The sequence below is a fragment of the Bos indicus genome, chromosome 6, assembly GCF_029378745.1.
Source record: "Bos indicus isolate NIAB-ARS_2022 breed Sahiwal x Tharparkar chromosome 6, NIAB-ARS_B.indTharparkar_mat_pri_1.0, whole genome shotgun sequence".
NCBI classification, from domain to species: Eukaryota; Metazoa; Chordata; class Mammalia; order Artiodactyla; family Bovidae; genus Bos; species Bos indicus.
This window is the reverse complement of record NC_091765.1, coordinates 13571330-13715508: the sequence shown is the minus strand read 5'-3', so window position 1 is coordinate 13715508 and position 144179 is coordinate 13571330. Positions and strand designations below refer to the sequence as shown.

At 39.3% G+C, this 144179-nt stretch overlaps 1 long non-coding RNA gene across 1 annotated transcript; it reads left to right on the top strand.

Moving 5' to 3' along the window:
• The first annotated feature begins 44727 nt into the window (after positions 1 to 44727).
• LOC139183513 (uncharacterized) lies at positions 44728 to 143036 on the top strand. Its single transcript, XR_011567009.1, has 4 exons — positions 44728 to 54856; positions 126677 to 126805; positions 141370 to 141415; positions 141953 to 143036. It is a non-coding gene; the product is annotated as an uncharacterized lncRNA (long non-coding RNA).
• Positions 143037 to 144179: the final 1143 nt, after the last annotated feature.

The window sequence follows — 144179 nt, the reverse complement described above, 5'->3', positions numbered from 1 at the left end:
AGAAGAACACATCCAGGAGTACCTCACCTCCAAAGTTTCCGATTCAGTAAGTGTGGTGGGCCTTGAGATCTGTAATTTCTTATAACTTCCCATGTTTTATTAGTACTGCTTGTCTGGGCACCACACTTGGCAAACTGGTGCCTTAGACCCTTCACTTTATCACTGTATGTTATAATTTCATATCTCCATTCTCTTAAACCTCTAACACCTCATCCTTCCCCTTCACTCTCACCTTGCTTCTGGATTCACTGAGAAAAAGCCATCAGAAGAGAACTCCCATAAGCTCCCATCAGCACCTCACTTTATAGATTGGGTTGCTGTATAATTGTTCATTGAGTTATACAGATAAAAACAAAACGAATGGAGGTTAGGACCTTTGAGATCCTGTGTAGTGGAATCATTTTCAGACTTCATTTAATGTGGAATAATGAGACAGGAATTGAAGTGAGACAGAATAATACTCAAGAAGCAAAGGTGGGGGAGGGGGGTCTTTTGCATCCATGGAAAAATTAAGTAGATAAAAACATGCAACAGTTATTCCGTCCACTGTCATGATGAAGAACTTCTGGAGAACTGCTCATTAGCAGTTGCTTATGAGTCGCTGAACATTAATTGATAATATGTAGGTGAGTGACATCATCTGAATTACTTTTTAAAAAATTCACTCACTACTGATGGAGATTAGGTGAAAGGGGGACAAGAGTATTAGCACAACTAGTTAAGATAATGTAGTAATCCATGAAGAGATAGATAACCTGGATTAGAGTAGTATCAATGGAGATAGAGAAAAGTGGATGGTATTGAAGGTATTTAGGAGATAAAGATGCAGACTTCCTGATGAATTGCCTATGATGGGTGAAGGAAAGGAAGGAAACAATAGGATGCAAAGTTTGTGATTAAAAAATAGTAGTTGCAATAATTTAAAATTTCCGCCTAAAATACTTCCTGTATTACCCAAATTGTCACCTTGAATTAATAATGTTAAAAATGAGTCTAAACCATTTAAAAAGAAGTGTAGATATAGGATGAAAGTAACTTCTGAAATATTTGAGTGCTTTATACAAAAGTATGTTGCAATTTCCTGGCAGTCCAGTGTTAGGACTCTGAGCTCTCACTGCAAGAACTGGGGTTCCATCCCTGTTCAGGGAACTAAAATTAGCACAAACTGAGTCAAAGGAAAAGAGAGAGAGAGAGAGAGGTATGCTGTGAAATACATTTTCAAATTTACCTTTTATGACATAATATTTTATATTCAGAAAATATGAGGATATATATATATATAAACCTTTATTTTTTCAAGTGTAAATCCTACAAGGGCAGGGATTATGTTTCATTTGTCACTTCCCATGAAACCCAATTGGAACTAAATAAATATTGGTAAATTATATTATATATATGCATATATTATTTATATACATACATATATATAATCTTACATATACTTTCTAAGTTTATATCTAAAATATTTTGTTTATAATAAACATTTTGATTAATTTACTGAGTGATAGATACTTGAGGAGGCCAATCTTCAATCCCATCAGTATGACCTTGTGTTACCATATTTTCTTCAGAAGGATGTGGGAAATTTGTCTAAATAGATTGCATCCCTGTTCATCCTTGGAGATTCTTTCTAGCTCTAAGCAAGCCCAGGTCAATGTCAGGTTAGTTTTCCAGTGAATGGTTCCTCTACCTATTTCCATGAAACTCACAGTTTGCCCTGAACTAGAAGGTCTTTAGATGCCAGTGCACAGTCAGCATTAAGGCTCTGTAGGGCAATAAAACAACCTATATGCTTCTTCTGGATGTATCAGAAAAGTACAGTTGGAGTTTCAGGGCTGGGGGAAGATGTGTACAATACAAACATTTTGATACTAAAACAATGGATTAAAATTTAATCTTTGTCAGTATATCCCTCACCCCCACCTCAACTAGGATGATGAACTAACATTTCTTAATGTACCTTTCTTTGCTCTTTTGCACTTTTCTGGTTCTCATCTCTTTTATCCTGCCTCGAATGTTCTCTACTTTATCCTTTACTTTGCCGCCAGCAAGATCTTTTTAAAATTCAAATTTGATCCTGTTATTTCCTTGCCTGAAACTATTGAATGATTCTTTATTGCCTTTAAGATAAAGTTCAGATTCTTAATAAGGCTTGTAAGATCCTGATTTGGCCCTTCAGAGCAGGGCCCCGCATCTCTGAATGGGCCATGCAAATTTTGCTTCTTTCATACAAATTCCTTTGTCTGGATTCCAAGCCTTCCTCCCTCCATGCCACCCAGGCAGTCTGCGCCTTTCTCTAGACTCATCTTAAGAGTCATTCCTTTAGGGGAGCCTTTTCTGAATCTCCCAGGTTGAATCGATCAGTCTTTCTTTGTGCTCGGCCTCTACCTTTATAAGCTTTCATTGTTGCCACTTCTAGTTTAATATACTTCTTTTCTTTTGCTCTTTGTGTTTGGCCACATTGCAAGGCATGTGGGATCCTAGTCCCCTCCCTGGGATGGAACACGAGCCCCCTGCCGTGGAAGGGCGGAGTCCTAACCACTGGACCTCCAGGGAAGTCCCAGTTTAATGAACTTCTTTGTTTTAACATCTGTAACATCCTCAAGGGGTTGGACTGTATCTTATTTTATCCCCAGTGCCTAGTACAATGCATGATGCAGAAAAGACACAAAATATATGTTATCTGACTTTTCAAATGAATGGTAATGCTTTTCTTGGGAAAAACCATTCTTAAGAAGTAAACTCATGTGTGTAGGCTCAGTTTTCTAGCTCGGCTGTTTTATTTTCCAAATTCTTACTACCAACCAGCTCCTTTTAAATGTGCTTAGGAGTCAGTATTTGTAGTCCAGGTTCTGTTTGAGGGAGTGGAGAAAAAGAGGAAAAAGCAGAAACAAATGGTTATTACCAAAGGGAGAAAAGCATATTCTCTGAAGGATTATTATCACATATGACAACCATTCTCTCCCTAGCAACAAACATTTACTGTGTGCTTCAGTATCCAGAGATTCAGAGATTCAGCTTGCCTTTCTCACCTGGACATAAACACCCACGAGACCAAGATGAGCGTGACTCCCTTCGTTCAGTGATCTAATGGCTCCCACTGAGCTTTTCCCTAAACAGTAGACTTTCGTCCTTCCAAAAGCATTTTCTAGTAAGGCCTCTTCTTTCCAACAGGTCTGTCGGCTCTATACTTGGCTTTACCCAGGTAGAGGGTTTCCTTTTCATTACATGGTCACCTGGACAAAGCAAACTCCCCTGTCCATGCTGTCTTAGGGAAGAGAAGTGTGGGAAGTGTGGGCTGTCCCCCACCACCGCCAGCTTAGGGTGGAGCTCTGTAGAGTTGCCTAGGATAAATACTCAGTCATATTTTGCTCCGGATATAATTTTATCGTGATACATTTATTTTTGGTTTCTTGTTCCATTTGAATTTCATCAATGCTTCCTGTGAAATGGTTGGTTTGTGAATCTTTAAAGCTGGTATTGGATTCCATTTTCCTTACACTTTACTTGAATAAGTTATTTACTATTTAGGGCAGAGAATAATAAGTTATTTACTATTTAGGGCATAGAATAAACACTTAAATAAATAAAATAAAGTGGGATAAATACCACACAAACTCAGGGAATGCTCCACAGAGAATATGAAGTCCACACTGTTTCTACTGTGTCCTTATCAAACTTTTCACTAAATTGTTTCTGTGTGTGTGTGTGTGTGTGTGTGTGTGTGTGTGTGTAGGTTGGGTGTGGAATTGGATGAACTGAGATGCTAGATAAGGCCAGTTAAGGTAGGTTGGGACCACAGTGTTAAGCTCCTGTTTGCCTTGATAAGGAAGAGTTTGGGCATTATCCTTTGAACAATGGTTACTGGTAATAGATTTGTAAGTAGGGAAGTAACATGAACAGCTTTACTTTGTTAAAACAAAGTAATACTTAAATGAGGAAAAATTCTCCCTAAATGAAATGCCAGATGATCCGAAAATTCCATTCCAACAAAACACAGATTTTGGAGATCTCCATCTTCATTCCATATGTCCATCTGAGATCTGCTGGGGCCAGCAAATCAAGTCAAAGCCCACATGTTGACGCTGCTCTTTTGCATGAAGAGTATGGAACTTTAATCTTCCGTAGGCTGTAAAAGCAAATCTTTTCCCACATCAGCTCACTGCATTGGTTGGTCAATAACGCAGTCGTTAGGGAACTGGCTTCTTTCCCAGTCTCCCCATTTTAATGGTTTCTAGATTCTTTCCTTTCCATTTGGAACAGAAACACGAAAATACAGGCAGTCCACGGTTGGTAACTGACAAGTCCATCACAGTAGACTCCTGTAGGAGTCACTTTGTTTAGTTACTAAATTATTATTTACATATTTTGTTTTAACTGTACATATTGAATTTTATTGTATTTTTCCGGTTACAGCATGTGTTGTGTGTTTGTTGCTCAGTCGTGTCCAACTCTTTGTGACCCCATGGACTATATATAGCCCACCAGGCTCCTCTGTCCATGGGATTTTCCAGGCAAGAATACTGGAGTGGGTTGCCATTTCCTTTTCCAGGGGACCTTCCTGACCCAGGGATCGAACCCAGGTCGCCTGCATTGCAGGCAGACTCTTTACCATCTGAGCCACCAGGGAAATTACAGCATAATACATGCTTATAAAAACTTGAAACACTAAGGAAATACATTAATGGAAAATACAAGATGAAGAAAACTAAAGATAACTTCCTTAATATGAGTCTTCCAGTGCTTTCACATGTCTGTTGTTTAAACCAGCACGTGTAGATGTATATTTTTCTGTAGTTTAAATTTTTGCTGAACATTTTAGGTAAAATAATACAAGTACTTTGACTTAATGGCTGCGGAATTACCTTTAATGGGTAATTCTGCTCTTTGGGGACATTTGCATTGTTTTCAATTTTCATGTTCCTTTGATATTTCCTTAGGATTAAATCCTAGAAGTTGAATTTCTGGGTCAGATTATGTGTATTTTGAATTTTAGTACTGCCAAATTGTCCTATACAGTTGCAGCACAAATTTACATTCCTGCTTAAAGAATATGAGAGTGCGTGTTTCAGCGAATGCTTGCCAATGATAAATATTTCCTCTCATTTTTTATCTTTGCCAATCTGACAGTCAAAATACATTTCAAAATACATTGGATTAACATGTACTTACTTCTTGATTTGTCATTCTGTCAGTTCAGTTCAGTCGCTCAGTCGTGTCTGACTCTTTGCGACCCCATGAATCGCAGCATGCCAGGCCTCCCTGTCCATCACCAACTCCTGGAGTTCACTGAGACTCACATCCATCGAGTCGGTGATGCCATCCAGTCATCTCATCTTCTGTCATCCCCTTCTCCTCCTGCCCCCAATCCCTCCCAGCATCAGGGTCTTTTCCAATGAGTCAACTCTTCGCATGAGGTGGCCAAAGTACTGGAGTTTCAGCTTTAGCATCATTCCTTCCAAAGAAATCCCAGGGCTGATCTCCTTCAGAATGGACTGGTTGGATCTCCTTGCCGTCCAAGGGACTCTCAAGAGTCTTCTCCAACACTTCAAAAAGCATCAGTTCTTCGGCACTCAGCCTTCTTCACAGTCCAACTCTCATATCCATACATGACCACTGGAAAAACCATAGCCTTGACTAGACGAACCTTTGTTGGCAAAGTAATGTCTCTGCTTTTGAATATGCTATCTAGGTTGGTCATAACTTTCCTTCCAAGGAGTAAGCGTCTTTTAATTTCATAGCTGCAGTCACCATCTGCAGTGATTTTGGAGCCCCAAAAAATAAAGTCTGACACTGTTTCAACTGTTTCCCCACCTATTTCCCATGAAGTGATGGGACCGGATGCCATGATTTTGTTTTCTGAATGTTGAGCTTTAAGCCAACTTTTTCGCTCTCCACTTTCACTTTCATCAAGAGGCTTTTTAGTTCCTCTTCACTTTCTGCCATAAGGGAGGTGTCATCTGCATATCTGAGGTTATTGATATTTCTCCTGGCAATCTTGATTCCAGATTGTGTTTCTTTAGGTTAGACATATTTTTATAAGCTTGTTGTCCTATTGGTGAATGTTTGCTCACAGGCTTTGTCCTTTCCAGTTGGTGCTTTGGGCTTTTTTTAATTATGAGGACTTTTTGTATACGGTACCTGTAATCAACTAACTTTTTTTGCAGTTGATTGGAATTCTTGAACTCCATTTATCACAGTTTTTCTTTATCCTGTTCATAAATAGGTGGTCATATTTACCACTGCTTTTCCTTTCATTATATAGTTCTCTAATTTTTTTCCTGTGACTAATATTTAGAAAGAAAAATTCCATATACACCTACTGTACAGGTACTGAAACATAAGTATCAAATATAAATTCATACATAGCAACTCTAATAACATTTTTTTCTTCTTTTTTGGCAATACAGTATAGATCTTATCCTGTAAACGTAACAACCTCTGCTCCTCACTTTATCCCTTGAAAAAAATCTACTGAATTTTCAGTGGTATAGTTGCTAGGATAATTTGGCAGGTATTAGATATGATTACACATATTTGTGATGACAATTATGTTAGCATGTATGACCAAGTTTTGTTAATCATTAAAATGTACAATAATTAAGAAAATTGAAAAATTAATCGTAAAGAGCACTTTTTTGTGTGTGTTTTACATTAGTTGAAGCTGCTTTTTAAGAAATTTCTTACATATGATGCAAATAAAAGGAGAATCCAAATAAAATGTTTTTTGTATTGTGGAGGTAGCAGAGTTATCTTAGGGGCCAGAAATGCCTTTACACACCTACTTCTTTCTAACGTGCAAAATTATCTGGATAAAGAAAAACATCATCATTTGTCTTGTATTGGAAAGATGCAGATGATGAGGTTCTTATCTTTTACACATGCTTTACTGTTAACTTATATTCAATTTTTAATCTGAAGATTTGCAGAATAGGAACAACTCTTTGACAAGTTAAAAGAATTTAGTAATTTCATTTTTATTACTTTTGAATTGGTTTAAATGATTTATTATTATTTTTCATCTATTATTTTAAATGTTAATTATGCCCAGCAGGGAAAGCCTGATAAAGTTTTTTAAAAATTATTCCTATTATTTGGTGATCCTCTACTTTGGTTATTTTATGTTTCTGCAGAGACTTCAACAAATGTATTCAAATATCCAATTTTAAGCAGTAGCTAGGTCTATAACTGTATTCACTTATTTCCAAGATTCCTAAAATGAACTTCAGTATGCATTATATTATTTCAGGAATTGAGTGCAATTAACAGTATCAGACGCATATTCCCCCACAGAAAGGAGTAACAGTAACCAGGTCTTTTGAGATTGAGGAATTTCTAAGAACGAAAGTTATAATGAAGGGTATCAACATCCTGAGGTGATACATTCTTCACCCAGGACTCTGTGGGGATCCTCAAAGTGAGAAATTCTTTTGTATCTTTGAAAACAGGAAAATCAAAGGAATTTCTTTTAATCTGGTTTACATCCAGGCCAGTGAGCGGCACTAATAAGGAACAAACACATTAGCACCAAAAGGAAATGATAATTAGAAATGAAATCTTAATCCAGAGACCACAGGCTGGGATCTCTAAAGCCTCACCACTGGACTTTAAATAGAAAAATCACATTTAAAGGGCCTAAATGGTAATGTACAATGATATTTGCATGTGAAAATGAGTGGTTTGAGCGCAAATTGGCTAGCTGAATACCTTTTGTTAGAGAGATGGAAGGTGGTTGTTCTCCTGGGGTATAGGGCTTGGGGGAGGCAGAGTTTTACTGGAAAGCATTAAGTTTAAAAGTAGACTTATCTGCAAATTCATAGTTACATGTCAAGTCCTGACAGTTAAGCAAGTTGACTTGGCTCTGAAGTGATTTAATAGTGATTCTCTAATTCCTGGTTCTGTTTACTGGAATTCAGCTGCCCTCTTCTTCTTCTTTTTCAGTATTTATTTTGAAATTTTATTTATTTATTTGGCTGGACCAGGTCTTAGTTGAGGCATGCAGGACCTTTAGTTGAAGCAAGTGAAGTCTTCATTGTGTCTTGTAGGACCTAGTTCCTCAACTAGGGAAGGAACCTGGGCCCCCAGCATTGGGAGCATGGAGTCTTAGCCACTGGATCACCAGGGAAGTCCCTCAGCTGCCCTCCCCTGCCTTTAATATAGTCCTAAAATATTTATTTATTTGACTGTGCTGAGTCTTAGTTTCCACAGGCAGGATCTTTGATCTTGCAGCATCCGGAATCTAGATCCCAGATCAGGATTTGAACTTGGATGGAGCTCAGAGCCTTAGCCAATGGACCACCAATTGCCTTCTTAATATGGAGAACTAAAAGAAGGTGGGAAAAGTATTGAGAGTGATAGGACAGACTGAACAATATTGACTCCAGTAATAGACTTTAACCCTTCAGTATCCTAGTGTTGGAAAGGAAAAATATTAATTATGATATCAGTTCAGTTCAGTCTGTTCAGTTGCTCAGTCGTGTCTGACCCTTTGCAACCACATGGACTGCAGCACACCAGGCCTCCCTGTCCATCACCAATTCCCAGAGTTTATCCACACTCCTGTCCACTGAGTTGGTGATGCCATCCAACCATCTCATCCTCTGTCGTCCCCATCTCCTCCCGTCTTCAATCTTTCCCAGCATCAGGGTCTTTTCCAGTGAGTCAGTTCTTCACATCAGGTGGCCAAAGTATCTGAGTTTCAGCTTCAAAATCAGTCCTTCCAATGAACACTCAGGACTGATCTTCTTTAGAATGGACTGGTTGGATCACCTTTCAGTCCAGGGGACTCTCAAGAGTCTCCTCCAACACCACAGTTCAAAAGCATCAATTCTTCAGCATTCAGCTTTCTTTAATAGTCCAACTCTCACATCCATACATGAATACTGGAAAAATCATAGCTTTGATTAGACAGACCTTTGTTGACAAAGTCATGTCTCTGCTTTTTAATATGCTGTCTAGGTTGCTCATAGCTTTTCTTTCAAGGAGCAAGCGGCTTTTAATTTCATGGCTGCAGTCACCATCTGCAGTGATTTTTGGAGCCCCAAAAAATAAAGTCTCTCACCGTTTCCACTGTTTCCCCATCGATTTCCCATGAAGTGATGGGACTGGATGCCATGATCTTAGTTTTCTGAACGTTGAGCTTTAAGCCAACTTTTTCACTTTCCTCTTTTACTTTCATCAAGAGACTCTTTAGTTCCTCTTCACTTTCTGCCATAAAGGTGGTGTCATCTGCGTATCTGAGGTTATTGATATTTATCCCAGCAATCTTGATTCCAGCTTGTGCTTCATCCAGCCCAGTATTTCTCATGATGTACTGTGCATAGAAGTTAAATAAGCAGGGTGACAATATACAGCCTTGACATACTCCTTTTCCTATTTGGAACCAGTCTATTGTTCCATGTCCAGTTCTAACTGTTGCTTCCTGACCTGCATACAGATTTCTCAAGAGGCATCTCAGATGGTCTGATATTCCCATCTCTTTCAGAATTTTCCAGTTTATTGTGAACCACACAGTCAAAGGCTTTGGCATAGTCAATAAAGCAGAAATAGATCTTTTTCTGGAAATCTTTTACCTTCTCAGTGATCCAGCAGATGTTGGCAATTTGATCTCTGGTTCCTCTGCCTTTTCTAAAACCAGCTTGAACATCTGGAGGTTCACGGTTCGTATATTGCTGAAGCCTGGCTTGGAGAATTTTGAGCATTAGTTTAGTAGCGTGTGAGGTGAGTGCAATTGTGCGGTAGTTTGAGCATTCTTTGGCATTGCCTTTCTTTGGGACTGGAATGAAAACTGCCCTTTTCCAGTCCTGTGGCCACTGCTGAGTTTTCCAAATTTGCTGGCATATTGATTGCAGCACTTTCACAGCATCATCTTTCAGGATTTGAAATAGCTCAGCTGGAATTCCATCACCTCCACTAGCTTTGTTCGTAGTGATGCTTTCTAAGGCCCACTTGACTTCATGTTCCAGGATGTCTGGCTCTAAGTGAGTGATCACACCATCATGATTATCTGGGTCGTGAAGATCTTTTTTATACAGTTCTTTGTATTCTTGCCACATCTTCTTAATATCTTCTGCTTCTGTTAGGTCCATACCATTTCTGTCCTTTATCGAGCCCATCTTTGCATGAAATGTTCCCTTGGCATTTCTGATTTTCTTGAAGAGATCTCTAGTCTTTCCCATTCTTTTGTTTTCCTCTATTCTTTACACTGATCACTGAGGAAGGCTTTCTTATTTCTCCTTGCTGTTCTCTGGAAGTCTGGATTCAAATGGGTATATCTTTCCTTTTCTCCTTTGCTTTTTGCTTCTCTTCTTTTCACAGCTATTTATAAGGCCTCCTCAGACAGCCATTTTGCTTTTTGGCATTTCTTTTTCTTGGAGATGGTCTTGATCCCTGTCTCTTGTACAACGTCATGAATCTCCATCCACAGCTAATCATGCACTCTGTCTATTAGATCTAGTCCCTTAAATCTATCTCAGTTTCACTGTAAGGGATTTGATTTAGGTCATACCTGAATGGTCTAGTGGTTTTCCCCACTTTCTTCAATTTAAGTCTGAATTTGGCAATAAGGAGTTCATGATCTGAGCCACAGTCAGCTCCTGGTCTTGATTTTGCTGACTGTATAGAGCGTCTCCGTTTTTGGCTGCAAAGAATATAATCAATCTGATTTCAGTGTTGACCATCTGGTGATGTCCATGTGTAGAGTCTTCTCTTGTGTTGTTGGAAGAGGATGTTTGCTATGACCAGTGTGTTCTCTTGGCAAAACTCTATCAGCATTTGCCCTGCTTCATTCTGTACTCCAAGGCCAAATTTACCTCTTACTCAGGTGTTTCTTGACTTCCTACTTTTGCATTCCAGTCCCCTATAATGAAAAGAACATCTTTTTGTGTGTTTGTTCTAAAAGGTCTTGTAGGTCTTCATAGAACCGTTCGGCTTCTTTAGCATTACTGGTCGGGGCATAGACTTGGATTATGGTGATATTGAATGGTTTGCCTCGGAAACAACAGAGATCATTCCGTTGTTTTTGTGAAATTATGAGATAAATGGCATAAATTGGTAAATATTTCTAAATCTAGCATAACCCTAACCCAAGAGTAACCCTTGCACAATGAGTTAATAGTTATTGTAGAGATTCCCAAAGATGTCATCATATGTATATTTCTTTTTTTCTCATTGATGAGAAGATTTGGCTATCATCCTAGAACTTAATGAGTTCTACAGTTGCTATTGAGATATAGTAAAAGCTGTTTTCATACATACATTTTTTGGTAAGGCATCCTCTAAGTGATTCAATATCTTTGGTACATCAAGAAAATATAGTGATTAATATTGTATGACGTGGAACACTAAAAGCCCTTCTGGAACACTCACTTGTTCCTGAATGTCTGTTCCAATTTACAAGGGATACCTGAGGCAAAAATCCCTATTAAATCTGGAGCTAAATTACCACATTTGCGTTTTTTATACAAACATGTTTCCCATGTTTAATTCTCATGTAATAATTTTTAGACTACCAATTAAATTGGTCTTTGTGGATTTCGTAAAGCAAGTGTGGAGACACCATCGAATAAAATTCAAAGTCCGCAAGTATGCTAAGATCTAATTCAGGCTTGCCTCAACTAAACTCCCACTGGAAAGATAAAAAACGTCTTAATAACAAACCTGAAGCACTTATTTTTAAGAAAGTGAGTGACTTAGGGTCTTTAATTCCTGGAGAGGGCTAGTTTCTGGAGAGAGAGTTCATAATGATAAACTCTTTCCTTAAATCTGACTTTTTTTTTTCAGTTGGCTGTATCTTTGTCTTATGGTTAACCTGTGAGTGTTTGTTAATTTCATACACACAAAACACATTCCTGTTTACCCTTGTTTTCTTACCTGCTGCTCTTGGCTTGTTGGCAGAATCTTCCAATCTTCCAATCTTCCCAATCTTCCAGTCATTCTGCCCTGCGTGTGTTCTGAGAATGAATGAATATAAGATTCTTATCTACCCTGAAGCAAGGCAGTTGAAAACCACTTAGTTGGAGAACATTTTGAAACACAACCATACTTTTTAAATGCTTGGAATTATTGGAAACAAAAATTACAGATAATCAACTTACTGAATAACAATTAAAAGTAAGAGGTGGTTCTTTAAAATAAAGGCATTGGATTGATTCAAGATTCTAAGTCACTCTTAATCGATTCTTTTGTGTCTATTGCACATTTCAGCATTTATCACCATCTGTAAAATGTTATTATGGGTAATGTCCATGTGAAGATTTCAGGTTTCTTGTGGGAACATGTCTTGGTTGACTGTGCACTTAGGCATAAAACTAGATCCATAGATATTAATGGCAAGCATTTGCTTAGAAACCTAAATAAATAATTTGAAATTTAGGAGAAAATATTTCCTTCAGGTAATGTATGAAAAAGCCTGGGCTGTTTACTTTAAAGCTTCCTGAAGTCATCTGTTCCAGCACTTCAGTGCTTGTGAGCTAGATGGTCTGCTACTGAATAGAATCACTGGGTTGAAAACAATCACAGTAATATTTTCTAGGATTGCACCATGATGTTCTACATGGTGCTGGATAATACAGGAACAAATTTTTAGGCATAGAGGTTTGTCATTGAACATAAAGGGGGTTCATTTCACTATTGTTCAACTCTAGTTACCTTCAACACGTTATTCTCTTACTTCCACCATTTTTTACTTGGATATTCATGAAAGAGAAGAATTTAAACAGATCAATAGTGAATAAGCACCTCTTTGTTTCCATGCTGGAGAGCATGGATATTATTAGGCTTTATTTATCTGTAAGGACATTCCCTTCATTTTAAAGAAAAACAGATATTCAAAAGGTAATGCTCAGAATTCCAGAAAAACATCTACTTCTCCTTCATTGACTATGCTAAAGCCTTTGACTGTGTGGGTCACAACAAACTGGAAAATTCTTAAAGAGATGGGAAAATCAGATCACTTTACCTGCCTCCTGTGATACCTGTATGCAGGTCAAGAAGCAAGAGTTAAAATCGGACATGGAACAATGCACTGGTTCAAAATTGAGAAAGGAGTACGTCAAGGCTGTATATTGTCACCCTGTTTATTTAACTTCTATGCAGAGTACATCATGTGAAATGCCAGGCTGGATGAAGCACAAGCTGGAATCAAGATTGCTGGGATAAATATCAATAACCTCAGATATGCAGATGACACCACCCTTAGGGCAGAAAGCAAAGAAGAACTAAAGAGCCTCTTGATGAAAGTGAACGTGGAGAGTGAAAAAGCTGGCTTAAATCTCAACATTCAAAAAACAAAGATCATGGCATCCTGTCCCATCACTTCATGGCAAATAGATGGGGAATCAATGAAAACAGTGATAGACTTTATTTTCTTGGGCTCCAAAATTACTGCAGATGGTAACTGGAGCCATGAAATTAAAAGACGTTTGCTCCTTGGAAGAAAAACTATAGCAAACCTAGACAGCATATTAAAAAGCAGAGACATTACTTTTCCAACAAAGGTCCATCTAGTCAAAGCTATGGTTTTTCCAGTAGTCATGCACGGATGTGAGAGTTGGATCATAAAGAAGGCTGAGCACCGAAGAATTGATGCTTTTGAACTGTGGTGTTGAAGAAGACTCTTGAGAGTTCCTTGGACTGCACGGAGATCAAACCAGTCAATCCTAAAGGAAATTAACCCTGAACATTGACTGGAAGGACTGATGCTGAAGCTCCAATACTTTGGCCACCTGATTCAAAGAGCTGACTCATTGGAAAAGACCCTGATGCTGGGAAAGATTGAAGGCAAGAGGAGAAGGGGTCGTCAGAGGATGAGATGGTTGGATGGCATCACCAACTCGATGGACATGAGTTTGAGCAAGCTCTGGGAGATGGTTCAGGACAGGGAAACCTGGCGTGCTGCAGTGCATGGGGTAGCAAAGAGTCAGATATGACTAAGCGACTGAAGAACAGTGCTCAGTTAACTGAAGGGTAATTAATAGAAGGAATCAGTGTTTATAGAAAGCCCCAGGGAAATCCTGCAAAAAACGTGTTTGTGATTTAGCACATCAAGGAGAGGCCAAGGAAAATGGAAGCCCTTCAGACAGAAGCTCACTCAGTAAGAAATACCTACTTCATTTTTAGAAAAAAATCATCCTTCAGACTTTTAGATATTTAGGTACAGATACGGAGAAGGCAATGGCACCCAACTCCAGTACTCTTGCCTGGAAAATCCCATGGACGGAGGAGCCTGGTAGGCTGCAGTCCATGGGGCTGCTAGGAGTCGGACACAACTGAGCGACTTCACTTTGACTTTTCACTTTCATGCATTGGAGAAGGAAATGGCAACCCACTCCAGTGTTCTTGCCTGGAGAATCCCCGGGACGGGGGAGGCTGGTGGGCTGCCGTCTGTGGGGTCACACAGAGTCGGACACGACTGAAGCGACTTAGCAGCAGCAACAGCAGGTATAGATAAGTTATAACTTCAAGCAAGAGCACACTTCATTTTGACCAGGTGCATTGCTTGCTATCTAATATTACTATTTACTACTAATGTAACTATTTGTATCTATTGTATATATCTATGGGCTTGGATTTCTCCAAAGCTCTACTACCTGTCAGCACAGTCTTTCAAATATCAGCAGATGAAGCAAGACCAGTACTGAGTTCAGGAGAAGCCCCCAGGTGAGGCCTGAGAGTCAGAGGTACTCTGGGAGGGAAGAGAACCTGCTACAGAGGCTTAAGGAGGCTGAGGGCTTGTGGGAAAGTTCCTGAGAACACATTGCTGTGAAGTGGGGGCCCTGAAGGAAAGAGTCAGACCCAGCCAGGAAACTTGCTTACAAGAGAGGGAAGGAAATGCTGCTTATTTCTCCGAGCCCTGGCCTAGAAGGAAGCAAGAGGCCCCTAGTGCCCCCAAATTTTAACAGCCAAGGGAGTAAGCATCTCTCCTGCTTCATCCTTCTGTTCTGGGTGTGAGAGGGGTGCTCAGCCTGCATGCATCCATGCTTGTCACTCAGGGAGTGGTTGGTGGGTGAGGTTGAAACAGATAATGAAGAGCAGAGAATGATGGCAATAATCTCCAGAGGATAGGACTACAGAGTGAGGTTCCTAACAGTGTTTTGTTTAGAACTCAGTAGATGACTGATGAATGAATAAAGGATTGATTTTTTTTTCCCTTTGATTTTTCTGTCTCCTAAAGAAACTCGCACAGAGTCGGACATGACTAAAGTGACTTAGCAGCAGCAGCAAAGGAACTATAGTTCCTTCAGTTGTCATTTATCCTCAGGTAGTAAGTCCTAAGAATTGTAACAAAAACGTCAACCAGAGCATACTCCAAACTATGTTCCTTCACTGTTCTCACGGTACAAGCAACTTCTAAAATGTCCCAGCCTTCATTAAGCAGGCTTCCTAGCTCTGCTTCAACACCGTTTCTTTAAACCTCCGCACATCCCCCCACAAGATAAGGTCTAAAAAATCTGCCCCACTTCTTAAAGTTGTTAACAACTCCCTTGGATTCCTTATGCAGATAGACCTTACTTCCTACTTTAGAGATAAGATCTCTGCCATCTGGTGTAAACTCCCTCCACACCTTAGCATATCTCAGGATGCATTCCAGCCCCTACAGTTTTGCTAAAGTTGTTTCCTTCAATGCCCACCCCCTGCTTCTAATTCCATCCCTCCCCCACTTCTAGTTAATCCTTCTCATCCTTTAGGACCAAGTCTAATCCATAACTGCTCTGCAGAGTTTTCTCTGCCCACATTTCCTACCCATAATAATATCTGTCATGTTTGAATTTCAGTGAAGACTGTCATAAAAAGTCTTAAGATGACTGAGCTCCCAGCTCCTTAAGTCCCCTCCCAGTCTCACTCCATAGGTTTAGGGATTTGCCTAGCTGGTTAGTGGCTGAGCCAGGTCTAGACCTCTGCGTTTTTCATTCCCAGGGCTGTGTTACCTGCGCCACTGTGCATTTTTATTATACCCGGGTGTGCGGGCTTTTCCAGCTGTGGTTTCTCATTGCGGTGGCTTTTCTTACTGTGGAGCCCGGGCTCTCGGGCACTCAGACTGAAGCAGCTGCAGCACGTGGTCTCAGCAGCTGTGGCTCCCGGGCTCCAGAGCACAGGCGCAATGGTTGCAGCACATGGGCTTAGTTGCTCTGTGGCATGTGGGATTCTCCCGGATCAGGGATTGAACCCGTGTCTCCTGCATTGGCAGGTGGATTCTTTACCCCTTGAGCCACCTGGGAAGGCCCACCATATTTTAAAAATTAAAATCTAAGTATTTCGTCTCTTTCACAGGTTATCTGATTGTGGTATATGGCATTGTAAAGGGTTGGACCTTCATGAAACTGATTTCCAAGTGTTCACAGATTCTTTTCTCAACTATGTGAGCATGTGAGCAGCTTGAGGAGAGCTCTTGAGGGCGTCCATGTGCTCTGCCTGGCACTGGGATTCAACCCAAGTTTACACTGGTTCGCCTGCACTGAAGGCGTAGGCCCTCCCTGGACCCCGGTTTCCTTTTTTTTTTTTTTAATTTTATTTTATTTTTAAACTTTACATAATTGTATTAGTTTTGCCAAATATCAAAATGAATCCACCACAGGTATACATGTTCCCCATCCTGAACCCTCTTCCCTCCTCCCTCCCCATACCATCCCTCTCCCGGTTTCCTTTTTGCAAAGTTTTTGCACTTAATGATTTCTAAAACCCTTTTGAATTCTAAATTTCTGTAAGTGATCTAAAACTTCTTGTAAATTAAAAGCATAGGTGGCTGTCAACTTGTGAGCTGAGATGGGTCCATGTTACACTTTCTGTTGCATGGGTTTTGGGCGCTGAATTATGGCTAACATTTTTAGTATCCAGTGGTTAAAAGGCTTCACATAAAAGTGCAGATTTTAGATTCTCTTGAAAAAGACGTTGTTTCCTTCTGATAGATATTGGTTGGAGTCACTTTCTTATGGTGACTATCTGTGGACTTGATAAAGTTTACCATTTCTGTGGTCTACAAGCCTGTTTTAGCTTTTTGTTGTTATTTCCTAACCACTCAATGTACTGTGTCTGAGTTCTTGCCCTAAAGCTGCTGAGGACAACTTGCTAAAAGGAAAGTGGTACAAGTGAGAGAGAGAGGATCCTGTAAAGAGAAACTAGGAGTGGAGATTGAGGGGATGAAATACTGAATGCATAATTCTAACCTAACAGTGGTCACCCCAATAAATTGAGACAGAGGACGAGGGATGGAAAGAAGCCTTTTACTTTCTACCTTAAATGCTGTGTCCTAACAATCTACAAGTGGGAAAAATCCAAGATGAAAACTTTAAGGTACAACAGCAACTTAAAAGTAGCTGATATTTCCTCTGTCAAGATTTTCAGTCTGATAGTAGGCCAATTGTATGGACCCTTGTTCATTCTTTTAACTACTCAATAAGCACTATAATATGGGCACAGAATAAATATTTATTGAGTTTAAATTAGAGAACTAATAATCTTAAGATTATTGAAAATATTTCAGTATTTCTCAAAGTTGATTCCTTTGAGCTGTTCTTTGGCTAGCTGAGATTTATAGATGTGACTTGAACCTGTTGGGATAATGGTTCCAGTGTATCTGACCATGAATCTGTCAGCATCTAGTCTGACTATTCACGGGAGGATGTTTACTCATTTGGTCCCAGGCTGGGTCCATGGATTCCAACATGTCAGTATGTCATCTGACTTCGATTCTGCCCTTTAAACAATATGGGCCTGGTTTCTACAGTTTAAAAAGTCAAGACTAGATTCTTTAAGGCCAGGTGGAAAGTCCTTCATAAATACTTGTTGAATAGAAGACTGTGGTCCTTCCATTGTTACCTTATCCACAATATTATTTAGGGATGTAACTGCTACAGAAAAGAGTGGAGGAAACCAGAGCCTTATCTTAAAAATAACTATACTTCTGGTTTCAAGAAATTAAATAATCTAAACCGGCAAGCTCTGTTCAGGTCTGTCTATAGTTCCCAACCTTGTTTAAAACGTAAAACATCCATTCTTAAATCTCAGATCAAAAAATATGCAAATCAAATGCACCATTTAAGATATTTTTCAGGAAAAAGTAGATCTGCTGGTCTGCCTTTTCTAATTTTTAGACAAATATCTCTTTTAATTTTGAGCTAAAGTATACTGTTGCCTTTGTATTAAGTTTTGTTGGAAAAACCTTAATATAGCGCTAGCCTTCATAAAATCATAGATTGCTGAGAAAGAATATGAAATTGATAGGTGTCCTATCCCTATCAGATAGAGAAATTTGTACACAGCTTATAGGAAAACAATCTGAGACTCTTAAAGGTTCTTTCTGATACATCTTTGACATTATTTGATATAGCTTAATTAATGACATTCAGTTCTTGCTGTGGGTGAGAAGGTACAAGATGTGTAAGGAGCCTCTTACTTGAAACCGCTGACAGACTGGGGAGGCAGGGAAGAGGCAGTGTGATGGGGAAAGGGGCTGGCCATAGTAAATCAAGAAGATGAAGACAAAAGTGAAGATGTTACAGGGAACTCCCTGATGGTCCACCGGTTAGGACTCTGAGCTTTCTCTGCCCAGGGCCTAGGTTTAGTTCCCCCCCCAAAAAAAGTGAAGGAGTTGCAATTCAAAAAGACTGGGAGCATACCAAGTGAAATGGTAATTACTCAGAAGGCACTTAATTAGCATTGTTTCCCCCCTAACTTGATTTGCAATCTTGGCTAATCTTGCTAATCCTTATAAATAGGGTAATGGTTTTATGATTATTTCCTAACTAGTGGTCATAAGTTTTCTACATTATCCATCTGTGTACCATCATCTTCCATATTAGAAATTATTATTAAAGTAAGTCACTAAGTTTCTGAATAGTTTTTGAAAAGGGAAGAAAATAGCCTGTATTCCTTAATAACTGTGAGTGCAAAATGTGTTTTGAGTAGAAAGATTCCTCAGTTCCTTTAACCAAGGGTCTTCCTTGCTGGGGGTCTTCCCTTATAGCTCAGTTGGTTAAGAATCCGCCTGCAATTCAGGAAACCCCGGTTTGATTCCTGGGTTGGGAAAATCCCCTGCAGAAGGGATAGGCTACCCACTCCAGTATTCTGGCCTGGAGAATTCCATGGACTGTACAGTCCATGGCGTTGCAAAGAGTTGGACCTGACTGAGCGACTTTCGCTTTCACACTTTCACTTCCTTGCTGGGAGGGCAGCAGGAATGCAATATTGACTTCTGGATACTAGAGCCTTCAGCAAGTGAAAAATGGGATCCAGGGAATTCCCTGTTGGTCCAGCGGTTAGGACTGTGTGCTTCACTGCAGGAGGCATGGGTCTGATCCCTGGTCTGGGAACTAAAATCCCCCAAACCAAGAAGCACAGCCAAAACACATGGACCCAGTTAGGTCAGTAGAAAAGGGGGCTAGAATAGACAGCAAGCATTGGTGGTTTATTGAGTTATTGGTTTAAAACACTTTCTCCATATTACAAAGCAATGCCCAAGTATTATAAGTAGACCATGGTTTGTAGAATTTTCAAAACACTAATATTATTTGTTCTCTTTGAGGATAGGAAATTATGTTAGGTGAGGGGAAGAATACTTTGAATCTTAAAATATTTGAATGTAGTAATTAAAATAGTTTTAGTGATATCTTATAGATGTAGAAAAGCAAAAATAAAAAAGCATATAAGCAAAAAGACAATAGTAAAATTCCCTGATTTTTCACCTGAAAATGGTCATCATTAACATGTTGATATATGCTTTTCTGTTTTGTTCCCCTCTGCATCTAGTTTTTAAAAGGAAGCCACTCTTCTTGCAATTAGAAATCAAAATATTTTATATCTGGGAGGAACCTAAGAGATGGAGTTCAGATCCCTCATTTAGAAGTGAATAGTGGAGAAGGCAATGGCAACCCACTCCAGTACTCTTGCCTGGAGAATCCCAGGGACGGGGGAGCCTGGTGGGCTGCCATCTATGGGGTCGCACAGAGTCGGACACGACTGAAGTGACTTAGCAGCAGCAGCAGCAGCAGATTGGCAAGGGGATCCAACCATTCCATCCTAAAGGAGATCAGTCTTGGGTGTTCACTGGAAGGACTGGTGTTGAAGCTGAAACTCCAGTACTTTGGCCACCGGATGCAAAGAGATTACTCATTGGAAGAGACCCTGATGCTAGGAAAGATTAAGGGCAGGAGGAGAAGGGAATGACAGAGGATGAGATGGCTAGATGGCATCACGGACTCGTTGGACATGAGTTTGGGTGAACTCCGGAGTTGGTGATGGACAGGGAGGCCTGGCGTGCTGCAGTTCATGGGGTCGCAAAGAGTCAGACACGACTGAGCGACTGAACTGAACTGAGCTGAACTGAGATTGGGTTCTGAGAGGTGAACCACACAGCTAGTTGTTGATAGATTGAGGCCTCAATCCCAGGTGACAGTATCTTCCTTCACCACATCACACAGACACATCATTCTTCTAAAAACCTTAGATTCCAGTGTATGGACAGATTGCCCAGGAGGAAAGCATAGGAGAAGCTTGACTTGACACTGAAGTTCAGTTTTGATTTTTAGGAACTTGATTTAACGGCCAAGATTATTAACGGGAGTAGGACCAAAGAACAAGCCAACAAAAATGAAACTGAGTTGATGAAAGCCCTTTAAGCTCTCAATATGTTCAACAATAAATAATAGTAATTATAAAGAGTTGTGTAATTCTTGGTGTTTTTCTGATTTTTAAAATTAGTCTTCTTGTTATGAAAGTGTTCAATCCTATAGAGTAGTAGAGAGAATAGTTTAATAATCCTCTCTATAACATCACTCTGACTCAAAATAACTTTTGCTCTTACTTCATCTAGACCCAATTTTTTTCTTTCCTCCTTTCCTTTATTTTTGTGGCTTTAGTGTTTTAAAGTCAATCCCTGACTTCTGTTCATTTCACCTTTTCCATTTGTGATTATATCATCCTGCAATTCCCTTGTTACAATTTTGTTGTTGACAGTTTAGCTTGACACTTTCTTGAGGTCTGTTCATGACAGTGACATTTCTTATTAGCAGTATTAATGTGAGTCTAACTTGATGGCACACCATGTGTCAGGCACAAGTCCAAACATTTTACATGTATTAATTTATTGAAGTCTTACAGCAACCTTGTGAAATGTGTCTATTATCTTCTCTGGTTTTATAGATAAAGAATTTGAAATATAGAGAATTGATATATGGTGGATTACTTCTGAGAAGTTCATCACTTACTTTATAAGGAATTCACAGTTAATAAAATTGAAGTCATAGAGTTTCTCAGGCATGAATATCTTAATTTTCAACATTTTCCCTGTTGCCTTGTAGAGTTTATCTTATTTTTCTTTCTGTAGCTGTCTCATCCTAATATAGGAGTAAATTCTGTGGATTGAGAAATGGTGTATGTGGTAAAAGACAGGAATATCAAGGGCTTCATCATTTGGTATTGTTGACTATAGGAGAAGAAAAAGTTTTCCTTGATCTTTTTAGGTTCCTGTCTGGCTTTGAACATGAGACTCACAAAGAGAGATTAATAGGAGAAAGTGTACAAATTTATGTAGTATTTGTTGTTGTTGTTCAGTCATTAAGTCACGTCTGACTCTTTGCAACCCCATGGACTGCAGGCTTCCCCGTCCTTTACTGTCTCTCTGAATTTGCCAAGATTCATGTCCATTGACATGAATCTTTCCCAGCATCAGGGTCTTTTCCAATGAGTTGGCTCTTCACATCAGGTGGCCAAAGTACTGGAGCTTCAGCTTCAGTTCTTTTTATGTAATATAAGTGTTACCAAACACACGCACCCTTAAAGCAAATATAAGGAGAAGTTAAACTGTTAGGAGAAACACCCTGACTAATCCGCTCATCCTGGCTAGGCACCACAGTAACCATTGAGTAAGTTATTTTACGACAGGGCATTCTTGTAAGGAACAAGGAACTAAAAAGCCATCAGCAACTAGAGGAGTTCGAGAAAGATCAAAGGGAGATACCATGTGTCCGGCCACCTCCCAGAATCATCCTTGCTGGCATCCATCTTGGTTGAGCAATGTGTGTGCCACCAGGAAGGACCCTGAGGCAGAATGATTGGCCTAAGACAACCCAGAGGACTTCCTTGATGGCTCAGACGGGAAAGCGTCTGCCTACAATGCGAGAGACCTGGGTTCAGTCTCTGGGCCGGGAAGATCTGCTGGAGAAGGAAATGGCAACCCAGTCCAGTATTCTTGCCTGGAAAATCCCATGGATGGAGGACCACGGTAGGCTGCAGTCCATGGGGTTGAAAAGAGTTGGACGTGACCCAGCAACTTCCCTTCCCTTCCCTCAGACAACCCAGAAACTAATCCCATCATCATAAAACCCAAGACTGTTAGCCATGAGGCAGGGCAGTCCTCCTGGGTTCCGTGACCTACGGCTCTTCGCCTGGGTGCCCCTTCCCAATAAAGTCTCTTGCTTTGTCAGCACGTCTGTTCTCCTCAGACAGTTTATTCCCAAGTCTTAAGACAAGAGCCCCCTTTCGGTCCTGGAAGGGATCCCCCTTCCTGCAACAAAGCCTGAGGATTTTTATGCTTGCTTGACAAACGGTGGAAGGTCCTGGAAGGATATGGTAAGACAAAGGGGATGAGGTCAATGGAGTAAACTAGGGAAATTTAGCAAGTCCTACCCTTTCAGGTTTCTCTCTGTGTCCCCTTTTCTTAGAAGATAGGAGTCCTTGTTTCCTCCAGTGTAGGGAGGGCAAGTCTCACACGAGGAACCTGAGACCTGCTTCAGGGAAGGTCAGAAAGGTCTTCCTGCACCTGCTGTTTCTCAGATTGCTTCAGCTTAAAATGTTTAATAATACGCCAAATGGCTGTATTCTGAGGTAGTATGTGCTGATTATGGACTCTGTCATAATCTTTCCAAAGACAGTGAGTGTTACTCGCTCGGTCCTGTCCGACTCTTTGCGACCCCATGGATGCAGCCTGCCAGGCTCCTCTGTCCATAAAATTCTCCAAGCAGGAATACTGAAGTGCTTTGCCATTCCCTTCTCCAAAGGATCTTCCCAACCCAGGGATCGAACCCCAGCCTCCCTCATTGCAGGCAGGTTCTTTACCATCTGAACCAGCAGGGAAGCCCCTGTCTTTCCAAAGATGCAGTGTTGTAGGTATGTGGTTGTGTATAAGTTTTAAAGTTAGAAAGATAGAATTTAAAAAATTTTATTGTCTAATTTGGATTTGAAATGTAAGCCTACATACACTTTATTCTCTGATCGGTTTTGAATGTCATTTTCTTCCAAATTAGTTTTTCTATTTATGATTTTCAGAAAACAATACTAAGGATCAGATTTACTAAACTGTCGGAGCAGTATTTACAAGGCAGCACATCTTTCTAATTACCAAACTTGAATTGCAATTTTCTTTTACCTTCCTAGGAATTGGTCTCAGACAATAAGAACAAAGGTGGAAATTGCATAAGAATAAGCGGATTCCCTCGGGTCTGTTCATTGGTGGTAAATTCCATCTCAATACTGTAGAGAGGTGGGGGGTGAGGAAATTAGCACGTGAAAGGAAAGCCCCTTTTCGCTCTCATTCTTAACTTCTGTGGCTTTTGATTGGCTTCAGTGGGATCCCTCCAGCAGTTTCCTGGCACCCAGACTTGGAACCTTATTTAATTATTAGAGAGTATTAGAGTCTAATAATCTCAACGAATCTCTCGTAGAGGACTTTGTGCTTTTCAGAGTGCTTCTGCATCCATGATGTATTTCATGTTTTTCCTTCCCTTCATCTTCTCCCTATCCAGTTTGTGTTAAGTTCTTGTTGATTTCCTGACTATCATATCTTTTACTCTTTTGGGGGGGGCATGCCAGCAAATTGTCAGATCTTAGTTCCCCGACCAGGGATTGAACCTAGCTCATGGCAGTAAGAGCGCAGACTCCTAACCACTGGACCGCCAGGGAATTTCCCATGTCTTTTAAATTCAACCCCTCTATTCCAGTAACTGATACCATAAAAATCACAGCCTGGTGGAGCTGGAAGGACCCTGACAGACCATTTAATTTGAACTCATCATCTGTTAAATAAAGCAGCTGAGATATGAGAGTTACCTAGCTTTGACAGTTTCATAGGTCTGCACCACCATACCTCCCAGCCCCCTGCAGGTACCTGGGCCACTTTTCCTTCCAGGCAGAAAGTCATGGTTTGACTGCTTAGTTCCCTTCTCTCATTCCCATCCCCACCCCAATTGCAGTTCATTCTGTGTGAAGTGGGGAGGAAAATATTTTTCTAATTCTATTTTTTTAAAGTAGGATTTTCTCCTCTAGACTTAATTAGAGCTCTTATTTTCTGATACAGGAAACCAAAAGTTCTTTAGGTGGGTTAATTGTGTATATCTTCTTTATAAATTATTTCATTTTATCTTGAACATTTATCTATTTTCTTTACAGTAAAAATACTTCATTTAAATGTATATGGCTTTTGTAATATACTGAAGTTTGGGGTATATATGCTTAAAATATCTTGAGTTAGAATCTGTGCCATTTGTTTCTTTTGTATACTTCTTCTTCACCATGTTTAATACAGTGTTCTGAGTTGGTTCTCAATAAAAATAAAGTTCTCTTCGAAGCTGTGTGCAAAGATAGTGCTTGGAAACATTTCTTTCTGGAGAAGGTTGCCATTCTGTTCTCCAGGGGATCTTCCCAACCCGGGGATTGAACCCAGGTCACCTACATTGCAGGCAAATTCTTGGTAGTTTCAGCCACCAGGGAAGCCCCCTTTCTTTCAGTAATGAATGTTTATTTAATATTTACTAATCTTCCTCTACTGTGCTTCCTCCACTCAGTTCAGTTCAGTCGCTCAGTCGTCTCCGACCCTTTGAGACCGCATGAACCGCAGCATGCCAGGCCTCCCTGTCCATCACCAACTCCCGGAGTTCACCCACACTCCCGTCCATTGAGGCGGTGATGCCATCCAACCATCTCATCCTCTGTTGTCCCCTTCTCCTCCCGCCTTCAATCTTTCCCAGCATCAGGGTCTTTTCAAGTAAGTCAGCTCTTCGCATCAGGTGGCCAAAGTATTGGAGTTTCAGCTTCAACATCAGTCCTTCCAATGAAAATTCAGGACTGACCTCCTTTAGGATGGACTGGTTGGATCTCCTTGCAGTCCAAGGGACTCTCAAGAGTCTTCTCCAACACCACAGTTCAAAAGCATCAATTCTTCGGCGCTCAGCTTTCTTCACAGTCCAACTCTCACATCCATATGTGACCACTGGAAAAACCATAGCCTTGACTAGATGGACCTTTGTTGGCAAAGTATTGTCTCTACTTTTTAATATGCTGTCTAGGTTGGTCATAACCTTCCTTCCAAGGAGTAAGCGTCTTTTAATTTCATAGCTGCAGTCACCATCTGCAGTGATTTTGGAGCCCCCAAAAATAAAGTTAGCCACTGTTTTTACATGTACTTGTATTTTTTTTTTGTCATGTCACTCTTTTATCTCTATTCTTTTTAGTTCTGTGCTACAACTCCTGTAACAAAAGACAGATTAACAAGAGAAAAGCATACAAGTTTCTTAAAGTAAGTTTTATATAATATCAGTACCTTTCTAAGGAAATGAAGACCCATTGAAACTGGATGATTAAATCTGAGTGTTTTCATGCTGGACTTGATGAAGAGTAGAAAGTTTTGGGAAGGTAGTAGTGAAGTCGCTCAGTCGTGTCCGACTCTTTGTGACCCCATGGACTGTAGCCCACCAGGCTCTTTGGTCCATGGGATTTTCCAGGCATGAATACTGGAGTGGGTTGCCATTTCCTTCTCCAGGGGATCTTCCCTACCCAGGGATCGAACCCAGATCTCCCATGTTGTAGGCAGACGCTTTACCGTCTGAGCTACCAGGGAAGCCCAAGTTTTATATAATATCAGTACCTTTCTAAGGAAATGAAGACCCATTGAAACTGGATGATTAAATCTGAGTGTTTTCATGCTGGACTTGATGAAGAGTAGAAAGTTTTGGGAAGGTGCAATGACAAGACAGAGGGTATGAGGCAGGTGCAGTGAGTGAACTGGGAAAACTCAGCAAGGCCTGTCCACTCAGATTTATCTCTGTGTCCCTGTCTCTTTGGAGATAGGGATGACCCTTTTGTCTGAGTATAGGGAGGGTTTTATAATCTGCTTTAGAGGAAGGTCAAGAAGTCCTTCCTGCACCTGCAAGTTCTCAAATTCCTTCAGCTTAAAATATTAAATATACCAAGATGCCATATTTCAGGGGCTTTTCAGGTGATGCAGTGGTCAAGAATCTGTCTGCCAATGCAGGAGACATGGAGATGCGGGTTCGCTCCCTGGGTCGAGCAGATCCCTTGGAGGTGAGAATGACTACCCACTCCAGTATTCTTTTTTAAAATTTTTAAAATTTTTTATTTTTTTTAGTATTCTTGCCTGGAGAATCCCTCGAATAGAGGAGCCTGGCGGGCTGCAGTCCATGCGGTCACAGAGAGTTGAATCCGACTGAGCACGCACACACATGCAGATATGCCGTATTTTAGGTCAGTGTGTTCTGAACCCCATGATAGAAACTCTGAGGGAAGAAACAAAGCCTCTCATGCATGGCATATAGTAACTTTTTAAGAAAAATTTCCTTCATCTAATTACACTGGAAATACCAAGTGTTGTAGGAGTACAGAGAAGCATAGAGGAAGGAGTGACTAATCTTTTTTTGTCGGTGATATAGTGTTAAAGGAAGGTGGACGTTGAGCTGGTCCTTGAATATGCTGGGCTAGGGGGAAGGACTTTTCAGGTAAAAGAAATCATGTCATCAGTATAGGGAGAGTTCCAGCATTTTAGATGTGACTTTATCCAAGTTGTCCCATTTGATCAGTGCACCTTTTGAAAGAATGAAAATATAGACCTCCAAGAGTTAGTCTGTTTCTTTGGAATACAAGTAAATAATGTTTTCTTAGCTTTTGATTAAATTAATCATTGTAACATAACAGAAGACAAGTAAATGTGTTAACTAAGGTGAAAATTACTAAGCTGAAATCTGCACCATCAGTAAAGTGAGGTAATTTATTTGGTTAAGCAGAATATCTTCTAATTTAAAATTGCAGTAAGCTTGACAATACAAGATCATTCTTTACTTTTGTAAGAATTTTTAATGTATCAAGTTTTTAAAAATCAGTCTAAAAATATTTAATGAAAAAGGGTAAAACTAAGCAGTGAGTTAGATTTTTCTAAATATTTTGACACTCTAACCTGTACTCTATTTTTTAAATACTTCAAAATTGAATGAAAATTTAAAAATGAATTTTTGGCAACTTGAAAAACTGGCATTTTTTTTAATGCTCATGCTTCTGAGCATCTGGTGCCCTCTAGTGGCAGGAATGAACTATTAAATCCTTAATTTCGTGTTTTGAAAATGCTCAATACTACTTGATTTAGTTAATTTTATGCATATTCAACATTTCATTAGGAGAAAATTAGGCTTTCAACTAATGAGAAGGAAGAACTAATTTGGATTAACGTAAAGTAATAACTCCTAGAAACACTGTTGGAATACTTGATGAATATTCAATTCATTTAAGAAAGAATCTGTGGGCTGCAATTCTCAAAAGGTGTTAAGGTACCTAGTTTGAAACTGACACAGTTATCTGAGAAGCTACGTGTGTCACATCAAGAGGAAATGAAGAACATGCAAAGTGGAGGGATAATCTACATAGTTTCTTTCATCTATAGATTTTCAATAATTAGGAAATTTTGCCCCTGGGAGGTAGTAGTCTGTGACATTCAAAAGATAACCAAATGCAATGGAATTTTCCTTGATCCCAGAAATCAGTTTATACATGTACAGATTATCAGATAACTGGTCAGGTTTCTTTTGAAAAACTCAAGGCAGGATCATGCAGCTTTAAAATCTTAAAATCTTTCTTGTTGTTGATTAGTTTCCATACCAGTGGGAAGATGGTGCCCATAATGTTTAAAATACCTGTGTTTGCTGTCACGCCAATGGTGGGCTCAAGTTCCAGAGTCTGGAGAATGAGTTTGGACACTAACTTCAACCCTGGCTGTTGCCATTTACCCTGTTGCTGGGCTTAAGTTTTCTCCTCTGTACAGTGGAAATTGTAATAGCTCATTATTTATTAGTTTGTGCCTTAAATGTGTAGGTAAAGCACTTGCTAATTTTAAAACTACTTTAAAATAAGGTTATTATTATTCCTAGTAATTGTTAGTGTTGTTAGGAGGCAGAGCTTGAGGGCCGTTCAGGAGGGTTATTCCAACCCGGCTTCTGGCAACTGCTAAGACATTTTAAAAATGCCAGCCTCTGAGTTCAAAACTATAATGCACAGAGGAGGTTAGGCCTGAAAGGTCAATAAAGGCAGGTAGAATTAGCCTCCCCCGGGAAGGGGACTGGACATTCCTCTCTGGATCCGGGAGCAGTGTTTATCGTGCACCGTTCTCTTCACTGGGTAACTGTTAAGGCTTAGTTTGGGTCTTTGTTGGAGTCTGTAGGGTGTTTTCATTTGCCTTTGTGAATTGTCCTTGAGACTTTTCAAACTACATTTTATATCAGTTATCACTTTATTTGGGGCTTCTCAGGTAGTTCTAATGGTAAAGAACCCACGTGACAGTGCAGGAGACGCAAGAGACACGCGTTCGATCCCTGGGTCAGGAACATCCCCTGGAGGAGGGCATGGCAACCCAGTCCAGTATTCTTGCCTGGAGAATTCCATGGACAGAGGAGCTGTTGGGCTGCGGTCAATGGGGTCGTAAAGAGTCAGACAAGACTGAAGATCCAGGCTTCATGAAAAAACACTGCTTTTCCCCACTTGAGTCTGCTGGTAGAAGTTAGCACTGTCAGACTCCAAAGAGGCTTCTGAAAAAAAAAAAAAAAAAACAACAAAAACACACACACACACCAAGAAACCAAAAACCAAAGAGGCTTCTGGAACGCAGGGTTCACTCATCTAAGGGTTCATTCTGCACTTTGACTAGCTCTCAGTTCAATTCAGTTCAGTTCAGTCGCTCAGTCGTGTCTGACTCTTTGCAACCCCATGAATCGCAGCACGCCAGGCCTCCCTGTCCATCACCAACTCCCGGAGTTCACTCAGACTCACGTCTGTCGAGTCAGTGATGCCATCCAGCCATCTCATCCTCTGTCGTCCCCTTCTCTTCCTGTCTCCAATCCCTCCCAGCATCAGGGTCTTTTCCAATGAGTCAACCCTTCGCATGAGGTGGCCAAAGAATTGGAGTTTCAGCTTCAACATCAGTCCTTCCAATGAACACCCAGGACCGATCTCCTTTAGGATGGACTGGTTGGATCTCCTTGCAGTCCAAGGGACTCGCAAGAGTCTTCTCCAACACCACAGTTCAAAAGCATCAGTTCTTTGGTGCTCAGCTTTCTTCACAGTCCAACTCTCACATCCATACGTGACCACTGGAAAAACCCTTATGGCAGAAAGTGAAGAGGAACTAAAAAGCCTCTTGATGAAAGCAGAGACATTACTTTGACTAGCTCTACCTTCTGGTAAACAGGAAGTTTTCTCTCAAAGAAGTCATTCCCTTGGAATCCACACACTTTTCTTCCACACATGCATTTCCCTGCATCTTCTAACCTGGTCTCCTCACTGCACTCTCTCTTCTCTCTAACTCAGTAATTCCTAGTCCCAATCAATGGAGAACCCATAATAAAATTGCTAGCTAATTTCAGGAGTTGCAGTGAATCTTGCCTATTAAGTAAGCCAGAGGAACCTTGCTTGTGTCATAGTATTAAAATAAAGCAATGACAGCTGCAAGTGTTTCTGGGGCAAAGCTTCTCAATGTATCTTGTCTTTTCTGTCACTGGATATCACCTTTTTTGGGTACTCTCTATGCCCCCTAGATTTTCCAGCCTCTCTTTTTACTAGGCACCCTGACTGTGCTCTGGCTTCCTGTCTGAGCCCAGGATTTCTATTTCAGTTCTAAATTAAAACCATAGTGAAGAGGCAGCAATACCTCCAGTGGCTACATGTCTTGGATTCTGGCACTGACTTTGTGTTCCAAGACTCTCCTTTGTCACTGATATGCAGCCTCCCTTTAGTTGGATCTCCTTGGATCCCTCTACTCGACCATTTCCACCTAGTTCTAACTGAATTGCTTTTATAGTGAGTGGGTTGGTTAGTCCAGCTCTTTCAATCAGCTGTTTCTGTGTTCCTTTCTTCTTAAGCTACTTACCATACATCTATGAAAAGTGGATGTGCATTTGTACACACACATTGCCTAATTTGATCTTACACTACTATCCTTCTGGATAGGTTACGCTGATCCCATTTCACATGTGTGGTTCAGTAACTTAATGATTTGCTAGATGAACAAAAATTCTTTAATTTTTTAAAAATTATTTTTCTATGTTTGGTTGTACTGGGTCTTCATTACTGTGTAGGCTTTTCTCTAGTTGCAGTGCTGGGCTTCTCACTGCAGTGGTTTCTCTTGTTGCAGAACACAGGCTCTAGGGCGTGTGGGCTCAGGGGTTGTGGCTTCCAGGCTCTAGAGCACAGGCTTTGTATTTGTGGCATACAGGTTGAGTTGCTCTGCAGCATGTGGGATCTTCCTGGACCAGGGATTGAACCCGTGTCTCCTCCATTCGCAGGTGTATTCCTTACCACTGAGCCATCAGGGATGCTCCAAAGTTCTTTTTCCTACAACATTCAGAAAACTAAGATCATGGCATCTGGTCCCATCACTTCATGGGAAATAGATGGGGAAACAGTGGAAACAGTGGCTGACTTTATTTTTTTGGGCTCCAAAATCACTGCAGATGGTGATTGCAGCCATGAAATTAAAAGATGCTTCCTCCTTGGAAGGAAAGTTATGACCAACCTAGACAGCATATTAAAAAGCAGAGACATTACTTTGTCAACAGAGGTCCATCTAGTCAAGGCTATGATTTTTCCAGTGGTCATGTATGGATGTGAGAATTGGACTATAAAGAAAGCTGAGCACGGAAAAATTGATGCTTTTGAACTGTGTGTTGGAGAAAACTCTTGAGAGTCCCTTGGACTGCAAGGAGATCCAACCAGTCCATCCTAAAGGAAATCAGTCACTGAATATTCGCTGATGTTGAAGCTGAAACTCCAATACTTTGGCCACCTGATTCGAAGAGCTGAGTCATTTGAAAAGACCCTGATGCTGGGAAAGATTGAAGGCAGGAGGCGAAGGGGATAACAGAGGATGAGATGGTTGGATGGCATCAGCGACTCGATGGACATGGGTTTGGGTGGACTCCAGGAGTTGGTGATGGACAGGGAGGCCTGGCGTGCTGCGGTTCATGGGGTCTCAAAGAGTTGCACGTGACTGAGCGACTGAACTGAACTGAACTGCCCTCCAAGTTCTCTGGCTAGAGCCCTATAAACTGATGAAAAACAGATTAATAAGAGAAAAGTGTTTAAGTTGATATAGCATAAGTTTTATGTGACTCAGGAGCCTTCATAAGGGAATGAAAACCTGAAGAAACTGTTAAGTCCTGAGAGTTTTTGAATTAGATTTGATGAAGTGTGAACAGTCATGGAAAAATATGATAGGAGAAGAGGGTAGTTAACTGGGCGAAACTTAGCAAGGCCTGTTCATCTCTTGAGTCTTCCTGTCTTTGGGGATAACAACGTTCCTTTCCTCCAGGTATAGGGAAGGCAGCTCTCGCAAGAGGGTCTTGAGACTTGTTTCAGGAGAATCAGCAGAGGTCCGAGAGTCCTTCCTGCATCTGTCATTTCTCAGACTTCTTTAGCTTAAAACATTCAGTATGCAAAGGTGCCATATTTAGGTGAACTGTGTTCACTGAATAATGGCAGAGCCAAAACAAGATTACACGTCTCCAAGATCCTAGTCCCGTGTTCTGTCCATTGAATTACCGTCCCTCTCTTTTATCTTCTTGACCTCTAACCTGTTTTCCTTTCTTCAAATACTATCTGCCTATTGAGATTTTTCAAGGACAAATGTTGAGTGTTTACTGCATCAGTATTTTCTATGCAGTCTCATTTAATCCTCATGATCTTGTAGGGGAAAGATATTACTATGAATTTTTTTTTGTTTTTAGTTTTTTAAAACACCAAAGTATAGTTGATGTACAATGTTACATGTTACAGATGTATAGTATAGTGATTCACAGTTTTGAAAGTTTGCACTCTATTTATAGTCAATATAAAGTATTGGCTATATCCCCCATGTTGTACATGCTATGAACCTTGTATTACAAACAGTGAACTGGATGAAATATGAAGTGAGGAGGTCTCAAATCACATGTCTAGTGTTTGGTGATGTGAAGATGTGAATCGAGAAATTGGATTTCAGACTTCTTGCTGTCAACTCCAGTGCTATGCAGGGTTTTTTGTTTGTTTGTTTGTTTTACTTAAAAATCCTTCTCTGATCTTGTCAACATGTTCTTTTCCTTTCATCACCAAAATCACATCCACTGTCTCTATTCCCTTATCACCTGCTTACTCAGCCACTCCTTGCATTCTGGCTGTCCATCAAAAACTTGTTTTTAAGATCCGCAGTCACAGGTGTCTAACATGTTCTCTTTCTCTCTCTCTTTTTAACCTTCATTTACTCTTGGCATTGTTAAGTCTTTCCTCTTTCTTGAAGCTCTTTCCTTTGTTTTCTGTGGCACATCAATCTGACTGGTCCTCCTCCAAACCTCTTATTCAGGCATTCATTCATTCAGTGTGTGTGTGAATGTCTTAAAGGAGGTTGACAGGCACTGTGCTAGTCACTGGATATTGGAAAATGAATTCTGCCATGTTTTATGTTTTGTTTAACTTGATTGCTTATTATATGGATGTGTTTACTTTGTGAAAATTTGTCAAGCCCTACATCATGATTTGTGCACTTTATTAGTCTTTAACAAAGCATTTAAAAACAGTAAGTGCAACAAGGAGTTTAGGGTCTAGTGTGGGAAATTCACACAGCGTTACGATACTGTATGATTTCAGTACTATGTCATTATACTGATATGGGTTACAATCCTTGGGTCCTGGGAAATTACAAAGTGGGCAGTGAGAACTGAGGTAGTGGTGCCTGAGTTGAAAGTTAAAAGAATGTTTAATAAGGTCAAGGAGTTTAAAGATTTAATTAAGACTAAGTAAGTGTAATTACTTTTTGGGCAGAGGTTATAGGATGTGAAACATACATTTAAAACATAGTGAGTTCCCTGATAGTCTAATGGTTAGTATTCACTGCTGTGGCCTGGATTCAATCTCTGGTTGGGGAACTGAGATCCCAAAAGACAAAACCAAAAAAAAAGAAAAACCCCAATACAAAACCACAGAAACCCCCAAGCAAGCAAGCAGACAAACAAAAAACCATAAAGACATAAAGAGAACTTGAGGAAGACTCCATAGCCATCCGTCTACCTGATAGATTTTGAGTACCTATGCTTAGGTGGCAGAGGAGGCAATGGCACCGCACTCCAGTACTCTTACCTGGAAAATCCCATGGATGGAGGAGCCTGGTGGGCTGCAGTCCATGCGGTCGCTAAGAGCTGGACACCACTGAGTGGCTTCACTTTCACTTTTCACTTTCATGCATTGAAGGAAATGGCAACCCACTCCAGTGTTCTCGCCTGGAGAATCCCAGGGACTGGGGAGCGTGGTGGGCTGGCGTCTATGAGGTCGCACAGAGTCGGACACGTGACTTAGCAGCAGCAGCAGCATGCTTAGGTGGGCTTCCCAGGTGGCCCTTGTGGTAAAGAACCTGCCTGCCAGTACAGGTAGATGTAAGAGAAACAGGTTTGATCCCTGGGTTGGGAAGATCCCCTGGAGGAGGCATGGCAACCCACTCCAGTATTCTTGCCTGGAGAATGCCATGGACAGAGGAGCCTGACGGGCTGCAGATCACGGGGTCGCACAGAATTGGACATGACTGAAGTGAGGGCTCGCCTGCACGCGTGTTTAGGGACTGCGCTGGGAATGAAACTCAGTCTCTGCTCTCAGTGAGTTTACTCTCTAGTGCAGCATGTGAGGTTTTCAGTTAAGCAGTCAATTTAAGGTGTGAGGAGTTAACTACTACCAAGAAAGAATGTGGTCATACTGAAATTGAAGCTTAAAATTCATGAACAGACATTAGGCTGGAAGCTGAGGCCAAACCCTAATGGTCATGTTAATTGCTTAGGATTTTATCTCAAAGGCCATTTTTTCACTGGCACATGAAAGGATTAGATTGTAGTTGAGGAAGTTTCTCTCTGTGCCTGCAGGATTTAGACTAAAAGCAAGCACGTGTGAGTGCTAAGTTGCTTCATTTGTGTCTGACTCCTTGCAACCCTATGGACTGTAGTTGGCCAGGCTCCGCTGTCTTAGCCATTGGACCACCAGAGAAGCCTCATCACTTACACTTTAGCATAACTGTCATATTTATTCCCCTGCATCTCATGATTATTTTACCTCCACCATCCTCCCATTATATAGCTACAAAATATTGACATTATCTTTAACTATTTACATATCCAATCAGGTGGCTCTTGGTCCCATGGATCTCTTTTCTGTTGTAATTCCCTAATATATGGCTCCTTCTAATCCAGTCACTTTTGTGTTTTTTTATATTTCTCATTGATTTTTTTCCTTGTGTTTTCTAACTGGTCTCCTTGACTCTGCTGCTGCTGCTGCTGCTGCTAAGTCACTTCAGTCGTGTCCGACTCTGTGTGACCCCATAGACGGCAGCCCACCAGGCTCTTCCGTCCATGGGATTCTCCAGGCAAGAACACTGGAGTGGGTTGCCATTGCCTACTCCACCTGACCCCACTAAATCCCTTTTAACTTATGGTTTGAACTTGGTAGGGCTGGCACAGGTGGTCATCATCAATCAAGATAACCTAGAGAGCTTTCTATTACATTCTGCTCCCCTCAAGCCACCCAGGATATATGAGACTCTCAGCAATACCCTGTTTTCTCTTCTCTCTACATTCTACAGGAAACTAGTGAGTTCAGTCCAGTTTTTACCAAAGAATGAGAATCAGCTAGAGTGATTTCTGGACCTGAGATTACATTTTACTAGATTTTTAATGGGGTTCAAGAATTTGTAGCTTTAGACTCTCTGGTCTAATTAATTCTATGTGCTATGTGCTAAGTCACTTCAGTCGTATCTGACTCTTTGTGACCCCCATGGACTGTCGCCCACCAGACTCCTCTGTCCATGGGATTCTCCAGGCAAGAATACTGGAGTGGGTTGCCATGTGCTCCTCCAGGGCATTCTTTATACACTTGCTAAAGTTTTATTCTTCAAACACAGGTCATGGGTAACCTGTGGTTTCACTTTTTTACAGTGTATTGAACCTGGAGTCAGAAGCCTGTGATTATAATTTGCCTACATTGTTTATGAGCTCTGTGACTCTAGGCTTCAGTAGTATGTGAACCGAGACCTTCCAGATGTTCAAGCTGGGTTTAGGAAAGGCAGAGGAACCAGAGATCAAATTGCCAGAATTTGCTGGATCTTGGAGAGAGCAAGGGAGTTCCAGAAAAACATCTACTTCTGCTTCATTTACTATACTAAAGCTTTTGACTCTGTGGATCACAACAAACAAATTTAAGAAAATTCTTAGAGATGGGAGTCCCAGACCACCTTATCTGCCTCCTGAGAAACCTGTATGCAGGTCAAGAAGCACCAGTTAGAACCAGACATGGAACAACAGACTGGTTCCAAATTGGGAAAAGAGTATGATAAGGCTGTATATTGTCATCCTGCTTATTTAACGTCTATGCAGAGTACGTCATGTGAAATGCCAGACTGGATGAATCAATCACAAGCTGGAATCAAGATTGCCAGGAGAAATATCAGCAGCCTCAGACATGCAGATACTATCATTCTAATGGCAGAAAGTGAAGAAAACTAAAGAGCATGTTGATGAGGGAAAAAGAGGAGAGTGAAAAACCTGGTCTGGAACTCAACATTCAGAAAACTAAGATCATGGCATCTGGTCCCATCACTTCATGGCAAATGGAAGGGGGAAGAATGGAAGCAGTGACAGATTTTCTTTTCTTGGGCTCCAAAATCATTGTGGATGGTGACTGTAGCCATGAAATTAATAGACGCCTGTTCCTTGGAAGAAAAAGCTATGACAAACCTAGACAGCTTATTAAAAAGCAGCAGAAAAAAAAAACCCAAAACAAAAAACCCAATCAAAAGCAGAGACTTTATTTTGCTGACAAAATCTATATAGTCAAAGCTATGGTTTTTCCAGGAGTCATGTGTGGATGTGAGAGTTGGGCCATGAAGGAAGGTTGAACGCCAAAGAATTGATGCTTTCAAACTGTGGTGCTGAAAAAGACTCTTTCGAGTCCCTTTGATTGCAAGGAGAGCAAACCAGCCAATCCTAAGGGAAATCAGCCCTTGAATATTCACTGGAAGGACTGAAGTTGAAGCTCCAATACTTGGCCACCTGATGTGAAGAGAGAACTCATTAGAAAAGATCCTGATGCTGAGAAAGATTGAAGGCAACAGGAAGAGGGGGAGGCAGAGGGTGAGATGGTTGAATAACATCACCAACTCAATGGACTTGAATTTGAGCAAACTCTTGGAGCTAGTGGAGTACTGAGGAGCCTGGCATGCTGCAATCCATGGGGTCATAAAGAGTTGGATACAACTTAGTGACTGAACAACAACAAGCTTGGTCAAGTTCTTAATGTCTTTGAGCCATGTCTATAAAATGGGATGATAATAAATCATGACGTTGAATTCTTATCTGGATCAGAAACTTCTTCAGTTATGAAGATCTTTTATATATTCACATTCCATTTTCTTCTTATAGTAATGCAGATATTGATACCCACTCAGTTTATCTCAGATTCCAGAACTGGATGGTAAAGTGTGAATGGCCCTAAAAGAAAGAGTAGCTAAATGGTGACATATAGGATTGGAGCTATTAAAAAATCCTTTCTTGACTCAAGCCAGTATAAATTCCAAGCTGCTGGCTGGTATCAGGAATTTGATAGGGCATCACTGAGACAGGATGTGAAACCACCACCTTCACACATGCAAAGTAAAATTTGGGTCAGTGGTTTTCAGCTTGGCTGCTCACAGGACCTGAGAAGCTTTAAAAACTACTGATGCCCGGTTTCTATTCCCAAATTTCCTGATTCAATTTGCCTACAATAGAGCCTACAAAGAAGTTTAAAATACTCTCCAGTACCTGGTTTGATTTAATGTACAGTTATAATTATCCGACTCTTTGCAACCCAATGGACTGTAGGCTACCAGACTCCTCCATCCATGGAATTTTCCAGGCAAGAAAATTCTTGCCTGGAGGGGGTTGCCATTTCCTTCTCCAGGAGATCTTCCTGACCCAGGGATTGAACCCCTGTCTCCCACATTGTAGGCAGACACTTTACCGTCTGAGCCACCAGGGAAGTCCTCAGTTATAATTTAGAACCATTATTTTAGGATATATCATGAAGAGTTTGCCTTTTTCTTCCAAACTGTCACTTATTAAACTGAAATGGTCTTTTTAAAAAAGAATTTATATACAGCTTAATATGTGCCAGGTATTGTTCCAAGCACTTCACAAATATTAATTCATTTGATCTCATCAACATATGATTATTATATCTGTTTTACTGATGAAGAAGTTGAGTGTTGAGATATTAAGCAACTTGCCCATATTTTAGATTCAAGTAGTCTTGAAATGATGTTCTAAGTGTGTAGGTTAAGCTGTTTCTCTAAATTTTCTTTAGCCTTAAGATAAAAAGGAGTGGGGAGACCAAAATATTATAGCACAGTTCATACGCTTCAGTGTATTTTTTTAAATTAAACGTTTATTAAAAAATTAGAAGTTGTTTATACTAATCTTTAAATAGCATCATTATATAGAAACTATGTAGGATAGGCTATAGAAAACTGTAGAAAGGATGCATATGTATTATTTCTTCAGTTCACTGATAAAGGTCTCATTTTTTAATTGACATTTTATTAGAAAAAATTTTCTAATATAAAGAAAAGTAGAACAGGCTAGTGCAAATCTATATATCCAGCAGCATTTTAACAAGATAATTAAAAAGCAGTTAAAGAGAGAATTAAAATGCTAAATGAGTCTCTAACACAGTGTACTAGCTTTAACAGCTATTAAGATCCTACCATATTTGCTTCATCAGTCACAACTGACAACTTCTTAATATCATCTAAGATTCAGTCTATGTTCAAATTTTTCCAGTTGTTCCGCAAATGTCTTTTACCTCTTATTTGTTAAAATCAGGACCCAAGCAAGGTCAGCGTATCGTGTTAGGTTGTTTTGTTTCTTAGGTCTCTTAACCTAGGATAGTTCTTACTGCCCTAGCTGCTTTTTTACCTTTGTCTTGCTGAGCTGCTGCTGCTGCTGCTAAGTCGATTCAGTCATGTCTGACTCTGTGCGACCCCATAGATGGCAGCCCACCAGGCTCCCCCGTCCCGGGGATTCTCCAGGCAAGAACACTGGAGTGGATTGCCATTTCCTTCTCCAATGCATGAAAGTGAAAAGTGAAAGTGAAGTCGCTCAGTCGTGTCCGACTATAAGCGACCCCATGGACTGCAGCCTACCAGGCTCCTCCATCCATGGGATTTTCCAGGCCAGAGTACTGGAGTGGGGTGCCATTGCCTTCTCCGTTGTCTTGCTGAGAGGGAGGACTAATTCTCTGCAGAATGGCTCCCTTTTGAATTTGTCACATTGAAGCTCTATTTCACTAATAACTTGGTTTATCTTACTCCTGGCTACTGGTAACCTCAAACATTTCTTTTCTTTTTGTCCTTAATCATTTGCTATTTTGTAAAATCTCTTTTTATTCATTGAAACCCTTATTTGCCTTTTACCTTCTAATAGTAGGTATCGTTTTGTTCTGACTTGTTGAACAAACTTTTCCCACTATTTTTTTTCCTGATGGGTACTTCTGACATGTCCTTTATATTGGCTATGCCTGACAGCTTTAAAATTCTTAGTTCTATGATGTCAGAATCAGGGTCATCCACCCCCCAGCTCCACCTCCCCAGTTCAGTAATTCTCAATCCCCTGTGTCCCTGGTGGCTCAGGTGGTAAAGACTCCGCCTGCAATGCGATAGACCCCGGTTTGATCCCTGGGTCTGGAAGATCCCCTGGAGAAGGGAATGACAAGCCACTCACAGAGGAGCCTTCTGGGCTACACAGTTGCAAAGAGTTGGGACACGACTGAGTGACCAGCACACACACTGCCCTCTAGGGGAGCTTCTGGAAATGTGTGACAATTCCAGGTGTCACAGTGAGGACTTACTAGCATCTATGTTGATCACAGACCAGGGATGATAAATGTTCTTCCCTACTTGGAGTAATCCTGACCAACTAAGAATTACCTTGCCTAAAGTTATTATAGTGTCAATGTTGAAAACACCATGTGGGTGACCTTGGTTAATTTACTTTTACTTTTGATTGATACACCAGCACATAGTAGGTGCTCCATAAATATTTGTTGAGTGAATAACTTTTGGAATTTGTCCTTTTAAAGCAAACTTTTGACACACACACACACACACACACACACACACACACACATTATATGAAACTATTTTGTTAGAATTCCTTTAGTTACAAGTGAGAAAAACCCAGTTTTCACAGCATTATGTAATAGAAAATTCCAGGATTCTCAACTTCAGAATTGCTAGATCCATGGGTTTAAGTTGTGTTAGTGGTACTTGATTTCCTTTAACTTTTGACTTTCTACTCTGAATATTGGCTTCACTTTCTCATGGGTTCTTTCCTCAAGAGAGTGCCCAGCAGCTCAAGGATTATATCCTTTACCTTGAAGTTCAGGAGAAGGAAGGATTTCCTTTTCCTAACAGTTCCAACCCACACTTTAATCTTACTAGAGTCCTTTGCATCACCAGCTTGTACATAAGGACTTCTCAGGTGGAGCAGTGGTAAAGAATCCACCTGCCAGTGCAGGAGACACAAGAGACTCGGGACCCAGTCGGGTTCAGTCTCTGGGGCGGGAAGATCCCCTGGAGTAGGAAATGGCAACCCACTCTAGTAGCCTTGCCTGGAGAATCCATGGACAGAGGAGCTTGGTGGGCTACAGTCCATAGGACCATAAAAGAGTTGTTTGCAACTGAACACAGATACTCACACATGCTTGTGTCTAAACCAATCACTGTGGCCAGAGGAGATGGGTAACACTGATGGGTCAGGCATGATTCATTCTTTTCCTTACTCAAGGCAGGCACTGAAGTTAGCCCATCAGCACCAGACACTTTTATCAAAAGAAGAGGGGATGGATGCTGAACAGGAACAAACAAACAGCAAAACAGCATACATTTCCATTGCTCAAACCCATCACATGGTACAGAACACTAATCAGATACTCAGTCACCATCATCATTATCTGAACTGGGCACAGATTTTTAAAATGTAATTATACAGTGTAATTTTAATGTAATTGTATAATACCAAATGTTAAACATTATTTGTGTATTTTAGATATCTTACAATGTAAAGCATTATTCCTGTCTTACCACAAAACTAGAAACTAAAGGAATACTCCAAATAGAACTGAAGGTTTTTTTTTTTTTTTTTTTTAATTTATTTCCAGCCATGCTGCATAGCTTGTGAAATCTTAGTTCCCCAACTAGGGATTGAACCCAGGTCCTTGGCAGTGAGAGCCTAGAGTCCTAACTCCTGTATGCGCGTGCCAAGTCTCTTCAGTCATGTCCAACTCTGCGATCCCTGGGACCGTAGCCCACCAGGCTCTTCTGTCCATGGGATTCTCCAGGCAAGAATACTGGAGTGGGTTGCTGTGCCATCCAGGGCATCTTCCCTAACCACTATACTCCCAGGGAATTCCCAAAAAGAACTGAAGTCTTTTTTTTTAAACAAATCTTTTACACTCTTCTTTTTTATTTATCTATTTTTGGCGGCTCTGGGTCTTCGTTGTTGTATGTGGGCTGTCTCCAGTTATGGTGAGCGGGTGCTCCTCTCCAGCTGCGGTGCGCAGGCTTCTCAGCGCAGTGGCTTCTCTTGTTGCGGAGCGCAGGGTCTAGGGCACGTGGGCTCGTTAGTCATGGTGCCTGGGCTTAGTTGCCCGTGTGCAATCTTCCTGCACCCAGGGATTGAACCTATGTCCCTGCATTGGCAGGCAGATTCTTAACCACTGGGCCACCGGGAAGTCCCTCATCGGGAGTGCCTGCCTGCAGGGGATCTTCCTGATCCAGGGATTGAGCCAGCATCTCTTAGGTCTCCTGCATTGGCAGATGGGTTCCTTACCACTAGTGCCACCTGGGAAGCCACCTTTTAAATGATGTTCCCCAAATTTCTTATTTTGCTGTTTAAAAAAGACTTACTCTTTGTTCTCTCTGGGATCAGTTTTATGCTGACAGTGCAAATTATGTCACCAGCTCAAAATTTTATCTGGGTTCTAGACTTCTGTTTCCATGTTACTTTTAGTTGTTTTTACCTGGACGTCTTATAGTGATCTCAAACTCGTGATGTCTAGACCTGAATTTATCTTTCTGTACTTGCATGCTCTGCTCCTGTTTCAGATTCTCTAAAAAGAGGACCATTGGGTTCCTTAGTATCTCGTACCTGTTGCTGCAACAATGCTGTCTAACATTAAAATACATTCACTATTATGGCTCATAGGTCTCAGCTGGTTTCCAGCATGTAAAGTGAGGTCAGCTGCCCCTTGGTTGCATGGTTCTGCTGAGCCTGGATAGGCTTTCACATGTTTAGGGGTGCAGCTGGCCATAGGCTGGTCTAAGATGACCTTAGTTGGATAACTGGGCTCTTTTTCATGTGTCTCTCGTGTAGATGTTTCTCACGTCCCTGTAGGCTGGCCTGAACATGCTTGGAGAATATGCTCCTAGTGATCAAAGAGGAGCAAAAAAAGGTGGAAATTCCTAAAGCTTGTTCAAGTCACTTTTTGCTCCGAGCCTGCTATTGTCCTGTTGGTGAAAGCTATGTCACATAGCCCCGCCTGGAGTTAGAGTAGGCAGGATCTAAGTATAGGGTAAAGGCTATAGATATTGGAGTCCATTTAATTGGGGCCATTAATGGAATCAATTTACTGTACTTGTCTAAGTTTAACTCAGAGTTAACCTTGGTTTTTCTCTTTCTCTTACTTTTCATGCAGTTTGTTGATCATGTCTCCTTTTTTTTTAAAACTTATTTTTTATTTTGTATTAGAGTATAGTTGATTTACAATGTGTTACTTTCAGGCATATAGCACAGCAATTTAGTTATACATATACATGTATCTGTTCTTTTTCAGATTCTTTTTCCATATAGATTATTATAGAATATTGAGTAGAGTTCCCTGTGCTATACAGTTGGTTGTTATTGATTATCTATCTTATATATAGTAGCGTGTACATGTTAATGTACCCAAACTCTTAATTTATCCCTCCCTTCCACGTTTCCCCTTTAGTAACCATAAGCCTGTCTTCAAAGTCTATGAGTCTGTTTCTGTTTTGTAAATAAGTTCATTTGTGTCCTTTTTAAAAAAAAAGATTCCACATATAAGTGATATCATGTGATATTTGTCTTTGACTTACTTCAGTTGGTATGAGAATCTCTAGGTTCATCCACATTGCTGCAAATGACATTATTTCATTCTTTTTTATGGCTGAGTAATATGCCATTGTGTTTATATATGCACCACATCTTCTTCATACATTCCTCTGTTGATAGAGAGTTGGGTTCCTTCCAAATCTTGGCAGTTACAAATAGTGCTGCAATGAACACTGGAGTGTTCATTTTCTAATTATGCTTTTCTCCAGGTATATGCCCAGGAGTGGGATTGCTGGGTCATATGGTGGTTCTACTTTTAGTTTTTCAAGGAACTTCCATACTGTTCTCCCTAGTAGTTGTACCAACAGAGTAGGAAGTTCCCTTTTCTCCACACCCTCCCCAGCATTTACTGTTTGTAGACTTCGTGATGCTGGAGAAGGAAATGGCAACCCACTCCAGTATTCTTGCCTGGAGAATCCCATGGACAGAGGAACCTGGTGGGCCACAGTCCATGGGGTCGCAAAGACTTGGACACGACTGAGCGACTTCACTTTCACTTTTCACTTTCAGACTTTGTGATGATGGCCATTCTGACGGTGTGTGGTGATATCTCATTGTATTATTTCTCTAATAAACTGAGCATCTTTTCATGTGCTTTTTGGCCATCTGCATGTCTTCTTTGAAGAAATGCCTACTTAGATCTTTCCATTTTTTGATTTTTTTTTTCTTTTAATAAGGAGCTACATGGGCTGTTCATATATTTTGGAGATTAATCCCTTGTTGGTTGCTTTGTTTGCAGATATTTTCTTCCATTCTGTGGGTTATCTTTTCATTTTGTTTATGGGTTTCCTTTGCTGTGCAAAAGCTCATAAGTGTAATTAGGTCCCATTTGCTTTTGTTTTTATTTTCATTACTCTAGAAGGTGGTTCCAAAAAGGTATTGCTGCGATTTATATCAAAAAGTGCCCTGCCTGTGTTTTCCTCTTAAGAGTTTTAATCACGTCTTCTTTATTCTTCCTTTGTCTTCATCAGTGCCCACTAATACTAGTTGATTTAAGACCTTAACCATCACTCTCCTAAATTATTCTAATAGTATTGGTAGGGTTCCCCCACCCCTACCCCATTTTATCAAGTTCTGTATCAAATCACAACAAAACTGATTCAGTTTCTCTAAGAACCCTGTAGATTGCCATCAGTTTGGTTTCCCTTTTCTGGAAGTTCTGACCCACAGCCCCAGAGATGTTTTAGCCTCCTAGGCCTGTGCCTAGAGGAGCTTCAGGGAGTGTAGACGTACAGCGTGGGTGAGCCTGCTGCGGATTCTGTGCTGTTTGTTCATCCAACTTCGGGTATGTTACTGAATGCAAGTTTGTGTGCCTGACACACCATGAGGCCAGCCAGTACCAAAACCTTGGAGTCTGGAGAAGAGAAAGGTTTATTGTAGGGCCAGGCAAGGAGATGGGTGGCTCATGCTTCCCAAAACTCTGAACCCCCCCCACGCGTTTTAGCAAAGCATTATAATGGCCAGGTAAGGGAGTTGGTTCACAGGGTATGTGATCAACATGTGCATAGTTCTCCAGTTGGTTGATATTGAGGTAACAGGGTGGTTAAAATGATCAGTCCTTAGGCACCAGTGGGTCTGGGGGCTACATGCTCATGATCATCAAACAGTTAATTCATTCCAACTGGTGGTGGTTTTTAACATCGGAAAAACTCAGGAAATATGCATGAGATACCATTATCTGGGTACTTGGAAGAGGAGCTAAAGCAGAGGATATGGAGGATAGGTCCGTCCTGGGCAGGGCCCAAAGGGTCCTGCTCGCTTACAGACAGGGTATCAGAAAGCATCCCAAGGACTCACGCTTTATTCATCAGTAATGTCACTGGTTACATGGGAGGAGAGCAGTTTTAACAGTAGCTAATGCTCATGAAGATTCCAGTTCCCCATAGAACACTCATCAGCAGAGAACCGGATGCATCAGCATTGGAAATAGATTCTGGAGGCCTCTAACGCTGGGGTCACAGAAGGTCACTAAAACAGGCCTTGGTTGGGATGCCAGTGTCTCTCTGTGGTGTCTCCTGGTAGGCATGCCTCTGGTGATGCCTTTCAGAGCCTTAAATTGCCAGATTTTCTACAGGAGCAGCAGCTGGTACCACATGCTCCACATTTCTAAAAGAAAGTCTAGAATCTCTTGTGGCCAAAAAAGCTAGGTGGGATGTAGGAATATTTCCACCACAAGGACAGAGTGAGGAGGTGTTTGGGGAGCACTGTGACCTCAGGACCATCATGGTGGAAGTTAGCAAGTGTCTTCTTTTTGTTTATGGCCCTGGGACACAAGGGATGGAGAGGGATTCCATTCCAGAGAGCCTGTTGCCAACTTACCTCGCTGATCTGAGAAGCTCTAGAGCTTTGTGGCAAAGATTCCAAAGGTATACTGGCCCAGCAGAATCTACAGTGTCTCAGTGTGCTCTGCTGAGGTCCATGCAAGTCCGTTCTGGCCGTTAGAGAGGGACTGGGGGGCTCAAAGGTCAGTGTGCGAGAAGGACATGAGGTAATGATCAGGCAGTGACACGCTGGCCCAGCAGAGGCAGCAGAAGGTCGCAGGCACGGGCAGCTTGAGGGGACCCTTGGTGGGAGACCTGCACTAGGGGCTCTCTGGGAGTTTGGACAGAGACAGCCTAACTGGCTTTCAGTCCAAACAAGACATCAACCTGTTGTAAAGTCCCTGTTACTGGATACACTCCAGGTACAATAGAAATGTTTGATTTCTTGTGTTTCCCTGGGCTTTGATTTATACTCTCAGAGTTATCTTCCTAACAGATTTAAGTACATTATTTAAACCAGCAATCACTACTTTTCTTTTTTTTTTTTTTTGACGTGGACCATTTTTAAAGTCTTTATTGAATTTGTTACAATATTGCTTCTGTATTCTGTTTTTTTTTTTTTTTTGCCATGAAGAATGTGGGATCTTAGTTTCCCTATCAAGGATGAACCCACAGCCGCTGCAGTGAAAAGAGAAGTCTTAACCACTGGACCTCCAGGAAAGTCCCATTGCTTTTCCTTTACACTGGCAGTTCTCAGATCATGTACATCTGGATCACCTGGAGGACTTTTTTAAAATGCACTTTTCTAAGTCCTACCCCAGGATTTCCCATTTAGTAGATCTGGGAGAAGGCAATGGCACCCCACTCCAGTACTCCTGCCTGGAAAATCCCATGGACGGAGAAGCCTGAAAGGCTGCGGTCCATGGGGTCGCTGAGGGTTGGACACGACTGAGTGACTCTTTTCACTTTCATGCATTGGAGAAGGAAATGTCAGCCCACTCCAGTGTTCTTGCCTGGAGAATCTCAGGGACGGGGGAGCCTGGTGGGCTGCCATCTATGGGGTCACACAGAGTCGGACACGACTGAAGTGACTTAGCAGCAGCAGATCCAGGTTGAGGTCTAAGAACTGCATTTTCTAACAGGTTCCCAGTACCGGGTTGATGCTGATGGTCATGTAATTGCACTTTGAAAGGTCTTTATTTCAGAATAACGTCCCAACTCCTCAGCACAGTTAATAAGGACTCGTATAACTTGAGCTCAGGTGTGAGTATGGGGGATCCTACTGAGGTGAAGTGACAGTGTTGGGAGCGCTGTCCCCTCTCTGGTATATCATTCCTGTATTTCCCTCCCTGTTTGGCTAGTAGTATTTTATTCTCCTAAATCTGGCTTAAAAGAATATAAAAGACTGTTTTGAGGGGCAAAGAAGGACAGTGAAGGTAAATGCAGCCTCACTGAATAGTACAGCATAACCTCAGGGAAGAAGTGTGTGTTCAAGAGGGAGAGGCCAAGACCTTTGCTGTATAGTCTGTTTGGTGCCCTTTGTGTGACTGATTTTGTCGCCAGGTTATACTTTCAAGTCCATTTTATTATCTGCTGGTGAAGTTGCTTTCTTATTCTGATACACTTTTTTTTTTTTTTTTGGCCACACCTGGCAGCTCATGGTATCATAGTTCCCTGACCAGGGAGTGAACCTGGGCCCTTGGCAGTGAAAACTCAGAGTACTCACCACTGGATTGCCAGAGAATTCCCCTTCTGTAACGCTTTTTTAAAATATAAAGATACACTTTATTTATTTAAATTATTTACTGTTGGCTGTGCTGGGTCTTGGCTGCTGTGCGGGCTTTTCTCTAGCTGTGGTGAGCTGGGCTGCTCTTCACTGTGGTGCTCGAGCTCCTCAGGCAGTGGCTTCTCCTGCGGAGGACGGGCTCTAGGCTCATGGGCTTCAGTAGCTGTGGGTCATGCCCCCTAGAGCACGGGTTCAGCAGCTGTGGTGCATGGGCTCAGTTGCTCTGTGGCATGTGGGATCTTCCCGGACCAGGGACTGAATCCATGTTCTGTGCACTGGCAGGCGAATTCTCATCCACTGCACCATCAGACAAATCTTTCTGTTATACTTTTAACAGAAGTTGCCACACACTTTTAACCACCAGAGCCAGGAGGCTTGGGGAGCATGTGCCCGGGGGGTTTACCAGAATCCTGTGGGAAGATTGGAAAAAGATGCAGATTCCTACTGTAGATTTACTGGCTGAGAACCTTCAGAATGAGCCCTTACAATCTGTATTTTATTTTAATTTTAAAACAATGTATTAGGTTTTTAAAAAAATACAGAAAACTGTTTTTTTAAAAACCCATAAAACTGGTATATATTGCTGTAATCAGATAACCTATATTGGCATTAAGAAAATAATAGAAAGAGGAACATACTGGAACACTGTTATAGTAAAACTTTCCCTCTATGCTCCTTTCTTTAGTCCTTTACTAAAAAAATAATCACATATTGCTTTTCCCTGTTTCTGTCTAGATAATATTTTGGGAATCTACTTTTTGGGAAAGAAATGTACATACTGAATGTACAACTATTTTTATTACAATGTGAGGAAAACTCTAGAACATATGTATAAGTGTCCCTCCCTAGCTCCTCTTCCTTTATTTCCTTCTTAAACTGGGGACTGCAAAATCCACCCTCAGCTCTCTTTTTTCACCATCACCCAGCTGTGACAGCCCCTGCTCTGGAGAAACTAGAAGACACCCATTCAAGCATTCAGTTTGTGTCAGAGACACAGGTTGGGTTGCTTTAACCTTTGTGTGGTGATCGATACAATGTGTATTTCCACTCTGTTAGTGTTTATTGAGTGAGTCTTAGTCTGTTCACTGCTGTAACAAAATACCACAGACCAAGTACCTTGTCAACAAAATCAGTTTAATTCTCACAGTTCTGGAGGTTGGGAAGTCCACGATCAGGATGTCAGCACAGTTGGCTGAGGAACTCCTTTCCTGCTGCCAATTTATCATTGTATCCTCATGTGGCCTCAGGGGCCGGGGAGGTCTGTGGGCCTTTGTATAAGAGCACTGATCCATTTATGAAGAGTCTACCCTTATGACCGAATCACCTTCCAAAGCCTCTGCCTCCTAACGCTATATACCATTAGGTATTAGAATTTCAAAATACGAATTTTGGGAGGACACAAACATTCAGAGCGCAGCACAGTGCTTTCAAAGTAGGCTAAGTAGTAGAAGAGACAGAAATGAATTGAGGTCACCATCATCCCCTTAAGGGCAAATGTTATTGGATAAGTAAATAGCTACCGTGTACCTGTAAGAAAAAGGAAGCTCTCATGGAGGTGTGAGAAATGAGCCATGGGTGGGCACAAAGATAACTGATGCTCTGAACCCCAGAAGTCTGGTCTTTCTCGGGAAATCGCTTTCACTGTTTAACTCCTGAATGGCTTTTGTTTGGGCTTCATCCATTTTGTGCAAGTGTCAGGAGCTAGTACCCTCATTAACTGAGCAGCTTAACCCATTCCTGGATAAAAAAGTCAGATCAAGTTTATAATCAGGGATTTCATGTGAGTTGTTTCTAAAAATTGAAGTGGATTTTAATTTTTCTTATTAGAGGAAAATAAAAATAATACGGGCAACAATGACTCTGTAAATGTTGGTGTGGTGTGTTCTTGTAATTGGGTTGAGTCGTTTCCATACACAGTTTTGCTCTGAAGGGTGAGCTACAGCTGGCCAGCAGTATGCACGTAGAAGACTCAAATGGGCAAAATCACGTTGTGGGGAACTTGCTTGTTAAGTCAAATTTCTAAAAAGCCCTGCTGATAAAAATATTAAAAATTTTAGAAATTAGTTTAACAAATATCTGTAGTTTCATATTTGAGAAATAACCACTATGAAGATTTAGGTATATTTCTTTCTAGTCTCATATATATCGTAGGGGAAGAAAATTTAAAAAAAAAATTATTTATTTACTTATTTATTTTTGGCTGTTCTGGGTCTTCTTTACTAATGGGCTTTTTCTCTGGTTGCGTCCAGTGGGAGCTGCTCTTCTTAGCGGAGTACGGGCTTGTCATTGCAGTGGCTTTTCTTGTGGAGCCCTAGGGCGTGAGGGCTTCGTGGTTGCAGCTCCTGGGCTCTCGAGCACAGGCTTGATAATTGTGGCGCATGGGCTTGGTTGCTGCACAGCATGTGGGATCTTTCCAGGTCAGGGATCAAACCTGTCTCTCCTGCGTTGGCAGATGGATTCTTTACCACTGAGCCACCAGGGAAGCCTGTTTTATTTTTTATTTTTACTACACTTTTAGGTTCTCTGGCTGGGGCCCTATAAATTAGACCGACAGAAGACAAATTAACGAGAGGAAAGCAACCACATTTATTTTAGTTTTATGTGACATGGGAACCTTCATAAGGAAATGAAGACCTGAGTTTAACTATTAGTTTTTATACTAGATTTGATGAAGAATGGACAGTCATGGGCAGAAAAGTTTGAGCTAAAGGTAGTAAACTGGGGGAAACTTAACAAGGCCTATTCACTGGGCTTCGTCTTGGTGCCCCTATGCCTTCAGAGATTTCTTCCAGGTATAAGGAGGGCACCTCTCACATTCAGGTCTTATGACTTGTTTCAGGGAAGATGGGGGAGGTCAGAGAGTCCTTTCCATATCTGTCATTTGCCTTGAAATATTATGTCAAGGAGCCATATTTTGGGGATAGCATGTTCTGAACTCCATCAATATTTAGAAAATTTAAATTAAATAATTAATTAAATTTTATATCATGCTTTTTTTCTTTTACTAAATATTATAATATGGTCATTAAGTATCTTTTGGAAACTTCATTTTTTTATTGGCAGCCCTGCTTTCTACTCTATGGTTATATCATAATGTAACTACTGCATCAAGTTGTATCCTTTTCAAGTTTGTGTGTGTTGATCACTCAGTTGTGTCTGACTCTTTGTGACCCTATGGACTGTACCTTGCCAGGCTCCTCTGTCCATGGGATGCTCCAGGCAAGAATACTAGAGTGGGTTGCCATTCCTTTCTCCTGAGGATCTTACCAATCCAGGGATTGAACCTGGGTCTCCTACGTTGCATTTGGATTCATCACCCATCTGAGCCATCAGGGAAGCCCTTTTAAAGTTTATTCTAATCAAAATATAGTGAGGTAAAGATTAATATTCTTCTTTGTATGATAGAGAATTTCTACAAAAATATCATAATCAGAAATTAACTTTTGGCAACATTCTCTTTGCTCTTTAGATATTTAGGTGATATCTCATCTGAGTCTAATAGATATGTCTAGTGCTTAAATATGCGCAACAGTGTTAATTTTCTCAGTTTCTCTCATTTTTTTAGATATGAATCACCTGTTTGAGACATTTTTTTTTTTGCTAATTGTATGTGCGTAACTTATAACAATACCCAGTAGTAAACATTTATTAAACTCTGTGTATTGACAAATATTAGATATGGGAAATTATAGAGGTAAGTAGAATGAGGCCTCTGCTCTCCAAGAGATCCAATGTAGTGAGGCAAAAATATGAGAAGACTATAAATGATAATCAAATTTAGTTTATTAATCCACTAGTCTCTGATCTACAGTTCTGAATTAAAGGAAAGAAATTAGGCAGTAGAAATTACATATATATTTCTTCCCTTCTCTAGTGTTGGGAAAATAATACCATTGTGTTAAATATGTGTTAAATAAAATACATCCCTATTTCACAAATGTTATGTGTGTAAAGATATATATTTCAGGATTCAGTTCAGTTCAGTTCATTCGCTCAGTTGTGTCCGACTCTTTGCGACCCCATGAATCGAAGCACGCCAGGCCTCCCTGTCCATCGCCAACTCCCAGAGTTCACCCGGACTCACGTCCATTGAGTCAGTGATGCCATCCAGCCATCTCATCCTCTGTCGTCCCCTTCTCCTCCTGCCCCCAATCCCTCCCAGCATCAGTCTTTTCTAATGAGTCAACTCTTCACATGAGGTGGCCAAAGTACTGGAGTTTCAGCTTTAGCAAAATTATAATTTATATGTATGTATCTGATATCTCTCAGATATATACCTACCTGCCTATCATCTATCTAAGGCTCAGCTATTGATCCATATTTCTTTTCCTTTCATATTGTTTATGTGTGTGCTAAGTCACTTCAGTCACGCCTGACTCTGCGACCCCAGGAACTGTAGCCTGCCAGGCTCCTCTGTCCATGGGATTTCCCAGGCAAAAATGCTGGAGTAGGTTGCCATGCTTCCAGAGGACCTTCCTGACCAGGGATTGAACCCACGTCTCTTACATCTCCTGCATTGGTAGGCAGGTTCTTTACCACTAGTGCCACCTGGGAAGCCCCTTATATTACTTAAGAGAGTCTCTTATTCTAGGGCTATTTTCATGGTTCTTCCTGCTTCAAGTCACTTCTCATCTTGCTTATTACTTCCAGATGAATATTCCCAATCCCTAATTCTCATCAGAATGTAGTAAAAACTAAGACTTTGCTGGTCCTGGGGCCACAGCTGATTCTGGGATTGTCAAGACAGTTGATCTTTGTGTTGGCCACAAACAAGACCAGGATCCTGCTGATAGTAACTGAGACCTTGAAGAGATGATCATGGTGGCTGTCATTGGTGCTTTCCATTTCTGTGGTGGTTGTAACTGGATAGCTCAACAGATGAGGTATGGAGAAAAGCACACTGGATATAGTATACCAGAGTTTGAGGCCCATTTTTGTTACCTATCTTGGTGTCTTCAGTGAAGTTCCATGTAGTCTTAGTCAGCTTTTGTTAATCAGGATAATAATTATTCTAGCTTCCTTTAAAACTGTGGTAAAGAAGAAATCAGCTATGTATATTAAAGTTCTTTTAAAAGGATACATTGTTCCATGAATATATAGAAGTTAAATTTTATCAGCACCCTGCTACTTCAAGGTCTGGCTGAACACAAATCCTGAAATACTATGACTTCCAACCAACTTCCATGTCAAACAAACATCTGTGGAGGATACAGTGAGACCTGGTGGTGCCAACAACTGAGATGAACATATAGAACATGTAGTTCCTTGCCTTGAGAGGGTCATCTTGTCTACTTCCTCTCAAAGGTGAACTCCTTGCTTACTACCCCTTTGCAAGAGCTGTCATGGAACCAAATCTTTGAGAATTGATGGCAGGCTACAACAAGAATGCCTGGCTATATTATGCGTGTGTGTGTTTGGGAGGGTGGGGACATGAGAGAGTGACTTGACTGTCAGATAAACATTCCGCACACCATTGCCAGGAATGGCAATTTGTTGCTTTGCTGTTTTTTTTTGAATGGGGAAATTGAATTCCATAATACCTTCCGACTTCTAAACATCACCTTTTCCAGGCAGCACTTGGTGGTTGTTGTTTAGTCACTAAGTCTTGTCTGACTCTTTACAACCCCATGGACTGCAGCATGCAAGGCTTCCCTATCCTTCACTGTCTCCCGGAGCTTGTTCAGATTCAATTGAGTCAGTGATGCTATCTAACCATCTCATCCTCTGCTGCCCCCTCCTCCTTTTGCCTTCACTCTTTCCCAGCATCAGGTCTTTTCCAATGAGTTGACTCTTCGCATCAGGTGGCCAAAGTATTGGATCTTCAGCTTCAGCATGAGTCCTTCCAATGAATATTCAGGGTTGATTTCCTTTAGGATTGACTGGTTTGATCTCCTTGCAGTCCAAGGAACTCTGTCAAGAGTCTTCTCCAGCACCATAGTTCAAAAACATCAGTTCTTTGGTGCTCAGTCATCTTTATGGTCCAACTCTCATATCTATACATGACTACTGGAAAAACCATTCCTTTGACTATACCTTTTATTATTACCACCATTTTCTGATTTCCTGAGCTAGCTTAAATTGCCTATTATTTACATCAGATTGAACCTCTAGGGAAATCTCTTTGTATCAAAGTGGTCAGAAATGAGGGGCTTCCAGGTGGTGCTAGTGGTAAAGAACTCACCTGCCAATGCAAGAGACATAAGAGACATGGGTTCGATCCCTGGAAGATCTCCTGGAGGAGGGCATGGCAACCCACTCCAGTATTCTTGCCTGGAGACTGCGTGCATGGTCAGAAATGAAAATCTGTTTCTGTGCAAGTTTTCTACATTGTCATTCAGTTTCTGTGATATGCAACTTCCATATATCAATGCTGTCTTCTTGGACTGTGGAAACACTTTTTGGGTGAGGTTCTGATGTATTTTCTATAGTTGCACATATCTTATAATATCAGTGTGAAGTAGGTAAGTGATATTTTTTATAATTCTGCATTTTCTTTAAAAATCAGTCACTTTATTCTCATTGAGCATGCAGTTAATAGTATATAGATTTCTCATTTTCTTCTCATTTACTCACATAATTATCTTACTTTTATGAATGTATGAAAGCCAGTCTCAGATTTTATCACCAGCATGTTTCTCAAAGTCCTAGAGAGTGGTGTACACTACACGATTGTTTTATATAAATAATATATCTATCTTGATTTCAGACCTTTTCACAATTATTTTTATTAGTCTTTTCTTGCTTTCTCCTGAATGTAATCTTACAGTCAAGTTATGGAGGAAAATAAAAAATTTACGGTAGAGCTTGACTTTCTGTTTTCCCAGAACAAGGTCTTCATTGCAGTGCATCTTTCAAGGTTTCTTTCTCCCAGGAACTCTGCCAGAAGACAGCATCCTGCTCCCAGACTCCTTCCTCTGCTGCACCCAGTCATTAGAAATCAGTGAAAACTCTGCAGTTGGAAGGCCCATTAGCCTCACAGGGGCTGGCAGGAAATAAATTTGCTGTACATCTCCAGTCAAGGACAATGCCATTAAGGGCTGCAAAGCTACCATATCTCAGAGTAAAGATTTTCAAGTTCTATTAACAGCGTACCCTTAAGACACTTTCATTTCATTTTGATTCAGGGCTGGAAACCCAAGAAGCACAGGTAGATAATTGTGATTATTGAAAAAAACAATTAAATTCCATAAGTGAATCTCTACATTGAGTTAGCTGAAGAATGGAACTCTGGGTGTTGACTGTTCTTTAATGACCATAGTTGAGTCTGTTTTGAATTTTCAATGGTATTTCCTTTTTAAAAAGGCTGTTTGTTGGTAATGCCTTGAAAAACTACACTGCCAAATTTCTGACTTCCATTCCCATTGCCAGTGGTAACAAACAGTATTTTATATATTCTTTTAGAAATAATGACAAGCATCTAAACTGTCTCAAAAGTAGAATTAGGTTCGTATCCTTCATCACTGTAATGTGAATTTAAAAATGTAAAATTACTGTGAAAGAGATTGTCAGCCATTTGTAAGATGTGACCCAGTTTGGATCCTGATTTGAAAAAAATTGTAAAAAACACACACACAAAAGAAAAATTCAACATTCTATTTCTTCTTCCAAGTACTGGCTGATTACATGGGAATGTTCACTTTGTAAAAATTCAGCAAGCTGTGTACTTATAAATACTGCAAGACAAAATTTACTTATTTATGAGGCAAGCCAGGAAATTGAAGCAATGAGTAGATATTTGATAATATTAAGGAATTTTTAACTCTTAAAGTGTGATAATGGTATTTTTGGTAAAGACATGTAATAAAGTATTAATGGATGAAATCTAGGATTCCCTTTAAAATAATCTAATGTATGTTTCTGGGAATGGGGATAGAAATGAAACATATTGGTCATGATTTGCTAATTATTAAAACAAAGTGATTGGTACATTTGGACTTATTGTACTAGTCTCCTTGGTTTTTATATTTAGACAGTTTTCCATTAATAAGAAGTGAAAAATATTTTCATGAAATCGTACAGCTGTACAAAAAGCTGTAGAATATAATAGTAGTGTAACAGCACAGCCGAGCATGGCCAAGCACAGCCCTTAGCACTATAGTCTTTGTTGGGTGCTGAACCCCCACACCCGCATCCTGTTAGTAGATAGGGGTTACTGTGGGACCATTAGTGATCGTTACTGGTCCTACTCAGCCATTGGTTGGTACTGTGCCCCTCCCACAAGCAACCAACTGTCAGTGAGTGACCGTTAGTGGTTCTGCTCAGCCATTGGTTGGTGCCAGGGCCTTCCCACAAGCAGCCAACTGTTAATGAATGACCCTTAGTGGGACCATTCAGCGAACTGTTGGCAGAGTCGTGGTCCTCAGGCAGAGAGTGAGGTAAGACGTGGATCTTGGGTTTCTCCATGGGGCCCTCCAGCTCAGCAGGCCTCAGGTCAGCATGTGAGCTGGGGGGTCCAGGAACAGGCTGGGGGCTGTGTCCTGCAGGGCTCCAGAGCCCTTGCCAAGACTGCCCACTGATTAGGCTGAGGCATTGAGGTGGCAGTGAACTTCTCCCCGATCCCGACCTCTGTGAAGTAATGGCAGTAGCTCTCTGTCTGGGTCACGGTCTGTGGGGCCTGGCCCCTGCCATCGGTTGGCCTGAGGAGTCTGAGGGCCTGTTGGGTCCTGGGCATCTGGTTCCCTCAGTGGTGACAGCTGGGTATGGTCTAAGGGAGCTGCCAACTGAGATCTGCCTCTTCAGCCAGGACCTGGACCTCGGTGGGTAGGGGGATAGTTGTACCTAGGGACCTTCCCTTTCTTGTTAGAACAGAGAATAACATTTGTTTGGTGGAGATGTAGAGAGCATCATTACCTGACAACACATGTACTTGTGTTTCGATAACAGTCGTCCTTGTTTAGTTGCTAAGTCATGTCTGACGCTTTGAGACCCCATGGTCTGTAGCCCGCCAGGCTCCTTTGTAGCCCGCATTCTCCAGGCAAGAATACTGGAGTGGGTTGCCATTTCTTTCTGTAGGGGATCTTCACTGACCCAGGGATTGAACCCACGTCACCTGAATTGTAGGCAGAACCACTGGAAACAGTAGCTGAATCTAATAGTGCTAACCCATGTGCCAGGTTCTATTTAAGTGCTTAATACATATTCAATTATTTGATCTTCATGTACGCTTGTGAGGTATGTTTTATTTTTATCCCCATTTTACAGATGAAGAAATTGGGTTAAATAACTTGTTTCGGGTCATAGATCTAAATAATGGTGGATTGACATGGGTTCTTGTGAACCCATGTGTATCCTTCTCTCAGCTTAAAAAAAAAATATTTAGCATAGTCAAACACCACTTACATGTGAGGTTGAACCATATATGACATTGCTGTTTTTGTTGGCGAAAAATGATGGAACATTGGCAATATCATGTGGCTTAATCTGATTGTGCTCCTGCTCAGTTGGTTTAACCCCATATCTTGTCCCAATTACATCCTCCCCACTAGTACTCACGTGAGTAACTAACATCATTCTGATACATTTCTTTGTACTCTTATTTCATATATATATGTCCCTAACAGTAGATGGAATTGTCTCTCATGTTTTAAAAGTTCATATAAATGATATCATACCATTAGTATTAATACCATTAGTAAATATAATACCATTAGTAATTAATAAGTATTATTATTTTTTATTTGGCTGCTGTTGCACAGCATGTGGGATCTTAGTTCCCTGACTAGGATTCAAACCTGTGCCCTCTGCGTTGAAAGGGCAGAGTCTTAACCACTGGACCACTGGGAAAGTCCCTTGTTAGTATTTTTGTAATTTGCATTTTACCCTCAGCTTATGTTTAGAAGGTACATTTATGTTGATATATTTTATAAATATACTGTGGTATACTCTGGCATACTATACAATTGAAAATACATAAACTAAAGCTAAACTTCTCATTTTCACTTATTTTTCAATGTCACTTATTCTTTGATGTGCATTACATCATAGAAATATTGGTGTACTGCATTCCTTTTTATTAGTTGAATAGTATCTATTCTTTGTATGGGGTAAACCAATTTATTTAACTAGCTCCCTCATGATAGACATTTAGATTGCTTGTGTCTTTTGTTATGACAAGCACTGCCCCTACAAGTGTATTTGGCATACTTGTATGATTTACGTTCAAAGGATAAATACGTATCAACAATGGCAACTTAAAAACTTTACAATTAGTGGATAAAAATCCCACATTGAACTTCTTTTCCTTCTCGAACATATTTGATTGGGTTTTATTTGGTCCTCCCTGAAAATATTCCAGATGGTTCGCACTGATTCTCATGACACTGTATTTCATTTGTTCTCACAGAAAAACATACCCTCCCACCCCCACCACATCTCTAGTGCAACTTTGAATGTGCGTGAATCGACAAAGCAGATAATGTGGCTGAACTGGAAAATGTTTACTTAGTTTGATGCTGTAGCCAATAACATAAAAAAGAGAGAAAGAACCAGAAATACGAAGAAGGAGGAAGTTTTCACATAATAATATATTGTCATATAGAAATAACCTCAGTGTAGCTTTGGTGAAACAGCTGCTTGCTCTTGAGAGAAATTCATCTTCAAGAGTCTAGGGGCTGTGGATGCAAATGATGGAAGGGTTTGTACATTTAGATTGTTGGTGGAAATATTTATCTTTTTAATTGCTCCAGTTTCACATTTCTTTTGCCACCTCTCCTTGATCCCTAATATATCTTTCTGCAGAAGTCTGGATTATCAACAGCCTTTTTGTTGACCCTCAATGGTTGAGGCTCTTGGAAGCAGTGACTCTTTCTCACATAAAACCTATAAAGATACGGGGAAGCCTGAGCTTCAGTAATGACTGCTCGGCACACCAAGGTGAATCTTCTCTGCCAAGCTTCCATTGCCCTTGTGCTATTGCTACACGCACTTGTAGAAAGAGATGAGGTGCTGGAATGACTGGAAAATAAGTCGTTAGCACTTGGTGTTCTTTTTTACTTCCAAGCTTTTCTCTTATTCCCATGTTAGCAATCCTTAGTGGTCAGTGTTCCTGCATTGTAGGTGAATTTTTAGTTGAAATTATCTTGGAAAACTAGATGCTTATTTTTTTTTTTTCTCTGAATATGAAAGTTTATTTTGTAAAAGGTTTCAGTTGCCCTCACTTCAGAGAGAGTCAAAGAAGATGTTTCAATTAAAGAATTATGGCTAAATTAAAAAAAAAAAAAAAAGCATACAACTAGACACGAGAAAGAACATTTTAACATCTTAGAGGGCTTCCCTGGTGGCTCACATGGTAAGGAATCTGCTTGCAATGCAGGAGACCTGGGTTCAATCCCTGGGTTGGGAAAATCCCCTGGAGAAGGAAATGGCATTATTCTTGCCTGGAGTATTCCATGGACAGAGGAACCTGATGGGCTACAGTTCATGTGGTAGCAAAGAGTAGGACACAACTGAGCAACTAACACTATCACTTTCACATGCCTTTAAACTTTCTTACCACTTATGCTTTGCTTTAAAAATACTTATAAAGCAGACCCAGTTATTATGCATTAGTAGAAACTCCAATACTTTGGCCACCTGATGTGAAGAACTGACTCATTTGAAAAGACCCTGATGCTGGGAAAGAGTGAAGGCGGGAGGAGAAGGGGACAATAGAGGATGAGATGGCTGGATGGCATCATCGACTCAATGGACATGAGTTTGAGTAAACTCCGGGAGTTGGTGATGGACAGGGAGGCCTGATGTGCTGCAGTCCATGGGGTCTCAAAGAGTCGGACATGACTGAGTGACTGAACTGAACTGAACTGATGATGTATAATGTGGGCCATCTTTTCAGATGCTTATTTGCTGTCTGTATACCTTCTTTGGTGAGGTGTCTGTTAAGGGCTTTGGCACTTTTTAAAATCTGGTTGTTTTGTTATTATTGAGTTTTAAGAGTTCTTTGTATATTTTGGATAACAGTCCTTTTTCAGCTATGTCCTTTGCAAATATTTTTTTCTCTTGACAATGTCTTTTGCAGAGCAGATGTTTTAATTTTAATGAAGTCCAGCTTATCAATTAATTTTTTCATGGATCATGCCTTTGTTGTTATTGTTCCCAAGGTCAGCTAGGAATTTATCTCCTAGCTTTATAGTTCTTGTATTTTACATCTAGGCCTGTGATCCATTTTTGGTTAACTTTAAAATGAAGAGTGTAAGGACTTTGTCTAGATTCATTTTTTTTTTAAACATATGGATATTCAGTTATTCCAGCACTGTTTGTCGAAGAGACTACCTTTGTTCCATTGTTTTGCCTTTTCTCTTCTGTCAAAGATCAGTTGGTTATATTTATGTGAATTTATTTCTGTCAACTCTGTTCTGCTCTGTTGATCTATTTGTGTATTCTTTCACCAATACTATGCTGTCTGGATTACTGCCACTTATTGCAAATCTTGAGGTTGTGTAGGATCAGTTCTTCAATTTTGTTATTCTCTTTGAATATCGTGTTAGCTGTTCTGGGTCTTTTGCCCCTGCACACAAACTTTAGAATCAGTTTGTCAATATCTATCAAATAACTTGCTAAGATCGTGTTTAGAATTGCATTGGATCAATAGACCAAGCTGGGAAGAACTGACATCTTGACAGTATTGTCTTCCTATCCAGGAAGATGAGTATCTTGATCATTCATCAGAGTATTGTTTATATAGACCTTATACATGTTTTGTTAGATTTATACTACCTAAGTATTTCTTTTATTTTTGATGTAATGCAAATTTTATTGTGTTTTTAATTTCAAATTCCACTTGTTCATGGTTGGTATATTGAAAGTAATTAGCTTTTATATATTAACTTGTAACATGGAACCTTGCTGTAATTGCTTATTGGTTTCAGGAGTTTGTTTGTTTGATCCTTTTGGACTTTCTACATAGATGATCATGTCTCTGCAAACAGACACTTTTGTGTCTTCTTTCCCAGTGTGCCCTTGTGTATCTTCTATTTCCTTTTCTTGCCTTACTGCATTAGCAAGGACTTCCATTATGATGTTGCAAAGAGGTGGTGAGAGGGAATGTCCTTTCCTTATACCTGATCAGATTGGGAGATGTACATCTTTTTTGTGTGTGAAAAAAGAAAAGGTTTAGAGAGCATCTGCTTATTATGTCAGCACACTGATGGATATTTAAATACCTTTGGTTATCTGTTACACATAGGTATAAAATCAAATATTGTTATTTATGGTACTCAAGTCACACTTGCAAATTAATTTATTTCAGTCTCAACTGATAGGCACTCTTGTTTTTAAAGTTTTGTCAATTGTGCAGTGGCAAAATGAAAGTAAGATTATATTAGGAAAAAAAAGAAGGAAAAATATAGCTAGTGTTCAAGGATCTTCACAAGTGAAGACCCTAATCTACTGAATTTACCTTTTGCTATCCCCTGGATAAACCATTCTTTAGGGTAGACCTGTGTTTTGACTATTCCTAAAATATATCACACTAGGCTTTTTATTGTTGTTGTAAGGAAGTTCATTAAGGTAATCTTAATGAATATAATGAATGTAAACACCTTAAGATATAAGGGGTTTATGGTAAATGCTAAGGACCTAGACTTTGTTTTCTGGTGTCTTTCTGGCTGACTGCTCTCTTTGCTTCCCCCTGTTCAATCTTCTCTGCATTCTCCTTAGGAATTCTGGAGGGAGTAGTCTGATTGGACTAATTTGTCTCAAAAGGAAGATGATGATTGGAGACCAAGGAAGTGGAGAAAGGCCTAGAGAGAAATGACTTTTTCCAGAGGCTGTAAGAATGCAAAAATAAAAATACTTATATTTATTAAATTTGTAGTTGAATTTATTTTGGGCTTAGGAGTGTGGGAAGAAGCAATATGGCCTATAAGGACAATAAGGACAACATAGATTAATGAATTCTTCAGATCTTACCAGTGATTTACTCAGGTATATGGTTTGTATTCCCTATCTCCCTTATACTCTAGTAAATCTGTGCTTTAAAAAAAAAATTAAAGTATTGTTGTTTGTTATGCAGTTGCTAAGTCATGTCTGACTCTTTGCAATAGTTGATTTATAATATTGTGTTCATTTCAAGTGTACAGCAAAGTGGTTTGGTTATACATATATATGTATATATTTATATTCTTTTAAATTTTTTCCATTATAGTTTGTTATAAGATATTGAATATGGTTCCCTGTACTGTATAGGAAATCCTTGTTATTTACTTTATATGTGGCAGTTTGTATCTGCTAATCCCATACTCCCAGTTGATCCCTTCCTTGCTTCTCTTTCGGTAGCTGTAAGTTTGTTTTCTGTCTATGAGTCTGTTTTTGTTTTGTAAATAAGTTCGTTTGTACTGTTTTTTGGAGTCCATATATAAGTAATACCATATGGTATTTGTCTTTCTCTCTGACTTACTTCACTTAGTATGATAATCTCTGCGTCCATCCACATTGCTGTACAGGCATTAGTAAATCTGTCTTTTGATCTCTGTGTTGTGGATCACAGCAGTTGGTATTCAAAGTCATTTTTTTTTTACAATTCAGATGTGACATATTTAGAAGAAAAGCACAATAGAATAAGTTAGAGAAAAAGAAAAAAATCGGTCGGAGAGTACATAAACCAAAAGGTCCAGGACCTGAGGACAGAAGTCTCCCTCTCTTTGATCTTTGGAAGAAGCCAGAAAGTTACTGAAGATGGTGACCGCAGGGGATTCACTGAGAAGTTCCCCAGACACCACAGGACTATGCTTATATGCTCTTCTAATATAGTAGAGTGTTAGTCATTCAGTTGTGTCCAACTCTTTGTGATCCCATGGACTGTAGCCCACCAGGCTCCTCCGTCCATGGGATTCTCCAGGCAAGAATACTGGAGTGGGTTGCCATTTCCTTCTCCAATATAGTAGAGGTAGTTTACAAAGATGTGCATTGGGCTACCTAGTTTATCCCTATAGCAAAAAGAGAATGAGTAAGAGAAAACTCATTTAGACATTTTGGACATAAGAAAGGTGATAAAAAATGGATGAATTTTGCTGGTGAGAAGGAATGAATAAATTCTTTGTCCACAGGGACCTTGAGGTAAGTAGAAATAATTATTCTCAATGATGTGCTTGAAGTATCAGGTCGCCAACCAGTTGATCTCGAACTCTATCTTGTTGATTTCTGAGTCAGCTGACTAGATTTCCAGCAGAGTGAGGGGGTCTTATAGAAGGTTTTTCTTTGTAGACAGGAGGTCTCGTTGACTGTTGCCTTCTTAAGGGTTTTTAGTGGTTTTTAGAAAGGCGCTTTTCCTCAGGAAAATGTAGGACTAATTTATCAAAGTATCATGCCTCTGTATTACTCATATTTATAGAGTATTTCTAGCTTCCACATTTTAAAGATAGTCTTGGTAAATTAGAATATGTCTAAGAGCCCAAGGATATGGAAGATTGTTAAAATACTGGGAACTCTTCATGTGATCGCTTCTTTTAATTGTGAAGATGAATTAAATTTGTTTCATGGAGCCCCAGAAGTTTGGATTATTGAGTGGAAGCTGCAGAAAGCAGGTTTCTGCTTAAAATAGGAAATTTCCAGCACTTCGAATTATTGGCGAGTGGAATTAACCACCTTGTGGAGCATGATGTGTTATTAGTCAGCTGCCAAAACAAAATTCCATGCCCTAGGTGGCTTAAACAAGAGAAATTTGTTTTCTCACAGGGCTGGAGGCTGGAACTCTTAGGTCAGGTTCTGGCTGATTGAGTTTCTAGTGAGATCTCTTTTCCTGGTTTGCAGATGGCTGCCTTCTCACTATGTCCTCTCATGGTCTTTCCTCAGTACATGGAGGGAGAGGGAGAGAGAATGAGCTCTGGTGTCTCGTCTTGTGAGGACATGATTCCTTTTCCGATCAGGCCGCCTTTGACCTCATTTAATCTTAATTACTTCCTTAGCAGCTCCATCTCCAAATCCAGCCGCACTGGAGTTAGGGCTGTAGCAAATGAATTTTGAGGGGACACAAATAAGACAGGAGAAGCCTGTGTTTGGAGTGTTTAAATAGAAACTGGTTGCCATCTGTCAGGAAAGTTTTAGAGGAAATCCTTGAACTAGGAGAGTCTTGGCCAGATGCTGTCAGTTTTCTGAAGAACAAGGTCAAGCTGTCAACTTTTGAAGACAAGCATATATTGAGGCACACATTTGAAAAAAAATTTTTATTTTATTCTGGAAGTCTTGGGAGCCAAAATGATAGATTTTGGAAAACCAAGGTAGAAATAAAGAAAACCTCTAACCTCTAGAGCTGCTTGTACATAGTTAGATTTGAGAATTGAAAACATTAAAATCTCCCTAGATAGAATTTCAGAATATCTTAATTTTCATAAATAACAGAAATAAAGGGAATGTATATGTATTTGTTATATTGTTGGTTCTTTAAAGGAAAAATTTATAATAACATTTTAAATATGTTGTATAATTCATGGATGTTGATAACTTTTTGAAATTAATTAATTAATTTTATTATTAGTATTGTTGGTTGCGCTGGGTCTTGGTTGCACTGGGTCTTGGTTGCTGTGTGCGGACCTTCCCTAGTTGTGGCAAGCAGGGGATACTCCCTAGTTGCCGTGCACTGGCTTCTCCTCATTGCGGTGGTTTCTCTTGTTGCACAGCATGGGCTCTAGGGCCTCTGGGCTTCAGTAGTAGCAGCATGTGAGCTCAGTCGTTGCAGCTCGAAGGCTCTAGAGCACAGGCTCAGTTTGCAGTGCACGGGCTCAGTTGCCTATGGCATGTGGCATCCTCCTGGACCAGGGGTTGAACCTGTGACCCCTGTATTGGCAGGCAGACTCTCAACAACTGGACCACCAGGAAAGGCTGATAACTACTTTTTGAGAACATAAACCTCATTTAATTTTATTCTTCAACATGTTCCAACAGAATTCCTGATTCAATAGGCAATGAGGTAAATTTTACATCTGTTAGGATATCAGAATTGAACCTAATAACAACTAAACATTTGAATGATTCGAAAACATTCTTATGTAGGTCATATCTCCTTGGAACTTGAACTCTTTCTTTTTCTCTTTATTTTTTAAATGATCAAAATATGGTACATTTACAGGAGACTTGGAAAATACAAAACAAAGTTACATATAGTTCCATTGTACATCACAATTATTTTTTAAGTAGATAAATTCAGATTTTAGTTGGAGTTTCAATATCAAGCTGTATAAAATTAATAGAATGAGTATACAGAAAAGTAGAAGGATATAGTATACTTGAAAAGCACTATGAACCAATTCAACATAATTAAGGTTTACACAATTTTCACACAATAGGATACAAATTCTATTCAAGCAACTTGATTCTTTTAGCATGAAAAATGGATGATAGTTTGCATTGTTCAGTGTTGTTGATGACTATAGAATGGTTACTAAGAGGACAGTCATCATCTTAGGTCTTTGATATTTACTCTGGGTCTCACAATTTTTTTTTACTTATTGAATTTTTTGGCCATGCTGGGTGACATGCAGGATACCAGTTTCCTCACCAGGGATCAGCTCCGTGCTGCCTGCAGTAGAAGAGTGGATTCTCAATCACTGGACCACCAGAGAAGTCCCACAAAAATATATACTTTATCCTAACTGTAGCTTAATAAATATTTGGTCTGCTACAAGATGTTAGAAAAATGTAGATGCTACACATCACAATTGTCTACCTTCCTTGCTTAGTTGATTTGTTACTTTTTAGAAACATGGAGAAATGATGGGCCAAAAGGAAGGAGAGAAATAGAAAAGTTTTGTTCTGAAAAAAAGGAGAATGTGAATTTTATTTGCATGGCATCCTATTCTTTTGTTTTTGTTTTAGTATATATTTGATACATGCTTATTATAGAAAGCTTGAAAAAGAGTGCATTATTTTTAAACTTACCATCTGTTACCTTGAAACTAGATTTTTCTGGGGATAACATGAACTCATCATCCCTTTTGATCTAAAATTATAAAATAAAACCACAAAAATGTGGTTTACTTTAAAAAGAACTTCAATTTTTAGAATTAAGAACCAAAAAGTATTAAACATATAAGAAAATCTTCAAATTATTTTTTTATCTTTTAATACCATTCTTTAAGTTATTTTGCCCCCCAAATTAAAATGTCACAAATGAGCCAAAAGTTGAGATAGGTTAGTTTATATCAAGATTATTGATATGAAAGGCTGGAATATTATTTATATTTTGCTCAAATAATGTAATTATAGGCATTTTAGTTATACAATAATGGCTTAGAAAAGTAGTTTTAAGAAAAGTAGTTTTTATCATTATGATTTACCCTTAAAACCCTTTGTAATGAATTTAATCTCATCATGCAATTAATTATTCAAAAGTAGATAGGAATTATTTTGTGTTTTAGTTTATCACATGCTGAATAACCAAATCATAGAAAATCAAAGACTGGAGTATCCTTAGAGATGGTTTTGGTCAATTTTTATCTTTAATAAATGAGAAAACTCAAGCTCAGATTACCAGCTCCCCCTTTCCCACCAGCCCCATTGCATTTCATCACATTTCATTTGTGGGTTTATGGCATAATGAAACAAACTGTTAATTTCCATTTCAATCCAGTGTGTTGGAAGACATATAAACAGTACAAGAGACTCTGAAGTGATTCTGTGACAAAAGTGGATTTCATTTTAAGACAAGCCATAAAAGGTCATGAAAATCCTTTGGAAAGTTTTCATGCAGTTAATAGCTTATTTGTGTAGATTTCTAACTTGGAAGTCTTATAAAATCAATTGCTGTGTAATAAGATTTCATTTATAAGAATTTGATATATTTAATGCAGTATTTTGATAGACAAGTCCCCTGTTGTCTGGAAGAGGAACTGGTTATTTTCTGGAAGACACTCAATTGGTTGAATGATTAATAAAAACAGAGTGTATGGTTATCTTATTTATCGCTTTGGTTATCTGTAGCCAATAAAATCAATCCCTTAACAAATACTCCAGAAAATGCAATTAAAGTATAATTAACTGTACACGGTCTTAAATGCTTGTAGAGGAGTGCACTATACAAGCTTGCATATAAACCTAGTGATTTTCAGGCATCAGGTTTAATATCTTAAATCAATATGAGGCAGGGCTGTTTTCCTTTTGAGCCACGGGAGGTACTGAATGCAGAGATAAGAAGCACTTTCTTCTGTTACCTCTAATTATTCTTGTTGGGAATCAATTTTTAAGTGCTTTCATCAAAGAACAAACTTGCTGCCAAGAGCCTTATTTGCTGGACAACATAAAAGTTTAGGTATAGATTTTTGTTTTCAGGGTAACATCAGTTCAGTTCAATTGCTCAGTCATGTCCGACTCTGCAACCCCATGAACTGCAGCACACTAGACCTCCCTGTCCATCACCAACTCCCGGAGTTTACTCAAACTCATGTCCATTGAGTTGGTGATGCCATCCAACCATCTCATCCTCTATTGTCCCCTTCTCCTCCTGTCCTCAATCTTTCCCAGCATCAGGGTCTTTTCAAATGAGTCAGCCCTTTGCATCACGCAGCCAAAGTATTGGAGTTTCCGCTTCAACATCAGTCCTTCCAATGAATATTCAGGACTGATTTTCTTTAGGATGGACTGGTTGGGTCTTCTTGCAATCCAAGGGACTCTCAAGTGTCTTCTCCAACACCACAGTTCAAAAGCATCAATACTTTGGTGCTCAGCTTTCTTTATAGTCCAACTCTCACATTCATACATGACTACTGGAAAAACCATAGCCTTGACTAAATGGACCTTTGTTGGCAAAGTAATGTCTCTGCTTTTTAATATGCTGTCTAGGTTGGTCATAACTTTTCTTCCAAGGAGTAAGCTTTTTTTTTTTTCTTTAATAGAAAATTATTTAAATAGTATACATGTGTTCCCCATCCTGAACCCTCCTCCCTCCTCCCTCCCCACACCATCCCTCTGGGTCGTCCCAGTGCACCAGCCCCAAGCATAATTTCATGACTGCAGTCACCATCTGCAGTGATTTTGAAGTCCCCGAAAATAAAGTCTTTTCCACTGTTTCTTCATCTGTTAGCCATGAAGTGATGGGACCGGATGCCATGATATTTGTTTTCTGAATGTTGAGTTTTAAGCCAACTTTTTCACTCTCCTCTTTCACTTTCATCAAGAGGCTATTTAGTTCTTCTTCGCTTTCTGCCGTAAGGATGGTGTCATCTGCATATCTGAGGTTATTGATATTTCTCTCGGCAATCTTGATTCCAGCTTGTGCTTCATCCAGCCCAGTTTCTCATGATGTACTTTTGCATATAAGTTAAATAATCAGGGTGACAATATACAGCCTCTATGTACTCCTTTCCCGATTTGGAACCAGTCTGTTGTTCCATGTCCAGTTCTAGCTGTTGCTTCTTGAACTGCATACAGGTTTCTCAAGAGGTAGGTCAGGTGGTCTGTAGTCCCTGCTCTTTCAGAATTTTCCACAGTTTATTGTGATCCACACAGTCAAAGGCTTTGGCATAGTCAATAAAGCAGAAATAGATGTTTTTCTGGAACTCTCTTGCTTTTTCGATGATCCAGCAGATGTTGGCAATTTGATCTCTGGTTCCCCTCCCTTTTCTAAAACCAGCTTGAACATCTGGAAGTTCACGTATTGCTGAAGGCTTTGGAGAATTTTGGGCATTACTTTACTAGCGTGTGATATGAGTGAAATTGTGTGGTAGTTTGAGCATTTTTTGCCATTGCCTTTCTTTGGGACTGGAATGAAAACTGCCCTTTTCCAGTCCTGTGGCCACTGCTGAGTTTTCCAAACTTGCTGGCATACTGAGTGCAGCACTTTCACAGCATCATCTTTTAGGATTTGAAATAGCTCAACTGGAATTCCATCACCTCCACTAGCTTTGTTCATAGTGATGCTTTCTAAGGCCCACTTGACTTCGGACTCCAGGATGTCTGGCTCTAGGTGAGTGATCACACCATCATGATTATCTGGTCGTGAAGATCTTTTTTGTATAGTTCCTTTGTGTATTCTTGCCACCTGTTCTTAATATCTTCTGCTTCTGTCAGATCCATACCATTTCTGTCCTTTATCGAGCCCATCTTTGCATGAAATGTTCCCTTGGTATCTCTTATTTTCTTGAAGAGATCTTTAGGTTTTCCCATTCTATTGTTTTCCTCTATTTCTTTGCATTGATCTCTGAGGAAGGCTTTCTTATCTCTCCTTGCTATTCTTTGGAACTCTGGATTCAATGGGTATATCTTTCCTTTTCTCCTTTGCTTTTTGCTTCCTTTCTTTTCACAGCTATTTGTAAGGCCTCCTCAGATAGCCATTTTCCTTTTTTGCTTCTTTTTTCCATGGGGATGGACTTGATCCCTGTCTCCTGTACAGTGTCACAAAGCTGCATCCATAGTTCATCAGGCACTCTGTCTATCAGATCTAGTCCCTTAAATCTATTTCTCACTTCCATTCTATAATCATAAGGGATTTGATTTAGGTCATACCTGAGTGATTTAGTGGTTTTCCTCACTTTCTTCAATTTAAGTCTGGATTTGGCAATAAAGTGTTCATGGTCTGAGCAACACTCTGCTCCCGGTCTTGTTTTTGCTGACTGTATAGAGCTTCTCCATCTTTAGCTTCAAAGAATATAATCAATCTGATTTTGGTGTTGGCTACTGGTGATGTCCATGTGTTGAGTCTTCTCTTGTGTTGTTTGAAGAGGGTGTTTGCCATGACCAGTGCATTCTCTTGGCATAACACTATTAGCCTTTGCCCTGCTTCATTCTGTATTCCAAGGCCAAATTTGCCTGTTACTCCAGGTGTTTCTTGACTTCCTACTTTTGCATTCCAGTCCCCTATAATGAAAAGGACATCTTTTTTTTGGGTGTTAGTTCTAAAAGGTCTTGTAGGTCATTATAGAACTGTTTAACTTCAGCTTCTTCAGCATTATATGTTGGTGCATAGACTTGGATTACTGTGATATTGAACGGTTTGCCTTGGAAATGAATAGAGATCATTCTGTCGTATTTGAGATTGCATGAAGGTACTGCATTTTGGACTCTTTTGTTACTATGATGGCTACTCCATTTCTTCTAAGGGTTCCTGCTCACAGTAGTAGATATAATGGTCATCTGAGTTAAATTCACCCATTCCAGTCCATTTTAGTTCATGGATTCCTAGAATGTCGACGTTCACTCTTGCCATCTACTGTTTGACTACTTCCAATTTGCCTTGATTCGTGGACCTAACATTCCACGTTCCTATGCACTATTGCTCTTTACAGCATCGGACCTTGCTTCTGTCACCAGTCACATCCACAACTGGGTGTTGTTTTTGCTTTGGCTCCATCGCTTTATTCTTTCTGAAGTTATTTCTCCAGTGATCTCCAGTAGCATATTGGGCACCTACCGACCTGGGGAGTTCATCTTTCAGTGTCCTGTCTTTTTGCCTTTTCATACTGTTTTCTTTTTGCCTTTTCATACAGGGTCACATAACTCTTTCTAAAGAGGGAGCCACTGGCAGAAATTGACTCCATAGTCAACTGTGAGACAGAACAACAAAATGATTCTGGGCTAAAAGAGTTAGAAAATAATTAGGTTTGAATCCTAGTCCTAGGACTTGCAAGCAAATGACTTTGGGAAATGCTAATTGCTCTAAGCCTTAATTTGGTCATCTATGAAATGAGGATAATATGTTCTTCATAAGAATCAAATGAAATAATGAATGTCAAGCACCAGTGGCAGTATCTGGTACGTGCTACAGGTCTTATTTCCCTCCCTGTTTCCCTGCAAATCCAATTCTACTTCCTTTGGATTCCTTTGGAGACTAAACTGCAGAATAACTGAGGTGGGGACAGAGAACACTGGGTTACTACAGAAGCCATCTTTTCTCTGGACACTGTGTGTGTAGGAAGGGGATTGGGATTCCCATTCTCCAGTGTGCCCCCTTCCTAACCCTTGCCCCATTTTCAGGCTGTGTAAATCCAATTAATTCCAGTTCCCCAAAGCCTCACCTCTGGTTATATTACTTAGAATCTTGACATGAGGATGAAGGCCTGCATTCCAATCTAAAGTGATCCAAGATTTGTCCCAGTTGCTTATAGAATCCCAGTGTTCAGGTAAGGTTGGTTACTGTTATTCTTCATGAAAGATAGACAAGACTACAGATGCTAAAGTAAGATAAATGTTAACAGGATCAGAAAAGGAAACTGGATTAATCTTTATTATTTTTTTTTGATTAATCTTTAAAACAATATGGGAAAATATATAATATAAACTTTACTATTTTAACAATTTTAAGGTAAGTGTACAAGTTTAGTGACATTAAATACATTTGTAATGTTGTGCAAGCATTACTTATATCCATCTCTAGAACCTTCTTTTTTTGACTTTGCCATGTAGCTTGTTGGATCTCAATTCCTTGACCAGGGATTGAACCCAGGGTCTCAGCAGTGAAAGTACCCATTCCTAATCATTGGGCCATCAGGAAATTCCCTCTAGAACATTTTTATTCTTCCAAAACTGAAAGTCTATACCCATTAAACAGTAAGTCCCTATCCCCAGCCCCTGGTCACCACTGTTCTACTTTCTATCTTTATTTGAGTATTCTAGATACTTCACAAGGGGACTCATACAGATTTATGCTTTTGTGACTGGCTTATTTTGCTTACCACAATGTTTTCAAGGTTCAACCTGTATTGTAGCTTGTGTCAGAATTTTCTTCCTTTTTGTAGTTGAGTAATATTCTACCTATATATCGGAGAAGGCAATGGCACCCCACTCCAGTACTCTTGCCTGGATATATATATATATATATAGATAGATACATACACCCCACATTTTGTTTAGCCATTCCTCTGTCAATGGATACTGGGGTTGCTTCCATTTCTTGACTATTGTGAATAAACTTTTAAAGACATGAGTGTATAAATATCTGTTCAAGTCTCTGCTTTCAGTTCTTTTGAGTATATACCAAGAAGTAGAATTACTGGATTAAATGGTAGTTATGTTTATAATTTTTTGAGGAATCGCCAAACTTTTCCATAGTGACTATATCCTTTTACATTCCCACCAGCAGTGCACAAGAGTTCCAGTTTCACTATATCCTTGCCAACACTTGTTCTTTTCTTTTTTTTTTTTTTTGGATAATGTAATCCTGATGAATGTGAAGTGGTAGATTAATTTTAAAGAAATGATGCATAACCTGTCTAGGCTCCATGTATGTAATGGGTGCCTGTTAAATGAATGAGCAAGAATTTGCATTTCATATATGAAATGAAATATCATTAGAAAATAATCCAGGATGTGTTATAGTACAACTTAATCATCTATCCATTAATGAAATGGAATGTGTGCCATGCACTACATTAATTATTAGTTCATATTTCAGTAAAAAGTGAGCCAAGACAAATGTGGTTCTGATAGCTTGTGGTTAACAATGTTGGATTTGTGATCTCCGATGATGTAGATTTAGCTTTGGGACCAGGGACCAGACTTGATCACTCAAGAACTTTTGTGTAGCAGAGTTTTATTAAAGTGTAAAAAGCGACAGAGAAAGCTTCTGACATAATCAGAGGAGGGATGGAGAATGCCCCCCTTGCTAGTCTTATCAAGGCCTTCTATACTTTCATCAGACCCACTCCCACAACATATATCTTAAATTAACAAGATTAGAACTAAGAATAGAAAGGTCTTTTGGCTCTAGAGTCCGTATTTTCCAATCTACATTGTTGGTAATGATACTGTATTCTAGTTTTTGTGACACATGTATTTTCTTTTACAAATTAATACATGTAATATATACATATATACCAGCTTCCCAAGTGGCTCAGTGGTAAAGAATTTGCCTGCCAATGCTGGAGATGCAGGAGACAAGGGTTACGTCCCTGAGTTGGGAAGATCCCTTGGAGAAGGAAATGTCAACCCACTCCAGTATTCTTGCCTGGAAAATGCCATGAACAGAGGAGCCTGGCAGGACACGACTCATCACGTATGCACACATACATACATACACACATGTATACGTATATATGTATAAAGTATATATGTATGCATGTATATATATATAATTTACTTAATGGGATTCAAGCCCCTGGGGGTACTGGAAGTGAAATAGGCCCTAAAGGCTATAAAGCACTTATTGTATGTAATGAATTTACTTCTCTTTCCATCTAGATTGGGAGTAGCTATTTGCCAGCCTTGGAAGAATTGAGAAATAATCTCTCATATAATTTTCTGTATTCTTTGTTCAGATGAAGAACCCCTGTTAAGAAAGTCTACCTCAGTGACTTTGTACTTTTGTATGAAACAATAAAATCGAGCTTCTGAGCCTGCTAAGCTGAGGACTGTTCACTGGACTATGATAACGGCAGAATCATGGTGGAATCAGTCAGCTCTACTATCCTATTACTACTTCCGCTTTTTGTACAAATTCAGAAAGATAAGGAGGACACGTGTTTGGAGCTGAGTCACAGTCAGATTTTCTTGCTGTGCAGAGGAGACTGGGCTGTTTTTGGAGGGGAGAAGGTGGGTTTTATTTGTCTTATGCCCAAGTAAACAAAATGCTGTAACAGTTATGCTCCCATTTTGTTTATTATGCTCAAGTCATGTGTTGAACTGCCTCCCTGAACATACATGTATAACACTTTGTTAATGGGATTTGCATTCCTCTTTCTACCTATGTAATTTCATGATGCAAAGAGCCGACTCATTAGAAAAGACCCTGATGCTGGCAAAGATAGAAGGCAGGAGGAGAAGCGGGCAATGGTTGGATGAGAGGTTGAGTGAAGAGGATGAGATGGTTGGATGGCATCTCTGATTCAACAGACATGAGTTTGAGCAAGCTCTGAGAGTTGGTGAAGGACAGGGAAGCCTGGTGTACTGCAGTCCATGGGGTTGCAAAGAGTTGGACGTGACTGAGCGACTGAACAATGAACAACAAATAAGTATTTATTGAGATCCTACTATGTCCCCAATACTAGGCTTTGTTATTGTTGTGCTGTGCTTAGTTGTGTGTGACTCTTTGAGACCCCATAATAGACTGCAGCACGCCAGGCCCCTCTGTCCATGGGATTCTCCAGGCAAGAATATTGGAGTTGGTCCTGATTATACAAAGGTGATCCTGTAGTGTATTGGTGGTGAAAGACAAGTGAATAGGCAATTATAATTGTGAAGAATTAGTAAATGACATGGAGAAGGCCAATGGCACCCCACTCCAGTACTCTTGCCTGGAAAATCCCATGGACTGAGGGGCCTGGTGGGCTGCAGTCCATGGGGTCGCTAAGAGTCGGACACGACTGAGCGACTTCACTTTCACTTTTCACTTGCATGCATTGGAGAAGGAAAAGGCAACCCACTCCAGTGTTCTTGTCTGGAGAATCCCAGGGATGGGGGAGCCTGGTGGGCTGCTGTCTATGGGGTGGCACAGAGTCGGACATGACTGAAATGACTTAGCAGCAGCAGCAGCAGCAGTAGCAGTAAATGACAGAAAGCACAAGATCTATCTTTTCTGAGATCGAACAGAAAAGAGACCACTAACTCAGCCGAGAAGAATTAAGGGGAGACTTCATCGGAAAACTGCTAACTAAGAGCTATCAATTTAATAGGACTTAGCTAAGCAGGGAGAGAGAGTTCCATTTCTTTCTTTTTTTTTTTTTTAGAAGAAATAGCACATACAAAATTCCAGCGTGGGTAAGCATACATTCTTAAAAAAATGAAAAAAAAAATGAACATGGTGGTTTGAGACTAGAATTGTGAGGGTGTGAGATGAAGGCAAAGAAGTAAGCAGGAAATCGCTCATCTAGGATATTGTAATCCTTTGGTGGCTTTTTGGATGTATGATGTGGGGGAAAAGGGTGACTCTCTGGTTTCTGGCTTGGCCACTGGATAAATTGGAAAACAATAGGAGTATCAGGTTTCTGAAGATAGTAAATTCAATTTTAGGTAATTTATATTTGAGGTGCCTGTTTAACAACCAAGAAGGGTTTTGGGGTGAAAAGTTTAGGGGGAGATTAGGGGAAATTGTTGTTGATGTTTTAATTGTTACCCCTATTGCCAATCCTCTTTTAGGATCCCACTATAGGAGAAATAATTTATGAATTAGAGCTATTTCCTGTAGGATTGGATCCAAAGAGTATAATAAGCAGGAGCATATAACTTGCTGCTTCTTGGGAGCATAATGGGCTGAGGTAGCATTGTTTTGATTATCACTTTCTGCCAACAGCTGAACAATTGTGCTTTCCTGTTTACTTAAATATATGTATGGTTGTACATAGATAGAAAGGTCTTGATATATCTGTTGATGTGTGCTCATTAGCATTAGTTGGAGGAGATATATTACTTTATATACCTTTGGAGAAATGAAAGTGAAGTTGCTCAGTTGTGTCCAACTCTTTGCGACCCATGGACTGTAGTTTACCAGGCTCCTCTGTCCATGGAATTTTCCAGGCAAGAGCACTGGAGTGGGTTGCCATTTCCTTCTCCAGGGCATCTTCCCGACCCAGGGATCTAACTCCGGTCTCCCACATTGCAGGCAGACGCTTTACCATCTGAGCCACCTGGGAGGCTTATATTGCTAGTTTTTTTTTTTTTAATGCAGAACACTTTATTTTAATGAAAGGTATTGAGTGAATGATTGAGCAAAATTATAGAGTACATTGAGTTGATAAAAAATAGTTAAAGGGGTAGGGAAGTTTTGAAGGGCATTACAGAAGACATAGAAAATAAAAAGACAAAAAAAAAAAAAAAAGAAAAGAAAAAGACTGGAAGTAAGATACGTGGTTTGTGGATACTCTACAGATTACATAGAGCAGGTCTTCCTGCCTTCTTGCCTCCCTAAGTGGTTATCAGGAACCATGTATAAGGACTTTTGTCATTCAGTTGCTGATGCTTATTTTATTCTCTTGTAGCAATCCTCCAACATTATACCTGTTAGCAAGAATGATGCTCAGCTGGTACTCACTGGTAGGCTGTAGTGGTGATTTATAGCTAATGTCTCTTGTGATTGCTCTGATTACTGTTGTTATTATCACTACTGCTTTAGTTATTTATAATCTCTGGCATCACTCATCTTGGAAGCCTTTCTTGACATCTTCTTTTTCTTCCAACTCCTTTCAAGTTGAACTTTCAACTCCTTCTCTGCTTCTCCAGTGTTTCCTGATAGAGTCTATCATGGCTCCTCTGGTCGGTTGATTATTGACCCCTAAAAATATCTGGTCCAAATTCCTGAAACCCTTAAATGTTACCTTAATTGGAAAAGGATCTTTGCAGATGTCATTAAGTTAAAGATCTTGAGATGGGAACTATACTGGATTATCCTGATAGGCCCTAAATGCATTACAAGTATCCTTAGATAGGCAGAGAGAGATTTAACACACACACAGGGGAGAAGGCAGTGTAAGTGGAGCAGATAGAGATTTGAAGATGTTGGCTTTACAGATTGGAGAGATGTGGCCACAAGCCATGGGATGTTGGTAGCCACTAGAAGCTAAAAGTGGTAAGGGACAGATTCTCCCCTAGAGCCTTGGGAAGGAACACAGCCTTGTTAACACCTTGATTTTGATTTAGCGAAATTGATTTCAAGGTTCTTTAACTCTAGAAATCTGAGAGAATAAATATCCTAAATATATTGAAAATCAAGTGTTGTTTATTTGAAATTTCAATCTAACAGGGCAGGCATTTTATATTTTATTTGGTAACCCTAAATAGAAATTATGTGTTAATGTTTGTACTACCATTTAGCAACATTTGGTAAAATAGATGCTTGGGGGAAAATATAATAATTTTACAAATAGCTTAAAAATATTTTTATCATTGAAATTTTCAAATAGATTCAAAAGTAGAGAGAATAGTGGAATGAATCCCCATGTATTTATCCCTGAGCTTCCACAATTATCAGTGTATAGTCAACCTCACAGTTTTTAAAACAATACATTGTTCACAATAAGCAGCTCTGGTGGTTTTGTTTTGTATGTATATATTTATGAGTGTATGTAAATATATATAGCAAAAAAGGGGTGTGGTGGCAATAGCACTGAATTTCAAGATAGCATATCTTGCCAAAGGAAACGGAAGTGGAGAATGATAAGCATTTATATATAAGTGACAGGAGAGCAAAACAAGACTTGTATGATTGAAGGTGCTTGCTATAGAATGCTGGTTACAATAGAAGACGTGGCCAATATTTTCCAAATATAAATTGAAACATAGGCACAGAGACCAGTAAGTATAACTTCTGGTAGTCTTGTTCTACTAAAAGCAAAGCATTTCATGAGCCCTCAACTAGCTTTGCTGCTTTTTACCTCTCACTATAGCAAGAAAGCAAGCAGGAGAATGGACATCCAGAATTTGATTCTGAGCGCCAAGGAAGAACAGGTTGGAAGCCTGGAAGTGCCTACCACTGACGGAGGGTGTGACCACATGGCCACATCATCCCTGAATGTAAAGTCCTCAAGGAATGGAGGGCTGGGCTTAGACCATGGTTTGTAGGAAAAGTAGACTTCCAACATTCAGATTTAGTTGTTTCATGAAGATGGTGAATGATGTGCAGGTATGAGAGAAACAGAAAATTCTGTTAAAAAAAAAATTTACAGTTAAGCTTCTTACATTTTTATGGGGAGAAAGAAGGCCAGAAGGCATCTCTAGCACCTGCTGTTTGTTGCCCATCCTCATAACAGGTGATGTGAACCAATGGAGTGGGCCAGGCCAGTAACTAGCTGAGAGAGCCTTTGCTTTCTTTTATTTAAAAAAAAAATTTTGGAGCATAGTTGATTTACAATGTTTTGTTAGTTTCAGATGTACAGCAAGGTGAGTCAGTTATACATATTTTCTTTTTGTAATAGAGCTGTCTTATTTATTTTAAAAATTTTAATTGGAGGCTAATTACTTTACAATATTGTTGAGTCTTTTCTTATTCCAGCTTTATTGAAGTTTAATTGGCAAATAAATTTGTATATGTCTAAAACATATGAAGATGTAAGAATGAGGACAGAAAAATGAATAGGAAAATAGGTCAGGAAAATGTGCAAAATGTGTCAGAAGAAAGATTGCTTGTTTGTTTACATGTCAGTCATTAAGCATTTATTGTTCTTTCACTGTGCACCTCAAAAATGATACTGTATTACTTTGGGATCTTTTTTTTTTTTAAGTCGCTCAGTCGTGTCCAACTCTTTGCGACCCCTTGGACACCAGGCTCCTCTGTCCATGGATTTTCTAGGCAAGAGTACTGGAGTGGGTTGCCATTTTCTTCTCCAGAGTACTTTGGGATCTGATCTTGGTCAGGGAACTAGATCCCATGTGCTGCAACTAAAGATCCCGCATGCCACAATGAAGATGGAAGATCCTGTGTGCTCTAACTAAGATCCAGTGTGGCCAAATACACAAAAATAACTATTGAAAAAGAAAATCATATCTATTTGTAGAGGACATGGGGAGAATTATGTTCGTTGATATAATGTGTTTAGTATGTTACCTGGCATGCAGCAAAGACTTTATTAAGAATCAAAATTGAGAGGCTGGAGTCTTGGCCACTGGACCACCAGGAAAGTCCCAATAGATATTATTTTAATCTCCATTTTATAACTGAGGAAACTGAGACAAAAGAGTTACCTTTAGATAGAAAGTAGCAGAAGAGGGTTTTGAGTCTAGAATCATAACATTAAGTAAATACTTTCTAATTATTCTCCAATGATTGATGTCTATAATGAGAAATATTCAGTAGAAGAATACAGGCTTATAGTAAATATACTTATAAGTGACTCCATACATGTCAGCCTCACAAACTAATTGAGAAAGATGTCTGAATTAAGATATTATTTTTACATTTCAATTATTGATAGTTAAAATCTGATTTAAAGAATGATTGAGAAAATTATGTTCTCTATTTTGACATATACTCTTTGGCAGTACTTCAAGACAACAAAGTGCAATAAAATGTCACCAAAGAAGAATAATTTGAAATCAGTATCACTAATTGTATGTAAATGGGTATTTCTTAAGTAATCAAAATCAGTGATAATTAAAATAACCTTAACCTATTTATAATCCTTTTTAAAGGTTGTGCAATGTGATTTATTAGATGTATACAGTGTGAAATGATAAATGAACACATCAGCTCACCTAGTTACCAGTTTTTATTGTTCTTTTGGTAATAGGCATGCTAACATACGTGAGGTGGTATTTCACTGCGGTTTTGATTTGCATTTCCCTAGTGGTGAACATTTAAAATTGTGCCTGTTGCCCATTTGTATGTCTTTGAAAACATGTCTGTTCATGTTCTCTGTCCGTTTTTTAATCATATTTTTGTTTGTTATTAAGTTGTGTGTATTCCTTGTATATTGTGGATATTAACCTCTTATAGCATATATGATTTGCAGGTATTTTCTCTTATTCCATAGGCTGCTCTTTCATTTTGTTGTTTCATTTGCTGTGCAGAAGCTTCTTAGTTTGACATAGTCCCACTTATTTATTATTGCTTTTGTTGCCTGTGCTTTTGGTTTCCTATCCAAAAAATCCTTGCTAAGAAGTTGTTTTCCTGTTTTATTCTAGGACTTTCAAAGATTCAGGTCTTACATTTAAGTCTTAAACCATTTTGATTTAATTTTGGGGTATGGTGTAAGATAAGGGTCTAATTTCATTCTTTTACATGTAACTGTCCAGTTTTCCCAACACTGTTTTTTGGAAAAGATTATCTTTTACCTATTGTGTCTTCTTGGTGTCCTTGTCAAAGACTGGATGACTGTATGTGCATGCATTTATTTCTGTTCCATTGATCTATATATCTGTGGGTCTTTTGTTGTTCCATATGTTGTTCCATAGAAATTTTTCTATTTCTGTGAAAAATATCTTTGGAATTTTGATAGGTGTTGCATTAAATCTGTAGATTGCTTTGGAAATATGAATATTTTAACAGTATTAATTCTTCAAATTCATGGGTATAGGGTATTTTTCCATTGAGTTTTGTCTTTAATTTCTTTCATTCGTGTTTTATGGTTTTCAGTGTACAGGTCTTTCACCTTCTTGGTTATAATTATTCCTAAGTTTTTTAATTTTTTTGATGCTATTGTAAGTAGGATTGTTCTTTTTTTAAATTGTCATTTCTGATAGTTGGATGTTAGTATATAGAAACAGAACTTTGTACAATGTACAAACAGATTTTTGTACATTGATTTTGTGTCCTGCAACTTTACTGAATTTATTTATTAATTCTAAGTTTGCGTGCGTGTGTGTGTGTGTGTGTGTAGTCTTTAGTGTTTTCTCTATATAAGGGCATGTCATCTGCAAACAATTTTACTTCTTTCTTTTCTATTTGGATGCCTTTGTTTCTGTTGCCTTACTACTCTGGCTAAAACTTCTGGTACTGTGCTGAATAGAAGTGCCAAAGTGGGCATCTTTGTCTTTTTCCTGACCTTACAGATGTTTTTAACTTTTCACTATTGAGTATGATGTTAGATGTGGGCTTGTATTATATGTACATATATAATACATATTATATTGAGTATAATGTTAGATGTGGCTTGTATATATTCTTTTGTTGAGGTACATTCCATCTATACCTAATTTCTTGAGGGTTTTGTCATGAAAGGATGTTGAAAATCATGATGCTTTGTATGCCCCAGACACTGACCTAGACTCTGAGGAGACCATTATAAAGTATTCAGAGGAAGGCCCTGTGTTCCAAGAGCTAATATCCTGGTTGCAGTTTAAGACCCCAGGGAATTAGGGACTGTGACAAAGTATAGCCCGAAGGCTCTGTGGACTTTTGTATCTTTTTTTTTTTTTAAAGATTGTGTGGGGCAAACAAAATGAGTCTGCAGGGGAACCTGGCTTTTGGGAGGGCTGTTTGTTACTTTCTCCTGAAGGATCAAGTTTCTTAGCATGGTTTCCGAGGCCCTCTCTAACTGCAGTCTCTTTCCATCCTTTTTCTGCTGTTCCATAACTCTCACTCCAGTAGTACAGAACTGTTTCTAGTCCTCGCACACACTGTGCTGTTTTGCATCTCTGTTTGTTGTTTTCTCTGTTGTCTGTCTCCTATTACAGCTGCTGTTACAATGCCTGCTACTCATTAACTGTAGGTTGAATTGAACTGAATTACTCAGCATTACTTAAGTGACTTAACATCTTGTTGAGAAGACGGACGTGTATGCAAACACCTTCATGGAAGTACATGCAGGTACCATAATAAGTGCATGGTTCTAGGACCTAAGGAATGATATTTTAGAGCAATGAAAAAGTGCAAATACAATTCACAGTCAATATTTTTTTAGGAGAACTGGAAAATGGCAGAGATACTGGGTGATGGGTGATTTTTATTCATAATTTTAGAAAAGATCATCTTTGGATTGTGATGTACAATTGGGTTTGCCATTGGTTCTCAGCAAAATTTAGAATGAACTGAAAATATGTGAGCATTCAGATTGGGAAGAGATGATCATTAGGAATCAGTATGGGTTTACAAAGAGCAGGTGAGATCAAACTTGCTCCTTTTTTCATAAATCTCCTAGTTGATAAGGAAATGCTAAAGATCCACTATTTCAACTCAGCCTTGGGTAATCCCCCAGAATGAAGTATTTGGTTATTTTGTCATTGGACTTGGTTCTTTTCTCTTTGTTAGGCATGTTTATTACATTTGCAGATGACTAAGTTTTAATTCCTTGAAAGTAAAATTAGGATTTATAGGTAAGTAAGTAAGGGGACGACTTACTTACTTATAGGTAAGTAAGTAAGAGGATGAGATGGCTGGATGGCATCACTGACTCGATGGACGTGAGTCTGAGTGAACTCCGGGAGTTGGTGATGGACAGGGAGGCCTGGCGTGCTGCGATTCATGGGGTTGCAAAGAGTCGGACACGACTGAGTGACTGATCTGATCTGAAGTGTTAGTTGCTCAGTCATGCCCAACTCTTTGTGACCCATGGACTTGCAGCTCACCAGGCTCCTCTGTCCATGAGATTTTCTGGGCAATGATACTGGAGTGGGTTGCCATTTCCTTCTCCAGGGGATCTTCCCAACCCAGGGATGGAACCCAGGTCTCCTGCACTGCAGGCAGCTTCTTTACCATCTGAGCCACCAGGGATGTATAGTTAGGCTGAAATGATGGACCATTGTTGAAAAGATGAAATTTCATAAGGATACATATTACGATATATATATACAAATAGATTCAGCATTCATCTGCTTATGTTCAAGAAAATCTATTAATATTTTAAGAACAATTTAGTGGAAAAGTTCTAGTGATTTTAGTTGACTGCAGGCTCATTCTGAGCCAGTAGTGTAGAGGACTGCCAAGAAAAGTGGATACAAATCGAGACTGCATTAGTGACAGCTGAGTGTTCAGGATAAGATAAATAATAATCCCACTTCTTTATGTTTCTCAGACCACATATATTTGGAGTCTTGAGTCCTTAGATCTGAGTTTCACATTTCAAAAGGAAACACTGACAAATTGGAGCATATTTGGAAGTGGGTAAGCAGGACAATGAAGAAAATGGAAAATCATGTCAGACAGGAAATGGCTGAATAAACTGGGAACTTAATTGCTGTCTTCAGTTATGTAAAAGAAGGAGTACATAAATTATATGTCACTCCAGAGAGCAGAACCGAAACAGTGGGGTTAGGAAGTTTGAAGGAAGCACATTATAACTCAATATGCTAAAGAATTAAAAACTAGAGCTCCTAAAATTTGAATGAGATTACTTATTAATTGTCAGTAATACAGAGATGATAATTCTTTCCAATTCAATTTTAATCAAACTGCAATAGAAAATAAACAAAAATGAGATTTTGGGGGAGGTTGGGGGCAGATTCCAAAAATTACCTACAAAAACAAATGGACAGGGAAAGAAAAATACTGGATGATATCACTTACATGTGGAATCTAAAAAAATAACTGAATTAGTGAATATAATAACAGCAAACATAAACAACAGTATCAAAAAACAAATGGGCAATAATGGATTTAAAAATTGGTAAGATAAGTGTTTTATTATTACATAAAGCTATAATGATTAAATTAATATGACACTGGTATAGACAAGTTATTGGAATAATTATCTCAGAAATAGGCCTTAATATATCAACACTTTAATAAAAGACAAAAGAAGTATAACAATTGAGGAGAAAGAGAAGGATTATTTAATCAATATTTTAGTACAACTGGTTTTATAATTGAGGAAAGACAAAATACTGCAAAAAACAATCCAGGTAATTTAAATTGTTAAATAGTTTTTAAAAAGTCAAGCCATAAAAATTAGAAGTGAATATTTAGAAAGCTCTTGGACTTTGAAAGAACTTTTCTGTGTTACTATGTTTTACAATAAAACCTATCAAATATGAAAGTAAATGGAGTGAATAGCATGACAAATACCCATACACGCCTATATAGGTTTATTGATCATTAACATTAGCCATATTTACTTAATTTTATTTTTAAAGCATTTGAAAATAAATCAGAGCATATTGCTTTATCCCTAGATTCTATATATTCATCTCTAAAGATATTTTTCCTAAGCATTATTATCACAATAAAACATTAATAAAAATTTCCTGATATCTTCTAATATTCAGTACACATTCACATTCTCTCAGTTGTCCCCAAAGGGTGTGGTTTTTTCTTTGCTTGTTATTAGCTAATTTGCCCAAACAGGATCTAATCAATGACACACAGGGCTGTTACCATTTGGCTATTATAGATCACATTTCTCTGTTAGTCCAGGAAAGTTCCTCCCTTCTCTACGCCTTCTTTTTAAAAATTATATATACTTGTTCAGATTTGGCCTTGGAGTACAGAATGAAGCAGGGCAAAGGCTAATAGAGCTTTGCCAAGAGAATGCACTGGTCATAGCAAACACTCTCTTCCAACAACACAAGAGAAGACTCAACACATGAACATCACCAGATGGTCAACACCGAAATCAGATTGATTATATTCTTTGCAGCCAAAGATGGAGAAGCTCTATACAGTCAGCAAAAACAAGACCGGGAGTTGACTGTGGCTCAGATCATAAACTGGAGAAGGCACTGGCAACCCACTCCAGTATTCTTGCCTGGAAAATCTCATGGGAGGAGCCTGGTAGGCTGTAGTCCATGGGGTTGCTAAGAGTCAGACACGACTGAGCAACTTCACTTTCACTTTTCACTTTCATGCATTGGAGAAGGAAATGGCAAACCACTCCATTCTTCTTGCCTGGAGAGTCCCAGGAATGGGGGACCCTGGTGGGCTGCCATCTGTGGGGTTGCATAGAGTCAGATGCAACTGAAACGACTTAGTAGCAGCAGCAGATCTTGAACTCCTTATTGCCAAATTCAGACTTAAATTGAAGAAAGTAGGGAAAACAACTAGACCATTCAGGTATGACCTAAATCAAATCCCTAATGATCATACAGTGGAAGTGATAAATTTAAGGGACTAGATCTGATAGAGAGCCTGATGAACTATGGACAGAGGTTTGTGACATTGTACAGGAAACAGGGATCAAGATCATCCCCAAGAAAAAGAAATGTAAAAAAGCAAAATGGCTGTCTGGGGAGGCCTTACAAATAACTGTGAAAAGAAGAGAAGCGAAAAGCATAGGAGAAAAGGAAAGATATACCCATTTGAATGCAGAGTTCCAAAGACTAGCAAGGAGAGATAAGAAAGCCTTCCTCGGTGATCAGTGCAAAGAAATAGAGGGAAACAATAGAATGGGAAAGACTAGAGATTACTTCAAGAAAATTAGAGATACCAAGGGAACATTTCATGCAAAGATGGGCTCAACAAAGGACAGAAATGGTATGGACCTAACAGAAGTGGAAGATTTTAAGCAGAGGTGGCAAGAATACACAGAGGAACTGTACAAAAAAGATCTTCATGACCCAGATAATCACAATGGTGTGATCACTCACCTAGAGCCAGACATCCTGGAGTCTGAAGTCAAGTGGGCCTTAGAAAGCATCACTACAAAGTTAGTGGAGGTGATGGAATTCCAGTTGAGCTATTTCAAATCCTGAAAGATGATGCTGTGAAAGTGCTGCACTCAATATGCCAGCAAGTTTGGAAAACTCAGCAGTGGCCACGGGACTAGAAAAGGTCAGTTTTCATTCCAATCCCAAAGAAAGGCAATGCCAAAGAATGCTCAAACTACTGCACAATTGCACTCATCTCACATGCTAGTAAAGTAATGCTCAAAATTCTCCAAGCCAGACTTCAGCAATACGTGAACCGTGAACTTCCAGATGTTCAAGTTGGTTTTAGAAAAGGCAGAGGAACCAGAGATCAAATTGCCAACATCTGCTGGATCATCGAAAAAGCAAGAGAGTTACAGAAAAATGTCTATTTCTGCTTTATTGACTATGCCAAAGCCTTTGACTGTGTGGATCACAATAAACTGTGGAAAATTCTGAAAGAGGTGGGAATACTTGACCACCTGACCTGCCTCATGAGAAACCCCTATGCAGGTCAGGAAGCCACAGTTAGAACTGGACATGGAACAACAGACTGGTTCCAAATAGGAAAAGGAGTACATCAAGGCTGTATATTGTCACACTGCTTATTTAACTTATATTCAGAATACATTATGAGAAATGCTGGGCTGCAAGAAGCACAAGCTGGAATCAAGATTGCCAGGAGAAATATCAATAACCTCAGATATTATCAATAGCTGCAGATGACACCAACCTTATGGCAGAAAGCAAAGAAGAACTAAAGAGCGTCTTGATGAAAGTGAAAGAGGAGAGTGAAAAAGTTGGCTTAAAACTCAACATTCAGAAAACAAAGATCATGGCATCCAGTCCCATCACTTTACTGGAAACAGTGGCTGACTTTATTTTGGGGGGCTCCAAAATCACTGCAGATGGTGACTGCAGCCATGAAATTAAAAGACGCTTACTTCTTGGAAGAAAAATTATGACCAACCTAGACATTCAAAAGCAGAGACATTACTTTGTGAACAAAGGTCCATCTGGTCAAGGCTATGGTTTTTCCATTGGTCATGTATGGATGTGAAAGTTGGACTATAAAGAAAACTGAGCACTGAAGAATTGATGCTTTTGAACTGTGGTGTTGGAGAAGACTCTTTGAGAGTCCCTTGGACTGCAAGGAGATCCAACCAGTCCATCCTAAAGGAGATCAGTCCTGGGTGTTCATTGGAAGGCTGATGCTGAAGCTGGAACTCCAATACTTTGGCCATCTGACGCGAAGAGCTGACTCATTGGATAAGACCCTGATTCAGATAAGACTCATTGAATAAGACCCTGGGAAAGATTGAAGGTGGGAGGAGAAAGGGACGACAGAGGATGAGATGGTTGGATGGCATCACCGACTTGATGGGTGTGAGTTTGAGTAAATTCCTAGAGTTGGTGATGGACAGGGAGCCCTGGCGTGCTGCAGTCCATGGGGTCACAAAGAGTTGGACATGACTGAGCGACTGAACTGAACTGAACTGTTCGAGAGACTGGGTCAATTTTTTGGTAGAATGCACCTTCTGGTAAAATTCCACCCTCTGGACTTCAGTGATTGTTTCCTTCTGGTTTTATTTCACTTTTCATTAACTCTCCATTGTATTTTCTGTAAACTGAAAATTGTGATCTCAAGTTATGAATAAAGTCAGGTAAAACATTCTTGTCAGGAATACTTCATGACCGATGCTGTGAATGTCATGTTATTTTAGGAGTTGCATAATACCAAGTTGTTTTTCTTTTTTAATGGGAAGCTCCTTCACTGGATTGATGGTTAATGTCAAAGTTGCCACATCAGTCCATTGTAAAGTTCCCACCTTTTCCCTTGAGGCAAGTAAATATTCTATGTGTTGATAACTTGGCAGCAGATTAGTATCCAGTCCCTTGTCAACTTCATACTCAATGGTTTTAGCATCCATTGCTGATTCTTGCCTTAACCACATTTTCCATTACAAGTTGCAAAATGATGACTTTCCCAATTCTATCAATCTTTTTGCATTCAGTCATTTTGCATTTATTAATTGGAATTCTGTCAAAAAGAGCTTTCCCTTGTCAGTTGGAGCTAATTGTTACTCTGAAGTACAGTTCCACATGGAAAAGAAAGAATTAATACTTAAATTGCTCTCTTTACCAAGTTTCTTACAATTAAATTTATTTTTAATTAAAGGATAATTGCTTTACAATATTTTGTTGGTTTCTGCCAAACATCAACATGAATCAGCCAGAGGTGTACCTATATTCCCTCCCTCTTGAACCTCTCTCCCACCTCCCTCTGCATCCCACACCTCTTTACCAATTTTTGAGTAAGGAATTAGTAGTCAATGTGTTAATTTTTTTCCTGTGTTGAGTGTCTTTAGAATTTTTACATATTCAAGTACATCAATCAACTGTAGTATTCTTCATGATGCTGTGATTGTGTTTTGGTTAATGTACATTAACCAAATAATCACGATGGTGTGATTACTCACCTAGAGCCAGACACCCTGGAGTCCGAAGTCAAGTGGGCCTTAGGAAGCATCACTACGAACAAAGCTAGTGGAGGTGATGGAATTCCAGTCGAGCTATTTCAAATCCTGAAAGATGATGCTGTGAAAGTGCTGCACTCAATATGCCAGCGAATTTGGAAAACTCAGCAGTGCATTGAAAAGCGGCTGTGAAAAGACACCATAGAGATACAGAGTTAACTGAGAAGTCCTAATTGTTTCATTCCTTAGCTGTTCACTTCCAGGCAACAGAGATGCAAGTGAGTAAGCTCTCTGTAGGTTTCAGCCTCCAGCTTTTGAGATGCTCAGTTGATACAGAGCAGAGTAGACATTAGCTGACCCCCCACTGAGGCTTGCCCAGATTGAAGATTTGAGCAAAGAATTAATGTTTTAACTCAAGTGTGGTGTGGCTCTTTAGATAGCCACAGTAATCAGGACAGATGTTTTCATGAAGCTGGTCTTTGGGAGTCTCCGCAGATCGATTCCTGTGTCCTTTGACACAGTGCCAGTGCTCTTCAGTAGTTTCCCTCTTTTCTGGCATAAGAGAATGTCCTGAGTTTACCTTGTGCATTCTCTGCCTAGATCTGAAATCAGCCTCTTCTCCTACAAACCCGTAAAAACTTTTTACTAGGTAATAGTATTTAGGTTTCAAAATCTGGGCATTAGGAATGCTTTTCATGAAACAAGTTGTAATAAAAGAATTACAAACTTGATGACAATAAAACATTTCAGCATATTTCCCAAAAGCAGAATTGAAAGACAAACTATGAAGCTTAGCAGAATGGACGAGAATACTAAAATTCCAATAAAAATAAAAAATGACATGAATAAGCAATTCCCAAAAGATGGAATGCTAATGAGCAGTAAATCATCTTTAACTTGCTAATAATAAGAGAGAACATATACTGTTATTGTCCTTTATCAATTCATTAGAATTTCTTTGAAAGAAATAAGCTTCAATGTTGATAAAAGTATGGTAAAACTATAATCTTGTACACATTGGTGGAAATGTCGCTTGATTTTTGGCTTTCTGCTAAGTACCTTGGAAATATGAATTAAGTTGCAGTATTAAAAATTGCAGCCACTTGTATTAGTTAGGATAGAGCTTCAGATGCTGTGACAAAGAGGTGCCAAATAAAGTATCTTAAAAAAATTTATTTTTCTCCCACTTAATAGTCCATAGTAAGTGCTCTAGGTTGGAAGAAAAGCTCTGCTTTCTCTGGTCATTTGGGGGCCCTGTTTCCTTCCCTTCTCTTGCTCTGCCATTTCCAAAGTGTTAAAGCTGTGTGGTTGATGCCAGGTCACAGGTAAGTATGTGTTGCAGTTCATATGAAGGGAAAAGAAAGAAGTCTAGAATAAGCCATTTTAAACAGGAGATGTAGAATTCTGCTTACAAGGCCTCATCTAGCAAGGGAGGTTGGGAGCTATAGTCTGCTCAATTAACTATGTATCTAGCTTAAACATTATTACTTTGGAAGAAGGCCATATCCTTCAATTAAATAATTCCACTTTCTGATAGTCTATCCTAGTGAAATAAATCAGTTACAGAAAATATGTTAATTACTTAAGAATAATAATTCAGCCAAGGAGAGTAATGTTCAGTATCATACTTACTAGAGAAGAAAGGCTCTTGAAAAACATCTATGCAGTATTATTGAAGGGTTTTAGAGGCCATGGTAAGGAATTAAATGAGATGGGAAACTGCTGGAAAGTTTTAAGTAGCAGAATGATTCAATTTGATTAAGAAGAACATTCTGGTTCCTCTGTGGAGGACAGAGGAGGCAGTTGCCATAGTCTAGGAGACAAATGGTGATGTAGTTTGGACCAGGGTTTTAGCAGTAGCAGTGGTAGTCTTTTAAATATTAAACTTTTATTAGCTTTATAGATTTGGAAGGAGTATTTTGTCTGTGAGGCCAGATTTCCTACTTAGCCCATATAGTAAGAGATAACGGCAAAATATCACTAAGTGAGGTATTGGTACAGACACTTATCTGGAAAATGTTATTTTAAAATGTTCAAGTTAATTATGTTTATAAAGTTAAAGGTGAGCAAAATGCCAAGAAACTAAAGGATACTTCTCAAGTAAAATAATACATCAATTTCATTTTCTTGTATTTTAATCAATATGCTCTTTCCTACAGAATAATCAAAAGCACTTTAGCTTTGTTCTTTAAAGTGGATCGTGTTGTTTTTCTTGTGCTTTTATTAAAGCTATAATATCAGTGTTTAGATAATATCTATACATCCTCTTTGTTATGGAAATAATCTAGTCTCAGATCAGATCAGATCAGTCGCTCAGTCGTGTCCGACTCTTTGCGACCCCATGAATCGCAGCACGTGAGGCCTCCCTGTCCATCACCAACTCCCGGAGTTCACTCAGACTCACGTCCATCGAGGCGGTGTTGCCATCCAGCCATCTCATCCTCTGTCGTCCTCTTCTCCTCTTGCCCCCAATCCCTCCCAGAATCAGAGTCTTTTCCAATGAGTCAACTCTTCGTATGAAGTGGACAAAGTACTGGAGTTTCAGCTTTAGCATCATTCCTTCCAAAGAAATCCCAGGGCTGATCTCCTTCAGAATGGACTGGTTGGATCTCCTTGCAGTCCAAGGGACTCGCAAGAGTCTTCTCCAACACCACAGTTCAAAAGCATCAATTCTTCGGCGCTCAGCCTTCTTCACAGTCCAACTCTCACATCCGTACATGACCACAGGAAAAACCATAGCCTTGACTAGACGAACCTTTGTTGGCAAAGTAATGTCTCTGCTTTTGAATATGCTATCTAGGTTGGTCATAACTTTCCTTCCAAGGAATAAGCGTCTTCTAATTTCATGGCTGCAGTCACCATCTGCAGTGATTTTGGAGCCCAGAAAAATAAAGTCTGACACTGTTTCCATTGTTTCCCCATCTATTTCCCATGAAGTGATGGGACCGGATGCCATGATCTTCATTTTCTGAATGTTGAGCTTTAAGCCAACTTTTTTACTCTCCACTTTCACTTTCATCAAGAGGCTCTTTAGTTCCTCTTCACTTTCTGCCATAAGGATGGTGTCATCTGCATATCTGAGGTTATATTTCTCCTGGCAATCTTGATTCCAGCTTGTGTTTCTGCCAGTCCAGCATTTCTCATGATGTACTCTGCATATAAGTTAAATAAACAGGGTGACAATATACAGCCCTGACGTACTCCTTTTCCTATTTGGAACCAGTCTGTTAACAGTTCCAAGTCCAGTTCTAACTGTTGCTTCCTGACCTGCATACAGATTTCTCAAGAGGCAGGTCAGGTGGTCTGGTATTCCCATCTCTTGAAGAATTTTCCACAGTTTATTGTGATCTACACAGTCAAAGGCTTTGGCATAGTCAATAAAGCAGAAATAGATGTTTTTCTGGAACTCTCTTGCTTTTTCGATGATCCAGCAGATGTTGGCAATTTGATCTCTGGTTCCTCTGCCTTTTCTAAAACCAGCTTGCACATCAGGAAGTTCACGGTTCACATATTGCTGAAGCCTTGCTTGGAGAATTTTGAGCATTACTTTACTAGCTTGTGAGATGAGTGCAATTGTACGGTAGTTTGAGCATTCTTTGGCATTGCCTTTCTTTGGGATTGGAATGAAAACTGCCCTTTTCCAGTCCTGTGGCCACTGCTGAGTTTTCCAAATTTGCTGGCATATTGAGTGCAGCGCTTTCACAGCATCATCTTTCAGGATTTGAAATAGCTCAGCTGGAATTCCATCATCTCCACTAGCTTTGTTCGTAGTGATGCTTTCTAAGGCCCACTTGACTTCACATTCCAGGATGTCTGGCTCTAGGTCAGTGATCACACCATCGTGATTATCTGGGTTGTGAAGCTCTTTTTTGTACAGTTCTTCTGTGTATTCTTGCCATCTCTTCTTAATATCTTCTGCTTCTGTTAGGTCCATACCATTTCTGTCCTTTATCGAGCCCATCTTTGCATGGTATGTTCCTGTCTAATAATCTATTAATGTATATAATTATTCACCTTATAATTTATCTGTCATATATATGTAATATTTAAGTCATCTATTTGTTTTGCGTCAAGCTTGTGATATTTTTTCGTGAGATTACCAGGTTGTATGGAATTCAATATGAGATTCCGTGAGGCAACTAATTTCCATTTGATCTCTATTGGGAATAAAAAGAATAAAACTGTTTTGAGCCAATTCATTCTCACTACTTATTGAAAAACTATCATGTTTAAGTTACTGTAAGTAATACCGAGTTGCATGACATACAGTGGGTTTATAAGCTGGTTACAGAGATCCAGTTTCCACATAAACATCTGAAGTGAAGTTGATTAACCAAAGTAATGGAAGTAATACAGTTAAAGCAGACAGAGCGAATCTTCCTCTTGATTGGGGAAGAATGTATTTTCTGGTCATTGCCGCCTAGCTTGGCTAATATTTTGCTTCATAAAAGCATAATAATTTTGGTTATTCTTAAAGGTTATATTTGTTACCATTTATCATAATAAAATTAGGGTAAAACATGGTTTTGTTATCAGCATTCAGATTTAGTATTAGTTGCAGAACATATCATAAGGAGCCTTGATAAAGCTATTATTTCCACAGTTATTACAGAAATAGAATTAGAAGCCCTGTGCCAAATTAAAGAAAATACTGAAACTATGCATATTGTTCAAATGTTCACCTCCTCCCTGCAATTTAATATTCCACCTTTGTTGCTAGGTATCTGGTAGGTGATCAGTAAATTGTCACTGAATGAATAAATAGAAGCATTAATAGAAGATCCTGACTTTCTACCTATTACTTATCTGTCTCTCTAGGTCTACAAATCTATTTCTATTGGACTGTATTATGAGTTCTCTCACAGTGGAATTATTGTAACTGGCCCTGAGTCTAGTGGTTACCTCCCTGAGATGATCTTCTGTTAACTAAAACCAGTGGTGACTAGCTTATAAAATCTACAGAGACCCCACCAATATTTTGTGATACATGTGTGTGTGTGTGTGTGTGTGTGTGTGTATAACGTGCGTGATAATTTACAGGAAGGTTGGGGAGGTGGTAGTGATCTGCAGATAACTCCCCTGGTATTGGCATCGTGACAGTGGCTCATTTCTCACCTTCCCAGAACCAGGTGTGGAAGTCCGGTTACTTCCCATATAGCTGATAAATTCTGGCTGCAAACAAATCCAAGTGCTTTTCTTATTTTCCCTTCTGTTAGAAACAGAAGAAATCAGGCCAAAAAAATATTTTGTGAGCAAACAACAGTTCCTTATTCTGTACCACCTGCTTAAAGGCGAGCTAAAGGCACCCAAATGATGCAACCCACGAGTGTGGAAGAGGCTGGCGGATGGGCTGTCACGTCTGGCTGATCTGATGTCACAGCAGATCATGTGGTGCTCTGTGGGCAGCTGGGACTGGCCCGCCGAAAGCACATGGATTACAGTCTGAGGCTGTGATGGGAAAGTCGGCTCCTGGGCTACTGTCTCCCAGACATCAGCCTGCAGGGAAGCTGGGGGCTCTCCGATTTGCTCTGCTCCGGGACCCCTCCTGCTGCATGACTCACGGGCACAGTGCTGAGAGAAGCTGCTGCTCCCAGTAAGTGCTTAAGAGGGGCTTTATTCAGAGCATTTTGGAAGCGGAAAGGAAGCGATGGTGTTGATGGGGGTGCCTGGAAGCCCTTTGTAAAACACTCTCCCAGAATCTGGGCTGGGCAGCATTGCTTTGTATGCCATCCTGGAGTTCACAGGCAGCGCCAATGTGCAAATGTCCCCCAGCCCTGATTTCGGTTTGTTTTCCACGTGATGTGGTTTTCTGAATTTCATTTTCTGTTTTTGTGATTGTAGTGTAGATATGCTGGATGTGGTTAAAGCGAACTGATTTCAGATTCGCAGACCCCTGGGTGGACTTGGTGTGGTCTCTGTGTGATAAGCGAGCGGGGAGAGAGGGTGGTGGCTCTCTGGGTCAGAATCACTGCTTATGTTAAGACATTGACTATGTCTGTGCTGGAGAAATACTTAGCAGTTGCCGTTTCTTTTCTGCTTTGGGTGAGTGTTGAGAGAGAAAGCAGGGTGAACCAGCAGTGAGGAGCATGTAGATTTAGAGTTACTGGTGTTGATAAATTGCCTTGTTTTTAATAGTCAAATTATGTTAGGTGGTGTCAGCTGGCGGAACAGGTGCCGGCAGTGGGAGAATGATGGAGTTCTCACTCCCTTTTCAAATTGTCTCGCCTGGTTCAAAAGCCCAATTAAAGAGTGATGAGAACTGCGAGAGTGCAGATTCCTAAGCCCAGCTTTTCGGGGCTATTTTTATTTTTTTGCTGGTAACATGTATCACATTCCCACACTTAAGCATCAGAAGAGATTCTCACCTTGGCAATGTTTAGGTGTGGCCTTTTTAGAGAACAGGAGAATAAATTCAGTAACATCTTACTGTTCTTTCTGGGCATATGACACTAAATGTTTCAGAGACTGAAAATAAATGTGTGTGGTTGTAAGGGATTTTCAAGGGAAATTTAGAACAAATTGTTTGTCTTAGCATTTTTTTATGAAGACTTGACAGAGTTTTAGGTCAAGGTATATAGGATGTCCACTTGAAAGACAATAGCAAATAAATAGACTATGTCTTTAAGCATTGAAAAATATTTATTCTTTGTTTTATTTTGAGGGATAACTTTAGTCTTTTCTGTGAGTCTCTGCATAAACTGTGGACTTAGGGGCCAAAGACCAATTCCAGAAACATTTAAGCATTGAGGAAACTTTTGGGTGGGAAAGATGGTTAGGTGGGAGCAAAGAAAGTAAGCAGAGATGAGGTCTATTCTTTTTTTATAGCCTTTTGCAAGAGATGATTTAAGTCACAGAACATCACACAACAGACAAGAGCTTGCCCCACCCATAGTGCTGTGAACATGGATTATTCACTTGCCATTTTATTCCACTAAATTATATGAGCACTCAGTGCAGAGAGGGTTCCAATTCATCCTTTGAGCTCTGTGGAATAGAGTACAAGCCAAATAAAATGAAGCATAGAAAAATGAAGCTTCCCCCTGTTCTGCCCCACCCCACCTTGTCTGCCTTCCATATTGTTGAGTGAAGCCAGATTTATGCCGGAAAGGGCCTTGTCACTGCTTGTAATTTTGTTAGTTATTTCAGAGACGCTGACAAAGGCAGAGGAAATGCAGCTGGTACTCTGCCCCTGAAGTAGGTGAGCACAGTGTGAGGCGTGTCTTCAGAGGTGCTTTCACTGCCCTCTCTCTGCCTGAGACCACACCCCCTTTTTTGGCCGTGTGCCAAATACCATCTCTCTCTGAAGGGAAGCCTGATGAAGCGCTGTCCATGCTTGGGCGTGTTGATTCCTTGGACATAAACTCAAGGAGCCCTCATCTCTTTGAAAGAGAACAAATATGGGAGTTTTAGAATTTCTTTTCTGCAAAAGTTGATACACGGCTATGAAAAGAAATGGAAGGAAATTACCCATTTCTCCATCTTACACACGCTCCGTTTACTGTCTTTGCATTTCCTTGTCTTAATCTCATCTCTTTTGGCAGGCTATGATTAATGCAGAGAGGCCGTCTACACCCAACATTGCTACTTTTCAGGGAAAGCACGTGCAGGGAGGGACTTAGAGTTGAACAGACCTTATCCCCTTATTTTAAGAGGGGAAGACTGGCCAGAGTTATACATGTGGTGAGTGATAGAATTAGGACTAGCACCCAGATCTCAGTCTGCCTTCTGCAGTCACGTACATATCACAAGGAAAGAGTGTTTTCCTATGTCCTGAGGTTCCCCCCACCCAGCTTGAGGTTCTTTTAATTTAGGCGTGGTATTACTGGAGTTGTAAAACCACTGCAATTTCACTTTCATTAGAATATCTTGGAATAGATTGGAAAGTCCTTAAAGAGGAAATTTTCTTTTCCTTAGGGGTTTGGCATGTATATAGTCTTCACAGGTCATGTGGTGAGATCTCAAACACCTGATCATCAGTTTTCCAATCTTGCCTTCCTGGGAGTGGGGGCTACCTTAACTAATAAAAGTATTCTTGTTCAGTTTTGGCAAATCAAATACGCCAAGAACATTTAGAAACTTCTTTCCATTTGGGTAGTTTTCTGAGTCATTAATGTTCTTTCTTTATGTAGGCCCTATTTATGGTGACATATTTAAAACTATTTATAAGAGATGCTTAATTTAAAATAAAATTTCAGCTTGACTTACTCTCCTAAGATTACTGCTAGACCCAAAAGAATTTTCAAAACATACTTAATTGATTTAATGATAAGATATACAGAACACCACAATGCCTCTTATGAATATAAAAAATAATGTAGTCTTACACTGTTCTTCTATGGTATTAGAATGTCCATCTGTTAATTATTCAATCTAATTTTAGTCAGGGTGTGATTAACATAGTTGTTTGAAAATTTTTTTTCTAAAATATGAATAAATGTCACATTCATATATGTTAATGCTATTTGTAAAAGCAATAAACATGTAATTAGATTGGGTACAGTTTAATTACATTTTTTAGAAACCTTGACTACAATACAGAGGCCCTCTGATTATATCCTTAATGTGCAATAATCCATTTCTACAGGTCCAGTAAGGGCATCTTTTCATTCTAGACATTAAACTATAGTGATATATTGGGAGAAATTAGTTCTGGTAGCTTTGAGTGGTTTCAACAAGAATAATTGGAACACTGTTCTAAGAACCTACACTCTCTAGCTCAGAAACAAATGGCTGCATGTGTGACATTTCTAAATGGTGACATAGTCAAGGAACCCTCTGATTTTTTAGTTTAGGCTTCAGGTTATGGAGAGGGGAAAAAAACAGAAAAGGGAAATTAGGCGTTAATGTTTCTAATAAGGGGGAGAGACTCCAAATAAAGGTATCACTTGTTTTTAAAAGATGTAACTAAGAGGAAATTAAAAAAAAAATGTTTGGTGGAGCCTCAATACAGTGAATAGCTGCTGTCATGGCTGTAAATTTCACTCTTAGGTCTTGGGTACCTGTAACTGGTTCCATGTAGGCCGAAAACACAAGCAAATATCTCTTGTTGTAAACAAAGCAACAGATTTAAGTTAATGCTAATGTGTTCACAGCCAGAGCCAAAAGCTTTTCAGGGTTATTATAACACACTGGGCTCTTAGCCCATCCATCTAAATGTCTAAAGTAGACTAAAGTTACGGATCAGCCCATTGTCTACACCATCCCACATGAGAGCCAGATGCTACTGTTTACTGTGCTAGTAACTCAGCCAGCTTCAATGTGAAATCTGAGATTGCAGTTTGGGGTCAGTGGAAGTTATAGATTGATTTTTCCAATCATGAATTCAAGCTCCTGTGCTTCAGTCTGTTTTGATTAATGCTTCTTTTTAGAGCAATATCTTAAACCTGATATATACTCAACTGTCGAAACTGTTGAGATGAAGAACTTCCTTGTGAAAACTGTTTATTGTCTTTTGGGCTATGGGTTTGGTATAGGTCTTTAGCATATTTTTGTCCTTTGTCTTGAGCACAGAAAGGAAGGCATGAAGATCTATTGCACAATACTACACTTGAAAATACCACTGCAACGCAGCCCTTGAGAAGACTGCATAGAAAAATAGTTCTGTGTATACCGATTTAGAACAAGACTACCTACTCCTCTCAGTTTCAGGGAAAATTCCATCATTCAAGACCCAGTATTGGGTTTTGTTGACTTATATATATGTCTTATTTTAATCTTTCTTCATTTGATTTGTGCCTTTTTTATCAAATTTTCAGGAAGTATCATAAGTAATAATAATAATAGCAATTGCCACTTGTTGAGAACTTCCCATATGGTATACCCTATACCAACATTTCATTTATCGTGGACATTTCACAGATGGTAAGGTGAACTTGCATCAAAGCACATGACATCAGCCAAGATTCCAACCAGGTCTTTCTAAGTCTAAAGTTCTCTATCTTATAACTTATGCTTATTGTTTCACCTATGGATTTCTATTGAGTTGTGCACACAAACTAAAAGGTTATGACAGAGCCCTTTTTATCTATATATAATACAGATTTGGTGATGGGGGTGTAATTTACAGATGACAAGGGACTGCCTTTATTTTAGGTAAGATTTCATTGTATTAATGAATTGTGGTATGATATGGTTAAAAGGTATGGGGAAGGCTTAGAAGTAATACTAACTTGCTTATTAGTTTTACTTTAAGTATAGTATCTCGGAGAAGGCAATGGCACCCAACTCCAGTACTCTTGCCTGGAAAATCCCATGGATGGAGGAGCCTGGTGGGCTGCAGTCCATGGGGTCACTAAGAGTCAGACACGGCTGAACGACTTCCCTTTCATTTTTCACTTTCATGCATTGGAGAAGGAAATGGCAACCCACTCCAGTGTTCTTGCCTGGAGAATCCCAGGGACGAGGGAGCCTGGTGGGCTGCCGTCTATGGGGTCGAACAGAGTCAGACACGACTGAAGTGACTTAGCAGCAGCAGCAAGTATAGTATCTAGAAGACAGTCCCCATAGCAAGTTACTAATGAAAATATAATTTAACAAAATTTTGAATTACAGGATCTTATTTTTAAAAGAGTAGTTCTTTCAACTTTATCTAAAACATGGTAGACTTTACTATAAAGTCCTGCAATGATTAAGGACTTCCTAAAGTAATCAATGAAATTTAATACGCTAATGTCCAGAGAAAACCATAATTCAGAAAGATACATGCACCCCAGTGTGAAGTCAGAAAGAGAAAAACAAATATCATATATTAACATATATATATATGAAATCTAGAAAAATTTACTGATAAACCCATTTGCAGTGCAGATGTAGAGAATGGACTTATGGACACAGCAAGGGAAGGACAGAAGAGACCAGTTAACATACATACACTACCATGTGTGAAATAGATGCTAGCAGGAAGCAGCTGAATAGCACAGGGCACTCAGCTTGGTCCTCTGTGATGGCCTAGATGGGTAGGGTGGGAGGGAGGCTTGAGACGGAGGGAATATATCTATACTTATAGCTAATCATGTTGTTGTATAGCGAAAACCAATACAACATTGTAAAGCAATTATCCTCCAATTAAAAATAAATTAAAAAAAAGAAAAAAATGTAATTTAATGCACTAATACTGCAAGACAACTCTAATTCAAAAGATCCATGCACCCCAGTGTTCATTGCAGCACAATTTACAATAGCCAGGACATGGAAGCAACCTAAATGTCCATCAGCATAGGAATGGTTAAAGACAATATGGTACATATATACAATGGAATATTATTCAGCCATAAAAGGGATGAAATTGGGTCATTTGTAGTGATGTGGATGGACCTAGAGACTGTCATACAGAGTGAGGTAAGTCAGAAAAAGAAAAATTAATATATGAACGCATATATGTGGAATCTAGAAAAATGATATGCTGCTACTGCTAAGTCGCTTCAGTCATGTCTGACTCTGTGCGACCCCATAGACGGCAGCCCACCAGGCTCCCCCGTCCCTGGGACTCTCCAGGCAAGAACACTGGAGTGGGTTGCCATTTCCTTCTCCAATGCATGAAAGTGAAAAGTCAAAGTGAAGTCGCTCAGTTGTGTCCGACTCTTAGCCACCCCATGGACTGCAGCCCACCAGGCTCCTCCGTCCATGGGATTTTCCAGGCAAGAGTACTGGAGTGGGGTGCCATCGCCTTCTCCAGAAAAATGGTATAGATGATCTTATTTGTAAAGCAGAAACCGAGATACAGTTGTAGAGGACAAATGTATGGACACGAAGGGGGAAAGACAGGGAGGAATTGGGAGATTGGGATTGACACATATTCACTATTGATACGCATAAAATAGATAACTAAAGAGAACACATTGTATAGCACAGGGAACTCTCCTTAACTCACTGTGGTGGCCTGAACACAAAAAAGGTCCACAAGGGTGTGAATACGTGTGTATGTGTGGCTCATTCACTTTGCTGTACAATAGAAACTAACAGAACGTTGTAAAGGAACTATACTGTAATAAAAATTCGTTTAAAAATTTAAAAAAATATTTCACAGAACAATATTACTAAAAATCTGAAAAAGCACATTATCATATTTGTTATGTTTTCCTTCTTTTGTGTATCTTTCACGTCCCTGAACTTGAGTAATCAGTTGTCCACGTATCTTTGAAATCTAGTTCTTGAAAGAGAGGTCACATTTTACCTTTGTCTTTTCAGCTGGGCACAGTGGCTGGGACAAGATGTTGCTTGTTCACAAAATTACCATCTGCTCAGAGGCCAGCTCTTTAAAGGTGTAAGGTTAATGGTTGAAACTTCAAAGTAGAATTTCTTTTGACTTTAATTTTAAGAGACTACATTGTAGAAAAACAGAAAAGCATCTAAGTAATCCAACTGAACTGCTTGTGCCTTGGTTTTTGGCAAAGCAATCTGACAAATTCTTTCATGCTAGCCATTCAGGATACCTACATATTGCTGCTGGTCTTGTTTTGACACAAGAATGCCTGAATGTGCTATCCAAGAGCTAATGCAAAATAGGTTCCAGAAAGTTTTACATATTAGATCTTTTCCTCATCTTGGTGTTGGAACATCAACTCTGCCATTTATAACTTTTCCTCATAACTCAATATCATTGGATTTATAATAAAAGAAGCATTAAACCATCCCTAATGAAGAATGAAGCTGAGTTGCAGAGTAGATTTTGCACTATTTTACAGTCACATAATGATTTTGTTTTGCCCAGAAAAGCCTATTGGTTCTCCATGTTGTATATTTTATGCTTACTAAAACTGTCGGTATATAGAAAAGCATATTCTTTCCAGTTATAAAGTGACTTCTGGAATAATACTGCAGAATATTAAATGCCACATCCTAATATTGTATAGTATTTAATTTCAGAATAAACTAAATCCTGTAAGAACATGTGACCCAGATGTTACTAATAAAAAATAATTATTACTCTAAAATTTCATACAGGGAATAATAACATTCCATGATTTTCTATTTGTTATGTACTCTGACTTCATTTTTCATTAGTGATTGAAAAGAAATTTGGAAAAAAAATATTTAAGACGGAAGTGTCTTTGTGCTATATAATCTCCCAATATGCTGCCTCAGTGAAATCTAAATTGTTGCTGTGAAAAGACAACTATATGTTTGTGTTTAGGCACTAATCTATTTAAATTATTTAAAATTCAATTTGGAAGAAAGGCAGATCTTCTCTAATGACCCCTAGCCTGGTGTATGTTAGCTGATCAACAGTTACCTGGGTTGAAAGGACACAGAATGATCTGTAGCAGCTGGGTTGTATATAGGTCTCATCTGAATGTGGGACAGTTTTTAGTTTTTCATTTGGAGGATAATTGTACAATATTGTGTTAGTTTCTGCTGTACAACAATATGAATCAGTGTGAAAGTGAAGTCGCTCAGTCGTGTCCGACTCTTAGGGACCCCATGGACTGCAGCCTACCAGGCTCCTCCGTCAATGGGATTTTCCAGGCAAGAGTACTGGAGTGGGTTGCCATTGCCTTTTCCGATGAATCAGTGTAAGTATACGCATACTCCTTCCCTCTTGAGCCTCCCTCCCCCGACCCACTCCCACCTGTCTGTCACAGGGCACTGAGCCGAGCTCCCTGTGTTATGCAGCAGTGTCTTACTAGCTGTCTGTTTGACACATGGCAGAGTATATATGTCAGTGTTACCCTCTCAATTCATCCCACCCTCTGAATGGTGGTCTTGCTTTCAGCTTAACCACCCGAAAAATAAACAGAAAAGATTTGCTCTATTGAAGAAGGGCTGGAACACAGAAATATAAAAAGGATTGAACAAGAAGAAGCCAAACGTGAGGTAGTAAGTAAGACAGATGATAGTAAGCTGAAGTGGCATTCTTTTAGACCATAGTAGCTTTAAAACACAATACACAATATTGGATTAAACAGATGGCTGGAGATATCTGATTTTCTAGATATCAGGGCAATTTTCCAACATAATTGGAAGGATCCCAAAGTCAGATTAGTTTAAGCTGTGGCCGATAATCCCAGTTAATGATTAGTTTTGATGATACATGATATACCAGATGTCTATACATTGCTTTTTTTTCCTTTTAATTTCTGATTTATGTTTTTGAGAATATAATATAATATCGTAAATTTTCCCCTGTGGCTCAGTGTTAAAGAATACACCTGCAATGCAGGTAGCTACAGGAGACATGGGTTCGATCCCTGGGTCAGAAATATCCCCTGAAGAAGGGCATGGCAACCCACTCCTGGAGAATCCCATGGACAGAGGAGCCTGGCGGGCTGCAGTCCATGGGGTCGCAAAGAGTCAGACACGACTGAAGCAACTTGGCACACATCCTAGATTCAACAGATACAAAAGGATAAACACATCTTCTTTCTTCCGTGTGCTGTAGTTGCCCTCTTCAGAGACAACTACTGATTGTAGTTCTATGTGTATTTTCTGATTGTATTTCATGATTATGTATATATATGTATGTATTCAATGTGTACATATATATTAGTGTACATACACTTTTCTATGTTTTTTTCACTTAATATGTCTTGAGTATTGTTCTATATCAGTAAAGCAAATATTTTATCATGAAAAATATCAAATGTACACAAATTTAAGATATATAAGGAACTCCAGGTATCTATTATCCAGCTTCAACATACATATTAATATTTTGACAGTTTTACTATGTATGTTAGAAAATATTGAGATTATCATTAATTTTGTTCCAGTGATACTGGCCTAGTTATTAAGTTAAAAAGAAAAATTCTTTATTGATTAGTGATACATGCTGATGTATTTATAAATGAGATGATACGTTGTCTGATGTTTGAAATTTACTTTAAAATATACAAGAAAAGATATCTGTAGGAGGAATAGCTTGAATCAAGATTGACAAAATGTTGAAGTTGGATGAATGCAGATTCATTGTATTACTTCTCTGCTATTGTGTATGTTGGACAATTTCTATAACAATACCTTTGCTACTCTGATTTCATCTCTAGCTCTCCTTTTTTCTCTGGAGTGTTTTAAAATAAATAGAAGATACCATGTAATTTCACCTATAAATACTTTAGTGTGTATTCCTAAGGCATACTGAACAAAAACCCACTACAGTGCTATTATCACACTCAGAAAATTGTTATCTTTAAATATATTTTATAATAAAATCCAGTCTATTTTTACATTTCCCTGATTTTCTCAAGAATGTCTTTTTAAAGTTGTTTTGTTTAAATTAGAAGCCAAATCAAGTCCACATATGGCATTCATTAAAACTTTTAAACTTTAATAATTCTCTTGCTTAAAAAGGCCATTTATTCATTTAAGAAACTAAGTCGTTTATCCTAAGTTATTTTACCCCACCATCTGGATTTGACTGTTCCCTCCAGGTGTTGTTCAACTTGTTCCTCTACCCCGTATTTGGGGCTTGATTGTATTCAGATTGAATATTTTTGGCAAGAATCCTTCCTGGGTGGTGCCTGCTGTGTTCTGCTGTGTTGATACATCACCTTAGGAGGCTCATAGGGCTCACTTTTCACTTTGAGTGATTCAGAAATTGAGCAGAGGATTTGGGTGGTGTCGGTCTGATCTGCCTATTGTAAAGTTTCCCATCAACATTTTATCTAATGTTTTTGGCATCCTGTGATTATTACTGCCTCAGTCTCGGACACGACTGAAGCGACTTAGCAGCAGCAGCAGCTGCTGCAGTCTATTATTCCATTAAGGTGGCAAAATGATTTTCTAGTTCTTCCATTCCTTTTTTGCATTTATTGCCTGCAAGTGTGTACAAAAATGTTTCCCATATCAACTTTTTGATTAATCTAAATACAGTTGGCTTATTCTTTTAAAGACCATATGGCATTTTGTTGTTGTTCAGTTGCTAAGTTGTGTCTGACTCTTTGCAACCCCAAGGATTGCAGCATACCAGGCTTCCCTGTCCTTCACTGTCTCTCAGAGTTTGCTCACACTCACGTCCGTTGAGTTGATGATGCCATCCAGCCATCTCATTCTCTATTACCCTTCTCCTGCCTCAAACTTTCCCAGCATCAGGGTCTTTTTCAGTGAGTTGGCTCTTTGCATCTCATGGCTAAAACACTGGAGCTTCAGCTTCAGCATCAGTCCTTCCAGTGAATATTCAGGGTTGATTTCCTTTAGGATTGACTGGTTGATCTCCTTGCTGTTCAAGGGACTCTCAAGAGTCTTCTCCAGCACCACAGTTCGAAAGCATCAATTCTTCGGTGCTCAGCCTTCTTTATGGTCCAACTCTTATCTCACTAAGACCTCATCTTAGTGAGGTCTTCATCTTAGATTTATTCCTCCACTTACCACTATCAAATCATGGCCACTTTTTCTCTCTCACCTCTATGGACTTTGGCTTCTAGCATCTCCTCTCCTTACTTTCTGATCTATTTTTCAATTCTCAGAAGCACCAAATGTTCATGAAGTAGGGAGACATTTTGCAGTACTCCTTTGTCCCTGTTATTGGATAAAACTGGCCTTTCTCAGCATTACCTCATTTCTTTTCTCCCATGTTCCTACATAATAGCTGACAAGCGCTTTTCTTTCACTGGCCCCAGGTTTTTTAGATATACAGTGTACAGGAAGGTTAAGTGATTTGAAATGGTATGTCGAAGATAATAACGGAGTCAGCACTGCAGACTGGAAAGAACAGTTGGCTCCCTGATGCTTGATCAGGCCGTTTTCAATGAAATCTGCTGAAGGGGCACACTCATATTTTAGTAACAGTCTGGAAAACAAGAGGTACTTTTGGTAATTCTAGTGATACTCTATCTGCTTTGACAGAAACATACCATGAACATGTGCTGAGTCATTAAAAAGTGGTGAGGCTAAATATTTTGACAAATTTAAATGACTTTTAAGTATTGAAAAGTGGTTTTGGTTAAGATGAATGGTGTATTAATGAGATTTGGAGCAATCACAAACTCACAGAATGGTTTTGTTACTTAAATGAAAAATAAAATATAAAGCAGAGGAAAAAGATCAGGAAAATGGAGGCCGCTTATTTTTTCAGTCACTTTACAGTTAATCCATGACAAGTTAGTTGAGATGCCAATGACCAACTTTAAACAATAATGACCCATCTCTGCTCTTTAAATGAAAATTTTATGTGCCCAGGATGAAGGATGATATTAAAAAATTTATATGTAGTTGAAATTTTGTCTTGCACATTCTTAGTACCTGGGACTTCTTCAGAGGAAAACCTCTAAAAAATGCTTTCATGTTGTGTGTTCAGTTACATGACGAATCATTAACAAGTTTAAAAAATGTTAACAAGAAAAAATACTTCTGAACTCTGAGCTTCTGACATCAAGAGTTATTAGACTTGAGTTCTTTTTCAGGAGCTATTTAACGTTCTTCACATATTGTACCAGCTGTCAGAGACCTGGCTTACAAACAGATCTGGAGTTGTATGGAATCCGAAGGAAACTGATGAATAGAAGTGACTCTCTCTTTTTTTCTGTAGAATGAGGAGCAAGAGGTCTGCCATTTCTTGGAAATTTTGCCCAGTAGCCTGGTAATGTAGACATCTTCCAGGCCTTCTTGGAGGAAGAATTACATGCACAAACCATTATCCAAAACTGATCAAATCATTCTTAGGCACAGCTTTGCAACATAAATACTTACTCCTGCACTCAACAATACCCCTGCCTCACTGGGCCAGCTCTTGTACCTTTACTGAAAGGCGTGGTTATTTCTGTTACTTCTGACTGTGAAGAGATGAATTTCTGATAGCCCCCACTGAATATTCAAACCCAAATTATTTTGTTAATTTCAACTGTTTTCCATTAAAATAATATGTGCTCCTTATTAAAAACATTCAATAGAATTCGACTCAGCTTTGCCAGCAGCTTTTGTGTGGGAGAAATTCATATTAAATTAGAGCTTCTCCCTCAACTCTTGTGTTTTCATCCAAATACCAGAAGCTCCACTGAGGTCTCCCATTTGACTTATCTGAGGACACCTGGCAGTGACGTGAAAAGGGCCCTAGAGCAGCATCTACCAAACTGGAGCTCTAGGGGTCCATGAACTGTTAAAGATGCTCTGTATCAAAGAGTGTTCCGAGTGAGTTCCCTAGTGGGACTTCGCACTTTTACGGTTGTGGCCCCAGCTTCAGTCCTTGGTCGGGGAACTAAGATCCTGCAAGAGGCAGGATGCAGCCAAAAAAAAAAGTATTCTGAGTTGAATAAGATTGAAATACATTGTATGCTCCTCCCACGCGCGTTCCTCTTTAATATATATTAGCATAAGGGAAAGGTACTGAGAATTCTTGCTATTGTCTATGATTCTAAATACATTTGACAATAAAATATTTTTCTATTTTTTTAAAAAGAATAATTATCAGTAGTCTTCTCGAGGATATCAGTGTATCATGTTCAGTAACTGTTGTTCTTAATGTGGTCTTTGATTCTAAAACTTAACTATATTGCCCTGAAAAAATAAAAAAAAAAGCCTATATTACAGTTGACTCTAAATATCTCCTAAATGACATATTTCCTATTTAATTCTCTACTTATGTGGAACTTAGTTTATTTAGATTTTAAGGCAACCAACTTTCATAATTTAAATTCAAAAACTGATATTAAGAATAACTTGTATTTCTGTTAATAAATATTTAGAATAGTATTACATGCATACAAATGTTATGTGACTGTGACCACACAAACAAAATTGTTTTAAGAAGGGAGATAGTGTCTTGATTTTTTTCAAGGTGTGTAGAAAAATTGACAATTTCTGAATCACCAGACTACTTGAATCTGTTAATTTGTTGAAAAATTATATTCATCTTTTTCCAATTTTGAGAAGACAGTTCCTCTAAAGGGGTCCAGAATGGTACTGGTAACTTATGTTGATTCTCCTGAAAGCTTCCAACAATGGTGTGAAGAGAGCTTTAGCCTCCCCTTCTGGGTTCATGGAAAGATGGTCCTTAGCATAGGTTGGCAGTGCAATCTTTGTCAGATAAGACTTTCATTGTACTTTCTTTGTTTCTTTCTTATGACACCAGTCACTTTTTAATCATGCATTATTAGTTGTGTATTATAGTTTATCTGTACCAAGTAAAGTTCCTGAGGGTATATATCTGTCATGTACCTGTTTCAATGCTTTTCCCTTAGCATGGACTGGACCAGTGTTTGTCAAATGAATGACTCAATGAATGAATGAATGCATTAATTTAGAATGGAAATCCTAGCAATATCAGCTGTGGATGTCAATTATCCATCAGTTGATCCATGCATTTATATCCTTCCCTACTTAAAATTTGAGGAAACTCCCAAAGATACATATATAGAGAGATTAAGGAAAAAGCTAAATTAAAATTAGGTAAGATAATTAGGGCAAGGAAAAGTGTTGGAAAGTAAAATGAATAGGACTGAACCTTGTTCTGAAAAATATATACCATAAAATCTTATGCATTTGCAAGGGGAGAACATTGAGTTGGTGTTAAACTTACTAGAAGTGTATGAAGGAGGCAGTTGATTTTCTATATCTAGAAAATTATGTTGCCAGTTGCTCACATGAAACAGTTATTGCAACTATGACCAGAGAGAAATTCTTCTCATGGTATATCAGAAGGAGTTTATTGTGTAGTATAAAGAATAATGTATTCAGCTTATCTTTAAGCACAGCAAGGCATTTCAAAGAGTATTATATTACCTTTGGTTTATACTGATAGCATCTTCACCATAACTTATATAAAGAGTACAGCTGTGGAAAGGGATAAACAGTGGTTCATGAAATCCTGTGATAAAAACAGAATTGCAAAATATCTGTTAAACATTTTTTGGAAAATCTATGTTTAGCAATTAATGTGGATATAAAGTTTCAATAGCAGGTAAAAGAAAAAAATGTGGAAGACTATAAAATGTATTATATAATTATTAGAATAAATTATAATCAATTAATAGAAACAGTTGTCTGGAGATGGGGCTCAAATATTGATGAGCATTATTTACTGTTTTTTTTTTTTTTTTTTTACTTTTCTATGTATAACTATAGAATGCAGCAAACAGAACTAGTTATTAAAGAGCAGGGAAGATTCAGTTAAATAGAGAATCTATTTCTTTTTAGGTTGTAATTTAAGCTCCTTTTCAGTAGAAGGAAATGGACTCCAGTGAAAATTCATAGATACCAATTATCCCAGAAAATGATTACTTAAAGAAAGGTGAGAGTAGAAACCAATTAAAGAAGAGCATGCACCTGGAGCCCTCTCTGGGGATGGGAAAGTTGGATAGAAGTGTTGTAACTGCAGGGATGTGATAGCAATAGTATGTCTTTGGGGAAATTAGCTGTCAGTTTCTTATGTACTTGTGTGGATTTTATATTGCCTTCTTGTAACAGAGGCACCACCAACGTCAGTTTGGAGATATTTGTCCACATGCAGAAATTTACTGAGGGCTTCCCAGGTGGCTCATTGGTAAAGAATCTGCCTGCCAAGTAGGAGCCACAGGAGATATGGGTTTGATCCCTGAGTGGGGATGATCCCCTGGAGGAAGAAATGGCAACCCCCTTCAGTATTCTTGACTGGGGAATCCCATGGACAGAAGAGCCTGGCAGGCTGCAGTTCATGGGGTCACAAAGAGTCAGACATGACTGAGGTGACTGAGCACACACAAGAATTTACCGAAGAGTTTTTTAAAATGTGACATCCCCAGAGTTAAATCTTGGGGAATTTTTTGGCTTGTTGTCTTAATATTAGAAATTCTGAGGTTGGGATAAAACCTTACTCTGACCTCCATCCTTACTTCTGACTTGTGGTGTTGGTGCTGGCAAGGGTAAGCAGACAGATCTAGGATGGTAAATAAGCCTTCTTATTTGGTTTCTGATTTCTTTGAGTCACCATACATTCAGGAGTTTTAAGCCACATAAAAAATTATAATCCTGACCCTCAAAATATTTTCTCCGACTCTTTTCTCTTTACTTTTTGAAACAGTAGTCTTGCCCAACTGTATCTCCTTCCTTCCTATTAACTTCTAATAGGCTGACCCCTACAATTTCACTGACTTTGTGCCAGCAAAAATCCCCAAGTTTATTAGCCTCTTTTAAATCTCCATCTTAGTTTTCCTGTGCCCTATTTTATATTTCTAAACCAGTCTTCTTCCCGTCTGGAGTGTTCTCCTCTCTCTTGACCTTCTCCTACCCGTGTGGCTATTTCTTTTTGGCCTTGTAAAGTGCCTTTCTTTACCTTTTAGAGATTATTCTTTTGTGTATTTCTCTAGGTTTTCTCTCCTTTTTCTGGTGATCTCATTCATCCTGAGGTTTCCACTATATGCTGATGATCCCTGCAGTAGTCAGAGTGAGGCTGCGCTGCTGCAACAAAGAGGTAGACGGGTGATTCTGCTCCATCTGGTCACCCAGGACCTCAGTTTTCTTCTCTCTTGTTCCTTCACCATCTGCTAATGTGCTGTCTTTATTTGTACCGTCTGCAGTAGCCCAATAGCACCATGTCTGTGTTCTAACCCCCAGGAAATGAAGATCAAGAATGGCCTAAGGAAGTGGCAGGAAAAAAAAAGAAAACTATGCAGTGTTTCTGCTGAAATTGCATTGATGAGGATGTAGTCTGCTGACCCCCTGTAGTATCTAAAGGGGTTGGGAGTGAGCTTAATGACTAGGAGGATGAAGGGGAGAAGGAAGAATTATTGGTCCCCACAAAAATACCTTTAGCCCCACTCTCTGATGTTCCTCATTCACAGATCTGTCTGCTTTTTGATGTCTTCATTTTAAAAATATATTTCATTAGTTTTTTTTTAATTTCAACTTTGTTGAGGTGTAATTAACATAAAATAAGATATTTAAAGTATATGTTGTGGTGATTTGATTACATAAACATTGTGAAAGAATCTTCTCATTTAATGTGATGTCTTCTGTGTGTCCTGTAGACATCTCAAACTCAACATGTCAAAATGAAACAAATGTGAACTAATTGTTTTCTCCAAGTCTACTCCTCCTAGCAACTTTCTCATTCTTAGTGGTCATTACTATGTTGCTTGAACTGTAAAAACCTTGTTGTTCAGTCACTAAGTCCTGCCTGATTTTTTGAGACCCCATGAATTGCAGCATGCCAGGCTTCCCTGTGATTCACTATCTCCTGGAGTTTGCTCAAACTCATGTCCATTGAGTCAGTGATGATATCTGACCATCTCATTCTCTGCCCCCCTCTTCTCCTCCTGCCCTCAATCTCTCCCAGTATCAGGGTCTTTTCCAATGACCGTTTTTTTTTTTTTTTTTTTTTATTCCTCATGGCAAATTTGTGACCAGGTTCTATATATTTTATTTTGGCCATGTTGCATACGGGATGCTAGTTCCCTGACCAGGGATAGAACCCTGCTCCCCTGAAGTGGAAGTGCAGTGTCTTAATCACCAGGCTATCAGGGAAATCCCTCCAAATTCCATATATTTAAATTATTGAATCCATCCTTCTACCACTGTCTATGTCGATCTAGACCCTAAGAAACTTTATCTTGGGACTTCCCTGGTGGTCCAGTGGCTGGGACTCTGCATTCCCAATGCAGGGAGCCTGGGTTTGATCCCTGGTCGGGGAACTAGATCCCACATGCCACAGCTAAGACCTCACCCAGCCAAGTAAATAAATAAAAATAAATATTAAAAAAAGCTGTATCATGTATTATTTCTGAAGCCTTCTGACTGATCTCCAGTCCAAAAGTTGTTTCCTTAAATGTCTGTCCTCTCCACACAGCCACCATATTTATCTTTCTAAAACACATATGGATGATTAAAATTCCTTAATGACCCTCCATTTGCTGTGGGTTTTCTTTAAATATGATTTTTAGAAATGGAACTCCTTTAAGATAAATACTACTCCAAAGTCCCCCTATAAAAATATGCAGAATTACTGAATGGACATTGTCCTTAGAATGTCATTTGAAAATTACTGGCCTCGGGATTTTAATTCAGTACTTGCTGATAATTAGAAGTCTCTCACAACCCAGCCCTAGCTGACCTTCTCAAACTTACCTTTAGCCAGTATATCTATCATCTCTGTTCTAGTCACGTGGCATCAGTCACTCCTCCAACACGAGTCAGGTTCTCCTGGGTCTGATTTGCTCCTGTTTCTTCAGTCCAGTGGTGCCTGCCTGACCATGCCAGTGCTCACCTGAGAGAGCATGAGCTTTGGAGCTAGAAGCTCCTCTGAGCCTTGATTTCTTCTTTGGAGAAATGGATTAAATAAGAGTATCTACACAAAGTACCCAGGCCAAAGAGAACCTTAGAATGTCAGTTTCTTCCCTCCCCTTCTCAAGCGTCACTTCTGTATTTCTGTGTGTGTGTGATTACTGCAGGAAGAAGTTGGTTTCCCCAGTCTGTGTTTCTATACCATTTGACAATGCTTCTGTGGGCTTCCCTGGTGGCTCAGTGGTAAAGAATCCATTTGCCAATGCTGGAGAGTCAGGTGTGATCCCTGGATCAGGAAGATCCCCTGGAGTAAGTAATGGCAACCCTCTCCAGTATTCTTTCCTAGGAAATCACATAGACAAAAGAGCCAGTGGGCTGCAGTCCATGGGGTCACAAACGACTTGGGCATGACTTAGCAACTAAACAACAACAACAACGTTTCTATCAGAGAACTTTAAATTATTATATTTATTTATGTACATGGTTGTCTCACCTGTTGGACTTTGAGCTCTTTGAAGACAGAAGTCTTGACTCACTCACCTTTGATCCTTGTGCTAGGGAAAAACAGATATAAAACAAGTGTCTTTTAAGCTGATGTGCATTGAATTGAATTGAAATGAAATGGATTTGTAGTAGACCAATAAAGGTCAATCAGTTTTCTTGGCTCCGACTTACCCTTCCCATGAGGAATGGTAAAGGAGTTTGATGGATGTGCATATGCTGTTTTGTAATAAAAAGGAGCAGACTTCTGATTTTGAACATGAAATGGCAACTGCTGGACTGTGAAACAATCTGCAAAATTGCATTTATTCTGGAGTGTTTTGTTTTGGCATCAGTAGGGTAGAATGTTGTTTCATAGTCCATGTTTATTGAACCATGTAAGGGATTTACAGGAGCATCTGTTTGGAGGCCAGAGTTGAAGTGGGGCACAGTCCCAAAAAAGTGACATGTAAGACAAATTGATGTATTCAAGCATTCAGAGTTGACAATATAATCTGCTATTTTTATAGAGGACGTTTTGGCACTTGAACCAGGGTATATATTTATGTGACAAAATCAGGCTTAACATCAGCTTCCCCCTATCAAATAAACAAATTATTCTTCATTTCTTTTTTTTAAATGTAGTAAAAAAATATAACACATGATTTACCTTCATAACTATTCTTGTGTGTGTATGCTTAGTCACTCAGTTGTGTCCAACTCTTTGTGACCCCATGAACTGCGGCCCGTCAGGCTCCTCTGTCCATGGGGATTCTCCAGGTAAGAATACTGGAGTGGGTTGCCATGCGCTCCTCCAAGGGATTTTCCTAACCCAGGGATTGAACCCATGTCTAGCTAATTAAAGGCAGATTGTTTACCGACTGATCCACCAGGGAAGCCCAAGAATACTGGAGTATCCCTTCTCCAGGGGATCTTCCTGAGGAATTGAACCAGGGTCTCCTGTGTTGCATGTGGATTTCTTACCAGCTGAGCTGCAGTGAAGCCTTCATAACCGTTCTTAAGTGTATAATTTAGTAGTGTGTACTTACAATACTGTACAACAGATCTCTAGAACTTTTTCATCTTGTAACAATGAAATTCTACACCCACTTAATAGTAATTCTTCTTTTTGCTTTATCCCTGCCTTTGGCAACCACCCTTTTAGTTTCTATTTCTGATTTTGACTTCTCTAGATACTTCACATGAGTGGTATCATGGAGCATTTGTCCTTTCATGACTGGCTTATTTCACTTACAATATTCTTGAGGTTCATCCATGTGGTAGCATGTGACAAGATTTCTTCCTTTTTAAGGCTGCATAATATTCTATTATTTATATATGCCACATTTTATTTATCCATTCACCTGTCAATGAACATTTGGATTATTTCCATCTCTTGGCTATTGTGTTAATGCTGTGATGAACATGGGTGTATAAATATCTTGGAGATTTTCCTTTGAATTCTTTTGGATAAATACCCAGAAATTGGATAGGTAGATAATATGGTAATTCTGTTTTTCATGTTCTTTTCAATAACGGCTGTACCTCCATGTTCTTTTCAGTAATGGCTGTACCATTTTGCACTTCCACCAATGGGCACAAGTGGTTTCAGTCTCTCTTCATTTTCACCAACTGTGTTATTTTCCTTTTTTTTGTAATGGCCATCCTGATAAGAGTGAGGTAGTATCTCATGTGATTTTGATTTGCATTTCCTTAATGATTAGTGATGTTAAGTGTCTTCTTTGGAGAAATGTCTATTCAAGTCCTTTGCCCATTTTTTTAATTGGATGCCATTGTTGTTGAGTTTTTCCTTACATACTTTGGATATTAACCCCTTATCAGATATATGATTTCTAGTTATTTTCTTCTATTCTGTAGGCTGCTTTTTTCATCCTATTGGTTGTTTATTTTGATCTTCAGGAGATTTCAAGTTTGATGTAGTCTCACTTATCTATTTTTGCTTTTTTTGCCTGTAGTTTTGGTGTTCTATCCGACTTTTTAATTTCTTTCAATGACATTATCAGTCTTTGTATTATATGGGTCTGAAGTCTTGAAGTTACCCCTCTTTATTCTTTCTTGTCCCCTGTAATTCATAGTTCTCTAATACCCCTCAATTCTGTAGTAGTTCTTGTACCCATTCTCTCTCTCTCCACTCCACTGCACATCTGGTTGATCAGTCCTCTCAGGATTTCTCTGTCTCCTCATGTGTTGTCTCTCACTTTTCCAGGCTAGTTGATTCACTGCCTCTAGCTTATACTTCTTAAAGAAGCATGTGTCTCATCACAGATCTGTTTAGAATATTTAATGTTTGCCCATTGCTATCCAGAAATGTCTAAATTTTTCTAAAAGCTGGCTCTGACTTACTTTTCTAGCCTATCATTTGTTCCTTTCTCTCATTCCCTACACAGACTTTATGGTTTAGTCAGTCAGGATTAATTGCCTTTTCTTATGATGCCCCATAATTTTCTGATTTTGCCTGTGCTGGTCTTTTTGCTTGGATGCTTTAGCATGCATTAGTGACCTGTGTTTGGTTATTCATCTCTCTGTCTGCCATCTTCTGCACTTATTTCTTTATACTCACTCCTAGGGAATTCAGCTTTAACTATAACCTATATGTTGATATTTCTTAAATCAGCATCACTGTGTATGGTCTCATTGCCTGAAGAACATTATTGAGGTTTTAGGGGACTAATGACTAGCACTCAACCGCCACACCCGGATATGAGCTAGGTAAGAGATAGACTGGGAGTAAGTCAAATGAAACCAAAAAAACATCTTTACTATTAATAAAGTTGCAACTGGAAAAAGTGGCTTATACTTAGGAGAAATCGAATTCCTCATACTGGGCCTAAAACTAGACAGTCCACTTTAAAACTTGAACAGGTGGAGGATGAGCAGGATGTTCCTCCTCCTGGTAATTGCTGCCCAAGATAAGTGGAAAAAGGAGAGATGTGGGACTTGTCCAGCTTTTACTCTCAAATTCCTCAGTCAGCCTTACGTGAGGAGGAGTGAATGAGGAGATGGAGTGAAGCTGAGGGATTGCACTACTGGACATTCATCCACATGGAGGAAACATCGGGAGTGGGAGGAACATTTCTCCTTCTCCCCTCCACATACCTATCTCCTTCCTGATGGCTCAGGCTCATCCCAGGTCCATGTTCATCACATCCTGCTCAAAGACAGCTTTCCTTCCTGACTACTCTTATTACATTAGAACTTCTCAAGTAACTTGACTTTGCTCACTTGCCACAAGTATAATATCATTCAGTTCAGTTCAGTCGCTCAGTCACGTCCGACTCTTTGCGACCCCATGGACTGCAGCACACCAGGCCTCCCTGTCCATCACCAACTCCCAGAGTCTACTCAAACTCATGTCCATTGAGTCAGTGATGCCATCCAACCATCTCATCCCCTGTTGTCTCCTTTTCCTCCTGCCTTCAGTCATTCCCAATGTCAGGGTCTTTTCAAATGAATCAGTTCTTCACATCCGGTGCCCAAAGTATTGGAGTTTCAGCTTAGACATCAGTCCTTCCAATGAATAGTCAGGACTGATTTCCTTTAGGATGGACTGGCTGGATCTCCTTGCAGTCCAAGGGACTCTTAAGAGTCTTCTCCAACACCACAGTTCAAAAGCATCAATTCTTTGGCACTCAGCTTTCTTTATACTCCAACTCTCACATCCATACATGACCACTGGAAAAACCATAGCCTTGACTAGATGGACCTTTGTTGGCAAAGTAATGTCTCTGCTTTTTAATATACTGTCTAGGTTGGTCATAACTTTTCTTTCAAGGAGCAAGCATCTTTTAATTTCATGGCTGCAAGCACCATCTGCAGTGATTTTGGAGCCCCCAAAATAAAGTCTGACACTGTTTCCACTGTTTCTCCATCTATTTCCCATGAAGTGATGGGACCAGATGCCATGATCTTCGTTTTCTGAATGTTGAGTTTTAAGCCAACTTTTTCACTCTCCTCTTTCACTTTCATCAAGAGGCTCTTTAGTTCTTCTTTACTCTCTGCCATAAGGGTAGTGTCATCTGCATATCTGAGGTTATTGATATTTCTCCTAGCAATCTTGATTCCAGCTTGTGCTTCATCCAGCCCAGCATTTCTCATGATGTACTATGCATATAAGTTAAACAAGCAGGGTGACAATATACAGCCTTGACATGCTCCTTTTCCTATTTGGAACCAGTCTGTTTCATGTCCAGTTGTAACTGTTGCTTCCTTTCCTGGATACAGATTTCTATCATTACTTTTCTTTAAAATGCTTCTTTTCTTCGTCCATTCTTCAGTATTGCTATCACTAACTTATGATAGGCCCTTAGCACCCTTGAATGAATTTACCCTATTTGTAAGCATTCTTATTTGCTTCTTATAGAAGACTGTTTACAAATCTGGGGCATTTTGGATTAAATGCACATTGGTATTTAAGTGGTTCTTCATTGCATAACATTCTTTTGTGACAGACTGCAGCTTACCAGCAGCACTTTAGAAAGGAAACGCTTTTGGAACATTTCATGCTCATTCCTATTGTATCTTTGCCCAAGTGGACATTTATGCTTCGAAAAAAGCCCCTTGACCCTTAATATTCTTAAATTTTCAATTCAACTTCCATCTCTCCTAGATAGCTTTCTGTGTACTCTAGTTGGCATCTCTGCCATGGTACTTAAAATTTATATTTTATAATTCTGAAAATACTACTGTTATTCTTGGTTTTAATATTTCAACTAATTTTCTTGAGGTCAGGAGGATTTCCTTTGCTTATGTCTGCTCAACCTTACCCTACATATCTAGTATGGACTAAAAACAGCAACAACAAAAAAAATCAGTGGAACTGATTAGTAGAGAAAGTTAGGATTAAATGAGTTACTGGATATATTTGAGATTGAATTTCCAGGCTAAATTGTGAGTCTTCCACATTTTGAAAAGTAAAAAAAAAAACTTCTCTGTTTTCTAGTTATGAATTTCTGTAAGTGAATAGGACACTTATTTAAAGTTCTAATGCATTCCTTGCTGTATTACAAGACTCTAGACCCTTTTTTTTGTTGGATCCTGAGAGAGAGTATTAGAATGGAATATTGACAGGAAGAAAAAAAAAAAAAACTCTCAAGATAACACATGGCCTCAATCAAGAAAGCATCAGAAGGAGTTAAGCAGGAATTTGGAGAAAAGACATATTGTCATCTGGGCTCATTGATTTTAAAAGAAAACATTTGGGTACACTTAATATTTAAAGCCACTTTCTAGACCATTCATCTTGGAAAATAAAGTAAGTTATTTATTTATAATGACTCTAGTTTCTCTCTGCTATATGTAGTGATAAGTTTGAATTGACTGTACAATAGCATAAAATATCTGATGGAAAGGCCAACAAGTACTCTACAAATACCTACTAGAATTTAGTTTACTGAAGGGAAATATTAAAAGAAGGAGATTTGTCTTCAGTTCAGTTCAGTTCAGTTCACTCACTCAGTCCTGTTTGACTCTTTTCGACCCTATGAACCGCAGTATGCCAGGCCTCCCTGTCCATCACCAACTCCCAGAGTCCACCCAAACCCATGTCCATTGAGTCAGTGATGCCATCCAACCATCTCATCCTCTGTCCCCTTCTCCTCCCGCCTTCAATCTTTCCCAGCATCAGGGTCTTTTCAAATGGGTCATTTCTTTGCATCAGGTGGCCAAAGTATTGGAGTTTCAGCTTCAGCATCAGTCCTTCCAATGAATATTCAGGACTGATTCCCTTTCGGATGGACTGGTTAGATCTCCTTGCAATCCAAGGGACTCTCAAGAATCTTCTCCAACACCACAGTTCAGCAGCATCAATTCTTCAGCACTCAGCTTTCTTTATAGTCCAACTCTCACATCCATATATGACTACTGCAAAAACCATAGCCTTGACTAGTCAGACCTTTGTTCGCAAAGTGATGTGTCTGCTTTTGTGTTACTTACATCCACACAGTTGATTTTTCTGATAAATGCAGAACAACTTGAGAGATTGATTCCCTAAGTTTTTATTGTTCTTGACTTTTAGTTGTTCCTTTTAATAGTAGAAGAACAACTATTGCAAGTTATCTAATCAGTTGAGTCTCCCATCTTTATGAGTGTTTTGGACAGCTAAGAATAAGAAATCTTGGAGAAATATGGAATGTTTCTTAATTCACAGGATTTCAGGATCTTGGAGCAGGTGCCATGTCTAGGAATGACCACAAGATGGTGTAGAAATAAATACCTTAAAGATACATAAATGTCATTCATTCACTCAGTAAACAAGTACTTATTAGTCCCCAACTACATACCAGGAATAATGTTAGGCACCAGAGATACTGAAATAGTTTAGATACAGTTCCTGTCCTCAAGGAGCCCAGAGTGTAGTAGAGGGAGATGTGCCTGTAAGGAACAAAGGGCAATGAGAGTGTTATAAGGATTAAGCTAGGACTATTTATTTATTATTTTTGGTTGGTTGGTGTGGCTTGCAGGATCTTAGTTCCCCAGCCAGGGATTGAACCCCATCCCTCAGCAATGAGAGTGATGAATTCTGACCACTGGACTACCAGGGAATTCCTGAAGCTAGGACTCTCTATGACCAAGAAAGAACTGAAAGAAGGAATGGGCACTTTACAGAAGTTGTAGGATGAAGGAGGGATTGCAGGTTTGTAAAGGCACAACAATGAACATGATTCTTAAATAGAATCATATAAACTTGGGGTGAGGGTTTACTAGGAAGAGATTATGTAGATTGTAGAACTGGAGGAGGTGGGGTCTGGAGCAGAGGAGGAGATCTTTCCGGCAGAATAAGGTACGTGCTTGAAGAACCAAAATGTTAAGAACCAATCTGGCATGTTTAAGGAACTTTAAGCCATTTAGTGTGATTAGGCAGGCAGTAGAGGAGAGGCTGCTAGTGCAGGGCGGATGACAGACTGCTGTGCTGTGGGGACGGGCCACCTTGTGTTGCAGCTTGGTCGCTTTTGTGGAAGCGCTGTAGGTGGCGGCAGGCAGGCAGGGGATAAGTTGGGAGAGTGTTGTAGACTCCAGAGAGATGATAAGGGCCATTGCTGCAAGAATTCGAGATTAAGTCCACATGGTTCAGCAGTTTACCTGTCTGGAAGTGCTTCCAGGTTTCAGGAAAGTACCAAAGGGTTCTTGCTTAACAGAGTGAGAAATGGTTGACCAAGATTGGAGTCAATCTTGGAGATTGACTCTCCAAGTCAGTTGGATTCAGGAGCAAAACAAGATGATGAATTCATAACGAACTTGTGTCTGGGGGGTTCAGTTAGGACTTGGTGTGCACAGGTTGGGGGTGGTGTGAGGAAAAGAAGGGGGGGGACTGTGTGCTGAAGGGAGGGGCTTGGCATGGGAGGAGTCGGGTAGCATGGAGGCGAGGTGCTCTGACTTAATTTTAATTGCTTACAGTTTTGTATTACTTGTGTTTCTGATTGGGTGTTGAAGAGTTAGGTTGAAGGCATATAGCCAAACCTAAAAAATTTTTTTCAGTCTGTTTTTGAACTTTAAACTCCGATTGAGACAAGTGTTGATTTTGCAGTTTAGTTTCTTAATCTCACAAAGACACTGAAGAAGATAGGCTGTCCACTCTCTGAGTATGGACCACAACCTTGGCTTCTGAATGGCTGTCTGATGTTGGGCAAGTTAATGAGTTCTTTTCTCAGTTACCTCATCTTGAAATGGGAAAATTTAGGGAATTTCCTGGCAGTCCAGCCGTGAGGACTCCACACTTTCACTGCTGAGGATCAGAGTTCAATCCCTGGTCTGGGAACCAAGATCCCGCAAGCTGCACAGCACGACCAAAAAAATAAAATAGGAAAGTTGATTAAGCAGGGATCTAGTAGATAATACTTCTCTTTCCTGCATGAATTATACATTAACTCAGTGACAAAGGATTCAGGCAAAGAGAGCAAACTTCTAACTTCAGTGCTGGAAAAACTGGGTGAACGGATGTGGCTTACATGTATGGAAACAGTGAGCTTCTTAAGTTTCTTTCTCTCAGTGAAGACCCTGGAATGGGTCAATTGCATTGTTGGCAGGGATACTTTCAGCTGTATTTTGTGAAAATTAAAATCGTTTGTCTGGACTGAGGGTTGCATTCCCCGATGGACACACCCCTGGCCTCATGCGGTTGATGACTCTGGTGGGTCACACTGCTTCCACCCCTGGCCTCATGTGGTTGATGACTCTGGTGGGTCACACTGCTTCCACCCCTGGCCTCATGAGGTTGATGGCTCCTGGTGGGTCACACTGCTTCCACCCCTGGCCTCATGCGGTTGATGACTCTGGTGGGTCACACTGCTTCCACCCCTGGCCTCATGCGGTTGATGACTCCTGGTGGGTCACACTGCTTCCTGGGATCGCCTCCGTGGCAGCATCTCTGGTCCAGAGCCCTGCACCCATCTGCATCCTCTCGGCACCCACCAGTCAATCTGCTCAGACTGAAGGATGGCCCACATTTCCACTCAGTTGTCTCTGTGCAGTTTAAGCACCCGCTGGGGCAAATTTCAGCTATGTTCTTTCCTACTTGGGAAGTCCGAGCAATACTAGGTACAGTTTTTGTAGTGCCCTGATGACAGGTTGCATACGTTTTGACACGTACCTCTATTCCTCTTTGTTTTCCTCTCATAAACTATATTTTTAGAGCACAGTTGGGTAGAATATAGAGTTTTTTCTCCAAAATGTTTATCAAGCTGCAGCAAAAATATCTCTAATGATAATAGCTAATATTTCTTAGTACTTTCTGTGTGCAAGCCATTGCCATATTGAATTATACATACTAGCTTCACGACAAGCCTATGACATAAGTGTATCATGTAAGTATGTCAGATATATGTGAGAAAGCTAGAGGCACAGAAAGGTTAGCGACTTATCTAAGATCCCACATCTGGTGAGTGACAGAGCCAGGGTTCAGCCTCTGGCAGTCTGGTTCCAGAGTCCCTGAGCTTAACCACCAAGTGCCCCACATCTTCAAGGTAATAGCAAATGGTGAATAACAGTGGGTGCAGAGGTCGCTTCCATTACCCTCCCCGATCTCTGCTTCCTCCAGTCTTCTTCCTATTTTTTTCTAGTGCCCTCAGTGACTGCATTTTGTCTTTCTGAATAAATGAGATGTTTTTGTGAGCTGCTGCCACTGGGCTGGGCTCTCTTCGCCCTGGTAAATACAGGTATCTCACCCCAGCCCCATGGACTACGTGGAATGCCTCTTATCCTCCATACCTGTTCTCACCTCCTGTCACCGGTAGGGCCTCTTCTGCTTGACAGCACTCGGCCTCTAAGCTCTCCACCTTCAAAGGAAAAGCAAAATTTCCCTAGTATTTTTTTGAGAGATGAGAAAGTAATGATGACTACATAACATACCTTTCTTTCTCATCTCCTCCTTCTTTTCTTTCCCCAAGAAGTTGAAGTCCTCACTATAAGTTCAGCTGTTTTCAATGAGTAATGCAGAATATAACATTTTAAAAAGTGGTTCCATGGCAATTGTCATTTGGGAAAACTATGGATTAAAGAAAGTTATACAAGCTCCTTTCCTTCAGAACTTTTCAGAACCTTAAATGCTAATATGGTTTAGAATCTTTAAAATTTATTTATTTATTTGATTGCATTGGGTCTTTAGTTGCAACATGTGGGGTCTAGTTCACTGGGCAGGGTATGCTAATGAGCATATGAAAGAAATCCTTTCAAGGAGGATAGAACATTCATTCTTTTCCAAGTATATTTGATCAAGATACCATTGTTTGGTTTTTGTTTTATTTATTTATTTATTTTTGAGAACATATCATTGGCTTGTGTTATATAGAATGCACCCTTGGGAAAGACACTTGTGGATAAGGAAGCACCCAACCAAGGAGATGCCTACAACTTCATCTACTTTGACCTTTTTTGCTAATTTTTAGACTTAAGAGTATTTAGAGGTCTTTTAAAGATTATCCCTAGTGAGATGCTTGATGTGATGGGGGTATTGTTGTGTACAGTGCCCGGACCTTTGTAAATGAGCCACCCTGTCATCATTTTTATGGCCTTTGGAGGGACATGAGAAGAGTCTCCTGTTGTCTCATTGCTGGGCTTAACTTGAGCAGTGTGAGTGAAACTAGATGTGGGTACCTGCCCAAGAGATAAGTTAATGCAGGATTATTGGACTTCTGTTCAGCATGCTCATTTCTATTTATACTATTGATACAAATAGAAATAGATCATTAATATTTTGGGACCTCACATTTTTTGTTTAGATGTTTGATTTTACTTAGACTGTATTTAGCATTCTGGGTAAAAATCACAACCTTGCATAACTTAACTTGTTTTGTTTTGAGTTAAATAGTCTCAGGTATACTTTTAATAAATTCTGTTCAAATTTCTGTTCAATTTCTGTAAATTCTGTTCAAACTGTTCCCAATGTTTTACAATTCTCTATGAGTATGCCGTAGTTCTCTGAGTATGAATTCTTGACAATGTTTCTGTGCTCTGGCTGCTTCTCATTAAGAATTTTTAAAAAGTTTATTGTTAAAGACAAAAGTATTTTGACAGGTGTTAAAAGGGTAGGGAAGACTACTTAGGACTATTATGAAAAATGTCACGACTATTGTAACAGAAGTGTGAATGAGATCAGGCTCGACCTCCAATGTAGCAAAGAGAGCTGGGGATTTGAAGCCAATGAACAGAGTGAGGGAGTCAGTGGATGGAAAGTAATGATGAGGAGACATCAAGGGTAGAATTCTTGCTGAACTGACTTAACAGGATTCTTGCTGAAGACAAGCTGAGGTGACTAGATATCAAGAGTGGGAGATGAAGAATTTGATCAGATATACAGGGTGGGAGATTCTCTACACTAACTTAGCAGAATTCTTGCTGAAACTGATCTATCCAGTCCTAACAAGGATGGGGCCAAGACTGAGGCTTAATTGAGGGCTCAAAGGAACCTAACTAAAGTTTGGTAATAAGTTGTTGGTGTGTTACATTGCTAAGTCGTGTCTGACTCTTTTGTGACCCACATGGACTGTGGGGCTCACCAAGCTTCTCTGTCCATGGGATTTCCCAGGCAAAAATACTAGAGTGGTTTGCCATTTCCTTCTCCAGGGAGTCTTCCTAACCCAGTGATCAAACCTCTGTCTCCTGCATTGGCAGGTGGATTCTTTACCACTGAGACACCAGAGAGACCCTTGGTAATGAGTCTTTTGTCAATCAGTGCGAAAAAAAAAAAAGATTTTAAAAGGACTGTGACCAATAGACATGTGGATGAAATTACTTTTCTAAGAAATGAAGGAAGGTATTCCTTACACTTACTGAGCTTTTGTATTTCAAGAAGTCAGGAAATGTCAAATCAACAGTGTCTACCTTCTGAGCTAACATATTATGTAAACATACTATGTAAACTGTAAACATATTACGTTAACATATTATGTAAACTGTATTCTCTGCTACAGAGACCATAGCACAAGGGGCAGATGCTCATGGTTAGGCCAAGGGAGCTTGAAAAAATCCATTGACAAGAATATATTTGTTTATAATTTGACACCATGGATATTCTGAGCCTTGTACACATTGTACAAGGCTTGAACTGGGTTTTAAAAAAGAGATAACGTGTTACTATGCTGCAGTGACTTACTTAGTCACCTCCTACTGATTAGAAACAGAATACCAGAATGCCCACCACTCCAAGTGTCATTAAGGATGCAAGTAGAGGAATATAGGGGTTTCCCTAGGGACTCAGCAGTGAAGAATCCACCTGCCAGTGCAGGAGACACAGATGTGATCCCTGGGTCGGGAAGATCTCTTGAAGGAAAAGGCAACCCACTCCAGTATTATTGCCTTGGAAATCCCATGGACAGAGGAGCCTGGTGGGCTACAGTCCATGGGGTTGCAAAGAGTTGGACATGACTTAGTAACTAAACAATAACCACAAAGAGGGTAGTTAGGGGTCCAGTGTCCCTCAAACTTCAGTGTGCATACGCATCACCTGGATGTTGTCAAGATGCAGATTCTGACTCCATAGGTCTGGGGTAGGGTCTCATTTTGCATTTCTGTCAATCTCCCAGGTGATGCTGATTCTGCTGGTTCTTGGATTTGTAGCAAAGATCTAACTCAAAAGGAAGAGCACTAAGTGCTCTTTCAAGCTATTTATTAATGTTTACTTGTCTCCTCTAAAATTAAAATGAGTGCTTCCTAGTTTCAAACCATATATAAATTTGTAGAGAAAGAAAACCCTCTTCCTTCTGTTATTGGGATGTTCAAATTTGACTAAAACTGACAAAACAGTTAACAGGAGAAAGAGCATATACATTGTATTTGGTGTTAATGTTTTAATTTTAGGACACAGAGACCCTTATAGAAAGAAAACAAAAATTTAAAGGAGTACTTAGCCTCATATACCATTTTCACAAAGAGCAATAAATTGTGGAGAATTGATGAAGTGAGGGAAAAAGGGTTTGGGTTTCTATGGACCGTATTTTGTGGGAGAGTAAATATATAGTGGGTGGGAAATAATGGAATATAAATGGGCTTCCCTGGTGGCTCAGTGGTAAAGAAACTGCCTGTCAGTGCAGGAGACACAGGAGATATGGTTCAATCCTGGGTTGGGAAGATCCCCTGGAGAAGGAATGGCAACCTACTCCAGTGTTCTTGCCTGGGAAGTTCCATGGACAGAGGAGCCTGGTGGGCTGTAGTCCACGTGATCACAAAAAAAGTAAGGTATGACTTAGCAACTAAAGAGCAAAAACAATGAAAGATAAAGGTTTTAGTAAGGCTTGTTTATGCAGATCAGTCTTGGTCTTAAAGTCTTTCTGTCTGCAGTAATAGTGGTTGTTTTCCATTTCCTGGTATGGGAGAGGGAGGGGAGAACACCTTCCAAAAGGGAAACTTATGTTCCACTTTTAGGCAGGTAAAGTGAGGGCAGAGATCTCTTTCTACATTCCATATTTGCTGTTGTTTAACCGCTTTGAGCTTAAGACTATTTTTATGCCAAAGTGTCATATTTTATGACAGGATAGTTTGATCTCCTTTCTTATCACATGGTGAAGAAAATCAGAATTTTAATTTATTTATCACTTCCAGGCAGTGAAGATGACTACTATTTTATGGAAATTTCATGAATTATTTATAAGTATCACTGCTTCCTTCATTCTAGGATCTCTTGTTAAGAGGAAGCATTTTTATGGACACAGGCTCCTAATGAGTGATAATATTGTTGCTCACAAAAATAAGGTCAATAAGAAAAATAATAAAACTGTCATATATTGAGCACGGATTATGTGCTAGGCATTCTTTCAGATGCTCTTTGTATATTATCTTTCTAAGTCCTTATAACAACATTGCAGGCTAGTATTACTAAATATATTTTGATTGATGGATGAGGAATCATAGTTCAGAGAAGTTAGGTACCTGTAATGAAAGAAGGGAAATTTGAACTCAGATGTGCTTGACTCTAAAGTTGTTTCTAATCATAAGAGCAAATTTGGGGGTGGTAATGTCAAAACTTGGGGGAATGATGTCAAGGTCCCTTATTTTCTCAGGAGGATTCTATTCTTCACACTCCATCTTAGTTCTTGTATTGATTGAAACAGAGGTAAAATTAGAAAAGAAGACCAGCTTGGCTTAAGGATTTTGTTTGGGACCATGACTGTGAGTAACGTCTTTGAAGACAAAGATGATTTAGAGAGTATTTACCATCTTATTGTCTCCCTTGGAATTTTCTCTTTTTTTGACCTGGAATATTGCTTCATGATTATGTACTGCAAATGCTAATCAGTCACTTCTACAGTATATTAATACACAGACACAAATATTTTCAGTAAATTGCCACACTGGCAACAAAATACTCTACATGATTTTTTTTTTTTTTCTGGTGGAAAAACAGCAAGAAACCTTGATATATAAGCTGACAAGGCCTAAAGACAAAACACAAAGCAAAGGGCGTGATGGAGCCTATTTACTGTAAGTTTCACAGTTTACTCAGCCTGCAGAGGCCACGCCTCCAGTCATCTGAAGATCCCACGATGCTTATCTTGTCAGCGATTAGTGGGATCAATCCGAGTACACCCACCATCATTACACGTCACTCGTGTATGGCATTCTTGTCTGTACTGTTTCATCATGCTGCTAACACACTTGGGAGTTATAGAAGTAAATGTAACTTCATAGCTTTTGTAGGATTTTGTTTTAGAGGGGGACATAAGTGGGAAATTTCCCGTTTCACTTTGAGCAAATACAAGCAGAGGTGGGCGGGGGTGGTTTCAGCGGTGCATCTGTCTTGCGGTGTGGCCAGTCAGAGTTCTCAGGCTCTTTTTGTGCACAGAGCAGTTGCTGCAAGCAGAGGAAGCGAGTGAGCGTTGTCTTCTCTCCCATCTACAATATCAGTACCACGTGAGGCGATACAGTGAAAGCATGTTCAGACCAGACTGTGTTCTGTGAACATACATTCAACAGCTGGCAAGTACAGAAGCAGTCACACAACCTGAAATGCAGCTGCTGTTCTCCACTCTTCGGTGCTTTCTTGCAGTCACCAACATACGAGTTCTGTCTGAGGCAGTGCTATGATGGTGTGGCAGCAGGGTTCCTTCCCTTGTAGTTGGCACAGGTGACAGAATTCTCTGTTATGTGACAGATGCAGGAACACGTGACGTTCTAGTCATAAAAGCCACCTCATAATTTCTGCGCCGCTAGGCTAGACAGGTGCTCTGTCTAGCCTCAGGGTAGGACTGTCCATCCCACGTTTCCAGCCCATCCCCGTTGCCTGAGGCCCACGCAGTTCACCAATAACAGGTTGTATCGAAGGCCTTGTGTTCATTTATGATGCCTCTTGCGTAGATTCAGATGGAGATGCTTGAAGGGTTTGCCCAAGCAACCTTGGGAGTTTTGACTCTTGGTGAGGGTTTCTCCAGTGCAGAAAACTGCCCCTAAGAAATGTGATTCAGCTGCCCTCAGAGTGTGCATTAAAATCAGTTTGCATGCTTGTGTGCTAAGTTGCTTCAGTGTACAACTGCATTATTCCACTGCCTACCCTGAAGTCTTTGAAGTAAAATGACAAACGAATATGTCTGGGCTGAGGGCTGTATAATTGCTGGGCTAAATAGTTCTTGGGCAAAGCTAAAGAGAGAACTTAGGGGTTTTCTTAGCACAAAGCATTTCCTCAAAGCATTATACTTTTATATAAGATAATTACAAGCATTTGTTTCAGTATCTACATTAAAACACCATGCCTTTTACACTCCTGGTACTCTTCTTTTTTGCTTTCTGGATTTGGGAAAGAACAGGGGCAGCTGGGTCCAGATAGACGTTGGTCTCTCTGGGTTTTATCTGGCCTCAGCATGCTCCTCCTCCTCATGTCTAGGAAGGCTTCAGCCCTCAAGTGAGCTGTCTCGGCCTAAGTTTATCCCTTCTATTGTCTCTTATTTGCTGCCAGCTTATATGGCAGGAAGCCAGGGATTTTTGTTCTGCTGCCTGAAGTCTTGTTCAGAAAGTCTCTGCTGCGGATCCAGTGTGTGTGTTCGTGGGTCAGCGTGGTGGCAGTTGCATAGCTCCTCACCTGTGACCACCCTGCCTGGCCACAAGCCCTTTCTGGAGTTCCCTCTCACCTGGCTGACTTGCATTTGATGGCTAAGAGCTAGCACTCTCCTGAACTGATGATCTTGACTGCTTGAAAGAAAAAAAAAAAAAAACCTAAACAGATGAAATGTTGGTATTAAGTTTGCCCTGGTTTCCACGATGTTTGTTCCCTAACAGCAGGAATACGCAAGCTAATCTGCTAATCATGGGGTGACCACTCTCTACAGGATACAGAATACTGTTCTCTACATCCACTGGGTGGTATGGGCTTCCCAGGTGGCCTGGTGGTGAAGAGTTTGCCTGTCGTTACAGGAGTCACTGGAGATGCGGGTTCCATCCCTGGGGCAAGAAGATCCCCTGGAGAAGGGAATGGCTACCCACTCTAGTATTCTTGCCTGGAGAATTCCCATGGACAGAGAAGACTGGTGGGGTCACAAAAGAGCTGGACACGACTGAGCGCATATATCCATTGGGTGGCCCATCCCAGCAAATCTGGTCCATTCTGTGGGGAGAAGAGCTGTAGTGAAATAAGATTTGTGTCGGCGTTTCTTTCTTACAGTGTCCTAGCACTCAGAGAATAAAGCATTTATTTGATTTAGTGCCATTGACTGTGCTTCTGTTCCAGTCACTCTCTCCTCCCACAGTCTCTTGGAGTCAGATTTACCATTTAATTGTAACTCAAGTTTTTAACAGAGATTTTTTTCTTCTTCTTTTTTTTTTTTTTTTAAGTTTTAATTTGAACACTAAGAAATAATTGAGAAGATCTGGGTTTTGGACCCACCCTCCTACTAATGGAAAAGACACTTGAACCCTCTGGGCCTTAAGTTTCTGGAAAAATGAAGCATTTTGAGAAAATAATTACTGTATCTTTAGGTCTAAAATTGTGTAGTTTACATATACCATATAGTTACAATATAAGGCAATAGTTGCCAAATTAGGAGCTTCTTTAGTTTTGTGGGTTTAATAGGTATCAGTAGAATCTTAAAAAAGTTAACATTTTCGAGTGAAAAGATTTTACAACAGCTAGTTTTTCAATGTGAGTTTTGCCTTCCAAGTTTGGGTGACTGGGGCTATTGTGATCTGGGGTCCTTAGCCATAGGGGCTGCCAAAGGCTACAAAAGAATTGCTTCACTGTTAACTCTGCTGGACTTTTCTAATGGTAAACAAACTTCCTTTGACATGCCCAAGTGTCCAAAGCAGTGCTTTCCTTCGAGAAGGTAGTTGCAGCAATAGGAGCAAAGCCTTTCGATTTAATTCAGTGGCTGAACATGAAAGCCAGGCATAAATCTTAGAAGATCTGTGCTTTGCTGGCAGGCAGAGAACTCTCCCTACACTCTGATGTGGGGATATGCAGGAGGAGCCCAGGAGGTCCCTGGGAGGGTGCAAACCAATTAAGTAAAAGTCTTGAGCTGAAATAGCTTTTTATCATCTGGGTGAGAAGCCACAGATTTAAAGAAAAGGGCTATTGTTTGACAAAGACCTAATTAGCTGGGCTACACTCAAGCTCTTGGATTTATGTCTTCTTGGGAAAAGGAAAGGTTGAAATTGCATATGGACTACTAATTAGGTTGGAATTCCTTGAAATTTGGAACTTTTAAATCTATTTCTGAGGAATTTAGGATTCTCCCAAAGGCTGATCATATTTGACTAACAAGGATTTAGATTGAGACCCAAACTAAACATGTGGTTACTCTGGTTTACTGAGGGTTGTCTTAAATATCCTCTTTACTGCAGGCACGGTAGCCTACATATTTTAGCCTCTTAAAGCACATGGACTCTGAAGGAAAGGATATGTGGGTTTCAAATTCAGCTGTACAACATCTCCACTTCATAAATAGCTACTAAATAGCTGTTTGCTTTGAGGTGAGTTACTTGAGTTTATGTATAAAATGGGGTAAGAGTTAATATGAGGATTAAATAAAATTCAGGGACATGATCTGTATTCCAAGGGACATGAGACTTCTAATTTTTTTTTAATATAAATTTATTTATTTTAATTGGAGGCTAATTACTTTACAATATTGTATTAGTATGATGTTTTAAAATGGAGCTCTTTCCTGGTGGCAACATTGTATCATAAATGTGCATTGAGATAATTCTTTGTTCAAAACAAGCAAACAAAAAGGTGCTGAGAGAAAAAGAGGAAAGAGTGTTCTTGCCTGGAGAATCCCAGGGATGGGGGAGCCTGGTGGGCTGCCGTCTATGGAGTTGCACAGAGTCAGACACGACTGAAGCGACTTAGCAGCAGCAGCAGCAGCAGCAGTCAAAGCTACATGGAGAACATAAAGACATTTTTCCTTTTTCTGTAAAAGCATTGAGAACTCAGCCCTGAGTTCAAATCCAGAGTCAAATCTAGAGTGACTGGGGCAAGTTACTAAGTGACTGGAGCAGGTTATTTAGCTTATGTGCTTCATTTTCCTCATCTAAAATGGTGAAGGTAATAATACTCCTAGTGTTGTCAAACCCAGGCTTGAGTTCCTGGTACACAGTGAGGTCCAACAAACTGAAATGTCTGCGTTTGGAGCAGAGATTTATTACAGGACCAAGCAAGGAGAACAGGCAGCTTGTGCTCAAAAGATCCAAACTCTGGCTTTCAGGAAAGGGTTTTTAAACATAGTGTTAGAGGAGAGGTTCATAGGATGGGTGAGCAACTTGTGGACATTCTTCTGATTGGTAGGTGGTGAGGTAGTGGGGTGATGTATCCGGAATCTCAGCCTCCTGGTTCCAGCCAGTCTGAGGTGTTTGTAGTCAGAATGCAGTCACCATCCTCCAACTGGGTGGGGGTCTCAGTTTCTGCAGAACAAGTCAAGATGTTTATCAGATCTATCTCCCTTCAGGAGGAGTTAGGAGTTTTGTGACTGTTGTCCTAATCATTAACTGCTTAGTCCTGCTCTTTGGAAGTCAGGGAAGGCCTAGGAGTCTAAAGCCACCCCCCTTTTTTTTCCTAGAAAAAGAACAGGGGGCACAAAAGGGATTTTGTACCTGGAAAGGCCTCGTGAGATCCTGCTCAGTTTCAATCCCTAGTTTCACTGGGGGTGGTTGTGAAGAGGAAAGAAAGGATGGAAGGAGAATATCTGGCATTTGCTCAGCGCTCAGTAAAACTTAGGGCGCATCGTCCCCTCCACCACTGTCATTAAACTGCTGAGCTCTCAATATACAAAATAGAAACAAAGAGGCTTAATACAATGGTGCTTCACAAATGTAAGGAAGGATGCCTCCTCTTGGAGTAAATTTATTTCATTATTTTTTAACATCTAATTATTACTTTTTGATTTCATAGAGATACATATGGTTTGACCATTGAGAGCAGTTCTAAGCTATGTTTTTAAACATGCTAATCTTCCATGAGAAAACTGCTGCTAAGTCGCTTCAGTCGTGTCCGACTCTGTGCAACCCCATAGACGGCAGCCCACCAGGCTCCCCCGTCCCTGGGATTCTCCAGGCAAGAACACTGGAGTGGGTTGCCATTTCCTTCTCCAATCCATGAAAGTGAAAAGTGAAAGTGAAGTCGCTCAGTCATGTCCGACTCTTAGCGACCCCATGGACTGCAGCCTACCAGGCTCCTTCGTCCATGGGATTCTCCAGGCAAGAGTACTGGAGTGGGGTGATGAGAAAGCTGGACTTCATTATTTCTAGAGTGTTCCTGGCCAGAGCAGATCAGAGCTTTAATTTTTGGAATGCTAACAAGGGCAGCTATATTCCAGAGTCCCAGTTGTTTTTATGGAATTTTAAAAAAAGCTCAGAAACAAAACTAGTGGGGCAAATGTTTATGGACTCTGGTTTGAGTCTGATTCCTTTAAGAAGGGTTATTTCTCCTCAAAGTAGATGGCAATGAAATTAGTCAATCAAATACTCAAATGTGAAGTCTTATGACCTAATCATATTGTTAGATTAACTAGTTTATTTCTTTGCAATTATTTTATATATTTGATTTGGAAAACATTCATAAGGCATGAGATAAATGTTTTTCCTATGAATGAAAAAATTAAATGAAAACCATTTACTCTAGAGGATTCAGGCAATTCCAGAACTTGAATTTTCCTATAAATATAGTTTTTATACATAAATTATCGTGTGTACCTTTAGTAATAAAGCAGAGATTTTGGAATCTATTAAATGTTTTGCCATTTTATAATTTCTTCTAATGTATGTTTATGTCTTTTTCCTGGAACAAAAGGTTAGCAAACTACCTCTTCCCTCCCAAAATACGCTTTTTCATTTAAAAAAATGACTTAGACAATAATTTCTACATAAAGTGAGTATAACTATGAAAATATAAAGAATATTTCAATAAAAAAAAGGCTAGGAAGAATAGTGGCTATGTTTGGGTAGTAGAAATATTGATGGTTTAGTTTTTTTATCTTTCAAATAGTATCATTAAAAATATTAATGATCAAGTATTACATCCTAATTAAATAATTTGTAATTTTATGTAAGGTATAATAAATTCAGTAGCCCAAGATTTCAGCATTGTCTTAAAGGTTAGAAAATCTTGTTTTTTTTTATTTTTCACTCCTGCACAATTTTGGGGAAAATAGCTAACTTTGGGGTATCTCTATATATTTTTGATGTAGTAATGACTATTTTTTATATTGTAAGGAAAACAATCAAATAGTTGTAAACAAAGGAGGGTCAAATACTATATGATGAAATACGGTTTTTAAAGGAATTCAGATCAGTTCAGTCGCTCAGTCATGTCCGACTGTTTGCAACCCCATGGACTGCAGTACGCCAAGCCTGCTTGTCCATCACCAACTCCCGGAGTTTACCCAAAATCATGTCCATTGAGTCAGTGATGCCATCCAAACCATCTCATCCTCTGTCGTCCCCTTCTCCTCCTGCTCTCAATCTTTCCCAGCATCAGGGTCTTTTCAAATGAGTCAACTCTTTGCATCAGGTGGCCAAAGTTTTGGAGTTTGAGCTTCAACATCAGGCCTTCCAGTGAAACTCAGGACTGATCTCCTTTAGGATGGACTGGTTGGATCTCCTTGCAGCCCAAGGGACTCTCAAGAATCTTCTCCAACACCACAGTTCAAAAGCATCAATTCTTCGGTGCTCAGCTTTCTTTATAGTCCAACTCTCACACCCATACATGACCACAGGAAAAACCATAGCCTTGACTAGACGGACCTTTGTGGACAAAGTAATGTCTCTGCTTTTTAATATGCTGTTTAGGTTGGTCATAACTTTCCTTCCAAGGAGTAAGTATCTTTTAATTTCATGGCTGCAGTCACCATCTGCAGTGATTTTGGAGCCCCCCAAAATAAAGTGTGTCACTGTTTCCATTGTTTCCCCATCTATTTGCCATGAAGTGATCGGATTGGATGCCATGATCTTAGTTTTCTGAATGTTGAGTTTTAAGCCAATTTTTTCACTCTCTTCTTTCACTTTCATCAAGAGGCTCTTTAGTTCCTCTTCACTTTCTGCCATAAGGGTGATGTCATCTGCATATATGAGGTTATTGATATTTCTCCCGGCAATCTTGATTCCAGCTTGTGCTTCATCCAGCCCAGCATTTCTCATGATGTACTCTGCATATAAGTTAAATAAGCAGGGTGACAATATACAGCCTTGACGTACTTCTTTTCCTATTTGGAACCAGTCTGTTGTTCCATGTCCAGTTCTAACTGTTGCTTCCTGACCTGCATATAGGTTTCTCAAGAAGCAGGTCAGGTGGTCTGGTATTCCCATCTCTTTCAGAATTTTCCACAGTTTACTGTGATCCACACAGTCAAAGCCTTTGGCATAGTCAATAAAGCAGAAATAGATGTTTTTCTGGAACTCTCTTGCTTTTGCGATGATCCAGCAGATGTTGGCAATTTGATCTCTGGTTCCTCTGCCTGAGCCATAAGGGAAGCCGGATTTAAACAATGGTTAAAAATCTCTTTTTGAAAGATAATGGGGTATAAGTAAACATTGTGTGTGTTTGTGCACGCACGCGTGTTAGTTGCTCAGTCATGTCTGACACTTTGTGACCTCATGAACTGTAGCTGTCCAAGCTCCCCTGTCTATGGAATTCTCTGGGCAAGAATATTGGAGTGGGTAGGCATTGCCTTCTCCAGGGGATCTTCCTGTTCCAGGAATTGAACCCATATCTCCTGTGTTGCAGGTATGTTCTTTACTGTCTGAGCCCTTAGAGAAGCCCAAGTATAACATTACTCTGTTACATAAAAAGGATGTGTTTTGTGGCAGTAATCTCACTGTAGGTACTGCTAGGTTCACCCATGAAAAATAGATGATTAAACTACTTATAGAATGATGAGGGCAAAACAATGTGGTGTGGCTTTGGGGAACAGAGTGAGTCACTTGAATGAAGTTTTGCTGCAGTTAGAATTCATAAAAGGTGTAATGACAGAAAGCACTACAAGGTGTCTAATTTCATTTTATACCATAACCTTAAAAATATAGATATTTTCATTTACCTAAGATTTATTTTCTGATGTATATAATTGAAACATTGAAGATAGATGTTTCACAAATTTCCTTGCAGTTTTAAAAACATCTATTATTGGCAGAGGATGGTCCACTAGATTTCTTATGTATTCTTTCCAAAAAAGTCATTGCTCCAAGTTTTAAAGAAATTAATTACTCTGTTATTTTTCCATAGCAATGTGCATTTCAGTTGTTGAATAGTGTTTTGTGGGAAATTAAGATTAACTAATTTACTAATAGTTTACTAATTTACTAATTTAATTTACTAATTAACTAATAACACACATATATAGGGGGCTTCCCTGGTGGCTCAGACAGTAAAGCGTCTGCCTGCAATGTGGGAGACCTGGGTTCGATCTCTGGGTCGGGAAGATCCTCTGGCGAAGGAAATGGGAACTCACTCCAGTATTCTTGCCTGGAAAATCTCATGGATGGAGCCTAGTAGGTTACAGTCCATGGGGTCGCAAAGAGTCGGACACGACTGAGCGACTTCATTTCACTTCACTTCATGTGTGTATGTATATGTACACACACACACACACTTTTGATTTTGCTTGATTGTTTGGTGAATCATTTTGCTACCTTTATGAAGCATTCTGTTTTAAAAAAGTCAGCTGTAAAAAAAAAAAAAAAAGTCAGCTGTTTTTCCTAAAGAAATACTACCCATAATTGTTTTTAGATTGGGGTATGGTATACCGTACAGCAAGGAAAAATTATCTTTGGAGAACTAAATATTCTTAATTATTTGTTATTGGGCATACTTTGTGACTATAATTTATGTCATCTTACCTCCTGTAAATCCTAGACAGGAAAAGTCCTTAAGCAGCATGATGCAATGAGTACTGCTTATCCAGCTGCTGGTAAGAACATCGAAATCTTTACTGAGGCAGAGGTCTAATTAAGGTCTTAGTCCACATACCTAAGGGAACAATTTATATGAGGTTATATAATGACAATAAAAAGACAGAGTTACTAAACCCAAACTGCAGAAGAATAATGATAAGAAGCAGAATACTCTTCAGGTACATAATTATATTTATATAGCAAACAATGTATATCATTGTTCTTTTTTATACTTTTTAAATTTAGTTATTACAAAAAATTGATATTAATAAAATATTAATGAAACACAAGCAAAATGAAGATAATAAAGTTTATTTATTATCCAGCCACCCAGAAATTAAGTTAATTTTTGATGTTAGCACTGGTGTAAACTTTTTACATGTTTTTCTTCATGTTTATTATTTTATTTTATTTTTTTTTGGTTTTAAAATATTTTATCAATCATCTCTTTAGCAATCCCTTTCACAATATTCACTTTCGTCCCTCCTGCTGCTGCTGCTGCTGCTGCTAAGTCGCTTCAGTCGTGTCTGACTCTGTGCGACCCCATAGACGGCAGCCCACCAGGCTCCCCCGTCCCTGGGATTCTCTAGGCAAGAACACTGGAGTGGGTTGCCATTTCCTTCTCCATGTTATTATATTTTAAAGATATGGAAGCTTTATGTTGTGGTCCCAATGTTAAATTCTTAACTTTTTCATAAGTAACTTATGTCTATTATCCATCTACCTACTAAAAGACATCTTGGTTGCTTCTATTTTGTGGTGATAATGAATAAAGCTACTATAAACAAACAACAAAAGTCAATTATATCTAGCGGAAAACTATGGTCTTTTCCTTTTCCCTCACAATTCTACATTGTTTGCTGATAAACTTTTGTGGTAGTTTATCAGTCTTGGTCTGTGTCAGAATAGTTACTTCCTTGTATCAAAGCTTGCCATAAACTGTAAATAAATCTAAGTTTGTGCAATTACTTCAAATTACTTTTCCATACAATAAAAAATTATTTGTATTTCTATAGGTCTAGCTATTTTCTAGATTTATGCTATACTGGATTTCTAAGTTCTCCTTTAATATACTCTAAAAAATCTTATGTTTTCTCTGTAATGTCCCCTTTTTCTGCTTTTATAATGATTTCCTTTCTTGAGGTCTTTTACACAGCTTATGGGATCTCAGTTCACTGACTCAGTTCACTGACCCTGGGCCCTGGCAGTGAAAGTTTGGAATCCTAACTACTAGGCCACTAGGGAACTCCAGAGGGCTTTTAATTTTTTCTTGATTTCTACCAGCTCATGTTTTATCTCCTTTGAAAGTATTGATATCTCCTTATTTTCCCTAAGTACTTGTATTTTTAGTTTGTGCTCTTATTTTATAAATGCAATTACTTTTAAAAGTTTAAAAAATGTATTAATATTTTTGATTAAATCTTGTCTATCTTTGGGAACATTTTTCTGGTGAATGCTCTTAATTTGTTAATTATTTCTGCTATTTTTCTTCATTTTTTTGCATCACTTTTTGTATAAATTCTGTTTTTTAAAAAATTGAGTTACGTATACCATAAAATTCACCATTTTAAAGCAGTGTATTTTATAAAGCATATTCACAGAGTTGTGCAAATAACACTATTTAATTCCATTATAATATTTTCATCACCCGAAAAAGAAACTCTATATCTGAAAACTCTGTACCTGTTAGCAGTCACTCCCCTTTCCCACTCCCCTTTCCCACTCCCCTCAGTTCAGTTCAGTTCAGTTCAGTCGCTCAGTCGTGTCCGACACTTTGCGACCCCATGGACTTCGGCACACCAGGCTTCCCTGTCCATCGCTAACTCCTGGAGCCTACTCAAACTCACGTCCATCGTGTAGGTGATGCCATTCAACCATCTCATCCTCTGTCATCCCCTTTCCCACCTTCAATCTTTCCCAGCATCAGGGTCTTTTCCAGTGAGTCAGTTCTTTGCATCAGGTGGCCAAAATATTGGAGTTTCAGCTTCAGCATCAGTCTTTCCAACGAATATTCAGGACTGATTTCCTTTAGGATGGACTGATTGGATCTTCTTGCAGTCCCCTCTCCCATGTTCTTTTTCAGTACTGTTTCGGCATTTTGGATCTTCCTTCTTTTTTAATCTTCTTTTTTTTATTCTCGATTTTAGTAATTTGAGAATCCTTTTTGTTTTCTTGGTCAATCCAATTAAAATTTGTCAGTTTGTTGATCTTTTCAAAGAACCAACTTTTGTGTTTTTTTGATATTTTTTCTATTCTCTGTTTTGCTTATTTATGCTCCAATCTTTATTTTTTCCTTCTTTCTGTTTGCCTTTGGTTTACTCTGCTCTTCTTTTTCTAGTTTCTTAAAGTGAAACATTAGGTTTTTGACTTGAAATATTTTTAACATGCATGTTTATAGCTATAATTTTTCCCCTGCTATCATTCTAATCCGTAAGTTTTGTTTTGTTGTGTTTTCATGTTAATTCATCTCAAAGTATTATCTAATAACCCTTGTGATTTCTTCTTTGACCCATTGGTTACTAGAAGTGTGTTATTTATTTTCTACATATTTTAAAAATTTTAATATTTTCCACTGTTATAGGTTTCTAATTTCATTCTCTTGTGGTTGGAGAAATTCATCATATACTTTCAGTTCTTTTAAATTTAATGACTTGTTTTATGGCATAATATATGGTGTATCTTAGAGAATAGTCCATGTGCAAAATGATTTGAAAAACATTTTTAGAGTTCATGTTTTTAATTTTGAACATGATGAATATTGATAGATATAACTCATAAACTAAAGTTCTTTGAGGTTCTTCCTAACTTTTCGTAATTGTGAGCAGGTCCTAAGATTAAAATTGCTGATGACCACTGACTTAGAGTATTGGTGACAAACGACCCTAGACTCACATTTGACTCTGATTATGAAAGATGATGATTGCCTTGCCCATAAGTGTAGACTTTCTTTGTAATCAATAGGAAGTCAGTGGGAGTTTTTAGCAGGAATGAATAATTACAGTATCTCCTGCATTTCTGGGGCATGGAATAGTGCCTTCTACTTAGCAGCTCAATAAATATTTATTGGATGATTGTTTGAAGTGTGGATTGAAAAACTGGGAGACAGGCAGGATAACTAGTTTGTTTTTAAAATTTTAGGCAAGAGATGCTTAGACGAATGAAACCTTTTCTGAGAAATTATGTTTCAACTCTCTAATTACCTTTTCCCCCGGTATTTATCATTAAAGGTGAAATGCTCCCTGAATATTTGGAATTTTTTTTTTTTCTGTAGAGTGTTCAATGTCTTTCCAACAGTTTAAAGTGGTTTCATGAATGTGTATGGGCTTCCTGGGTGGCGCTAGTGGTAAAGAACTTGCCTGCCAATGCAGGAGACATTGGGACATGATTTCCATCCCTGGATCTCTAAGATACTCTGGAGGAGGGCGTGGGCATCCCAGGCAGCCCTTTCCAGTATTCTTGCCTGGAGAATCCCATGCACAGAGGAGCCTGGTGGGCTACGATCCGTAGGGTCACAAAGAGTCAGACATGACTGAAGTGACTCAGCACGCACTCATGAATGTCTATAGTCAGTACTTTGCCAATGTTGCTATTCAGATGTTTGTTGTTTAAGTAAATAGAAAGCCAATATATATAAACTGAGCACAAAACAGGTGAAAGGGATTCATCATAATGATAATCACAGTATCTCTTCTTTAAAATAGGGAATCCTGCTTGGAGTTTCTATGTGCTTTGAAACATATCAGTTTAAATTGATGTAATTTTGCATACATTGTGATGGTTATTTTGAGATTATGCAGCCTATCAGTGGGGAGAAAAACAGCTGGCACTCTCAAACTAAGATAAATTAGCAAGTTTTATTTGTGTTGATACTATCTACAGAGGCAAATTAAGAGGAAGAGGAAACCTGGGAGAATAGAAGTTATTTCAAAAGCAAGGAAAAAAGTGTGTGGGGGATGGAGGACATAGGTGGAGGCTTTAACTTTGAGATGAGATGTACCACTTTCCTGCAGGAACGGAAGAAACAAACAGGTGTAGAAATGGATATACTGAGGGATTCCCTGGTAGCTAGTAGGTAGGATTCCAGGCTTTCACTGCCAGGGTCCAGGTTCAATCCCTGGTTGGGGAACTTGAGATCCTCCAAGTCATGTGGTATAGAACAGCCAAAAAAAAAAATAAAGAAAGAAACACAGGCATCAGATAGCACACACTGGAGTGTCTAGGATCACGAATGTACCTCATCCCCATTAGCAGAGATCATTTGTCGCACCAGACAGATGAGAGGTGCATTCTAGTTATGCCAAAAATGACACAGAACTATTTATTTAACCCAAATTTTAAAATAGCTTTATTGAGTTATCTGCATTATATTTAATATATAGAATTGGATAAGTTTTGACAAATGTGCACAGCCGTGAAACCATTACCACAATCAAGATGGTGGTCATACTCATCACCCCAAGAGTTTCCTCATGCCCCTTTGTGGGATCCCCCCTTCCTGCCCCTCCTTTACTCCCAGGCTGCTTGTCACTATGGATTGATTTGCAATTATAATGTTATATAAATGGAATTAAACAATATCTGCTCCTTTTTTTTTCACCTGACTTCTACTTAGCATAATTGTTTTCTGATTCATCCATGTAAAATATTAAAATATTAGACTCTAAGTTTAATATTCAACCCTTTTACCTACTTTGGTGAACATTTTGTTCCATTTCCTTCTGGTGTTAAACATTCTTTTTCTTGTCAAGTTTTTTACCCAGCAGTTTCCTCTGCCTTCCTGGGAGTACGTGGCTTTTATTTTCCTTCACTGGATGAATGAGTCTCAGATCAACCTGCGTTACTTTCTCATTCTTTTCATCTTTTTTCCTCTAGTCTCAGGGATGAAGTGTCCACCTGGGCTCTGTTGCATTGTTCCTTTCTTTCTCATCTCTCTCTCACTCTATTGCCCAATTTTTCTTGGTTCTTTACCTTCAACCTCCTTTCACCATTGGCTCATTTCCCTAAGCCAGTAAATCTTTCTCATCCTAAAATAAAAATATCAACAATAACCAGAATAGCCACAATAAATAGATAGAGAATGGTCTGATGTCTGTACTTCACCCCTACTGCCTCATCTCTCTTTCCTTGCTTAGTCAAACTTCTTCAAAGTATGGTCTAAACAGGACCAGCTACAGAATTTGCAGAATTCAGTACAAAGTGAAAATATGAGGCCTCTTGCCCCAAATTATTGAGAATTTCTTGATGGTAAAAGCAGAGGATTAAATCAAGCATAGGCTCTTGGGCCCCTATAACTGAGTGGGTTGCATATCATGAAATCTACCCTGTAATCTGGTCTCTTTTCCTTATTTCTACTCACTGAATTCCTGTTCACCTCTTACCCTACTGCAAACTATCTTTTCTCGCCTTCTTAACGCCATGTAAGATTCAGTTCAGTTCAGTTGCCCAGTTGTGTCTGACTCTTTGCGACCCCATGAATTGCGGCACGCCAGGCCTCCCTGTCCATCACCATCTCCCAGAGTTCACTGAAACTCACGTCCATCAAGTCAGTGATGCCATCCAGCCATCATCCTCTGTCATCCCCTTCTCCTCCTGCCCCCAATCCCTCCCAGCATCAGAGTCTTTTCCAATGAGTCAACTCTTCTCATGAGGTGGCCAAAGGACTGGAGTTTCAGCTTTAGCATCGTTCCCTCCAGAGAACACCCAGGACTGATCTCCTTTAGGATGGACTGGTTGGATCTCCTTGCAGTCCAAGGGACTCTCAAGAGTCTTCTCCAACACCATGTAAGATTACCACCCAGCTAATATCTGTGCATGTTTTTCAGTTCTTATTTTGAAATTTTTGCATTAACCTAATCTTCTTTATGTAGTCCCATCTCCCTTTCATGCATTATGGTTGATAGCACATTATTTCTTGAGTAAATGACTGTGCTTGGATTTTGCTCAGTGGATTCTCATGGTGCCGACTGTCCTCTCACTTATTCCATACCTTCACCCTAGTTACTCCAGATTTTTCTGGAAGTGTGTGATTTCAAAATCTGTATGTAAACTGGTAACTTCAAAACCTATGTCTAACTCTTCCCCTAACTTTAGATACACACACTACACACACACATATACACACAGAAATATATATTTGCTGCCTCTGTGATAGCTTCACCTGGTTGATCAATTGATACTTCAAATTCAGCATTTTCCAAACCAAACTGGTTCTTTTTTTTTTTTTTTTTTTTCAGGTATCAATTTTTAAATGGTCGTATTTCTTTTTTGTGTGTGGTTTTATTTATTCCAAACTGGTTCTTATCTCCATGATTTCTCCTTTTTTAGTCACTCTTATTTTTAATGGCACTCTGGGCATAAAATACTAGGGAGGACTCATTGAAGAAGAGATTATATTTTCTGACCAATATGAGAAGTTCAGGAAAGATGTCAAATCTGAAATAGGACTTGAAAGGTAAATTTGGAAAAATAAAAGGTGGAAGTTGCATAAAAGATAAAATGGATAGGATTATGGTAGCCAGTTTCTAAAACAATCTCTAAAGATTCCCACCTCCCAACATGTACATCCTTGTGTAATACCCTCCCACACTGAACAGGGCTGTCACCTGGAACGTACAGGGCATTGCTAAAACTTGTAAGGCTGGGTTATAAAAGATATAAAAGATATGGCTTCTATCTTGTTCTGTTGGGTGAGTAGCTCTAGAGGAAGCCACCTGCCTTGGTGTGGGCCCCTCAAACAGCCCCACACCTGTAGAGAGGTCCGTCTGTTGAAGAACTGAGGCCTCCAAACAGCAGCCATGTGTGTGTCCCTTCCTGGATGCAGATCCTCTGTCCAAGCAAACTTTCAGATGCTTGGAGTCCTAGCCTGTGTTTTGATGCAACTTCCTGAGCGACCCTGAGACAGAACCACCCAGTCAAGTCACTGTCCAATCCCTAACCCACAGAAACTGTGAAATAATAGTTTATTATTCTAAGCCATTGAGTTTTAGAGTAATTTGTTACATAGCAATGGAAAACATGCAGAAGGCTTTTTGCTGTATACATTTTTATAGGTATTGCACTCTTGAACCATGGGAATGTATTATCTGTATAAACAAACATAGCAACTACAAAGGGAGCTCTGAAAATTAAATCTCTGCCTAAATCCCCCAGTGGTTTCCCATTACGTTTCAAATTCCTTGCACTTACCCAGTCTGTGTGATCTTGTTCCACTTCCCTCTTCAGTGTCTCCAACTAGGAGATACTTAGTGATGGTTCCCCTGGACTTTCATCTGTGTTCTGACGTTTCAGAATTCTTGGATCAACAAAGATCAGCTTCTTGAATTGAAACCCCAGTTGTACACCCTAAAGCAGCTCTTTAACTGCTGAAAGAAAGAGAAACCTTAAGACAGGGATGAGTTTGGGAAATATTGAGTTTGAAGTATCGATTGATCAGCCAGGTGAAGATACCTCAGAGACAGCAAATATAAAATTCTGTGTGTGTGTGTTTGTGTTGAAAGTTAAGGGAAGAGTTAGACATATAAATTTTTTAATAGAAGGGATATATCCTATGTGTTTCTAGCACAGTGGGATACACACACACAATTTTATAGAGGTGTAATTAAAATGTAATAAACTATACATATTTGAAATGGCAACCCACTCCAGTGATCTTGCCTGGAAAATCCCAGGGATGGGGGAGCCTGGTGGGCTGCTGTCTATGGGGTCGCACAGAGTCAGACATGACTGAAGTGACTTAGCAGCCGCAGCAGCAGCAGCAGTACATATTTAAAATATGCACTTTGATAGATTTAAGATAAATCCGAAACCATCACCATAATCAAGATAGTGAATATAGCCATTATGCTTAAAAGTTTCTTCCAAACCCCTTCTTCTCACATCATCTCTCTCTTCTCCTAATTATTTTGAACAAATTATACTTCTTTGGGGGAATTCTAAATGTTTCCATCATTGTGGAAAGTTCTGCTGGAAAGTGCTTGTGCAGGTCTGGTAAAGAATACCCCATTTTATTTTGTTGTAGTTAACATACTGGTTGTTTACAAAGTCAGGGAGCATTGCAACCTAACAGTGTGGGGAAACAATGCTGTCTATTGACAGTTGTGATGGGATAGCTCTTGAGTTTTAGGGATGTGTTTGCCAGATTGACTGAGATATAGCAAGTTTACCCCATTATGCAGAGTGTGAAATGCTAACAGCAAATTATCATCTTCTTCCAGGAAACTAGCTCCTAACTGTATTTAGAAAAGTTAGCTTTATAGGTTGAAGAGAGATTTGTAGTTTTTGATTGAAGTAGGAAAATAAAACTTGCTGCTTCCATTTAGTTATCACATACAAATATGATCAGAGCATTCCCTACCTGTATCCTCTGATCCTCTTTCCTTTTTCTCTGTGTGATTAGACTAGAGATTGGTAACTTCCCAATAAATTCCTCAAAGAGATTGATAAATTAGGATTAGATTAGGATTGATGAATTAAGAAGGATCTTAGTTCCTTTCACCTTCACCCGAAGCCCTAGACTGAGAGGAATATCGCAAAATGCAGTGTTTCCCTGGAGAATAGCTCCAGTGGTTTGTTTCTTGGGGAATAGCTCCAGATCAGATGTACAGATGAGCTAAAAAAGAAAGTAAAAATCATGACTATGCCTAACATACAAAAATAGTTTTTCTTTTTTTTTCTACAATTACAGTTTTATTAACTATTTTAGTATAAACTGAATTCTCATTCTTCTTTATAAGAATGAAAATATACATTTTAAGTGTTATTTACCTTCTGAATCATAAATTATTATGTTATCAGATATATTCTATAGCACACTTTAAAATAGCTAATGTATACTTTTTTCTTTTTTTTCTTTATTTTTTAAATCATGAAAATATGATAACATTTATAGGAGACTTGGAAAATGCAGAACAAAGTTAGCTAATATATATTTTTGTTTAATGAAATTTGAATATCATTGTGAACAAAGACATTTTTCCCTCTAAGCTTTTTACCCTTGAATTGTTTTTATAGTTCCACATACAGGGGAAAAAGTACAAAAGTAATTTCAAGCAATGTTAGGGTCAAGGTTGCCAGCTTAGTTAGAAAAGAAGAAAATATTAATTTTTAGTTGCTGAAATATTCATTCGTAGTTTAAAATGTGTTTTTCATTTCAGATTCTGAATGATGTTTACTAATTGGAATGACTGGAAACCTGATCTGGTAAATGGAATTTGGCAGCTGGACCATGGTTCAAAACAATAAGAATGTTGATTTAGGATCAGAATCAAAGGATACCATATCTAATTGAAACTTTGGGAAAATTTATGTAGGCAACATGGAATTATCCACATTAGAATTAAGCAAGAATGCTAGGTCTAAAGCATCAATAATTGAAAGATGAAAAAACAAAGCAAAGCAAAAAACTCCTAGATTCTGTTGATTTCATTGCTTAATATAAACAGAAAATATTTTAAGTTTTTTAGGAAATCTGAGAATATGAAATATTTCTAGACAAATTCTATGAAAATAACAGTGTCTTGTACAAAGGATGCAAACCTTTATTAGCTTGTAGCAGAGTACCATACGTGCTCACGGAGCCTCAGGCTGGATTCCTTTATATACTCCTTTCCCCTGGAGAATATGTTGAAGGGGGCCGTGATGTGCTGAATGCGTGTGCTGAGAGACCACTTTCTGGTCTACCTGGGAGTTGTATGTACTCACAGTCACTTGTGTTTCTATTTGTATTTGTGATTGTAGTTACGCAAACATTACAAAAGCGATGAAACATATTTGAAAAAAGTATTTTTATGAAAAATGGAATGCTTTGGAAAGATAATAAAGGTGAGTCAAGGTGGGCCAGAAAACTAAAAGAGTAGAGAGAATTTCCTCTTTGATCATGAAGGATCTGTATTCAGATTGTTTCACATTTGGCTTGACACTTTCCCTCCACTTAAACTGAAATTTGAAGTGGTAGACTCTCCTTTGAGGCTGTGGTGTATGCAAGGAAGAAGACTTAAAACTCAATATTGCAGTCATGAAATTAAACAAGGGCTCTTGCCCTTACACAGTGGTGAATAAATGACTTTTAATTAAGTTAAAGTATTTAAGTTATTGTATATATAGGTATATCTTTTAAACTGCTTCTCCATTCTAACTTTTTCAATTTATCGGTCAATACTTGGACCTGATTTGTTCTTGATAAGGAGGTAAGAGAGTGAATTTAAACTGTGAGTGATTTTCAATAGGGATTTAAAAATAAGATTCTGTAACGGTTCAACCAAATTTGGTCTCATTTCATAAATTCCCCTGAGTAACTATAAAAATGTGACTTAGACTCATCAATACTTTTGGTAATTATAGAAAAACTTGGAATTCTGATAAAAGGTTTCCAAAGCAGTGATAGAATATAAATTTGTAGCCTTTTAAAACTTTTAAATTATTTTCTTGGCCATGTCACACAGCATGTGGGATCTATGTTCCCTGACTAGGAATTGAATCCATATCCCTTGTGTTGGAAGCACAGAGTTTTAATCACTGCACTGCCAGGGAAGTCCCAAATACATAGTCTTTAAAATTCTCTCTAGTAGTCTTATCACAAAAATGAAACAAACTGGCCTCTTTTGACTAAATAGTTAGGAGTTTCACTATTTTTTGACTGTTGGTTGCAACTCTTTTGGTGAAGAGCCAGATAATAAATCGTTTTGACTTTGTATATTATATGGTTACTACTCAATTCTACTCGTACCCAAAGCAGCCCCAGACAACATGTGATCTAGTTAGTATGGTTGCTGCTGCTAAGTCGCTTCAGTCCTGTCTGACTCTCTGCGACCCCATAGATGGCAGCCTGCCAGGCTCCCCCGTCCCTGGGATTCTCCAGGCAAGAACACTGGAGTGGGTTGCCATTTCCTTCTCCAATGCAGGAAAGTGAAAAGTGAAAGTGAAGTCGCTTGGTCATATCCGACTCTCAGCGACCCCATGGACTGCAGCCCACCAGGCTCCTCCGTCCATGGGATTTTCCAGGCAAGAGTACTGGAGTGGGGTGCCATTGCCTTCTCTGGTTAGTATGGTTGTGCTCCAATAAAACTTTACTTATGGGCACTGAAATTTGAATTTCATAAAATGTTAACATGTCATGATATATTCTCCTTCAGTTTTTTTCCCAACCATTTAAAAATATAAAAACTATTTTTGGCTCGCAGTCTGTTAAAAAACATGTGGGAGGCTGGATTTACCCCTTGGGCTCGTTTGCCAACTCCTGATCTAGCCCTCATTCTAATTACTCAACACTGCCTTTTCATGACCTAGTCAGGATGTTTCAGCATCACAGAAACACATTGTGTTTACATTTGCTTACACTTTTTTGCTCATATTTTTTCTTGCCTGGAATAATCTCTTTGTGTCTCCTAATGGCACCCCACTCCAGTATTCTTGCCTGGAGGATCCCATGGACAGAGAAGCCTGGTAGGCTGCAGTCCGTGGGGTCGAGAAGAGTCTGACACGACTGAGCAACTTCACTTTCACTTTTCATTTCCATGCAGTGGAGAAGGAAATGGCAACCCACTCCAGTGTTCTTGCCTGGAGAATCCCAGGGACAGAGGAGCCTGGTGGGCTGCCGTCTATGGGGTCGCACAGAGTCGGACACGACTGAATCGACTTTGCAGCAGCAGCAGCAGCAATCCAGAATTATCGTAATTCCTCTAGTCTTCCTCGTGATGTTCCCAGCTTCCCTCAGGTGTCTCCCTTGCCTTCAGATTCTTTTCAGTACCTTTGTTCTCTTTCCTGTGATTAGTGTGAGTCAGTCCTTATTATTTCAGATCTGTGAGCTTTGATTCTTTTGGTTATAACTTTTTGGACAAGAGATCACGTATTATACTCCCTCTAATTTTCCTCAGCATAGTAGGAAGCACATAAAAGATAAATACTTATTAGATTGGCATGTTTCCTGTCAAAATACAATATTTATTATTCTTTAACTAAATTTTAA